The sequence below is a fragment of the Malania oleifera genome, chromosome 3 (genome assembly GCF_029873635.1).
Source record: "Malania oleifera isolate guangnan ecotype guangnan chromosome 3, ASM2987363v1, whole genome shotgun sequence".
In the NCBI taxonomy this organism is placed as follows: Eukaryota; Viridiplantae; Streptophyta; class Magnoliopsida; order Santalales; family Ximeniaceae; genus Malania; species Malania oleifera.
In genome coordinates, this window is record NC_080419.1 from 95098709 (window position 1) to 95242887 (window position 144179).

The window sequence follows — 144179 nt, forward strand, 5'->3', positions numbered from 1 at the left end:
ACATGTAATTAAAGAAAAAATAATTTGATGAGAATGCTATGATGATCAACACACTCAGTGAAGAATCTTTTAAGATTTATTTTTTCTTATACATAATAGATCAAGCTATTATTTCATTTGAAAGTAGATGTTAGCAATTCAACAATGAGATTTTTTGGTTTTTTATATGAGTTACAAATATTAAATCATAGATGAGAATAATTTAAATAAAATATTGTTGACACTTGAGAATATTTTAAAATATGGAACACATTTATGATATTATGTTTTGATTATTTTCAGAATTGAGATTTTAAAAGACAGTTTGAAGAAACGAGTATACCGCATTGGAAACATTGAACTTTATAAAAAAGGTTGACTTGTTTTCCAAATGCCTTATTGCTTATAGATTTATTAACGATATCTGTGACAGTAGCTTTTGCCGAAAGAATTTTTCAAATTTAAATTTAATAAAAATTCTTTGCGATCAAACTATGTCACAAGAAAGATTAAAAATAGTTGACTATGTGTACTCAATAGAAAAAGAAATACTTGATATCGGAATATAAAACTTTAATTGTGATTTTGTATTCAAAAAATTAGAAAATTAATTTTAAATAAAAAAATAAAATATTATAAGTTTTTGATTAAATCATTCGACTAGAACCCCATATTGTAAAAGCCCAAGGCCGCTGGGCTTCGTCTAGAAGATCACTGTGCTAACAATCACTATTGGGATTGTTTGATAGAGTTGTTCTCATGGCATTGTTAGCAGGTGGACCAACTTGAAATTGGAAACAGAGCACCCTAAATCCCTACTTTTGATCACCACAAGATGAGGCTAAAATGACGAGGCGAGATAAAAACTGAACATGGAAGACACTGGACCGTGGAGGGCGGAATAATGATATTCTCTGGGAGAAAACCGTGGGGGGAAAGAGGCAAATGCATCAGAAGATGGGAATATTAATGGGATACAGCTGGTGATGTCGGAGAACAGTGCTGGCATGCATGAGTTAGGGTGGGCCATGCATGCACTTTGTGCCCCTCCTTAAACCTCTTTCTCTGAGACATCTTCACAACGATTCAGTACTCTGTAATTCGCATGCAGATGTAACAAAAAAAGAAGAAGAAGATTAAGAAGAAGATTCCCTAAGCTGGTTAGACTACATCATACAACATATTATACTTATATACATATATATATTAATATATAGATATAAGAATATATTGCTGCCTATAACATGTATGACTGGTGGAACCCATTATCCTTAGCACAACGCCTTTACTCTAGTTCGTCTCAGTCGGCTTTTCCTTAGGCAGCTGAGGTGCTCGGCCCAAAAATTTTTGGGCCCCTCGAATTTTTTTTATTAATAATGTTAACATTTTTTTATGTATGGCTCTCTTCTCATACATTGTCTTCCCAAACTAACAAATAAATGAATTGTATGGGGGGGGGGGGGGGGGGGGGGGGGGTAAAAATATATAAATATAATTTATTATTTTTTTTTTTCAAATCTCATTGACTTCTCAACTAACAACTTTATTATATTTGTAACTATCTATTACTCTCATCTCTCTCTTAACCTCTCTAAAATAATATTTCCATCCCTCATACTGTCTCACTCTCATTTCTCGATCTCACTATGATTTTTGGTCTGATTCTTGTGTTCATCATTTTCAGGTCTTCGATTCTTTGTAATTTTCATCAATCTTAATTTTGATTTCAATGTTTGTGCATTATTTTTCTATTATTTTTACTCTAATTTTTTTTTTCCTATTTTTTCTTATATTTTTGAAATTTTGAGATTAGAGTGTTGTATCCGGCAAGAATCCGATATGTTTAAAGTCTAACTCACCGATCGATTTGCAATAATAATAATAATCAAATTATATTGTTTTAATATTTAATTATTTATAATTTGTCAATTTATAGTTAGTGTTAATTTTAAAAATTAATTATGTCAACGAGAAAATATGGATCTAGATATTAAAAAAAAAGAAACAAAAAAAATATTAAAAAAAATATTAAGAGTCCCGATTAAATCTCGCCTAGGGCCGCATATTGTGAAGAGCCCGCCCTAGTGGGGAGATGGCCAGAATCTGGGTGAGGTTGGATAATGAGGGAGAGTGAGAATAGTGTTCTGCTGGCCGCGGCAGAAGGTGGTGCGTGGTTGGTGTAGGAGACGGTGGTCGCGAGTTCACGGCTCGTTTGCCAGCTTGGCCGTGATGGTGGGGCTTATTCCCGGGTTGCGGTGATGGAGATGATGGCAGGGCTGGCTCTTCATAATATGGGACCCTAGGCGAATCATTTAATCAAAAACCTTTAATATTTTATTTTTATTTGAAATTAATTTTTCTAACTTTTTGAGATGCAAAATCACTAATTAAAGTTTTATATTCAAAATTAGGGTTGATGAAAATTACAAATCGGAGGCCCGAAAATAATGAACATAAGAGCCGGAGCAAAAATCATAGAGAGACCGAGAGATGAGAGTGAGAGAGTGTGAGAGATGGAAAGATTTTTTTAGAGAGGCTAAGAAAGAGAGATGAGAGTAATAGATAGTTAGAAATATAATAAAGTTATTAGTTAGGAAGTCAATGAGACTTGAAAAAAGAAAAAGAATTAAATTGTACTTATTTTATATTTTAAAATACAATTTCATTTATTTGTTAGTTGGGAAGTCAATGTGTGGGAAGAGAGCATAATAAATAATGTTAACATTATTTAATTAAAAAAAATTAGGTTCCCAAAAATATATTATTATATTAAAAAAAAATTTGGGGGCCCCAAAAATCGAGCACCTCAATTGCCTAATGGAAGAGCCGGCCATGGATGATGGCGGGGGGTATTGGAGGATGGTGGTGGCATGGGAAGAGTTGAAGACCTTGGATGGTTGCTGTGGAGGTGAGCTCGAGTGGCCTAGGTGAGGAGTAGTGCTCGGGTATGGAGGTTGAGGGTTCGCGAGAGAGGCAAGAGATTATGGAGAGATTAGAGAAGTGAGAGATGGTGAACAGTTAAAGAAAATCTCCGCCACCCCCCCCCCGGCCGGGGGGCGGCGGCTGTCTGCTCTGCGCCTGGACTCTTATAGGGAGTCTGGCGCGCATAAGTGGAAACAAAAATATTCCTTTCCTGCATTTTTTGTTCCCCTATTCCCACGGGGGAATATTGCAACCATGCATGTGCCAATTCTGTTGAAGGCTTGCGGGTATGAGGATGGATTTTTATTTCTTTCTGATTTTTATTTACTTGGTATTTTTCTCTTTTTATATTTTCCCTATTTCCCTTTTTGCAATTGTTTCATAAGGGCTTGATTTCCGAACACCGGGGAATCTGGACCGAAAAGATGACTCAACAAAAGTATTCATAAAAAATTCATTTTAAAAAAAAAATTAAACGACTTGATTTCGAAAATTTTGAAAATTTTGGAAAAACTCAATTTAAAAATTGAAAATACTCAAATTGAACATTTTTTTTTTTAAAATAAAAAAAGACTTATTTTTGAAAATAAAGAGACTCAGTTTAAACAACGGGACTCGACTAAAAATACTAGGACTCAAATAAAAATAACAAGACTCGATTGAAGACACCATGACTCAATTTAAAATAACGGGCTTTTCACAAAAAGGTCCTCTAATTTTCGGGATTTGGAGTCAAATTTTATTTCACTGGGTCTTTCCAAAAACAGCCGGTAAAAAATTAGGTGTCAGCAATTGCCCCTCTTTATAGGTATTGTTATTCAAAATGATAGTGGAGACTGCTCCTCTGTTATTTTTAGAGTAACATGATTATAAAGATAAAAGACACCAATTTTTATCAAGCCAGGACAACCTGAAGCTCCTCCTGCACTACTCTGCTACCCAACCGAGAACCCGAGGAGCCCTCTGCTACTGCTGTTGCTACTGTACCAAAACCCCCACGGCCAGTTTACACCCTCTCTCTTTTTCTCTTTCTTTCTCTTTTTCTTTCTTCTCTGTTCTTTAGTTTTTTTTTTGGTTTGTTCTTGCTTTTAAACATTTGAATACTTGTTATTTTTTTCTTTAATGGAATTTTAATTAAAGTTTTAATTTTTAATCTTGTTTGGGTATTATTATTAAGGTCTATTTATTATCTTTCTCTTCTTATTTATTATTGACATTAGATTTAATTTTTATGTTTGAGTTAATTTTTATTTGATTAAAAGTTCGGTTTAGTTTCTTGAAAAAAAATAAAATACAAAAAAAAAAAATCTTCTTTAGGACTTAAATTAGATATCTTCCTCAAAGCTAAATTTTATTGGGTTCTATTTAGATTAAGCTCGTTTAATTAAAATCTGAAATTTGTTATCGTATTTAGTTATTGTTTAGTAGTTAAAGTTTTAATTTTGATTCAATTTTTTTATTGCAAAAATTTGGTTTTTCTTTGTTGAATTTGTGTTCGATTGAGTTTTCAATTTCATGCTTAAGTTTGTGCTTAAAGTTATTGTTTTTAATCTTTTTCCAAAGTTCAATGTGTGTTTCAATTCTTGCCTGGCTATTAAACGTAGGATTTTCATTTCTCATTGTTAAAATTAGTTCATGTTAGGATTTAGAATTTAAATTGCACGTTATTTTAATTTGTTAAAGAAATCTCAACAAACTAGAGAACCCGAATCAACTATGATCAGTGACCTTTTTGTTTCTTATTTTCAGTTGAAATTACGTAAAATTTGGAATTAAACTGCATTTCCTGAGAAGACGATCTGACATTTGGGTTAAGTATTACATAACTGAACTTCTATACTTTAGATAACTTCCGAGTTACTCATTTTTCGAGTGAGTCAGCCGTATCGAATGTACCTCAGTCGTGTTCATAAATAAAAATAAATTTATAAAATTTTTGTATGTGTTCAATATATATTAGGGTGTGTTGGGTACGTTTCAATATGTGAATCAATACTGACAGTTCATACTTCCAAAAGTGCCCCTGGAAGATACAACACTACAATAGTAAAAAGCAAATCAAATATTTCGTCACCTGCACTTTTAAGATTAACATCCCAGCAGCCCTTCTAATTGTAACATCAGTGTTAAGTTCAGTACTATCATAAAAGCTTGCCTTTCAAGCTATCATATGTGATAAATGGCAGAAGATAAGGACCGCAGATTTCATCAATTGAGATTATTTCCCAATATAGCAAGTCATCTTCCCAGTATAGCAAGTCATCTGCAGATTTCATCAATTGGGCTACTTTCTAGTGTGACAAGTCGTCGTCCTCATTATTATTATTATTATTATTATTATTATTATTATTATTATTATTATTATTATTAATGAAAAAAAAGGAGAACACAAAAATTGAAACAATGCATGTTACAAAATTGCAGTTAAAAAGATAAGAGAAAATGGAATACTTAGGATTTCTTAATTAATAAAAAAAAATTGAATGCACAGTAAATATCGCTGCTTGGTCCAACGAGATTTAAACAACGAGATTTAAATGGTAACCCAATCGATTAAGTGATGTGTGGTAAGCAAATCTCGTTGGATGGTCCAATGATATTTGCCTGAAAAATAAGCTGGTCCTAATGCGTGATAAACAAATCTCGCTAAATCAACTAGTAAGATTACGTGAGTATATCAAACTTAATTTTTTTTTCCTAAATAAACTATTATTTTATATTTTATTATAAAATAATAATAAATTGAGAAAACACTCATGGCCTCCCTTAATTGTCATCATCCAAGATGACCTCGCAAGCCAATGCTAGTAGAGCTTCTTGGCCCTCCGCCACAATCATAAATGTTTTCCAAAGTCGCCTGGGTTATGCATGAGGGTCATGCAGTGTCGTTCACTCATTTTAGTTTTATTGTACTCTTATCATCTACCCGTCTGAGAACGAGAAGGACTAGCTTGTCTTATTCAAGACGAATGGAATCTTGCCCTACGTAATACACTTCTTTTATTTACATATGGCACCCCATAAGTGTTGGAATTTCGTTTGGGGGTGCAGTTCTTAGTGAGAAAATAGTTGTAGGATAAACAATATCAATTTATTTCAAAACTAAATTACAGAGGAATCAAAACACGCAACTCATTGGCTATTACTCTCTCTACACACCATGCTACATTGCATATACACACACCTATTTATGGCAGGTGCTAAACCAAAATAATCAAAGATTGCAGCTGGTAGGTGAGGTTGGTGACTGAAGAAGCGGCTGGTTGGCAGCCATTGTCAACCATTGCTGCCACTGTCCACTGTCAAGTTTACTATTTCAACATCCCCCCTTAAACTTGATTCTTTGTCATTCTGAGCATTGTCTTCACTCTTGCAAAAATATCATGCCTGAATGGCTTCGTGAAAAATATTAGCAATCTAATCATACGTTCTGCTAGATATCAACTCCACTTCTTTATTCTTCATAGGGTCCCTGATAAAATGATACCAAGTCTCAATATGTTTGCTTCTTTCATGGTAAATTGAATTTCTTGCAAGTGCAATTGATGATCGGTTGTCGATGTAGACTTCCGTTGGGTTATCTTGAAGAAATCCAGATATTTCAGTACATTCCTAATCCACATACCATGACAAATAGCTGAGCTAGCAGCAACATACTCAACTTCACATGATGATAAAGTAATGATGGGTTGCTTCTTTGAAGACCATGTAAACGCTATATCTCTCATGAAAAATGTGAATCCCGTCATTCTTTTTCCTTCATCAAGATCTCTTCCCCAATCACTATCTGAATAGTCGATAAGTTTGCAATCACCTCTTGATGAATAGAACATACCATCGGTGATGGTACCCTTGACATATCGGAGTATCCTTTTCGCTGCATTTAGGTGGGACTGGCCAGGAGTCTCCATGTATCTGCTGACAAGTCCAACTCCACAGAGTAGTCTGGTACACGTCAAATACCTCAAGCTTCCTACCAGACTTTTGAAATATATGGGGTCAACATCTCCTTCCTCATTCTTTCTCAATTCAAATCCCGTTTCAACTGGAGTTGTCACAAGGTTGCATTTGTCCATCCCAAACTTTTTTAGCACTTCTTTTGCATAGTGGCTCTAGGAGATGAAGATTCCTTTCTCGATTTGCACGAATTCTATGCCAAAGAAGTGAGCCATCTGGTAAATATCCACCATTTCGAATTCTTTGACCATGCTCCTCTTAAAAGCTGCAAACATTTCTGGATTGTTGTCGATGAAGATCAGATCATCAACATATAGGCAAGCAATTAGCATGCTTCCATCTGTCTCCATCTTCATGTATAGCGCGTGCTTATAAGGACACTTCTCAAATCCATTCTTCTGTAAGTAGTCATCAATTCTTATGTTCCATGAACAAGGTGTTTGCTTCAAGCCATAGAGTGCTTTCTTCAACTTGTACACTTTATCTTTTTTTCCCTTCTTCACATATCCAGGTGGTTGATTGATATAGATCTCTTCTTCTAGAAAACCGTTCAAAAATGCTGATTTCATGTCTAACTGGAAAAATCTTCCATCCATTTTGTGTTGATAGTGAAATTAGTAATCTAATGGTTTCAAGTCTGGCAACCAGTGTAAAGATTTCACCATAATAAATCCCTTCTTTCTGCTTGTAGCCGTTGGCGACAAGTCTTGCTTTGTATCTCTGAACTTCTCCTTGAGCATTCTTCTTGGTCTTGTAGACCCATTTCACACCAATAGTTTTGCGGCTCTTTGGAAGATTTGTCAACTCCCAAGTCTTGTTCTTCTCGATGGATTGAATATCCTCATCCATTACTTTTCTCCATTTGTCTTCTTCTTTAGGTTCCTGAAAAACAATCGGGTCGCTGGTCAACAACAGACAGTATAGAGTAACATACTCTTCTATTGGTTTTGTAGTTTCATATAGGTCAGCTAGATTTAGAGCTCCTCTAGGTCTTATGTCAGAGATTTCACGCTTTATTGGTGATGGAGCTTCATTCCTTCATGGTGAACCATATGGAGGTGTTTGCAGCTCGAGAACTTGTGACTCGATAGCCACTTATTTTGTCTAAGCAGATTCTTTTCCTTCAAGTGTCAATTCCGCATCTTTGGAACATTCAGCGTGGTCCCATTTCTAGGATTCATTTTCTTCAAAAATGGCATCCCAACTGTGAAAGACTTTCTTGTTGATGGGATTGTAGAGTCGATATTTCATGGTACTATCGTCGTATCCAACAAGGATACACTTTTCCCCTTTATCATCCAGCTTTAACCTTCTTGCTTCTGGGATATTGGCGTAGGCTATGGAGTCGAACACCCTAAGATGACTCACACTAGGCTTGTGAGTACTTGAGGCTTCATATGGTGTCTTTGTATCAAGACTCTTCGTAGGACACCAATTGAACAGATAGACTACACATGACACAGCTTCTGCCCAAAAACTCTTGGGCACATTCTTATCCTTTAACATGCTCCTGGCCATGTTAAGGATTGTGCGGTTCTTTCTTTCGACTACACCGTTCAGCTGGAGAGTGTAGGTAAGTGTGAATTGTGTTTGAATCCCTTGTTGCCTAAGGAATTCCAGGAAAGTTTCGTCTCTGTATTCTCCTACTTGGTCTGACCGGAGTGAATTGATGCGGTAGCAACTCTATTTCTCTACAAGAGCTTTGAACTCTTTGAACTTGTTGAACACCTCTGACTTCCTTTTCAGGAAGTAGACCCAGGTCTTCCTACTGTAGTCATAGATGAAGGTTAGGAAGTATCAATTCTATCCATTTGAAAATGGTCTTAGTGGACCACACACGTCTGTGTGTATTAGCTGAAGCGGTATGGTAGATCTCTAGTCGGCTTGTTTTCCAAACTATTTCTATGTGCTAGCTCAGAATACAATTTTCACATATCATATTTGGATGGTGGATATTGGGTAAGCCTTTTACCATCTTCTTGCTTCCCAATTGTTTCAAACTTTCAAAATTCAGATGTCCATACCTTAGATACCATAGCTAGTCTTTATCTTTGATGATAGTGCTCAAACACCTTGGCGCATCATGTTGGATGGCGAGTGAAAACATTCGATTCTTTGCCATTTTTACTCGAGTAACGAGCTTACCTCGAGCATCAGTTATCACCATCTGCTTATCCTTAAGGCTAATTCGGCAGCCTCTCTCCATGAATTGTCCGAGACTTAAGATGTTTGTCTTCATATCTAGCACGTAATAGATGTTGGAGATGTAAGTATGATCTCTGGACTTCTGTTTGATCAAAAGATCTCCTCTCATTCGGATTGGGATTTTAGAATTATTGCCAAAAGAGATCTCCCCCTGAACTTTCTCATCAAGTTCAAAAAATAGGTTCTTTTTGCCAGTCATATGGTTGCTGGCTCCAGAATCAAGGTACCAAACACTTTCTTCTCGAGGAGTTGAATTATGTGCCATCAGCATTAATGACTCTCTATTTGCATGTTCAGTTTCGGCAAGGTTAGCCTCCTCGTTAACTTTTTCTTGTTGTCATCCCCAACACTCATTGCTATAGTGTCCATACTTATGACAGTTGTAGCACTGAACGTTTCTTTTGTCTACATTTGGGCGGTTATTGTATCCCCCTCTTCTTCCTTGTCCTCTGCCTTATGGGACATAGTTCTATTGATTGTGTCCTTCTCTAGTGGGATCTCTTCTTCTGGAGTCAAAATTTCCATAATTTCTTCCACGGGATCCTCGACCTCATCCTCTTCCTTGCTGTGACGTCCCCCTTTTGTCGTATCTATCTATAGTAAGGGACAACTTTGTTTAGAGGGCTTGCCTACAGTGCTTTATCATCACTCCTTTTGTTGATTTTCTGCTCATGGCCTTTGAGTGAGCCCACAAGTTCTTCTACAGACATGGTTTCCAAATATTTTGTTTCTTCTAGGGTTATAACTATATAATCATATTTTGGATCTAGAGATTGCAAAATTTTCTCACAAATTCTCTTGTCACTGAGAGTCTCTCCATTTTTTCTCAATTGATTTGATACTACCATAACTTGTGTATATTAGTTAGCAATAGATTCAGTAGATTTCATTTTTAGGGATTCAAAATCACCTCGTAATGTTTGAAGATGAATTTTCTTTACTTTGTCTGCACCTTTGTGTGTTCGCTGGAGAGAGTCTCAAACTTCTTTGGATGTCTTGGCGGAGGCGATGATTTCAAACTTGGTCTCATCAAGGCCTTGGTAGATTATGAACTTCGCCTTGCAATCCTTCTTTCGCCTTGGTAGTCCCAAACTTGCGAAGTTGACTGCCTCCCTCTATTTTCGGTTTCTATTTCCCTTCCTCTTTATCATTTAAATTCCATTTTAAATTCGGGTCGTTATAGTTGCGGGTCACGGGTTGCTCAGCCGGGTCACGGGTTGATGGGTCACAGGTTGCTAGTCGGGTCGTATCTCACCAAACGGGCGAGCAAGACGCGTGCGAGGCATGTAGAGCATGTGTCGCCAGCTGCCGGAGTCTACGTCGGTGCGTGTGGCGCATGGGAAAGGCGCTGACAACGCTAGAGGTGCGTGTGAGCACGTGCGGCACTTCCCCATGTCCGTTTGAGATGTGGTTTTGACTGTTGGAATGGTCTCAACGCGAATGTCATAATGGTAGGCTCAATTTGGGATTTTGAGCAATTTCAAATCTGAGAGAAAATTGAATTTTTTTTCTTTTTTCGTCTTTGTTTGGTAGATTTTAGCATTCCTGGACGCTCTAATATCACTGATGGGTGGAGAGGAATGCTCGGTCACTGGTTGTGGCCGAAACTTAGTGAGAAAACAGTTGCAAGATAAACACTATCAATTTATTTCAAAACTGAATTACCGACGAATCAAAACACTCAGCTCACTGGCTATTACTTTCTCTACACACCATGCTACATTGCACATACGCACACCTATTTATAGCAGATGTTAAACCAAAAGAATCAAAGATTGCAGCCGGTAGGTGAGGTTGGTGACTGAAGAAGAGGCTGGTCGGCAGCCGTCGTCAACCATTGCTGCCACCGTCCACCGTCAAGTTTACTATTTCAACAGATTCGTCTAAATTTGGATAAAAAATAGTATAAAATTTTACAAATTTTTTTTTTTCAAATCCACACATTCAAATTCAAAACATGAAACCCATATTCTAAAACAATGTCTCAATATATCATGAAATTATGCATTATTTAGGCGGTGAATTAAATTATCCATATCCTATCCCATTTTTTTGTTTAATACCACACTCATTTCAAAAAAATAGAGTAACTTATTGAGACCCTCAGGGTGTGGTTGAGTTGGTAGTGCAGGTAGCGGGAGTGCCTCTCATGAGGTCAGGTGCTCAAACCCTCCCGGGTTCGTTTCCACTCCTAGACTCCTGAATTGTGGGGCCAACTTAAAGAGGCGCAGGATTAGTCACGTGTATCGTAAAAGAGACACGTGGATACCCGGTGCGTAATCCAAAAAAAAAAATAAAGTAACTTATTGAGATCTTACTATGCATATGATATTAGTTCTTTGCTTACAATTTTCTATTTTCTTAGTATATTATTATATATAAATATAATTATTTTTTTATCTCTTATTCTATCACAAAATCCATTTATTAAAAATAAAGTGCTAACAAGTAATCAATTTACAAAAAAGGCACTGCCTATTTATCTTTTTCAATTATTGAATTTAGATTCACTTTGAATTAATAAAGTCTAAATATTCTAAGTTATTTGACAATTGAAGTGTCTGTAGTTTTTAAAAACGAGGCAATAAAAACAACAGATAAGAATTATATTTAAAAAATGCATCTTACAAACAACATAATTGATGTGAGAATTATAGGTTTGGGTTAATTAATATACAATAAAAAGCTAATTATGGTTAAATCAAAATTGACTTAAAAATATTCTTGTAATTTAAAAAAAAAAATTTTTTTTTGGTAGCTCAATATACTCAACTTAAACTTCAAAATCTTTTAGCTCTTATTCATTGGCCTAAAAATAGGGACATTTTGAAAAGGGGCATTAGATGTCTCATTCGTTCTAAGCTCATAACAAAATCATGGGCTAATACGCCCAGTTAGGCCAACTCAAGTGATAAAGGCGACTTGTGACTTTGGTGAGCTTAATGTCACGGGTTTGATTCCCCTTTAAGACATAATGCCGGTGAATTACCATAGGTACATTAATGGGTGGGTGACTTTCACCCTCGCGGGTTTGGTGTCGCATCATAATATCCAAAGTGGCGTGATGGTGGCTAAAGTCTCTAGGTTATCAAAATATATATATATATGAAGACTTGAACACAAAAACAACATTAAATGCATTCACATATTCAAATGGACCAAACACATGAGTTTTAAGGTAAGAGTGATTTATTCTTATATTTTGGGTGAGTAATGAATATGCTTGTAAGCAATTAGTCAATTATTTAATTAAAAGTGTTTTTTTTTTTTTGCAAAAAATAAATATACAAATAAAGTGAGATAAATAAAATTAAGGCATCGGTAAAAATGCTTACCTCGTCAACATCCCATTCAATATCCAATAGTACCTTCACAAAAGAAAGTATCCCTTGATGGTTGATGGATATCAACCAACCACCTGTCATAAAGCGCAGATGCAGTATATAGAGCAGCTCCCCCGGCATCCTCTAAACCAAATCATCATCTACCCATCTCCAGCTTCCCGGCCTTCAATTACTTCTGCCCCCGGAGAGACACCAATATACTATACATAAATTTTTGGGTATGTGATTAATTGTAGCAATCTTTTTTAGCTATATTGTTGAGTTCAGTATTTGCCATATATTCTAATTTCCAGTTCTATAATTCTAGCAATTTTTTTTTTGTTTCTTTGCTGTATTTTTTTCAGTATATGTTAGTTCAATTAGTCCATGTGAAGTATTCCAGGGGGCATCAAGCTCGCTGCATGCATGGGATATTGATGATTGGAGTTATCATATGTTTCATAATTTTAATCCGTGACTTATTTAAGTAATTGAAATAATCAATTCAACTCTTTTAACTTTTCTTTTTTCCTCGGTGATTTCGCTTGCTCGACTTCCACTATTGTTGTAGACTGCATTTTCTTCCCCTAAAGATTTGACGTCAGTGTTTCAAGTTTGGAATTTTTCTAGATTCAAAGGTTCTAAGAACTTTTAGATTAGCCGTTTTGATGGCCATTTGTTGGGAGAATTTTTTAGGATAAATGCTCTTACAGTTGCATGTTTAATTTGTTCCAATGGAACTGAACTGATAGAAATTTGTGTTCATTGGACTAGGAGGAGTTCTTGATTGTTAAAAACTTTCCGATTTTGAGGGTTGATTACTATAATTTTTCTTATATATAGCTGGTTTCTAGACTAGCTTCTTGTTTTGTTCTCTTCTTTTAAGTTTCAAGGTTTTTGTTTCCTTCTTCTTTTCTAATAAATTTACCTTTTCTCTAAAGATTGTGCGATTTTCTAAAAAAGAAATTTACCTTTTTTCATTTAAAAAAAAAAAAAAACTCTTTTAACTCATAAATTAATCTGAATATTTTATTCTTCTTCTTCCATAAGTCATAAGTTACAAGTTCAATTCAATTTTGTTAAAAGATAATATATCAAATTAAAATTAGTTCCTAGAATAAAAATATATAAATTAATTTAAATTATTAAATAATTAAATATTAAGAAATATTTCACTTAACTCCTCAATAATACACTTTAATATACCCAATGCAATATGGATATCATTTGTATGATACAATGAATGAAAAAAATAGGTAAGTAAATATGTGATGATTGAGTGGTAAGTGTATGATTGCCATTCTTTTTAGTAGGTTGATATCATTTGTATGATTGATGGTTGTTGTGAAGGTCATATATTAGGAGTTAGAATTATAATTTAGTTGGTCCTAAGTAAATATTACATGTATAAACCGGTACTTTAAAGGATGGATGAATTTTTTCCTTTGCAAGCCTTTTCTGTGATGGTCTTATAACCAAACAATTGAAAATAATATACCAAGGAAGTTTTAGTTTATGAAACCTTTTATAATTTTCAAAAACATGATATCCATAACATTTTATTTTACATTCATTTTCAGAATCTAACATGAAGAGAATTTTAACACTTGTTAGAATGAAATATTCTCACAAAGATCAACATCCAATTCTCACCTTACCCTGTGCTTTAAGTCCATGGGAATTCCATTCTCAAATCACTGCCCTAATGAGTCCCGGTCAACAAACCCAATCTCTATCATGTCACATAATGCCAAATAAGACTTTTAGTTATGCCCTAGTTTGAGATTCTGCAAATAGCTACTTGAAGATTTTATTTTTTTTGTTTCTATTTATTTATTTTATCCTTATTATCAGATAAAAAATTGTTTTAGGTCATCTAAATTGTTTCAGATTCAATAGTTCATCTAAAATTCAATAGTTGATTTAACTTTCCTTCCTACGCCCCATCAGTTTCACTAATGGTTCCCATTGCACTTTGTTCAGGTCATACTCATCATATAATTAACATTGACTTTTTATCACCTTGTTTTGCTCCTTTCATGAATCTCTTGGCTTTGCTATACTATCATGTTCTAATTTATATAAGGACTAACTATTCACAATTTTCTTCCTTCATATTGAGAGAGAGAGAGAGAGAGTAGAATATAAGTGCAATTTTTGAATGATTATAACACTATTGAATTTTTTCAACTTTTTTAAAATTTTTTTTTATTATATTCTATTTCAAAAAATTGACATTTAAACAAATCTAATCATAGTGCCCTAAACTTGCCCAACAAGCTAATTTAAACTTGACCCCAATTTTGCTTTAAAGAAAAAAAGTAATTTCAATTCTTTCTCAGTCATCATACCTTAAGGCCCGGTTAGAAACTCAAAAAAATATTAATTAAAGGAATAAAAATTTTTTATATTTGATTATCAAGGAAAGTAGAAATAAAATAAAAATATGTTGAATTTATTAATAAAAGTTTGATTTTACACATCATTAATATTCAGTTTTCCCTATTTTAAGTCATATTAAAATAAAATTTAAATTTTAAAAATATTTAATAAAGAAAAAATATAAGAAAAAAATGAGCTTTCTCGTTATTTTTATTTACCATTTTTAAATAAAATTTTTAATTCAAACGTATTCTAAATGTTATTTATTTATTTATATCTAGCCGTGGATGAGGAAACTTCAAAAATTATATGGAGTTGGTGGCGAAGACCTAAGCAAGGGGTAGCCCAATAGTTCCTGCAGACTCGTCAATGGTGGTAATTTTTTATTTGTTGACGTTGACCTCCATGACCCAGACCCAGTGAACCACCACCAAGACTTTATTACAACGTTAGGTAAATGAATGAATCAAATAATACTCATAATATTAACAAATAAATAAATAAAATTGATGGGTGGAAACGTGACTGTGTGCTAATCAGCAGATGCCCCATATTGTACTGGTGGAATTGTACAATAAATTTACGATGCTCAACTGGGTTGGTCAGTCTTCTAAAATCAAATTTAGGAGGAAGGTTCTCAAACCCCAGTTGCATCCGTGGCAAGTTCAGCTCAATAAATTTCATAACAAGATTTCTTTATATTTTTTTAAAAACGTAAATTAGTATTATTACCATTCAATATCTTCACAAAATTTATATAGTACCCTTCACAAAGAAAAGTATCCCATGATGGATATCAACCAACCACCAGATGCAGTATATAGAGCAGCTCCCCTGGCATCCGCTAAACCAAATCATCATCTATCCATCTCCAGCTTCCCGGCCTTAAATTACTTCTGCCCCTGGAGAGACCAATATATTATACATAAATTTTTGGGTACGTGATTAATTCTAGCAATCTTTTTTAGCTATACTGTTACTGTTGAGTTCAGTATTTGTCATATATTCTAATTTCCAGTTCTATAATTCTAGCAATTTTTTTTTTTTTTTGTTTCTTTGCTGTATATTTTTCAGTATAGGTTAGTTCAATTTTTTGGTCCGGGTTTACTGTTTGCTTGCACATTGCTTTTTGCAATTAATTAGTACATGTGAAGTAGTTAGTATATGCAAGCTCGCTGCGTGCATGGGATATTGATGATTTGAGTTATCATCTGTTTCACAATCTTAATCGGTTGACTTATTTAAGTAGTTGAAACAATCAATTCAACTCTTTTAACTTTTCTTTTTTCCTCTGTGATTCTACTTGCTCGACTTCCACCATTGTTGTAGACTGCATTTTCTTCCCCTAAAGATCTAATGCCAGTGTTTCAATTCTGGAACTTTTCCAAACTCAAAAGGTTCTAAGAACTTTTAGATTAACCGTTCTGATCGCCATTTGTTGGGAGAATTTTTAAGGATAAGTGCTCACATAGTTGCATGTTTAATTTGTTCCAATGCTTCCGAATCGATAGAAATTTGTGTTCATTGGACTAGGAGGAGTTCTTGTTTGTTAAAAACTTTCCGATTTTGAGGGTTGATTACTATAATTTTTCTTATTTCTAGCTGGTTTCTAGACTAACTTCTTGTTTTGTTCTCTTCTTTTAAGTTTCAAGCTTTTTGTTTCCTTCTTCTTTTCTAATAAATTTACCTTTTCTCTAAAGATTGTGCGATTTTCTAAAAAATAAATTTACCTTTTCTCATTAAAAAAAAAAAAAACTCTTTTAACTCATAAATTAATTTGAATATTTTATTCTTCTTCTTCCATAAGTCATAAGTTATAAGTTCAATTCAATTTTGTTAAAAAATAATATATCAAATTAAAATTAGTTCCTAGAATAAAAATATATTAATTAATTTAAATTATTAAATAATTAAATATTAAGAAATATTTCATTTACCTCCTCAATAATACACTTTAATATACCCAATGCAATATGGATATCATTTGTATGATACAATTAATGAAAAAAATAGGTAAGTAAATATGTGATGATTAAGTGGTAAGTGTATGATTGGTGTTCTTTTGAGTTGGTTGATATCATTGTCTGATTGATTGATGGTTGTTGTGAAGGTCATATATTAGGAGAAAGAATTATAATTTAGTTGGTCCTAAGTAAACATTACATGTATAAACCGGTACTTTAAAGGATGAATGAATTTTTTTCTTTGCAAGCCTTTTCTGTGATAGTCTTATAACCAAACAATTGGAAATAATATACTAAAGAAGTTTAAGTTTATGAAATATTTTAATATTTTCAAAAACATGATATCCATAACATCTTATTTTTACGTTCATTTTTTAGAATCTAACATGAAGAGAATTTTAACACTTGTCAGAATGAAAGATTCTAACAAAGATCAACATCCAATTCTCACCTTACCCTATTCTTTAAGTCCATGGGAAATCCATTCTTACATAAATCGTACTTTTGACCAAGTTACTTTGGCCATTTTGGGTGAAGCAGCGTCAACATGGCCTCATACGCTCTCCGCTCTTGCCACTAGGTTTGATGTTCGTGAGCTATAAAAAATGAATTACTCTTCACACTTGAATCATTATGCCCTTGCAAAATAATCATAGTCAAAGTCATTTCTTGACCATGTACACTCAAATCACTACCCTAATGGGTCCCAGGCGACAAACCCAATCTCTATCATGTCATATAATGCCAAATAAGACTTTTGGTTATGCCCTAGCTTGAGACTCTGCAACTAGCTACTTGAAGATTTTATTTTTTTTGTTTCATCTTCAACCGTTCACGGATCTTTTAAAACTGACCCTTTCGTAGTCTCATTCTTACTGACCCTTTCGCGATCCCACTCATATTGACCCATTTGCGGGCCCACTCCTATTGACTCTTTTGCGGCCCCACTCTTATTGACCCTTCACTCTCTCACTCTCATTGACCCTTCAAGGTCCCACTCCTATTGGCCATTTCATAATCCCATTGAAACTTACCCTTTTGTGGTCCCATTCAAAAATATCAATTGGATTATCTCATTCATTAAAGTAATCATCTTCTAGAGGCTTTCGGGAGCCTACACTCGAGTAGCCATCTTTAATTCAACAATGCATCTAGCTCCCGGGATCCTACACCCGATAAGAGTCATACCCCTTTTGGTGCCCTAGTTTAGATTCCTGCATTCGGTGCACGTTACCCATATGTTACTTTGGCTCGGATTCTTAGACCCGGTGCAGTCATCTTCAACCCTTCGCGAGTCATTTTTTTGTTTTGAGGATTTAATAAGGTAAGAAGTAAAAGAATTCCTGTGAGGTTTTCACCTTGATCTACATGAATTCCATGAAAGACTTTTCAAATAGGGAAAGGGATGAAAGAGTTCAAAGTTTTACAAAAATGAAAGGAGGAAAATTCAACACAGGCCAGTTGATAGCCCTATATAGACAATTGACCGCCTTATGATACAAGTTCAATTTAGGGCTATTTTTTATCCTTTTTCTTCAAATTCTTTTTGTTATTTTAAGGGAAGACACACACACACACACACACACACACACACACACACACACACACACACTCATTGGGTAAGTGCTGCATCAATTCTTAAAATGGGTGTTTTGGGGTATTAGGACTTCCAAATCTCAAATTAAAGAGATCTGAAAACCTACCTTTCATGTTCAGAATGGTACTCTTGAGCTGAACTTTAGAAAGGAAAGGTTTTTTCACTTATTTTAATTTTTTTAAAGAATAAAATAAAGTGATGACTTTATATTTAATAAAATGAGTAAATAAGATAGCCAAGAAGAATTATTTTTCTTTGATTTTTTACTAATCATCAATAATTGGCAATCCAAAATGGGAGATGGTAATCTAAGACATCTAATTTTTTATGCTAAAACAAATAATCATCTACCCATCTCCAACTTTCCGACCTTAATTTACTTCTGCTCGCGAAGAGACACCAATACATTGTGAGTATGTGATTAATTCTAGCAATCTTTTTTAGCTATACTGTTGAGTTCTGTACTACTTGTATATTCTAATTTCTAGTTCTATAATTGTAGCAATCTTCTTCTTTTTCTAGGCTCTATATTGTTCTGTATGTGTTAGTTCAATTTTTTGGTCTAAATTTATTGTTTGCTTGCACATTGATTATTTGCAATTTATTACTCCACGTTAATTATTTAGGAGGGCACCAAGCTTGCTGCGTGCATGGGATATTGATGATTCGAGTTATCATATGTTTCACAATCTTAATGGTTGACTTATTTAAGTAGTTGAAATATTCAATTCAACTCTTTTAACTTTATTTTTTCCTCTGCCATGCTGCTTGCTTCACTTCGACCATTGTTGTAGACCCTCCAAGCATTTTCTTCCTCTAAAGATCAGACATTAGTGTTTCAAGCCAGGAACTTTTCCAGACTCAAAAGAGGTCCTAAAAACTTTTAGATTAGCTATTTCGACAACCATCTGTTGAGAGATCTGAAAAAGAGAGGAATGGGAGAATTTTCAAGGATAAGTGCTCTACCTCATCATCAGTGTCATATAGTTGCATGTCTAATTTATTCCAATGGAATCAAATTTATAAAAATTTGTATTCATTGGACTAGGAGGAGTTCTTGATTGTTCTTTAGGATTTGGGGGTTAATTACTGTAATTTTGTTATTTCTAGTCAGTTCCTAGGCTAGCTTCTTACTTCATTAACTTCTTGAAAGTTTCAAAAAAAAAAAAAAAAAAAAAAAAAAAAACTCTTTTAACTCAGAAATTAGTTTGAATATTTTAGTCTAAAGAACATATTTAGGGTAAAGGTTAGGCTCCAAGCCCAAGCCCAAATTTACTCGTTCTTCTTCTTTAGAATGCTTCCTAAATAATAAAAAACATAAGTTGCGGGTAAAGTGAAAAAGATGACAGCCCTCTCCTTTTATAATAATGTCATGTTATTTATTATTATTATTTTAATCATTCATGTTTCATTTATAGAATTAAATATTTTAAGAATGGAATAAATCAAGTACGTTTACATATAATTAGGATGCTTATAACTAGATATCTAAAGGAAAAACAAGAAACTAAACGTATGTCTAAAACTGAAGGTTGTGTCACGACGTCCCGAAGCGGAACGAGGCGAACGAAAAATGTAAGGTTTAATTTTCAGAAAAATGGTGTAATAGAGTCACTACTAATCTTTTGGAGTGTGGTTAGAAAACTTGATTACTACCAAATTAAGGGTAGAATTGGTTTGCGGTGCCAAAGTCGGGATCAGGAGTACGGTTACGCGAGGGGAAGCTATTAGCACCCCCTACGCGTTCGTTCGTACGAACGGTACCTAATTAATCTAAAATTATCTCAAAATAAATTTTTATAAGCTTTAGAAATTTACTCCCTGTCAAAAGTGTAAAGAAAATGTACCAAAAAAAAAAAAAAAAATACTATATAGATATTCTCTCTGAACTGGGGCACACCATACTCCGAAGAACTCAATGCCTCCCATTGCAATCATCGAGATAGAAAATCGAGAAAATAGTTTACAAAAAATACACTCCCAGAGTTTTAAAATCTGTAAGATTTTTGTACGTATGAAAATAATATTCCGAAAGGTTTTCAAACTCCTTCAGGACGACATAAATCTCGGGATCTCAAAAATATTTTTTATAGTTTTCCTTAAACTTTTCTAGACTTTTTTTTGATTGATTTTTTTTTTTCAAGTGCAAAGACATTTTTGGACATTTTTTTTTATTTTTATTTTTGTGACTTTTCAATATTTTTCCCAAAGTAATTAAATGACAAAAATGGAATTAAGGCAAAATTCATGAAAATTGAAAAAAGATGAAAAATAAAATGGAAGGCTAAACCGGTTTCATACCTGTTCAGAGGATCCAATGATTCTCAGAGGAGTAAACGAGTTTTAAATCCACGATTGAATCCAACATTGAGCTTGAATTCCTACATTCACAATTTCATACCTATTCTATCACATTTTAGAATGTAACTCGGGAGGGAGAAACTTATTAGTTTTACCTCCCGTCTTCCTCTACTCCGATCTTCTTTTCCCATTGGTTAGTTTTCAGGGGGTCAGCCTATAGTGTCTTTTCGGGGTTGGTTCATGAACCTTGAATTAAGGCACTATGGAGTACTTTCTTCATATGAGATGATCCGATAGTAGTAGGAAAAAGGATTGGTTGACCACTGGATTTCCCAATAGAATGAAACGTAGCCTTATCGTTCACTGACAAAGAGAAACAAACTTACTAATGCAAGACATCAATATCTCCCAAAATCTCCTCCTTTGTGCTTAGAATGAGAAGACTATTTATAGACTTAACTTAGGGCAAGCATGGGAAACATGACATAGGTGAATAATTATGAGGGGAACAAAACATAGGGTGAAAAATGATAAGGAAAACAAAACATGGGGTAAATAATAATGAGGGGAATATAGCATAGGGTGAATTATAATGAGGGGGACAATGCATGGGGCGAATAATAATGAGGGAAATATAGCATTGGGTGAATGATAATGTGGGGACCAATGCATGCGGTGAATAATAATGAGGAGAATATAGCATGTGGTGAATGATAATAAGAGGGACAATGCATGGGGTGAATAATAATGAAGGGAACAATACATGTGGTGTATGATATTGAGGGGAATATAGCATACGGTGAATGATAATGAAGGGGACAATGCATGTGGTGAGGAACAAAGCACGTTTGCATTTTATAAGTTAGATAAATAATAATAATAATAATAATAATAATAATAATAATAATAATAATAATAATAATAATAATAATAATAATGATAAAATAAATATACAGGGGTCCATGAAGCCGTGAAGAGCCAAATGGAGATGTGTTGGGCCCACAACCCATGTGGAGCCCAATGGAGATATATGGGTCCCACAAGCTACGTAGGGCCTACAAGATGCGTGAGGTTTGTAGAAACCCGAGCTAGTGTCAAAGAGGGTAACGTGCACCAGATGTTGGAATTCGAGCTAGCGTATCAAATGGGGCAACGTGCACCAGATCTAGGAATTCGAACTAGCTCTAGAGTGGGTAACATGTATCAGATGTAGGAATCTGAGCTAGCATATCAAAATGGGGTAACGTGCACAAGATATAGAAATCCGAGCTCGTGTTAGAGGAGGTAACGTGCATCGAAGTTAGGAATCCGAGCTAGTGTACCAAAGGGGGTAACAGAAACTAGATGTAAGAATTCATGCTAGCATACTAGGAGATGTGGGGCCCATAATTCATGCAGGGCCCAATGGAGATATGTGCGGCCCACAAGAGATATGTGGGTTCCATAAGCTACATGGGGTCTACAAGTCGCGTGAGGGTTATAGGAACCTGAGCTAGCGTGCACTGGATGTAGGAATCTGAGTTAGCTTCAATAGGGGTAACATACAACGGATGTAGGAATTCAAACTAGCGTACCAAAGGGGGTAATGTGCACTGGATGTAGGAATCCGAGCTAGCATACCAAAGGGGGGTAATATGCATCGGAGGTAGGAATCCGAGCTAGCGTACCCAAAGATGTGGGGCTTACAAGCCGCGTGAGGGTTATAGGAACCCTAGTTAGCGTGCGCAAGATGTTGAAATCCGAGTCAACGTACCAAAGAGGGTAATGTGCACCAGATGTAGGAATCTGAGCTAGTATACCAAAAGATGTCAGGTGCCTAAGCCATGTGGGGCCCAATGGAGATATGGGGGGCCCATAAGCCATGTTGGGGCCTATAAGCTGTGTGAGGGTTATTGAAACCCGAGCTAGTGTCAAAGGGACTCAATTTCGAAATAAATCAGAACTCAATTTGAACATGCTACTCCCAATTTACTAAGTCACCTCTCTTATCACATGGGGTCTCCTCAGACAGGCTTGGTCAAAATTAGGGTGTCTATAGCTACAAATATATGTCAAGCATGACTCGATCCATGTAAGACCCATGAATATGTGTGAGGCCCACAAGCCGTATAATGCCCATAAGTCACGTGGGTCTACAGGATGTGTGGGTCCACAAGGAGAGTGGGGCCTATTATGATGTGTAAGGTTTACAAGCAGCATGGGGCCCATTAAGATGTGTGGGGTTGACCGGCAGCGTGGAGGAGGGTTTGACATGAGGTCTCCTCAGAAAGGCCAGGTTAAAATTTGGGTGTCTATAGCTGTCCCTCTTTATAGGCCTTATTGCTTTAAGGTAACAGTAGGAACTCTCCTATGTTATCTGTAACAACAAGCCTATAAAGATAAAAAATACCTATTTTAGCCAGGCCCTACAACTGGCCACGTGTCGTCTTTTGAGTAAGGTCATGTGTCAACCAGAAAACGGGGAGATAGAGGGTGACTGAGATCAAAGACGTGGCATGATCTTGTATGTTGTGGAGAAACATTGATCGAACGGCTCACAAGAGACCGCATGGCATATGACAATATGTAAGAGGGCGTGCAATGTCTGAGTAGTTGAGTGGTGGGTCAAATGTGACATGGATGGACACATGGTATTATCGTGTCCACTACCACGAGGGGGTGATCAGATGGCTCTCAGAAAGCCATGCGAGATTGAGCGAATGTGGACGCGGAGATGCCAGGTGTGGATTGGTGACGTGGCTCAATCCAAACCGTACCCAAAGAACACAAATCATTCATTTAAGGTATGGCATGATAAGATTCATTGCATGGCATGATCTTTACTATTTCCAGAAAACATAGATCCAATAGTGGTTAGGGGGGCCATGCAACACTCTTCGTGCGTGGAGGAAAATGAGCCACATGTCAGTGGCCTGATGGGTGAGTGTATGCTAGTGCGGATCCGTGAAGTTGCTCAATCCAAGCCGTCCCCAGGAAACATAGATATGATCATGCGATTGAGGATTGATTCACTCGAATTAATGAGCTGGCGAGATCTTGGCCATGTCACAAAAGCACAACTTGGATGGCTCAAATTTGACCATGTAGTTTCCTTGTCAAATGGAGGAGCTTCTAAAAAATTAAGGCATTGGTAAAAATGCTTACCTCATCAACATACCATTCAATATCCAATAGTACCCTTCACAAAAGAAGGTATCCCTTGATGGTTGATGGATATCAACCAACCACCAGTCATAAAGCGCAGATGCAGTATATAGAGCAGCTCCCCCGGCATCCTCTAAACCAAATCATCATCTACCCGTCTCCAACTTCCCGACCTTGCTTCCCGGCCTTCAATTACTTCTGCCCGCAGAGAGACACCAATATATTATACATAAATTTTTGGGTACGTGATTAATTCTAGCAATCTTTTTTAGCTATATTGTTGAGTTCAGTATTTGCCATATATTCTAATTTCCAGTTCTCTAATTCTAGCAGTTTTTTTTTTTTTTGTTTCTTTGCTGTATTTTTTTCAGTATATGTTAGTTCAATTTTTTGGTCTGGGTTTACTATTTGCCTGCACATTGCTTTTTGCAATTAATTAGTCCATGTGAAGTATTCCGGGGAGCACCAAGCTCACTGCGTGCATGGGATATTGATGATTCGAGTTATCATATGTTTCATAATCTTAATCGGTGACTTATTTAAGTAGTTGAAATAATCAATTCAACTCTTTTAACTTTTCTTTTTTCCTCGGTGATTTCGCTTACTTGACTTCCACCATTGTTGTAGATTGCATTTTCTTCCCCTAGAGATTTGACATCAGTGTTTCAAGTTTGGAACTTTTGTAGACTCAAAGGTTCTAAGAACTTTTAGATTAGCCATTTTGATGGCCATTTGTTGGGAGAATTTTTAAGGATAAGTGCTCTTATAGTTGTATGTTTAATTTGTTCCAATGGTGCTGAACCGATAGAAATTTGTGTTCATTGGACTAGGAGGAGTTCTTGATTGTTAAAATTTTTCGGATTTTAGGGGTTGATTATTGTAATTTTTCTTATTTCTAATTGGTTTCTAGACCAACTTCTTGTTTTGTTCTCTTCTTTTAAGTTTCAAGGTTTTTGTTTCCTTCTTCTTTTCTAATAAATTTACCTTTTCTCTAAAGATTGTGCGATTTTCTAAAAGTAATCATCTTCCAGAGGCTTTTGGGAGCCTACACCCAAGTAGCCATCTTCAATTCAACAATGCATCTAGCTTTTCGGGATCCTACACCCGATAAGAGTCATACCCCTTCTGGTGCGCTAGTTTAGATTCTTGCATCCAGTGCACGTTACCAATATGTAACTTTGGTTTGGTTTCTTAGACCCAGTGCAGTCATCTTCAACCCTTCGTGAATCTTTTTTTTTTTTAGGATTTAATGAGGTATGAAGTAAAATAATTCCCATGAGGTTTTCACCTTGATCTACATGAATTCCATGAAAGAATTTTCAAATAGGGGAAGGGATGAAAGAGTTCAAAGTTTTACTAAAATGAAAAGAAGAAAATTCAACACAAGCCAGTTGATAGCCCTATATAGACAATCGACTGCCTTATGATACAAGTTCAATTTAGGGCTATCTTTTTTATCCTTTTTCTTCAAATTCCTTTTATTATTTTAAGAGAATACACACACACACACACACACACACACACACACACACACACACACACACACACTCACTCACTCATTGGGTAAGTGCTGCATCAATTCTTAAAATGGGTGTTTTGGGGCATTAGGACTTCCAAATCTCAAATTAAAGAGATCTGAAAACCTACCTTTCATATTCACAATGGTACTCTTGAGCTAAACTTTAGAAAGAAAATATTTTTTCACTTATTTTAATTTGTTTAAATAATAAAATAAAGTGATGGCTTGATATTTAATAAAATGAGTAAATAAGATAGCCAAGAAGAATTATTTTTCTTTCCTTTTTTACTAATCATCAATAATTGGCAATCCAAAATGGGAGATGTTAATCTAAGACATCTGATTTTTTACACTAAAACAAATAATAATCTACCCATCTCCAACTTTCCGGCCTTAATTTACTTTTGCTTGCGAGGAGGCACCAATACATTGTGAGTACTTGATTAATTCTAGCAATCTTTTTTAGCTATACTGTTGAGTTCTGTACTTGTTATATATTCTAATTTCCAGTTCTATGATCGTAGCAATCTTCTTCCTTTTCTAGGCTCTATATTGTTCTGTATGTGTTAGTTCAATTTTTTGGTCTAATTTTACTGCTTGCTTGCACATTGATTATTTGCCATTTATAATTAGTCCATGTTAATTATTTAGGAGGGCACCAAACTTATTGCGTGCATGGGATATTGATGATTCGAGTTATCATATGTTTCACAATCTTACTGGGTTGATTTATTTAAGTAGTTGAAATATTCAATTAAACTCTTTTAACTTCTTTTCTTTTTTCCTCTCCGATGCTGCTTGCTTTGCTTCTGCCATTGTTGTAGATCCTCCAAGCATTTTATTCCTCTAAAGATCTGACATTAGTGTTTCAAGCCTGGAACTTTTCCAGACTCAAAAGACTTCCTAAAAACTTTTTGATTAGCTATTTCGACGGCCATCTGTTGAGAGATCTGAAAAAGAGAGGAATGGAAGAATTTTCAAGGATAAGTGCTCTACCTCATCAATAGTGTCACATAGTTGCATGTCTAATTTGTTCCAATGGAATTGAATTTATAAAAAATTGTTTTCATTGGACTAGGAGGAGTTCTTGATTGTTTTTTCGGATTTGGGGGTTGATTACTGTAATTTTTTTATTTCTAGTCAGTTCCTAGGCTAGCTTCTTACTTCATTATCTTCTTGAAAGTTTCAAACTAAAAAAAAAAAAAAAAAGCAAACTCTTTTAACTCATAAATTAGTTTGAATATTTTAGTCTAAAGAAAATTCCTAGAGTAAACGTTAGGCTCCAAGCCCAAGACCAAATTCACTCTTTCTTCTTCTTTAGAATACTTCCTAAATAATAGAAACCATAAGTTGCGGGTAAAGTGAAAAAGATGACAGCCCTCTCCTTTTATATTAATGTTATTTTATTTATTAATTTTTTTTAATCATTCATGTTTCATTTATAAAACTAAATATGGTAAGAATGGAATAAATCAAGTCATAAGTTCAATTTGATTCTGTCTTAATAATATCATTTGATTCTAATGTGTCAAACATATGATTAGGATGCTTATAACTAGATATCTAAAGAAAAAGCAGGAAACTAAACATATGTCTAAAACTGAAGCTTGTGTCACGACATCCCGAAGCGGAACGAGGCGAATGAAAAATGTAAGGTATAATTTTTGAAAAAATGGTGTAATGGAGTCGCTACTAACCTTTTGGAGTGTGGTTAGAAAACTTGATTACTACCCAATTAATGGTAGAATTGGTTTTTGTTGCCAAAATCGGGATCGGGAGTACGGTTACATGAGGGGAAGCTATTGGCACCCCCTACGCGTTCGTTCTTAGGAATGGTACCTAATTAATCGAAAATTATCCCAAAATATATTTAATAAGCTTTATAAAATTACTCCCTATCAAAAGTGTAAAGAAATTGTACAAAAACATATACTATATAGATATTCTCTCATAATCGGGGCATACCATACTCCGAAGAACTCAATGCCTCCCATTGCAATCATCGAGATAGAAAATCAAGAAAATAGTTTACAAAAATACACTCCCGGAGTTTTAAAATCTGTAGGATTTTTGTAAGTATGAAAATAATATTCCGAAAGGTTTTCGAACTCCTTCAAGACGACATAAATCTTGGGACCTCAAAAATATTTTTTATAGTTTTCCTTAGACTTTTCTGGATTTTTTTTGATTGATTTTTTTTTTCAAGTGCAAAGACATTTTTGGACATTTTTTATTTTTGTGATTTTTAAATATTTTTCCCAAAGTAATTAAATAACAAAAATGGAATTAAGGCAAAATCCATGAAAAATGAAAAAAAAAAAAAGGAAAATAAAATGGAAGAGTAAACCGGTTTCATACCTTTTCAGAGGATTCAATGATTCTCAGAGGAGTAAACGAGTTTTAAATCCAAGATTGAATCCAACGTTGAGCTTGAATTCCTACATTCACAAATTCATACCTATTCTATCACATTTTAGAATGTAACTCGGGAAGGAGAAACTTATTAGTTTTACCTCTTGTCTTCCTCTCCTCCGGTCTTCTTTTCCCATTGGTTAGTTTTCAAGGGGTCAACCTATAGTGTCTTTCTGGGGATGGTTAATGAACCTTGAATTGAGGTACTACGGAGTACTTTCTTCAGATGGGATGATCCAGCAGTAGTAGGAAAAAGGATTGGTCGACCACTAGATTTCTCGATAGAATGAAACGTAGCCTTATCGTTCACTCACAAAGAGAAACAAACTTACAAATGCAAGACATCAATATCTCCCAAAATCTCCTCCTTTGTGCTTAGAATGAGAAGACAATTTATAGACTTAACTTAGGGCAAGCATGGGAAACAAGACATAGGGAAATAATTATGAGGGGAGCAAAGCATAGGTTGAAAAATGATGAGGGAAACAAAACATGGGGTAAATAATAATGAGGGGAATATAGCATGGGGTGAATGATAATGAGGGGGACAATGCATGAGGCGAATAATAATGAGGGAAATATAGCATTGGGTGAATGATAATGAGGGGACCAATGCATGTGGTGAATAATAATGAGGAGAATATAGCATAGGGTGAATGATAATGAGGGGACAATGCATGGGGTGAATAATAATGAAGGGAACAATGCATGTGGTGTATAATATTGAGGGGAATATAGCATGTGGTGAATGATAATGAGTGGGACAATGCATGTGGTGAGGAACAAAGTATGCTTGCATCTTATCAGTTAGATAAATAATAATAATATTAATAATAATGATAAAATAAATACACAGGGGTCCATGAAGCCATGCAGAGCCCAATGGAGATGTGTGGGGCCCACAAGTCATGTGGAGCCCAATGGAGATATATGGGTCCCACAAGCTATGTAGGGCCTACAAGCCGTGTGAGGTATGTAGGAACCCAAGTTAGTGTCAAAGAGGGTAGCATGTACCGGATGTAGGAATCCGAGCTAGCGTACCAAAGAGGGTAACGTGCACTAGATGTAGGAATCTGAGCTAGTGTACCAAAAGATGTCGGGCGCCCAAGCCATGTTGGGTCCAATGGAGATATGTGGGGCCTATAAGCCATGTGGGGCTTATAAGCCACGTAAGGGTTATTGGAACTCGAGCTAGTGTTAAAGGGACTCAATTTCGAAATAAATCAGGACTCAATTAGAAGATTCTACTCCCAATTTACAAATTCGTCCCTCTTATCACATGGGGTCTCCTCAAGCAGACCTGGTCAAAATTGGGGTGCCTACGGCTACAAATATATTTCAAGCACGACTCGATCTGTGTAGGACCCACGAATATGTGTGAAAGCCCACAAGCCGTGTGGGGCCCATAAGTCCCATGGGTCTACAAAATGTGTGGGTCCACAAGGAGAGTGGGGCCCATTATGATGTGCGGGGTCCACAAGTAGTGTGGGGCCCATTAAGATATGTGGGGTTGACTGGAATCGTGGGGGAGGGTTTGACATGAGGTCTCCTCGTATAGGCCAGGTTAAAATTAGGGTGTCTACTGCTACCCCTCTTTGTAGGCCTTATTTCTTTGATGTAACAATAGGAACTCTCCTATGTTATCTGTAGCACCAGACTTATAAAGATAAAAAATACCTATTTTAGCCAGGCCCTACAACTGGCCACATGTCGTCTTGTGAGTAAAGTCACGTGTCAACCAGAAAACGGGGAGATAGAGGGTGACTCGGATCAAAGACATGGCATGATCTTGTAAGTTGTGGAGAAACATAGATCGAACGGCTCACAAGAGACCGCATGGCATATGACAATGTGTAGGAGGGCGTGCAATGTCTAAGTAGTTGAGTGGTGGGTAAAATGTGACATGGATGGACACATGGTATTATCGTGTCCACTACCACGAGGGGGTGATCAGATGGCTCTCAAAAAGCCATGCGAGATTGAGCGAATGTGGACGCTGAGATGCCAGGTGTGGATCAGTGACGTGGTTCAATCCAAACCATCCCCAAAGAACACAAATTGTTCATTTGAGGTATGGCGCTCTAAGATTCATTACATGGCATGATCTCTATTATTGCCAAAAAACATAGATCCAACAGTGGTTATGGGGGCCACACAATACTCTTCATGCGTTGAGGAAAATGAACAGCATGAAGTGGCTCAATCCAAGCCATCCCTAGAAAACATAGATCATGCGGTGGAGGATTGATTCACTAGGATTAATGAGCTGGCGAGATCTTGGCTGTGTCACGAAAGCACAACTCGGATGGCTGAGATTTGACCATGTAATTTCCTTATCAAACAGAGGAGATGCTGCCATGTGTCATGATATTTTGGTTTTGTCGTAGGAGATATTTAAACCCATTTTTTTTTCTCATTTTTCGTTCTCTCTCTTTTACTCGTAGCGTCCTCTCTTCCTTTTTTGTACTCTTTATGGTTTGAACCTTAGGGTTCGCGCATAAGAAACCCTAATCCTATCCTTATGATTTCCCCAGTGGAAAGCCTAAGAAGAAATTGAATCCTAAACTTTCAGATTCTCATAGATCTCCCTCTTTGTCAGTTCATCACTTCGATTGAAACCCAAGCCCTTCACCTAAAGTACCTTTGCCCTGAGATTTCTTGAAATGACGCCGGATCTCCAACTTTAGGTTTACTGCGAAGCTGAGTAGAGGGGCTTTAACCGGACCTTTCCATGAGGATGCGGTTTATGGGGAAGGTGGGATTTGATCATCTGAGGGTGCCCAAACGGGGAATGATTGAGTGCAAGGTCTCAGTGGGAAAATTCGATCCACAACCTAGATCGAGAGCCAAGTGTTGTCTAACCTTCCCCTCTTCCTTTTTTTGATTTTTGTTTTTGCGAAGTTTTTAATTCGAATGTCGGATTATGTGTTTAGATCCATATGATTTGGTTTGAAAATGAAGATCCTCGTGCTCACTTGTGTTTTGAGTGCTGGATCGTGTTGTTCAGATCTGTGTGTTTGAATCGATTTTAGGCAAGTTCACACGTGCCAAACTGGGCGAGTTTAGCCTTGGGTTGACCCGACCTGGTTAAATCACTAGGATCTGTTTAACAAATGGGCTTGGTATGTGGTAATGGACCCACCTTGGGTCTTGACGGGTTGGGTTGTCCCGTTTGGATTTTTATTTTATTTTATTTTTTTAAAGGTTGGGTCCCGGAAATAAATGCTCTTGGATTTTCTTCTTAAATAAAAATGTTTCTCAAGTTTAGAAATTGTGATAGTAGAAATTTTCTTAAGATTCCTCCACCTTTCAAAATCTGTCCCTAGATATTTTTCGCAGCCTCGTGAATATAGACCTTCATTAAGCCTTCACTACTCCTATAGCTTACCCTTACTCATAGTCCTTCAGGCTTCTCGATGCACATTAAGTCCCATCATCATCTTCATAGCTCACCCTCACTAACCGTTGCTAGGGGCCTCTACGCACATCTTTTACTCTCTCTCTCTTACACTTTAAATCACACCCAACTAGGCAACCTTATTGTTGTTCTATTTAACACACTTCTTCTCACCTCCTTCCTTCCTTAGATAACACAACCACCTTCACGACGGTCACACAAAAACACTACAGACAACCTCCACGTGCAACCGCCACCCATCTCCGGCCACCCTCTGTTACGGAAACTGTGCCTTAAACATTTCAAATTTTAATAAGTTTTCTTAGAACTCTCAATCATTCCCATGGCAGGGGCTTCATCTTCCAAACAAGTTTTTGACTTGAATGCGGCACTGGAGGTGCCATCGTTCCATAGTGTCCCTGGCTCCTTCCAATTCTCACCTCAGCTCCAAAGTGATATGCTGTGGAATGAAATAGTACTGGCCACGATGTTCGATGCCGGTGTAGCTACCTAGGAACTTTCTCTCGGTGCCCAAGCAATGGCCTCAATGTCTCACTTAGTTTGTTGTTTGTAGGGCCGGAACCACATCGTGACCTTCCTCGAAAATGAAGTTATTCTCTTGTAGCAAAAATATCAAGAAGAACAACAAAAAATGAAGGACTTAAAGCAAGAAAATAAAATGTTGAAATATGTGGTTGAGGAGCTTAAAAGAATGGTGGAGACTTATTCCAGCAATCTTAGGCATTGAATAGATGATTTGGAGAAAAGCCAAGAGGATTTCCTAGTGGGAGCACAAATGGCTTAAAGTTATGGTGCATGGAAAAGGACACACTTCTCGCTTCTTAACTTGAAAGGGATGACAAAAACACTATGAATGATGTTATGTATGAATTTATGAGGTGTGCATGATGTATATGTGAGGATGCGTATGTTTTTTTTTTTTTTGGTGACTTTAGGAGAGTTTTAGTTTGGTTATTGTAATCTCCACCATAAGTGAGGGTTATTAATACAATTTTGGTGGTTTTCTTTTAAATGAGGACAAGACTATTGCAGATACTTTGAGTCGAGCCACAATTTCCTACAAATGGCTTGCTAGGGGTGTAGAAATTGGAGTTGTAGTGGGTTTAGTAACCTGAGCCAAAACTTCCTCAAAATGGCTTGCTGCGGATGTAGAAATTCGAGCCATGGGGTACAATGACCCAAGCCTCTATGACGGTTTGTTGCGGATAGAGGAATTTGAGCCATGGCGGGTTTGATGACTCAAGAAAATTTTTTTGGGTATTTAGGTATGAGATCTTGTGTTTGAAGAATGGCTACTTCACCGGGGAAATCCAATCAGATGTATGGCCTCGAGATGGACTCGAGTACCATAGTAAATGACGACTCGTATCGGTATGAACCCAAGTACCATAGCAAATGATGACTCGTACTGGGACGAACCCAAACACCATAGAAAATGATGACTCGTACCGAGACAAAATCGAGTACCATAGCAAATGATGACTTATACTGAGACAAACCCGAGTACCATAGCAAATCATGACTCGTACCATGATAAACTCGAGTACCATAGCAAATGATGACTTGCACCGGGACGAATCCGAGTACTATAATAAATGATGACTCGTACCAGAATGAACTCGAGTACCATAGTAAATGATGACTCGTACTGGGATAAACCCAAGTACTATAGTAAATGATGATTCATACTAGGGTAAACCTGAGTCCCATAGTAAATTGTGAAAATTCTAGAAAATATCATCTTAATGTTAAAGGCATATTTTGGGGTTCAAAGACTTGTGCCCTTGTCTCAAAGTAGTCATTTTGTGTCTGGGATTAGCTGCCTCAGTTTCAGAGGATGTCATTCTGTGTCTGGGGTTAGCTGCCCCAGTTTCAAAGGAGGTCATTCTATGCCTGGGGTTAGCTGCCCTAGTTTAAATGCATGTAATTCTATGCCTGGGGTTAGCTGCCCGAGTTTCAAAGCATATCATTCTGTACCTAGGTCGACTGCCCCAGTTTCAAAGCATGTCATTCTGTGTTTGGGGGTCAATTGTCCCAATTTCAAATATTCTCAAGACAAGAATTCCTGAATTGAGGATGCCAAAGAATTGTTCAAAAAGCCTATTCAATAGGATAAGTATGAATGAATGGTGCTCTATTGTTATATGTGTGCATGTTGCCAACTGTGATCTAGAATGCAAGGATGTATGCATGTTGCATGAGATGATGTATATGCAGTGTGTACTTTCCTTTCTATGCAATGCACGAAATGCATGTTGATGCATGAAATTTCATCTCCCAATGTGTCAGTAATCAACAACCTCAACTCTATCCTTAGCCATTTTGAAATTACAATTATGAGGGTCCTTGAATGGTTTTGGTAAAGACTTGACCTGTCATTTGCCTTAGTTACATTCTTGGCCAAGCTTTCAATGTTTGCTCTAATACGCAGGCTTTGAGACTAGTTATAGTTAAGCACGACTTGGAATTTTCACAAGTTACATGCGTCTATAACTACCCCTGAACAGATTTTCAAATTCCACTTGAGTAAGCAAATATCCGAATTGGATTCTAGTAAATCAGTGAGCATTTGCGGGATACTTCTTTGACTATCCACTCATCTTTTGGAGCTTTCGAGGGACAAAAGGGGTTTTGTGGATGAGTAATCATGCATTTTGGACATCAACTTGCAAAGTCAAAAGGTCATATGCATAAAATAGATGTTTTACTATGTTCATGCTATTTTGAAAGGAAGATTTTATACCAATATTCAAAAGTCATGTTAGTCTATCAGGCTGGATGATTGATTTTCATCCTTCGTCCATTGCTTTCATCCTTCATCCATTGCTCCACTTTTGTCGAAGGAAACATTTCTCCTTCTGTGTTTTGTTAGGAAACCAATGTCGCTTTCTTGTTCTAGCTGTTTGTCGATAGTTTAGTGAAACTTTACCCCTATTTTGATGTTGAGATGGACTTTGGGACTTGGGATGAAATGTAGGCCTTGGGATACGAGTTCTTAGGAAAATAAGGAAACTAAGGCTCAAAATTCCCTTCCCTCCAAATGATATCTTCTGCCCCAGTTTGTGGCGAAGTATTTGCAAAGTTTTTGACCAGACTTGTCACTTGGACAAGCTGCCTACATAACTTTTCATGATCGGATCATTCGAGACAACAGTGCATCCTAATCTGGTGAGGACTTTCATTTGGACCATAATGTTGGCTTAGGGATAAAGATCAATGAAGAAAGAGGTATGATAAGGCTCAAATTTGTTGAATTTCTCAAAGGTAACCATTGGTCAAAGATCACATCTTAAGAATGTCCTTTTTCATTTTCTTTATTTTTTTTTCTTTTTCTGCATTTTCTTCCTTTTTGTTTTTCCTTTTATGGAGGGTTTTTAAGCATCATGTTCACTGGGAGCTCAATTGGGACTAAACTTTTTAAAAATGCCCTAGTGTGGGGTGTGATCATTTGACGGGTTAATCAAGAATAAAATTCTTTTAGGCTCAGGGGGGCTTGCAAGAGATTTTCATTTCTTGATCCGAGTAGTAGAAAAATGGCTTGCCGTCTTTTTAGATAGCCAATTTTATTCTCATATAATTTGTCAGAGTCCTGAAATCCCAAACCCAGATTAATTTTGGAAAATAACTTTTTAGAAGAAATGAGTTGACATTTAGGCTCAAATGGTGTAACAAATGATAAATCAGTGTTTGGTTCTTCTCGTGGGAAAAATGGTAAGGCAAGGATGGCCATATGTTATTTGATCAAAATGAAAGTGATAAGTAATTATAAACTTATGGAACAAACAACACCATTTCATGCTTCTTTTTTTTTTTTTACGCGTGAATTAATAGGATGAGGAAAATTGTTTCATCTTCTTTATCCTTCCTCTCCTGACTTGAATTTTCAAAAGTTAACATCATTTTCTGGCTCATGAATATTGGTATTGTTGCTTTTCCTATTCCCACATGAAACATGAGCAAACAAAATATTGCGATTGAACTCACGATGCAAATGATATACGAAAAGGCATAACTTCATTTCATTGATAGGAACGAAATTCTATGAGACATAATTGTCACAGGATTACAAAAAGGAGAAGAAAATGAAAATTAAGAAGACAAAAGCACCATATGAAGTGGACGAGAAAGTCAAAATTCTGCCAATTTGTACTTTTGCTCTGGTAGCAAAAAGGTAATTCATTCAGGCCACATCTGATATATTACTCTTTTGTCCCTAGCTCCCAGACCTTCTCACAGCATCTTCACCACTTCCTTCCCCATGATTGGGTATAAGATCACTCTGAATTCTAGACTTTTTATCATCAAAATGCAACCACCATGCATCCTTCAGTGTTTGTACTGTGTGTTTGAACACCCAACAGCGCTCGATGGTGTGCCTAGTAGCATTGGCATGATACGCGCATCAGGCATTTGGGTCGTACCAATACGGAAAAGGTGGCAAGATAGAAGTCCCTGCAATGGTTGAAACCATGTTCCGCTCCTTCAATTGAGAAAATAAGTCTGAATAAGTCATAGGAATAGAGTTTATCTTCCTAATATTCCTCTAGGTGCCTCTTTCCTGTGTTCGGTCCATCGGTTGGGCAGGCATAAGCCCGGGAGGAACCATTTGAGGCCTCATGCTTGCATGTGCCATCTGATTAACAATAGGTCCAAAAACAAATTTTTTCTTGGGCCACTGATTCTTACCTCCCTAATGACAATGCCCATGAATCATCTGTGCTTCCTTGTCTTTCTTCCTACCAGTCCATTTCTCGTTTGATTCGGTCTTGATACTATTGCTTTTAACCTGATTTGCCTTGATGTCAACCTTGATTCTTCCTCTAGCTGCCACGATGTCCATGAAATCATGGGGAGTTGCTCCCATAAGATGCCTATGGTAGGGGTCTTTTAGGGTACTCATGAAAAACGTGATAGCTTCTTAGTCTCCTATCGAGGGGTCTACTTGAACAACTACGTCTTGCCATCTGCAGGCGTACTCCCTAAAGGTCTCTGTGGGCTTCTTCTCCATATCTAGCAGGGCCATTCGATCTGGCGCCATCTCCATAACATGACTATTGAGCTACAAAAGCATTGGCCAGATCTTCCCATGTGTGAATCCGCGCTCTATCTTGATGGATAAACCACCTGGCTACCATACCAGTCAGACTACTCTAGAAACAGTGCATTATTAGTTTTTCATCATCGGAGTAGACTGCCATTGCTTAGTAGTACAACCGGATATGAGTTCGTGGACGCTGGGTCCCATCAAAGTTTTCAAAGTCCAGAATCTTAAATTTTGATGGTAGAACCACTTTCTGTACTAGGTAGAGGTTCGCCGAAGTAACAGAATCGAATGAATTAAAGCCTTCAATGGCTCTAAACCATTCTTCAAGAACATTACAACGGCGCTCGGTTGCGATTCTGCTTGTCTCCACATCTGCCATTGTTATCGTGGGTATCCCAACTGCTGGGATTTCTAGCATCGGTACAGTAGGAATGAATGAAGCACTATTTGGAAGAAGGTTTCCTAGGACGATGAAAATTTGTGTCGATGTTTTCCCGTGGACCGGGGTGAACCTAGAGGATGGGCATGGTATGAATCCTGCTCATAATCTTGTAGCTGCACCGCTTTCCATTTTCCAGTTAGTAGGTCCAAGATCTTACTCATTTTGTTATTCAATTGTTCTTGCCCCTGTTCAAGGCCCATAATTTTGTCTTCCACTTGCTCAGCCATAGTCTTTGCCTTACTTTTGGTATAGTAAGGGTGGGAAGAGGTGGGCTCAATGTTGGAATTTTGGATTTTAATTTGGCCTGATAGGAAGTTGGAACGTGATTATTGGCCCATTGGAGATGAAATCTTGCTGAATTTTTTAGTCCTATCTCTATTTTGATGCTAACAAACCACCAACATCTTATGTGTGTATTTAGTGTGTGAGCATGTTTTCATTTCAGCAGCAACATAAGATATCGAAAAATGGAAGCTAACAGGAATTTAAAGCTCACATCAATTTGGCACATTCCATGGAACTAAAGAGCAAGACAGAAGAAGACGTACACTTTCTATTTTTATTGAATTTGTTTTTATATTTTGGTTTGTAATAATGCATTGCATGCAATATGTGAATAAATAACTCAAAATGACCATAGACAGACCCTAGGGACCAACACTTTACACAAAAACTCATTTCTTAAATAACTAACGGGTTTGGTTAAAGATTAGGGCTGAAAAGAAGTTTACAAGGCCAATTGATGCCAGATTTTTGGGCTTAAATTCAAAAGCTTTGACCGTAGGGACTTGACAAGGACCATAATTGACCTTAGAGGCAAAATTGGAATTTCACTTGCCTCGGTCGACCGAACATCACATGGTCATTCGACCTTGGTCGATCAGACTAAGAAGTTGACCAAAGTCAAAGCTTCGGTAGACCGAAGCCATAGCAGTATTAATGTCTTGGTCAACCGAACCGAAATAAAGTCAACATTTTGACTTTACTCGGTCGATCATTCGAAAATGAACTCTAATGCTTCTGTCGACCAAACTGGCACGTGGGAAATCCTAAAGCTCTGGTTGACCGAACCTCTAGTTGTAATATGGATTGGTCGACCAAACATCCAAATTCGGTCAACTAAACTTATCCCGGTCGACCGAACCTCCGAGATTCAAAAATCACCTCAAGTATGGTCGACTGATACCTTAATTCAAAAACACCCTGGTCGACCATATTGAGCAATCCAGTCGACCGAACCTTAAAAAAGGTCAACCAAACCTCTCGGGTTGCTCGAATTTTACCGAGATTAAACTAGGTTATTTTTAATTAAACTTATTTAATCTTTTTCCAAATTACCCAGCATATCCCCAACAGTCATAAATTTCCCAAAGTCGATATATACCTCCTCATAACTCAAAATTAGCATGATGATTAGTTAGAAAATCCTCTCAAATTTTCATATTATATTTTCATCTTCATAAGCTTGTTTTTCATCCTCTCTTTGTTATTTATTTGAAAAATCATTTCCAAGAGAGTATTCTTTTCTTGGACATTTTATTTTTTACAAATCATATTGCTTATACTCTCATATCGCCCCCCCCCCCCCCCCGGTTTTTTTTTAATTCATTATCTTGAGTGTAAACCCTAAGTTTTCTCCATATGTTTTCATTGATAAATATCTTCAAAGAAAAACTTGTTTATTGCTTATGAATCTTGCACACATATTGCAAGACTTCAAAGGTTCATATATTCTTCATTGCAAAATTATTTTTGAGCAAGAATCCTAGTTCCCCTAAGCTTCATTTGAAAAACTATTTTTTGGGAAAACTCTTGATATATTGAAAAGAGTACCTTGAGCATATTCTTATTTTAATATCTTTGCTTGGAAGGTATCCTACTCTTGTTAGTAAGAAAATAATTTTTCACACTCTGTCTTTATTGAGAAATATTTTTTAACAAAAAATACACATTCTCACATTGAGCTTTAATTCATATCATACGTGAGTGTATTTATAAGCTTATTGTTGTACACATATGCTTGTATTAGAAGCACATTTGTTTGTACACAAAAATTTATTTGATTATTTGTTGTATTCTCGACGGTTGGTTGGAAGAGGGAGACTAGCCCTGTGAATAGTCTCGGATTGACTTTGACCTGGTTAGGAAAGTTAGGTGTACCATCTTGTTAAGGTGTTGTATACGTGTCGCTCCACCCGTTATGAGAGCCTTAGTAGAATCCTCTTACTTGCGAGCTTAAGGAAGAAACGTAGGCAGTATTGGCCGAACCCCAATAACATTTCTTATGTCTGCTCTTAGTTTTTGCAATTTAAATTTGAGCACTTGATTGTTTGCATTCAATTCTTGATTAAGTTTATGATCGTATAGAAAGACCCAGGGCTTGTGTAATATTGCTGCTGGAATTTGAATTGAACTACGAAGAAAATTTTAAATATCCAATTCATCCCTTTCTTAGGAATACACCAATTCAAACAAATCTCGTGCATGGATTATGTATGGATGCATGTAATGCAACCTAAATAATCATTCAGCTAAAGTTCCAAGGAAAACCTTATCCATTAGTGATTCCAAGAATAATTCATTTTCCCCATGACAAGGTTTCGTGGGAGATAAAATTTTACTCCATGAATGAAATGGGCTTTTCTTGAAACATTGGCCAAGTGATATGGATGCCTAAATGGATGCAGAACGTACAACACAACACAAAACATTTGTCAGTCATATGTACACAAAACATTTGTCAGTCATATGTACAATAGACATGGATTACAACATATGGAGAAGGATGTGGTTCCTGTCCCAACCCCGAGGTAAGTATTTACAGGGTTTTTGAGGCTCTGTCTTAGGCAAGAGACTTCGGATGATGATGTGTGGTTAAACTCTAATCCCTAATGATAAAAGGTCCCCAGATTAAAACTCCATCCTCCCTCACAGAGGTACGGACGAAGCTTGCACTGAGCGGAGTGGTTTGTAGGCCCCATCAAGCTCTGCCACGAAGGGAATGACGCTATTCCACTCTTATCTAATCCTAAAAGGGAGAGCCCGGCTATAGAGCTGTGAAAGTGTGTACGTTTATCAATTTTAGCCTACACCCTCTACCCCACATTCATCCATCCACTATTCATAAATAAACACATGCTTTAATCAAACAAATAATGGAAACAAGTAGCCACATTCTTATCATTTCATGCTAAATTAAGGTATTCACCATTAATCATATGATTATTCAGTCAATAAAGTAATCACCAACAAAACCAAGCATTTATTCATTCACTTACTAAGATTATTCGTGAAGTACCATCAAACAAATAAACATATGAACAACATGTACAAAACGGGGAAGGAGTAATCAAGAGGGCTTGTTAGATTTGAATTTTGGGATAATACTCAATTAATCATCGGCTTGACTCTCAAGCTTCCATAGCGGAGTCGCCAAGCTGTCGTGACGTCCCGAAGCGAAACGAGGCGAATGAAAAATGTAAGGTTTAATTTTTAGAAAAATGGTATAATGGAGTTGTCACTACCCTTTTGGAATGTGCTTAGAAAACTTGATTACTACCCAATTAAGGGTAAAATCGGTCTGCGCTGCCAAAGTTGGGATCGAGAGTACGATTATGTGAGGGGAAGGTATCCCAAAATAAATTTAATAAGCCTTAGAAAATTACTCCCTATCAAAAGTGTAAAGAAAATGCACAAAAATAAATACTATATAGATATTCTCTCATAATTGGGGCATACCATATTCCGAAGAGCTCAATGCCTCCCATTGCAATCGTCATGATGGAAAATCGAGAAAATAGTTTACAAAAATACACTCCTAGGGTTTTAAAATCTATAGGATTTTACTAAGTATGAAAATAATATTCTCAGAGGTTTTTGGACTCCTTCATGATGACATAAATCTTAGGACCTCAAAAATATTTTTTATAGTTTTCCTTGGACTTTTTTGGACTTTTTTGTTATCGATATTTTTTTTCAAGTGCAAATAAATTTTTGGACATTTTTTCTTTTTAAGATTTTTCAATATTTTTCCTGACGTAATTAAATAACAAAAAGGGAATTAAGGCAAAATCCGTGAAAATTGAAAAAAGTTGGAAAATAAAATGGAAGGCTAAATCGGTTTCATAGCGATTCAGAGGATCCAATGATTCTCAGAGGAACAAATAGATTTTAAAACTAGGGTTGAACCCAACGTTGAACTTGAATTCTTGCATTCACAATTTCATACCTATTCTATCACATTTTAGAATGTAACTCAAGAGGGAGAAACCTATTAGTTTTACCTTTCATCTTCCTCTCCTCCGGTCTTCTTTTCCTATTGGTTAGTTTTCAGGGGGTCAGCCTATAGTGTCTTTCCAGGGATGGTTCCTGAACCTTGAATTGAGGCACTACGGAGTACTTTCTTCAGATGGGATGACCCAACAGTAGTAGGAAACATGATTGGTCAACCACTGGATTTACCGATAGAATGAAATGTAGCCTTACCGTTCGCTATCAAAGAGAAACGAACTTACCAATGCAAGACTTCAACATCTCCCAAAAATCTCCTCCTCTGTGTTTAGAATGAGAAGGCAATTTATAGACTTAGGTTAGGGCAAGCATGGGAAACAAGACATAGGGGAATAATTATATGGAGAACAAAGCATGAGGTGAAAAATGATGAGGGAAGCAAAACATGGAGTGAATAATAATGTGGGGAATGTAGCATGGGGTGAATGATAATGAGGGGGACAATGCATGGGGTGAATAATAATGAGGGGAATATAGCATGGGGTGAATGATAATGAGGGGGACAATGCACAGGGTGAATAATAATGAGGGGAATATAACATCGGGTGAGTGATAATGAGGGGGACAATGCATGAGGTGAATAATAATAAAAGGAACAATGCATGTAGTGAATAATAATCAGGGGAATATAGCATGGGGTGAATGATAATGAGGGGGATAGTGCATGTGGTGAGGATCAAAGCATGCTTGAATTTTATAAGTTAGATAAATAATAATAATAATAATAATAATAATAATAATAATAATAATAATAATAAATAAATAAATAAATAAATAAATAAATAAATAAATAATATAAATAGATAAATATACGGGGGTCCATGAAGTCGTGCAGAGCGCAATGGAGATGTATGGGGCACACAAATCATGTGGAGCCTAATGGAGATATGTGGGTCCCATAAGATACATGGGGCTATAAGCCACGTGAGGTTTGTAGGAACTCGAGCTAGTGTCAAAGAGGGAAACGTGCGCCAGATGTTGGAATCCGAGCTAACGTACCAAATGGGGCAACGTGCACCAGGTGTAGGAATTCGAGCTAGCATTTGAGTGACTAACGTACATCAGATGTAGGAATCCAAGTGAGCGTACCAAAGGGGATAACATGCACTGGATGTAAGAATTCGAGCTAGTGTCACAGTGGGTAACGTGCATCAGATGTAGGAATCCGAGCTAGCATACTAAAGGGGGTAATGTGCACCAGTTGTAGGAATCCGAGCTAGTGTACCGGGAGGTATGGGGCCTAATGAGAGATATATTGGTCCCACCAGCTACGTGGGGCCTACAAGTCACGCGAGGGTTATAGGAACCCGAGCTAGCATGCATTGGATGTAGGAATCGGAGCTAGCGTCAAAGGGGGTAATGTTCATCGGATGTAGGAATCTGAGCTAGCGTACCAAAGTAGGTAACGTGCACTAGATGTAGGAATCCGAGCTAGCATACCAAGGGGTGGATAATGTGCATCTGAGGTAGGAATTCGATTTGGCGTACCAAGAGATATGGGGTTCCCAAGCCATGTAGGGCCCAATGAAGATATGTAGGGTTCACAAGCCATGTGGGGCCTTCAAGCCGCGTGAGGGTTATAGGAACTTGAGTTAGCGTGCACTAGATGTAGGAATCCGAGTTAGTGTACTAAATAGGGTAACGTGCATCGGATGTACGAATCTAAGCTAGCTTACCAGAAGATGTGCGGCCCCCAAGCCATGTGAGGCCCAATGGAGGTATGTGGGTTCCACAAGTCATGCAGAGTCTACAAACCGTGTGAGGGTTGTAGGAAACCGAACTAGCGTGCACTGGATGTAGGAATCCGAGTTAGCGTGAAAGATATTTAATTTTGAAATAAACCAGGACTCAATTGGAACCTTCTATTCCTAGTTTTCAAAGTTGTCTTTCTTATCATACAGGGTTTCCTTGGATAGGCCTGGTCAAAATTGGGGTGTCTATGGCTATAAATATATGTCAAGCACGACCCAATCCATGTGGTACCCATGAAGATGTGTGAGGCCCACAAGCCATGTGAAGCCCATAAGCCGCGTGGACCTTCAAGATATGTGGGGTCCACATGGAGCGTGGGGCCCATTAAGAAGTGTGTGGTCCACAAGCCGTGTGGGGCCCATTAAGAAGTATGGGGGTCCACAAGCAGCATGGGGCCCATTAAGATGTGTGGGGTCCACAAGCAGCGTGGAGCCCATTAAAATGTATGGGGTCGACAAGCAGCGTGGGGAAGGGTTTGACATGAGGTCTCCTCGGAAAGGTTTGGTTAAAATTAGGGTGTCTATAGCTTGGACAATAATAGCCCAATGAAAACATCTTTAAGAGAAATTCCTCCCAAATTGTAAGAAAATTTGGATCTGTTTCACATAAAAATGTTGCTTAACACCATATGTCATTGTCTCATTGATGCACCCCTCTTCACATATATTGCCAACGTGGCGGCGATCCAACCATCCACATAAAGTGTAGATATGATGCCTCGATCATGCCATGTTTAGCGACGGATTGGTAACACATGGCACACTACAAATAACTAATATTAGTTTGATAATTAAATAATTTGTTGTTTTTTTATTTAATTTTTTGGTTGAAGGTCTCTAAGGTCATATGAGATGTGTGTGAGTGACATCAGCATGACATCATGTGACAACTGTGCGTAACCCTGATTGCGGCACGTGTCACCCTCCAAATGGGTGACACATGGCCCACTATTATTTTTTTATACTTTAAAGCTTTTAATTTATTTTTTATTTTTTTTCCCTATTTTTATTTCATTTCCCTCACTTTTATTTTTGTATTCTTTGCACTTGTGCCTCTAAAACAAGAGTAGAGTGCTCTAGGCTCTCCATAGCTCTTCACCACCATGGCTGTCGTTTACAGACCTCCTCCAACTAGTACCCTCGCAGTTGTAGTCAAATCCTCTCCTCATTCTACTTTAACTGGTTACCAAAACCTTGACTGAGGACCGCTTTCCCTGCTCACTCATGTAGGACTCTTCACCTCTCTTTCTGCCTTCATTTTTATTCTTCTTTTCTTCTCTCTTCTTTTCCTTTCTTTTCTCTCACTTTCTCTTCGTTTTCTTTTCTCATAGGCCAAATAAACAACACATGGGTTTGAGTTAGACCTAACTAGAGTTTGAGTAGTGGTTAGACTACGACTATGGTTAAGGACTAGAGTTAGTTGACCCATTTGTTCAGGTAAATTTAACTGAGTTAAAAGGTTTTTTGACAGAGTTGACAGGTTGATTGATCAGGGTTAGCAGGTTGAGTTGATTTAGGATTTGGGTATGTTGACCTGGGTATTTAGGTAGGCTTACTCGGGTTTATAATTTGGGTTGACTCAAGTTATTGGGTTTGTTGACTGAGGTTTTAAGTTGGGTTTGATTCAACTTGGATTGGGTTAGTTTGACTTGGCCAAGTCAAGTTGACTAGGTTTTTAGGTTTGGTTAGCTAGGTTTTTGTTTTCTATTAACCAGGTTTCTGGGTTTTTTGTTTATGTTTGAGGTTTTGTTAACTCAGCTTATAGATTTGGATGTGATTTACGGCTAAATTGGAATAGTTTTTGGATCAATTTTTTGTATGAGTCATAAATTGTTCTTCACATAAGCACAAGATGCAAACCAAAGCAACACACATCCAAACCTAAGACATCAAAATGACACCTTCAATTATGGTAATCCTCATTGAGCATAGTGATGCAAACTTGATCACTCCAATAACCAATTCTCACCAACACGCACACACAAGGACTTATCAAAATTTTATTAATTTTTATATTATTAATCTTCATTTTTATAATACTAATATTTTCAGATGACAAATTTTTTATGAGCTTACAAATTTTTTGAGTCTAAGATGGATTTGGGTTATAATTGATATATGAATTTGAAATTAGGTTCCATTTGATATGTTGAGGGTAAATTTTGAGTTTAACTTGAACATAAAAAAAAATTTGAATTGGGTTCCAATTTTAGAAAATTGTTGTCATACGTTTATGTGAAAATGAATTTCAATTCTAGAAATTAAGATGGAATCAAGTCCTTTGTGTCCCAGGGTGGAATTGAGTCAATTTTGCAATATAGAATAAAATTAAGTTTCATTTTTGATGTGAATATCAATTTAAAAATGATTTCTTTACATTTTTTATTTTTTCAAACTTTTACTAAAAATTACAAAAAATAATAACTAGTCATACTAATTTTTTTAAAAATATATTCTTTATTTTTTTAAAAATAGGGGTATAAAGTAATTAAACAACTACACCAAATGGCAACAATTTAATTTTGATTATGACTCTACATCGAATCAAGCACGAAGTAGAAATGTGTTATTCTATTTTCAATTCGGATGCATCCAACTATTGCTTAAAAAAAAAAATAGAAACACAAATAATTTGGAAGAAAAGATAATTTTATTTCAAGGTGTGGCAACTTGAACACTTAGGCTATACATTGGGTAGTATTTAGAGCGGTTGAACGATACAGTTGTGGTATTTTTGAATTCCGTAAGTTTGGCTCCTTGAAGATTGGAATTAGATCTTCAACAAGTGTGGAGCAATGGTCATGTTTTGTGATGAAACCAAACTATCGATGGTTTGCTATTGAGATGCAGTACTACCTTAATTCGTCGATGTTACCGTTGATGGAATGGTTAAACCATTGACAGTTTGATGAATCTGTTGATGGTTTCCATTAGGTGTCAAATCTGCATATTGATTAGGAGTGTCCTTTTTTAGATTGATTTTATGGCTGTTGGAGCAATCTTTATGTGGATTCAATTCTTCTTTATTTGGTGAGGGATTTGATGAAGTGTTTTCATGGATGGAATTGATTTAGGGGAGATTGCCCCCTAACGACTTTCGTGCTTTGCTAATACCTTCTTGCAAACCTGGAGGCAAATTTTGGTACGAAAATAATGAAGAACTAACTTAGACATTGGCTTTGTAAATATATCGGCAACTTGTTAAATGGTTGAAACATGTTGAGTGATGAGCAGAGTGTGATTGGGATAGATGAAGCCCATTGGGTGTTGCAGTGATTTCTATGCCAAGGAAGTGATGATTAGGCCCTAAGTCTTTCATCGCGAACTCATTACTTAGGAGTTGAATGAAAGATGTAAAAAGTTTTGGAGTATATCCAGTAAGAAATATATTGTCCACATAAAGAAGTAAAATTAGGGAGCCGAAATTAGAGTGAAGAAAAAATAGGGAATGGTTAGCCAACCTACAAGAAGAAAAGCACTAAATCGATCAACCCAAGCACCAGGTGCTTGTTTTAATCCATAGAGTGCGTGTTGTAGTTTACAAACATATGTTTGATGGTGTGGGTCAACCATCCCTGGTGGCTACTGCATATATAGTTCTTTAGAAATTAGCCTATACAAGAAGGCATTTTTGGCTTCTAGTTTTTTGGGATTGGTGTATTCCTAAGAGGGGGGGGGGGGGTGAACCAGTAGCAGTATATACACAACATAGGGTATTTCTAAGCATATACCAATTTGCGCAGATAAATATAATATGTAGAAATTAAATCATACGTAGCATTCACAAATATCAAATATAACATATATTTGTAGGAATATAAAGTGCAAGAAATTAATAGCAGACACACAATATGTTATCGAGGTTCGACCAATATTGTCTATGTCCCCGCCTCAAGCTAACAAGTAAAAGGATTCACCACTAATGCCCACTTAAGGGTGGAGCAGCACTTATTACAATCACCTCTCTTTACTGAGTGAGGGAATACCCCAGGTCACATTCACAAGGCTCACTAGTCCTCTTAACCGGGTCTAAACTATCTAGAGCTTTCTTAACCGGGTCTAAGAAATCTGGTGCACATTTCAGGCTAGTACAATCCTCTTCTGACCACACGTTGGGAATACAATTGATATAAAATATTTTGTACAAACAATAATGCTTCTACAAAAGCAGATGTGTACACAATACTGCACAAAATGCACTCACGTGTGATATGAAAATAAGCTTAGTGTGAGTACGGTGATATTCTAAGAATAATCTTTGAATAAAGATATTTATGTTATGTGATCAAAGATTTAACATCAAATAATATATTCTCCGAAAATTATTTTCCAAATAAAGTGCGGGGGAAGTAAATGTTTTGCTCAAAAATATTTTTGCAATGAAGGCATATTGAGCTTTTGGAAATCTTTGCAATATATGTGCAAAGATCCACAAGTCAAGAATAAGATTTCTCCAAAGATATTTATCAATAAAATATGTGGAGAAACTTTGGTTGTACTCTCAAAAATATGATTTGAAAAATAAGTAAGATATGAGAGTAAACACTATATGATTTGTAAAATAAATGCCCAAGATAAATAAACCCTCTCTTGAAAATGATTTTTCAAATAAACAACTAAGAGAGAATGAAAATCTAGCTTGAGGGATAAAAATAAGGTATAAAAATTTGAGAAAATTTTTGGACTAATTACCTTGCTAATTATGAGTTATGAGGGGGTATATAAAGACTTTGGCCAAAATATGACTGTTGGGGACACACTAGTCATTTTTAAAATTATTTCATTAATTTTTAAGCGTGTTTAAGCATTTAAAAATGGTCTGACCCAAGAGGTTCGATCGATCATCTTAAAGGGTCGGTTGGCTGAACAGACTCACTGAATTTGAAAATATTTGTGGGTTCAGTTGAACGAAGACAAGGCCGGTTGGCTGAGCCAGGGCCATCTACGAACCTTCGTAGTTTCGGTTGACCGTGAGTAAGGGTCGGTTAGCCGAGTAACACGTTTGGTCGGCTGACCCATTTTAAAACGCGAAGGCCAATAACCTAAGGAAAGGTAGAAAAGTCAAATTTTATAGCTGGGTCGACCGTGGAAGGTGAGTGCAAATTTGGTTGGTTGACCAAGGCTATTAATTAAGCCTTTAGTCAACCGAAGTCTTTGTAAATTTCATTTTGGCCGTAGTTTTTTACCCTAACCAATTAGTTATTAAGAAAAGGTTTTTCTTTGAAAAATGTTGGTCCTAGGGTCTGTCTACGGTCATCACTAAGCTTCCATCCACATCTAGCATGCAATGCATTATTACAAACCAAATGGAAAAAAAAAAATGCAATTACAAATTAAAATATATATGTCTTCTTTTCCTCTTTGCTCTTCTGTCTTCATGGAATGCACCAATAGTATGTGCTCTTTAAGTGCTTCTAGCTTCCATTTCCCATTGTCTTATGTGCGTGCCAAGTTAAAAATTTGTATAAACACTCAACACACAAATATAACACTTGTGCTTTGTCAGCATCAAAACAGGGATTGGACTTAAAAGGTCAACATAGTTGACGAATACTCCATTGTCGAGCGAGGGCTATTGTTATAATCAAATGTATTGTGCCAGTTTTGATGACAGGGGAAAAAGTTTCAATATAGTCAATGCCATTAATTTGATGATACCCTTTGGCAACTAGAAGTGCTTTAAGTCGATCCAAGATGCCATTGGGTTTAAGTTTCGATTTAAACACCCATTTGGAGCCAATGATATGCATGTGAGGTGTGTGAGGAACAAGTGTCCAACAAGTGTCTATGTCTTGTTCTAGATGGAGGGCAGCAAGTTCTTCATTCATGGTTGTTGTCCAACCAGGGTGTGCTAGGGCCGCTTTTATGTTGTGAGGTTCACAGGGAATGGTGGTCAATGTGAGTGTGGTATAGACATACTTTGGATTGGGTTTGGCTATACCAAGTTTAGACCCAGTGACCACGGAGTGTGTTTTTGATGAAAAGATAGGTTGTTGGTGAGATGATGTCACTAATTCAGGCCCGGGTTGTAGGTTTATGGTATGTGATATTGCTGAATTATCAGGTGGCAGTGATTCATGGGGTAGTGATGTGTTTGGTGAAGCCACACTGTGAGGTAATACATAAGAAGCCCATGCTAAGGCATCAATGGTGGTAGATGACACTACGCTGTGAAGAGGTAGGGAGTCAGTTGTTGTGGAATTTTGGGAGATGGATGTTGCTGCATCTTAGGATAGTTATAAGGTGCTTAATCATGGAGATGTGGATGGGTCTAAGGTTGTGTCTCTGAGTGAGTGACTGGTATTGTTAGGTAGCCAGGTGTCAAAGATACTAATTACGTGTGATGTTACTGTTGTCAAGCAGGTTGTGTGTGTAGACATATAAGGAAAAACCATCTCATCAAAGACGATATGCTTGGAGATAAAAATTTTCCTACTTGATGGATGAAAACATTTATAAGCCTTGTATTGTTCGTTGTAACCAACAAAAATGTAGAGAAATGTTTTGGGATCGAACTTTTGACCTCGCATGTCCCAAGTGTAGGGAAAAAACCTAGACCCAGAGGTACAAAGTGAGGAGTAAATTGGATTGGTTCAATATATTGCATAATATAGAGTTTCAAAATTGTGGGCTGATGAGGGCAGCCGATTCATTAGATAAATAGCAGTGGTGAAGGCCTCTACCCATAAATATAAAGGTGCACCGCAATAAAATAGCATGGTTATACCTATTTCTTTTATAGTCCTATGGCGTCTCTCAACCATACGTGCTTGCTAGGGCATGTATGGTAGTGCTAATACTTGATGCACAATGCTTGTGGAAAGAAAGTGAGTAGACAATTTGGAATTTATGAACTCGCCACCTCCATCCGAATGAAAAGTTTTAATTTGTTTGTTGAATTGTCTAGCTACATAATTTTCAAAAGCTATATATGCACTGAAAAAAACCAATTTCTGATGTAATGGAATAATCCATGTATATTTAGAGAAATCATAAACTAAACAAGCACAATATATGAATTTTTCAATAGAAAGAGTAGGAGCGTGTCCCCACAAATCACAGTGAATTTTTTCAAAGGAACTAGAATATGAATGTTCTGAGCAAGAAAAAGGTAAAAAAATAAGTTTTCTTGATTGACAACTGTCACAAAGATGCTATGGTTTTTTTGTCCCTACAACATCAATTAATCCTTTATTTTTTAGTCTTTGTAAAGCTAAAGACCGAGGATTTCCAAGGCGTTGATGCCAAACTTCTGTAGTGAGCTGGATTTGAATTGATCAGAGACATATAACTCTTGTGAAGTTGGTGAACATAAAGATCACTCTTGCGTTTCCCCATCATCACTGCTTATCCTATTTCCCTTTCCTTAATATGAAAATCACATTAAAAAATTCACAATTAACAAGAATTGAGTGGTTAATTGACTTACAGAAAGTAAGTTCTTTGTTAAGTTAAGGACTAATAACACATCATTTAGGGGTAAGTCAGAATTGCTTTTGTTGACTTTGGTGCAATTCCAAGAGGCGGGGGTGAATTGGAGATTGAAAAAATTTTCTTCTAGGTTCAACTAATCCAACATGCAGCAATTAACAAACCTAGGGTCTTTTTATGTATTCACAATCCCAATCAAATATTTAAACAATAAACATAAACATACAAGTGCAGAAAGTAAATTGCAGAAAATAAAATTAACACCAGATATGTTATCGGGGCCTTGGCTCATAAGCATAAGGATTCCACTAAGGGCTCACTTCACGGGTGGAGCGGCACCGAATACAACATCTTACCAGGATGGTGCACCTAGTTCTCCTAACCAAGTCAAATTTAATCCAGGACTTTTACCAAGGCAAGTCTCCCTCTTCAGATCCACGTCTAGAATACAATAATCAATATAATTTTTTTGTACAAACGAAGTGCTTTTAATCAAGTAAGTATGTACCACAATACAGTCCAGATAAATATGCACGCACAGATGATAGTAAATATGCTAAGTGCCAGTAATGTGTGCTAAACACTCAATCTAATGTAAATGTACAATCAAGGCCTAGATGGTATTTCCAAGTAAACTTTGAAACAAAGTATCAATGTAAATCAATCAGCACAAATTTCAAAGAGTTTCAACAAGAATATTCAAAATATCTCAAAGATGATTATCTAAAAAAGAATAGCTCAAGAGGTATTTGAAAAATATGTAAGCTTGTGAAAAATATTTTTCAAACCAAAAACCATAAGCTTGATAAGTCTTGCAAGAAAGATGCAATGACTCACTAGCTACAATGGTTTTCCCATAGACAGATTTATTGATTAAATCGGGAGAAAAACCCTAGCTAACAACTGTCAATAGAATAACAATCAATCTATAACAAGGAGAGTTTTAGAAATTTGAATCACTTAATAACACTCTTAGGAAGTTAAGTTTCTCAAAGGAATAACAAGCAAAAAGTGTTTGGGCTTTGTATGAAAAATATGCTCTTTGAAAATTGAGAGGATTTTTTGCTAACTGTAAATGCTAATCTCTCTTAATTTTTGCAAATGAACTCATATATATAGAGGAGACAAAAATTATAACTGTTTGGGATAAACAGGGAATTATTAAAAAAGTTTTAAATGAGTTTAAGAAATTAACCCTATTTTACCCTAATTAACTATGGTAAAAATTTGGCAAACCCGAGAGTTTTGGTCGACCGAGCCATTAGTTTGGTCGCCCGAACAGACATAACAGAAAAAGAAGTTTTTGAAATTCAGGTGCCTGTGTGAGGATTTGGTTTGCTGACCAAAGTGATTTTCCATTATGTTCGAGATTCGGTCGTCTAAACCAGAGTTCAGCTTGCCGAACATCCAAGTTTGGTCACCTGAGGATAAAATGAACTATAAGTTCAAGCGCCCGGGGACGATGGAAAAGTACAAAGTATAAGTTTGTTCGACAATGGACACTCAAGTCATTTGAGTTCGGTCGCCTAAATCCAGGTCAACTTTTTGACCAGTCAGCAGTTCGGTTGATCGAAGTCCTTATGATTTTTACCTAAGGTCCATTACTTAATTTTAATTTTAACCCTGATGACATATGAATTATAGTGGGGTCTTGTGCACTAAGTGTGGGAACCTATGGTCAAACTAAGGTCATCTGAGCATACAATCATATCATGCATGATACAAATTATTATAGACCATATAGTGTTACAGCCCAATTATGAATTACAATCCAGAATGAAGAATATACAAATACAAGTACAAGTAAAACACAGTATTCTTCAATCTTCTGTGAGGTCATCATGATATAGCATTCTTTTCAATTCATTGTGCAGAGTGAACCTGCATGCAAGCTTAGTACAAACATTAGTACCAAATGTATTTGTCATTATCAAAATGGGATATGACAAATCGGGTCAACAATCTCCCCTTTTTTTATGATGACAAATACTTTATGCAAAAGTGGGTATAGCCAAGAAAGACTCCCCTCGACTAAATGCATAAAGAGATTTAAAAGCTCATATATTTACACATGTACACAATTTTTGCCTCTTCTTAGATACAAGATATAATTTGGGAATATTTTGAAAATTTTGACAGCATGCCGTTTGAAAATAAAGCATTTCCCAAAATAAATCTGTACCTAAGTGACCTGTTTTGAGTTTAACAATCACATACAACATTTTACATACAATTAACTCAAAAAATTGAGTGTTGATCCACTCAAATCATCAAGTCAAAGAGATAATATGATCATGTAGCACAGAATGACTAAAGGATACCAATTGTTGAGATTCATGTATTCACAAGATAGAAATTCTAGTGATGAATGAAGTGACGTACATTTAATATTTCAAAGCCATATATTTCTAAGTGAAGTGGCTCCTCCTCAGATTGTGCATTCTTTTTAGTCTTAAAGTTTGAGCATATGACACAAATGTTGTAAACATACATAGCATGACACAAGATTATCCTTTAAATTAGCTCATGCATACATGACTTGAAAAGAAATCCCCTTTTAAAAATATAATACCAATTATTGTTTTGGGCATACAATTTGCCATAAAATATTGAAATTAAGTCCAGAAAAAAGATTAAAGTGAGCTAGAACATATCATATTGAAAATATTCATTATGCATAAAGGATGATGTTCTAGAAATGCAACAAAAGTTCAAAATGTTCAGATTTTGATAAAAACATAGGATGCGTGTAGTGAATTTCGAAAAATTTTGGCAGTATTTTGTTTAAAAATGTAATTTCCCATGAATGCCTGTCTATTTCAAAACATTTAAGCACATGCACAAGCTTCATATGATTCAAATTAAATTGAATAGAGTGCAAGAAATTTAAAAACCAAAAGCAAAATTTGCATGTACATCCACCAATATTTTAGTAAGAGTTTTGAAAATATTGGGAAAATCTCAAACAAAAATCCAGCAACATTCTATCAATAAACAAGACATTTCCCATATAAACCTGCATAAAAAGTGTTCAAACAGATAGTATATCATTCAGTTTTGAGCATACGAGAACCTAACATATCTACCACAAGGCAATACACATCAACTACATCAGCCTTGCAGGAGGCATCAATCAGGGAAGCATAATAATCAAGGATATAAAAGAAAATGCATGCAAGCCATCATGTATGAAAAACTGAAATAAATCCCACAATAGTAAATATATGTATCTGTGTGTGAATGTGGTGTGAATGTAAAGCAAAAAGAAAAAAAAAAATCTTTATAGATATTATTGACCTAGATGTATGTATGTGCGAGAAAATATAAATGAGATGGAAAAGAACGAATCCTCGAAACCTCCACTAAGCCTCTCCATCATCAAGCCCTTCCTCGCCGCCACTGACATCCATCTACTCCTCCCCATCATCCTCATCGCTCATGTCCCTCAAGCGCTCACTGAGGATGTGGAAGTTCGCCTTTACCATGGACTAGAACTCTGAGAACTTGGCGTAGAGCTCGGAATACCTCGCCTGTGATGAGGAAGCCTGCTCCCTGATCTCACTTTGGGTGGAAGCTCTAAACTCATCGAAGGATTTCATGAGACCAGTAATGGCTGCCATAATATAAACATTAGAAGGCATGTGGGGCTACATCCGAGGACCCTTCTGAGGCGCTGGTCCTCTCTTAGGTATGGTAGGCAACCACATGTTGCCAACCAGCTCGTAGCCCTTCAATTTTAGAGTCATGGAGGAGAAGGTGTCGCTGTCCTTTACCTTTTTCAACACAGCATACGGAGTCTTGGTGACTTTCTCTCTCTGACAAAAATTTTAGTTAGGATCCCTCTGTATGGTAGAATGATCCTCTTTCCTACCGTCTTCACAAACATCCATTTTAGGATCAATCTAGGCAAATCCAATGTCTTTCTTGTAAATAGGCACCACGTTATGAAGTAGTCTAGGTAAGAGACGTGATCCCTAGACCCAAACTTCGGCAAAATATTGTACAAGATCAGATGATGCACAATTTTTGCCTTTAGAGTCAGTGATATATAGCTGGGTGTGTGATTGACATCAACCACAGGATTAGACATAACTAAATTCACAAATGTACTCATAGTGAAATCCTACTTGTTGATCCAAGTTAAGAAGGAGTCGGGGAAATCAAAGTCTCCTTTTTGGATGTTGAGAGCCTCAGCCAGATATGCATTGTCGAAATGAATATTAGCCTCAAAGACCAGGGAGTAGCATCCCTAGTCGTCTTGTCCAAGGTTGGCATAGAACAACCTCACAAGAATGGGGTATATCCTCTTGGGCTGATAGCTGATGAACTCATACCACCCATGATAACGAAACATATCTAGCACATTATTGAAGTGTGTTTGCATGAATTTGACATCCAGAGCTTTACCAAGAATCAGCTCCTTGAATCGGAAGACCCTCTCATACTTGATTTTTCTCTCAGGTGAAATGAACCATTGCTCAAGAGAAATTCCGGACTTAGGGCGCCTTAGATCTCTTGACATGGCAAGGAGTAGGTTTTCTAAGGCAAGATAGGCTTGGAATGGAAGTAGGGGTGGTAGGAAGAGAGAGAAATGCGAGGAGCTCTCAAAAGGAATGAAAAAAATGAGTTTGTTTTCATAGGCACAAATATATATAGACCGTGGTTCAGTCGCGTGGTCCAAACTTTGGTTGCCTGAAGCATAATGATTACCATAGACTTTGAGTCTGTTTGGTTGACTGAACTCTGGATCAGTTGGCTGAATCTCAAGAGTCCTCTCATGTTCCAATGCTCGATAGCCTGAACCAAAATAGTTTGTTTCAGTTCAGTTGGCTGAACCAAGGATTCGGTTGCCTGAATATAAGTTCAATCACCCAAACCATGTTCAGTTGCTCGAACAGGTTTTGAACAGAAATGCTCAGCTGCCTTAATGTGGTAAACACGCTAGTCAAACTTTATATTCAATTGCTCGAATGGTCTTAGCTTAAAATGGTTCAGCCGACCGAACCTAGTCAACTTTCCTTCCGTTGACCTTTTCTAATATAACATAATCCCCTATAACTTAAATTTATGAAATAAGGATTATAGAGTCCCCCAATTCTAACCTGTTGACACTTTGAACATTTTCGTGTAAAGGTGAGATGGATTCGGTTTTTCTTTTTACTCTCCACACTTGCTTCATTTTGACCCCTTTCCGTTTGAATAGACAATCAATCTTTGTGTGCCCCTTCTTCTTGCATAATGCACAGTACGTATGGGTATAAGGACTTGAGGAGGTACTAGCATAATGATCGGACTCTCTCACGAAGTACCCTATATACATATTTTTCTTCTTTCTATTTCTAACTCCATTATATAATGTACGTTCCTTATATAAGGTCATCTTATGTGAACCTAACAAATTATTAAAGTTGTCCTTGCCTCTAGTGAATGTGTAGATGATTTTAGTTTGGTTTTCTACTTTTTTTTCTAGATCTTGCATTTTTAAGTTCTTAAGACTTTTACAAACATTCTGTAATTTAACAAATTCTTTGGTCATGTTGTTTGCTTTACATTCAAGTTCTGCAATAAGAATATTTTATTATTATCACTTGAAGTTTGAGATCTTACTGCATTAAATTCTTATTCTAAATTTTCATTCATGTTTACTAATTGTTTGATTTTTAAATCAGTTTCCCTTTCAACATGAACTTTTGACTCACATTCTTTCAAAGATGCCTCATACTTATTTTTCAAAGCAGTATATCTTTTGTTAGCTTTAACAAGTGACTTATGGACTCTAACATATTCAATTTTCTATTCTTCATAAGTAGGCATGCTTTCACTATCAAAACTATCACATGATTCAGTATTAGATGCATCATTATACATATCACATGAATCATTACCTAGAATATCTACTAAAGCAGAAGGAGACGAATTTACCTCATCGTTGGTTAAAGCTATAAAGCACCGTTTTTATTCTTTAAGATCCGTAAAGCTTGAATCGCAAGGAGTGGTCGCCTTTTCTTGCATAGATGCTTCATATCTCTTTACAAATTTGCCCCATATCTCCTTAGTACTATTACATACCATAACCTCACAGAGAATGTAAGAATCTAAAGCATGCAACAAGGTGTTCATGGCATCAAAATTTACTTGCATTACGTTCCTATCACTATCATTCAACTCAATTTCAGACTTAGGAACATCAATACAATCAATGGCTTTCATAAGTATTGTAACGACCTGAAATTTCATGCCATTTTTTTTCCTAATAATATATAATATGTTGATATTCATTTTCTCTGATACCCCTGTAATGTCTACTAAAAACACCTATGCAGCAAAAAGCATAAAGTCATACATCCATAATTACAATACCAGAATCCAGTATTAACCCCAAATATACATACCAAATTATACATCATCCTAGCATCTTCTACCCAACACTCCTGAATACTATTGAAAAATACAATCCCCCGATAACACTTACCCTACATACAGGGTAGTGTAGACGACCTCTCTACCTGCGAGCCTACTCTGCTCGTTTAACTGGATCACCTGAAAAATGCTAATTTTCTAGGATGAGACAACGTTCAGTAAGAAGAAATATGCTATTACTAGTGTGTAGCAATTGAGTCTACATAAATAATTTACTAATAAATAACTTAACTAAGATATCATGTAAATATTGTGTAACTCACACCTACATGGATTAAAATACAACTGTATTATTTGAGTTTATTATTTATTCATACTGCTAGGAATATATTATATCTACTGTTATTCTGTAAATTAGTAATAGTATATATATATATATATATATATATATATATATATATAACTGAGAAATATCCCTGGAAATTTGTATGTCATGATTTAACCCCTCATGACATGGTTGTGCGGCCCGTAGGTTAGACTTAACTCTGGTTGGCCTACCAGGATAAGTCACCTGAATACTCTATTAATCCTCATTTCGACTCTTATTGCAATCTCTCCAAAGGCACAATACTAGTATCTACCTCGTCAAACCAACCTCCTCAACCTAGATGTCTGTAGAGTTTGCAATCCCTCCATAAGCATGGTTAATAGAATTCACTCACTATTTGAGATATATGGTTGCACGTTGATCTGAAATAGCAACGGTACCATGCTCTGCTAACTGAATATGTCTGAAATAGTTAATCTGACTTAAAATAATTAATCAAGGATCTGATACTATATAATACTAATATATATAATTATCTTGCTATTTCATCATGATTCCAAAATAACCATAGCACTATAAATATGATTTGAAATACTGTAATATCTGACTGAAATAACTGTAATATCTGACTGAATAATCTGTAATATCTGAGTGTTATGGTTTTGGAAATCATGAAATTTTGTAAATATTGTAAAATATCTGTCTGTAAAATATATATGTCTGAATAATATCTGTCTATAAAATATATGTCTGTAAAATATCTGATAATGCATATTTCTGTGCAAAAATACTGCAAATCATGATATTCTGAAAACTACATAAACATTATACTAAGCAAATACCTACTCATGCAACACAAGTAATAAAACTGCTATCCTGAAATCTATAAAACTGTATAGTTTATACCCTATATCTTAATAAACAAATACTATACTTTACTGATAAAATTTTCTGAATTTACTATTGGCTAATTGAACTCATCTACTGATTCTAACTCACGCACATGGCATTCATAATTTCATATTCTTGAAATTACACAAACACACACACACATATATATCCCCATCAATCAACTCTATTTTTCAGAATAATTTCATACTCACATTTCCTGAATTATAAAGTACTTATTGTCTTGCATGGGTTCCTGGGAACTCCCTCTAGGTTCCTCAACTTGCCTGTAGTAAAAGTCCCAAAACCCCGAATTCAAAACACCCACATAAATAATATCAAAGACCAATATAACAATATCTATTACTAAATCAGGGTTCAAAAAATGCTTCAAACCAAATAACCCTTAAATAATCTATTTACCCTGATTTTGGAATGGTTCCCAAACTTCTTAAATCAAAATTCTACTCCGACTAGGTTGTAGAGAATCTCTCCAGAATCATCGTCATAACTTCTGATCATCGAATCGGGGAGAAACGGAGTCAAATTTCTAGAGAGAAGGCAGAAAGACTGAAGTTTAGAGAGAGAGAGAGAAATAGAGAGAAGAGAAATTGAATTTTTCCATTAAAATCTGATTTTTGTACTCATATAGATGGCTACACACATGGCCTCATTGACGAGACACGTCGACAAACAGAAGAAGAGAGTTCGTTGATGAAGTGATGAGCTCGTTGATGAATCAATGGGTTTGAAATGCACCCTCTTGGTATCTCCTTGTAGATGAGACTATGTAACTCATTGATGAACCACATATGGGTGTTTGTCGACGAAACTAGGGAATTCATCGACGAGCCCTGCTTTTATCCCATTTTAAATTTTCCTTTTATTTTATTTTTAGGTATTTACAGGCATACTATCTCCTTGATCAAAAACCTTTTAGAACCTCCAATTTAAAGCTTTAACAAATATGGTCATGCTAAATTTCGCAAAACACTAGAGGGTTCGTACATAACCTTCCCTCACATGAAAGGGATGCACAACCATGAGTCATGAGGATCCTTTTACAAACTAATGATTAAGTGTCTAGGTAACAAAGCTCTAATACCAATTGTTGACTTTGGTGAAATCCTAAGAGGGGCGTGAATTGGAGGTTTAAAAAATTTCTTCCTAGGTTTAACTATTCCAGTAGGCAATATTTCACAAACCTAAGGTCTTTCTATGTATTCACAATCTCAATCAAATATTTAAACAATAAAAATAAGCATACAGGTGTAAGTAAATTGTGAAAAATAAAATCAATACCAGATATCTTATTGGGGTTGGCCAATATTGCCTACGTCCTTGGCTCACAAGCACAAGGATTCCACTAAGGGCTCACTTCATGGGTGGAGCGGAATCGAATGCAACACCTCATCAGGATGGTGCACGTAACTTTCCTAACTGAGTCAAAGCAAATTATGGACTTTTACGAGGGCAAGTCTCCCTCTTTAGGTCCACGCTTGAAATAAAATAATCAATATAATTTTTTTTGTACAAACAAAGTGCTTCTAATCAAGCAATTATGTACCACAATACAATCCAGATAAATATGCACGGACAGATGATAGTAAATATGCTAAGTGCTAGTAAAGTGTGCTAAACACTAAATTTGATGTAAATGTACAATCAAGGCCGAGAGTGTATTTCTAAGTAAACTTTGAAACAAAGTATCAATGTAAATCAATCAGCACAAGTTTGAAAAAGTTTCAACAAGAATATTCAAAATATCTCAAAGATGATTATCTCAAAAATAATAGCTTAGGAGATATTTGAAAAATATGTAAGCTTGTTAAAAATATTTTGCAAATCAAAAACAACAAGCTTGATGAGTCTTGCAACAAAGATGCAAAGACTCACTACCTACAAGGGTTTTCCCACACAAAGTTTTATTGATTAAGTCAGGGGAAAAACCCTAGCTAACAATTCTCAATAAAAACAACGATCAATCTATAACAAGGAGAGTTTTAGAAATTTGAATCACTCAATAACACTCTTAGGAAGTAGGGTTTCTCAAAGGAATAACAAGCAAAGAGTGTTTGGGCTTTGTATGAAAAATATGCTCTTGGAAAATACAGATGATTTTTTGCTAACTGTAAATGCTAATCTCTTTTAATTTTTGCAAATGAACCCATATATATAGAGGAGGCTAAAATTATAACCATTTGGGACATAAAGGGAATTATTAAAAAAAAATTAAATGAGTTTAAGAAATTTTACCTGTTTTACCCTAATTAACTATGGTAAAAATTTGGCCAACCCGAGAGTTTCGGTCGATCGAGCCACGGGTTTGGTTGCTCGAATAGACACAATAGAAAAAGTAGTTTTTGAAGTTCTGGTGCTTGTAGGAGGGTTCAGTTTGCTGACCAAAGCGATTTTCAATTTTGTCTGAGATTCGATCGTCTAAACCAGGGTTCAGCTTACCAAACTTCCAAGTTCAGTCACCCGAGGATAAAATAAACTATAAGTTTGGGCGCTCAGGGACAATGGAAAAGTACAGAGTACAAGTTTGGTCTACCGTGGACACTTAAGTCATTTGAGTTCGGTCACCCGAATCTAGGTCAACTTTTTGACTGGTCAAAGGTTAAGTCGACCGAGGCAATTTGACTTTCCAAGTTCGGTCGCCCAAAGTTTGTATGATTTTTACCTAGGGTCCATTACTTAATTTTAATTTTAACCTTGATGACATATGGATTATAGTGGGATTGTGTGCACTAAGTGTTAGAACCTATGGTCAAACTGAGGCCATCTGAGCATACAGTCCTATCATGTATAGTGCAGATTATTACAAAACTATATAGTATTATAATCTAATTATGAATTACAGCCTATAATGAAGAATATACAAATTCAAGTACAAGTAAAGAAAAATATTCTTCAATCGTTAGTGAGGTCATCATACATGATTATGATATAGCATTCTTTTTAATTCAATGCATAAAGTGAACCTGTATGCAAGCTTAGTACAAACATCATTACCAAGTGTATTTGTCATTATCAAAACGGGATATGACCAATCAGGTCAACATTTTTGTTTTTAATAAGAGTCTCCAATGGAAAGAATTGGCAATGAAGACCCATATCCAATTAGTATTATGTTAAAACAAGAGTATTTCTGGAGATTAGTTAATATATCTGATCTACCAGTCACGTGATTGGAAGCAGTATTGTCGGTAGTCCATTCTGTGTCTGCAATGGTGTTATCCGGCATTAATGCTGCAAGTTCTTGTGGAATGTCATCATTAGAAATTGATTTCCTGGCTACCCATCAACATATCATTCTAATGTGTCCCATCATGCCACAATATTGAACACATAGAATTTGGAAGAAAATATAATTTTATTTCAAAGTGTAGCAACGTGAACACTTTGGTTATACAATGGACAGTATTTATAGGGGATCAATGATACAGTTGTGGTATTTTTAAATTTCGTAAGTTTGGCTCCTTGAAGATTGGAATCAGATCTTCAATAAGTGTGGAGCAGCAATCATGTCTTGTGATGAAATCGTCGACAGTTTGGTGAAACCGTTGACGGTTTACTACTGAGATTCGGTACTATCTTAATTTGTCATTGTTACCATTGATGGAATGGTGAAATTGTTGATGGTTTGATGAATCCATCAACGGTTTCCATCGAGTGTCAGATTTGCGTATTAATTAGGAGTACTATTTTTTGGATTGATTTTATGGCTGTTGGAGCAATCTTCATGTGGATTGAATTCTTATTTACTTGGTGAGGGATTTGATGAAGTGTCTTCATGGATGGAATTTTTAAAGGGGAGATCACCCCTTAATGGCTCTTTTACGTTACTAATATTGCTCCTGTTCTAATTCATATCATAAATCAAACACCCTCTAAGTTAAAATATCAAATTCAGTTATATATGATTTAGTGATTACTTAGTTGTTGACTTTTTGAGTCTGATCCCTATTTTGATTATGATAAAGCACTTGGAACTAATGTGTCTACCTAGTACTTGAATAGGTTAATAATTCAAAACAAGCATGAAAAAGGAATATGGAAGCCATAAAGTTCTTAAAGCTCGTACATTCCCAGCAAATTCCATAAAGAACAAGAATAGCAAAAGAAGAAGAAGATGTTTATTTTTATTGTAATTGCAGATAGTATGTGATATGTGATAATACATGATCATGCATGATATGAATGCCATGCTCAAATAGAGACCATATACTAACCGTAGGGACCTAACTCTCAATCAAAAAACTTTTGATAAGTGTTAAAATCATATAAGAGGTTTTAGGGTAAAAAATTAGGGCCAAACTAACACTTTAACTAGACCCAGCCAACTGACCCCTTGTGTACTAATAGACTCGGTTGACCGACTTTGCCATGCGAGGCATGTGCTGTGAAGCTTGGGTCAAGCGAACCATTTACTACTAAAAGAGCTTAGCCAACCGACAGTCCTCGAGCCATCGGTATTAATGACTAAGGAAGCCTCGGCCGATCGACCGAATCTACGAAGGTTTGAAAACTCTCCTTTGGCTCAGCCGCTCGATGTCTCCCACAGCCGATTGAACCCTGTTTCAAAGTTCAAATTCTTATATGAGGTCAGCCGACTGACACGTTGCTCAGTCAAACAACCCTCACGGGTTGACTTTCATTTGGCTTGTGCCGATCGACTGACTTTGGTAATTTCTAGTACTAAAACGTCATTTACTTTCTAATTAAACAAATTTAAAATGATGAGTGTGTCCCCAAAACGGTCAAATTTTGAAAATTCTATAAATACCCCTTATAACCAAATTTTTAACTAATGCTTAGATTAGAAAATCATCCCCAATAATTTTTTTGTGCTTTTAAATTCCATACTCTCTTATACACATTCCATTCAAAATTTCATAAGAGAGCATTCTTTTTGGGCATTGATTTCTTTCATATCAAAATCATTCGCTTTCTCATTCATTTCATTTCATTTCAAAAATCTTTTGAGAGTTATTCTTGAGTTTTCTCACCATTATTTTTCTTAATGAATTTTATTGGAGAAAGCTTATATTAGCTAGTGAATCTTGCACATCTATTGCAAGATTCCAAAGGCTCACTTGTTGTTATTGCATAAATATTTTTTAGCATAAATCCTAATTCTCTAGCTCTTTATTTTTCAAGAATATACTTTTCGAGATATCATTTTAGGGTTTTTGAGATCTTTGAAAGACACATATTTCATATTTCATTTTAATCAAACATCATATATATATATATATATATTGGGAGAACTCATTTGAAAACAAAACCCCTAGGTTCTCCTACACTTTATTTGAAAAATATCTTTGGGAGAAAACTTTCTTTGGGTTTGAATCTATAAAGTGCTTTATCATATACATCAGTTTCAAAGATTATAAAATTATTTTGAGAAAATATACGAACTCACTTGAGTTTTACTTCATCTTATACGTGAGTGCGTCTATGCTTCAACTTGTACATCCTTACTTTTGAGAAGCATTTATTTGTATGCAAAAATATTATTGCATATCGATTTTAGTCCCGATGTGTGGTTGGAAGAGGATTGCACTGGCCTGTAATGTACATCGAATTGGCTCAGACCCGGTTAGGAGAGCATCGGATAGACTTAGACCTAGTTAAGAAAGCCCTGGACTAGTTCAGATTTGGTTAGGAGAATTAGGAGCACCGTTCTCTAAGGTATATTGGTTGGGGTCAACCCTGTAATGTGACTTGGGGTATTCCTCGCCCAATAAGGATAGGAGGTTATAACTGGTGTCACTCCACCCCTTAAGTGAGCATTAGTGGAATTCTTTTGCTTGTGAGCTTGAGGTGGGGACGTAGACAGTATTGGCTGAATCCTAATATCATATCTTGTGTATTTCTACTTCTTGTGCATTTTATTTTGCACACTTTAAATTTAGCTCATGTATGTTTATTTATTTATGTATTAATTGCTTTACATACATGTTTTTAAATAATTGTGGGAATTGTGAGTGATTAGAAAGACCCTAGGTTGTGCAATACTGTAGTTATTTGTTTTATCCTAGGAAAAGATTTTAAATTCTCCAATTCACCCCCCTCTTGGGAAAATACCATTCCTATCATTAGTGAGTCTCCATTTCAAGGAGAGTTAGAGTCTACAAAGTTCTAAATCAAAAGAGAGGAAGGGACAACTTTATCATTGCAAAGTGCAAACTTGTTCTTGCCAAATATTCCACTCCGCATAGGGGATGACAGGGGACCCTTTATGGGCTGTAAAGGAAAAAAAAAGAATATAATAACACTTGTAAGGTAGGCTCTCTCTCTCTCTCACACACACACACTCTCTCTCTCTCTCTCTTGGATGGCACCCTTAGCGTCACCCTGAATTTGTGTTATGTAGCACTTCTATAGGTTTGTCATCACATCAGTGTCCAAATTTCCAGCATTTCATATATCAACAATGTATTCTACTTGTTATCGTTGTTGATTTTACGTTGATTTTCTTTTTATTTTCATTTCTCTCAATGTATGATCACTCTTAATGAACTACTAGTGAATCGAAATAGTTCAAAAACATTTTGAATGTTTTTTTGTGAAAGTGTATGTGTATATGTGGGCTTTGTACTCCAAAACATTTTAAACATTTTTTTAAAAGTGGGTATTGCTAACGTTGTGTACAATTAGCACTCTGATACCAATTGTTGTTCGCGAATGCACGTAGCAGAAGCCCTCACACAAACTCACTAAACAATCAATGGAACAAGTCAAGCAAGCAATTGATGATGAATTATACTAAACAAGCAATCACTCAACAATGAGAATAAACTAAACCACTAATCAAAAGACACAAGAATTTTGTAGTTTGACAATTTGCCTACGTCCACGGTAGCAGTAACTCTGATTCTCACTATGAACAATGTCAAGTTTATATTAGGGTTTCAAAAAATTGATTAAATACGAACCCTAAGTGTATAGGGACCTTAGATCTCTATCTAAACCATCCTAATAGCAATTCCCAAAGGAAAATCCTCAAATCTACCCAATCTATTGATCTCCTAATTTGAATTTCATGATGTACGCTGACTACAACCATCCACGGTTTCAGGCCAAGAAGTATGCCTCTATGCATTGCCTAAAACCATTAACGGTTACACCCCAAACCACCAATGATTTTCCCTCAAGCCTACAGAGTTCTCTCTTGCTCTTGTTCCTCACTTCACAAAACTTTGCCGGTATATGCATTCCACTCAAATATGAGCCACATCCCCAACAATCACCACCTTGACGAATATTCACCACTTAGGAAATCTGAAAGCATAATCGGTGCTTTACCTGGGACAGTAGATTGGGACCATCTCCCGTCTAGTAGTTGGAGATGTTGATCAAGTCCAAGCAATGCTTGAACTTGTCCATTGTGACCGACTTTGTCTGCATATCAGTCGCATTGTCAGACGTATAAACCTTCTCAAGTAGAAGTTCTGTTGAAGTAATCCATTCCATGACCCCATGATACTGCACATCAATGTGTTTCATCCTCACATGGTACACCTAATTCTTTGCTAAGTAGATGACACTCTGACTATCACACTATAGTCGAACTCCACCTTACTAGACACCAAACTCTTTGACCAATCCTGTAAACCACAATGCTTCCTTGGCAGCCTCAGTCACTGCCATGTACTCTAACTCAGTAGCAGATTAAGTTACAGGTGACTACACCATAGACCTCCAATAAATCGGTCCTCCCATAAGGGTAAATACGTACCCTGTGGTAGACCTTCTATCATCCAAATCTCTTGCGTAGTCAACATCCATGTACCCTACCACTATCATATCACTCTATTGTCCACTAAACATGATGCCATATCCGATTGTATCCCTTAAGTATCTTAGAATCCACTTGACAACATCCCAATGTTTTCTATCGGATTTGGGAAAAACTTGCGCACCACGCAGGCAACATGTGCCAGGTCTAGCCTCGTACACAACATGACATACATCAGACACCCTACTTCACTAACATAGGGAACCTTCGACATATGGAAAATCTCATCATCCATCCTTGGGCATTGGGCACTAGATAAACTGAAATGACTCGCTAAAGGTGTGCTTACCAGCATAGCATTAACCATGCTAAACTTCTCCAGCACCTTTTCCACATAGTCGCCCTATGACAACGATAGTCTCCCTGTAGCTTTGTCCCTACAAATCTCCATGCCAAGTATCCTATTGGCTACACCCAAGTTTTTCATGTCAAACTCTTTTCCCAATAGAGTCTTCAACCAATTCACCTTGGTCATATCTTTAGCAATAAGCATCATATGATCAACATACAACAATAGAAATATGAGAGACCTATCATCAAAACTCCTCACATAGACACAACAATCGTACTCACACCACTTGTAGCCAATACAGGTCATATAGGCATCAAACCTCTTGTACCATTGCCTCGAAGACTACTTTAGCGCATACAATGACTACTTTAGTTTGTAGACTAATTACTTCTATCCAGGTTGGCTAAACCCTTCTGGCTGCATTATGTAAATCAACTCCTCTAGATCACCACGGAGGAAAACCATCTTTACATCCATCTCCTCTAGATGCATATCATGTTGCGCCACCAGTCCCAATACTATCCTAATAGAAGTGTGCCTGACCATAAGGGATAATATTTCATCATAATCTACTCCCTTCCTATGCTAGTTCCACTTTGCTACTAAGCGAGACTTGTACTTCTCTCTTTCCCTTTTTGAAACTACTTCCTTCTTCTTATATACCCACTTGCATCCACAAACTCCCATGTCTGATTTTTATACAATGATTCTATCTTCTCCACCATAATGCCTATCCAACTACCTTTCTATTAGCTTTACTGTGATTTCAAGAGGGGGTGGTGAATTGGTATTTTCAAAATTGATTTCCTAGGTCAATCCCCCTAACAATAGTATTACATAACCTTAAGGTCAATCTTGTGTAGATAAATTAACTCAATTTAAATATACAGTGAAAATTGAATAGCACAATTAAATTAGCCAATCATGCACGAGAAAGCTATAAATAAAGATGACATCTAGAAATGTTATCGAGGTTCGGCAAACTGCCTACGTCCCCGCCTTGGCTAACAAGTACAAGGATTATGACTATAAGGCTCACTTAACGGGTGGAGCGAAACCTAAACAATCAGGTCAATTAGCACAAGACTGACCTCAACCTTTACAGAAAATCCTTACCGAACTAGATTACCGCCCCCTCAAGCGACGCCTGGAATACTACAGTATTTCTCAATTAAATTTACGAACAACAAATATGCTTCTCAATTAAGCAGATTAAGTACCAATGTAATCAATCACAAGCACATCAACAGTATAGAATATGTAAGCTTAGTGATGTGAATATTTGTACAAACAACACTCAATAAGATATTATCACCAAAATGTTCAAGAGTGTTCTAAACAAGCTATGTCTTTGAAACAAATTATATTAAATATCAATGTTCAATTAGAGTTTCAAAGATGCTTAGTAAAATATTCAAACTAACTCAAAATATTTTCCTTCAATGTAATGAGCTCAAGAGTAGTTTGAAAAATATTATAACTTGAAGAAAATGTTTTTGCACAACAAAATCAAAGCTAAGGCATTATTGCAATAAAAATGCAAAGATCATTAAGCTTGTTAGTTTATCCTAACAAAAAATTTATAATATTAAAATCTGTGGGATAAACTTAACTAAACTCTCCAAAAATGAATCACACAATCAAACAAGAATAGTGGGTGTATTAGTAGTATCTAGTAATCACAAGCACACTTAATAAGCTCTCACAATATCAGAATGTATCAAGAGAATAAATATTTGAGAGTATTTGGGCAATATGAGTTTTTGAGAAGGAGAGGATTTTACACTAATGATTTTTGCTAATTCTTGCTAATCCACACAAATGAACTCATATTTATAGGTTAGGGTGAAATTATAACCGTTTAGAACCCATCGCGAATTCTTAGAAAAGTTTAAAAGCACTTAGGAAATGCTAACCCTATTTAATCAATTTAACCTCGGTAAAAATTTAATTAACCCGAGAAGGTTCAGATAGCTGAACCAAGGTTCGGTCGCCTGAATAGACTAAGCTTCGAAAAGCGTTTTAAATGGTTCAGTAGCCCGATTCTGGGTTCGGTAGCCTAAACAAAAGTCAGAAACATTTGCTCCAAGGTTCGGGTGCCTGGGTACCGACCCGAACAAAAAATTTTGGTCACCCGGGGCACGATTTGAACTAAAATGCCCGGCAGCTCGAGTTAGTGAACTGTCTTTTTCAAAGGGTTCGGGTACCCAAGGGAGATATGATCAAAATAGGTTCGGTTGCCCGAATCCTGGTCAAATTTTTGACTTCCTAACAGTTCAGGCTCCCAAATTGATTTGTTCGCCTAGGGTTTGGTCGCTCGAGCTCTTTCACACTTTCCCTATTATATTCAATTCCATTCCTTTTTACACACCTGATTATGAATGATATTTGTGCATGAGTGTTGGGTTCTAAGGTCTTACTGAGCTTACGGCATATCCTATATGTATGACATGCAGGTAATTATTACAGACCTTATATCCTACTTACTATTTGAGACCCATATTATGTAAAATGAATTTACAATATTGAAAAAATCTTCAGTATCTTCATGCTTTTATGTGCCATTACTTGATCTGCTAAGATGAACCTGCACATACACTTGAAAGCCATCAAATACCTGAGTATTTGTCATTATCAAAACCGGGTGTGACCTATAAGGTCAACATTCTCCCCCTTTTTGACAATGACAAGTACATCATGCAAAAACGGGTATAGCCTTAGAAAGCTCCCCTAACAATATGCATAATGTAAAACTTTAAATAATTTTCCAATTTAAGTTCAATTCAACCCAATTTTCAAGTCAACCTAATTTTTGCCACTTATCCATCTCTTCCTTTGGGCAACAATAAAAAGGGCTATGAAAATAATAGTCTTAGGCAATGGGTATAAATCATTAGTATATAGGATAAGTTTGGGAATTTTAAAAAGTTTCAGAAACATGCCGTTTGAAAATAGGACATTTACCCAAAAAAAAAAATCCTGTATAAAAATGACCTGTTTTGAGTTTTTAAGATCTAATAGTTTATTCACAACTACTCAACTCAAATAATTCTAGTATGATCAATACATAAAACATAAATACAATCACCATCACGCAGTAGATAAAACATAACTCATTTCATAAAGTCCAAGTCAATGAGAGATGCTAATTGTTATATTATTTGTTAGACCTTGAAATTATTAGAAAGCTCCCCCTAAGTTTATACAAACTATGAAATCTCTAGGAAGCATATCTACTATGCGTGAGACCTAATTCACATCTTATTTGTATGAACCTATCTTCTGGAAGTGGTTTAGTGAAAATGTCACCCCATTGTTCATTTGTACATACAAACTCAATTGCCACATCCCCTTTCTGCACATGATCACAAAGGAAATGATGTCTACTCTCAATGTGTTTAGTTCGTGAATGTGAGATGGGATTCTTTGCAATGTTGATTGCACTAGTATTATCACATTTAATTGGTACTGTATCGTAGTGTAACCCAAAATCTATAAGTTGTTGTTTCATATAAAGAGTTTGAGCACAAAAACTTCCAGCCGTGATGTATTCTACTTCAACTGTAGATAAGGCAACTGAGTTTTATTTCTTGGAGAACCAAGAAACGAGAGTTTGTCCTAAATAGTGACAAGTGCAGCTAGTACTTTTCCTATCAACCATACTACCGGCAAGTCAGCATCAGTATAACTCACAATCTCAAAGGTAGTATGCCTAGGGTACCATAAGCATAACTCTATGGTTCCAACTAGATACCTAAGAATTCGTTTAACTGCTAATAGATGAGATTCTTTATGAGTGGCCTGAAACCTAGCACACATGCACACACTAAACATAATGTCAGGCCGACTTGCAGTGAGATATAGAAGACTTCCAATCATGTCACGATACAATTTCACATCAACAGGGATTCTTTACTCATCTTTGTCAAGTTTGATGGAAGAAGTCATAGGAGTACCAAAAGTTTACTATCTTCCATAATAAATTTCTTTAGCAAGACCCTGACCTAGTTAGATTGGCATATGAAAGTTTCATATTTAGCTTATTTAATTTGAAGCCCTAAAAAGAAACTAAGTTCACCTATCATGCTTATTTCAAATTCATTTTGCATGCATTTGGCAAACTCATTACACAACTCATCATTAGTGGCTCCAAAAATGATATCATCAACATAAATTTGAACGATAAGAATATCATCATTTTTGGATTTGATGAAAAGTGTAGTGTCAATCTTGCCACGAGTAAACACATTTTCTAGTAGAAACCCACTAAGCCTCTCATACCAAGCTCTAGGAGCTTACTTCAATCCATACAAGGCTTTGGACAGCCGGTATATATGATCTGGATATTTATGATTTTTAAACCCGAGTGGTTGTTCTACATAAACTTCTTCATTAATATAGCCATTAAGAAAAGCACTTTTAACATCCATTTGAAACAATTTAAAATTTTTAAAAGCGGCATAAACAAGTAGCATACAAATGGCTTCCATCCTAGCAACGAGAGCATAGGTTTCATCAAAATCAATTCCCTATTCCTGATTATAATCCTGGGTAACTAGTCTAACCTTATTCCTAGTTACTACCCCATTCTCATCTTTCTTATTTCTATATACCCATTTGGTTCCTATAATTGTATGATCATTAGGCCTAGGAACTAAGGTCCACACTTTGCTTCTTTCAAATTGATCGGGTTCTTCTTACATGGACATCACCCAAGATTCATCTTTTATTGTTTCTTTAATATTTTTAGGTTTTTCTTGGGACAAGAAGGTAGAATGACTCACTAGGTTCTTCAAGGAAGATCTTGTGGCTACACCACGGGAAGATTCTCCTATGATTTGATCTATAGGATGGTTTCTAATAAATTTCCAATCTCTAGGCAACTCCTGAACTTCATTTTCATTTTCATTATCTTCAGATAATTCATCATTTATTTTTGAATTTTCACTTGCATTGTTTTCAATAGATAACTTGTCCAAGCATTTTCTAATGTCAATATCGTCTTCATCATCTTTCTTAGAAAATGGATTAGATTCATCAAATATGACATGGATAGGTTCAATGATAGTTAATGTTCTTTTATTGAAAACTCTATATGCTTTACTATTAAGAGTATAGCATAGGAAAATGCTTTCATCAGATTTAGAATCAAATTTCCCTAGATGTTCATTATCCTCAAGCACAAAGCATTTACAACCAGAAACATGAAAATAGGAAATATTAGGTCTATAGTTGTTCCACAATTCATAAGGGGTTTTATTAAGTGACGGTCTAATCAACACCCTATTCATGACATAACATGCAGTATTTAAGGTCTTAGCCAAAAAATATTTAGGTAACTTATGTTCATTCAGCATAGTTTTACCCATTTCTTGTAATTACCTATTCTTTCTTTCTATCACTCCATTTTATTGAGGGTTCCTAGGTGCAAAAAAGTTATGAGATATGCCCTATAGGTCACAATAATTTTCTATTCCATCGTTTTTAAATTTAGTGCCTCTATCACTTCTTGTGTGAGTTATCTTATAGGCTTTTTCATTTTGAATTCTTCTACAAAGCTTAGTAAACTATTCACATGATTCATTTTTATTGTGAGAGAAATAGCACCCATGTGAACCTAGAATAATCATCAACAATCACAAAGACATATAATTTTCCACCAAGGCTTTGCACTGAGTTAGGACCAAATAAGTCTAAGTGAAGCATTTCAAGTGGTCTAGTGGTAGATATGAATTTCTTTTTCTTAAAACTTGATTTTGTTTGCTTACCCATTTGACATCCATCACAAATTTTATCTTTCACAAATGATGTTTTAGGCAAGCCTTTTACTAAATCTTTTCTTACTAGTTTTGACAATAAGTCCATACTAGCGTGTCCTAATCGCCTATGTTATAACCAACTAGCTTCATTTATTGCAGAAAATCAAATCCCTTTTTGTGAAGCTAAGTTATCAAAAGTAGTAGTACATAAATTTTCGTGGCGTTCTGCAGTAAAAGGAACTTTATGATTTGATTTACATTCAACAATACATTTATCATTTTTAAATGATACCTTGTATCATTTGTCACACAATTGACTAATGCTCAACAGATTATGCTTCAAGCCATCAACAAACAGAACATCATCAATGAATAGAGAGGGATCCTTACCAACCTTACCTACGCCAATGATGCATCCCTTTGCCTTTTTTGCCAAACATCACGTACCCTCCATCCTTGGGAGTGATTGATGCAAATTTTACCTTGTCGCCGATTATGTGTCGTGAGTACCTACTATCCAAGTACCACCTGTCCTTGGAGGAGGAGGATCTCAAACACATCTACAAGATAGACTAAGTAACTAATGCTGGTCTCCAAATTATGTTAGGTCCACAGAGGTTAGTGACTGGATCACCCTTAACTACCCATACTTTTCTAATTTTTACACATCTATTTCTAAGTGGGAAATTAAGTTGAATGTGACCGATTTGTTTGCATTTAAAACATTTCATTCTATACTTAAGATCATTAGGTGGGATTTGAGATTTTTATTCACGAGGAAAATGTCCCAAATGAAGATTAGGTCGTCTAATATTTTCAAAATCATTAAAAGTAAGACCATCTTTACTAAGAGAATTTTTTTGGGCTCCAAGTAGTTTTTCAAAATTACGTTGGCCGTTAGTGAATTTAAAAACAATTTTGGAGCTATCTTCCAATTTTCTCTTAAGCTCAGCAATAGTCAAATTTTTTTCTTTCAAAATCGAAGCATGAGAGGATTTTGCAATTCCAAACAATTTTGACCAATTTTTGAATTTCTTTTTCAAATCATCATTTTCTTTGGTCATTTTATTCAACAGTTTAGAGGCACGAATATATTCAAATTACAATTCTCTAAAAGTAGGCATGCTATAATATTCACAATCATCAGAAGAGTAATATGAAGATAAAGAACAAGAAGACGATACCTCACCATCACGTGCCATCAAGCACAGATTAGCAACCTCTGAGTCACTGTGGTCCGAGTCTGAGTCACTGCTACTTAACTTATCCATGAAGTACTTTCTTTGATGGCTTTCTTCTCTTTTCTTACATCCTTTTTTAGCAATGGGCAGTCCGACTTGATGTGCCCAACTTTGTTACAATTGTAACACGTGGGAGCATTTGATTTTTATTTTCTTTTACTAGACTCTCCCTTCTCATATGCACACTCCCTATATCTTTTGAATGACTTTCTATTCTTTCTAAAGAATCTACTGAATTTTTTAATTAACATGGTCATATCATCCTCGGAGTCAGGTTCGCTCTATTCACTAGATGTATTAGAGGAAGTTTTCAACGTAGTCACCTTTTTCGAACTATTATGTTCATTGAGTCTCTCATTTATAGCTAATTCATAGGTAATCAGGGAACCTATCAATTCATCTAGAGTCATGGCCTTAAGGTCCCTACCCTCAGAAATGGCAGTAGCCTTAGCTTCCCAAATAGGAGGCAAGTCTTGAAGGATCTTCCTAATTATCTCATACGTAGGATAGGTCTTACCTAATGCATGTAGTAAGTTTATAATGTGTGTGAATCTAGTGTACATGCTCTGAATGGACTCACCTACATTCATCCTAAAGGCCCCATACTCACTAGTCATCATGTCTATGCTATTATCTTTTACATCCCTAGTGCCTTCATATGTGACTTCTAATTTATCCCAGATTTCTTTTGTAGTAGCACATGCAATTATCTATTAAACTCATTCAAATCAAGACCACAATACAAATTATTCATAGCAGTGACATTCAAACTAACAACTTTCATATCATCATCATTATATTCTTCTTCAGTTTTAGGAACTCTAGTCTCACCCTCTGTTTTCATAGGAACATAATTTCCCTTAGAGACAATTCTTCACATCTTCCAATATATATTTTGAAGGTAAATGTGCATCCTCTATTTCTAGAAGGTGTAATTAACACCACTAAAAACCGTAGGTCGTGTGGAAGAGGTTCCTTTAGGGAAAGGGGTCATGGTACTATGAGCCATCCTATATCTTTTGCAAATTAACTAATAAGTCTATGCTACGTGGCTCCGATACCAACTGTTAGCTTTACCGTGATCCCAAGAGGGGAGTGAATTAGTAATTGCAAAATTGATGCCCTTGTCAATTCCCTCACAACAGTATTATACAATCTTAAGGTCAATCTAATGTAGAAAAATTAATTCAATTTATATATACAGTGGAAATTGAATAGCATAATTAAATTAACCAATCATGCACGAGAAAGTTGTAAATAAAGATGACACCCAGAAATGTTATCGAGGTTCAGAAAACTGCCTACGTCCCCACCTTGGCTAATAAGCACAAGGATTACCACTACAAGACTCACTTAACGGGTGGAGTGGCACCTAAGCAATCAGGTCAATTAGCACAGGGCTGACCTCAACCTTTACAGATAATCCTTATTGGGATGGATTACCGTCCCCTCAGGCTATGCCTACAATACAACAGTATTTCTCAATCAAATTTGCATACAGCAGATATGCTTCTCAACTAAGCAGATTATGTACCAATGTAATCAATCACAAGCACATCAACAGTATAGAATATGTAAGCTCAGTGATGTGAATATTTGTGCAAACAACACTCAACAAGATATTATCACCAGAATGTTCAAATGTGTTTTAAACAAGTTATGTCTTTGAAACAAGTTATATTAAATCTCAATGTTCAATTAGAGTTTCAAAATGCTTAATCAAATATTCAAACTAACTTAAAATATTTTCCTTCAATGTAATGAGCTCAAGAGTAGTTTGAAAAATATTATAACTTGTAGAAAATGTTTTTGCACAACAAAATCAAAGTTAAGGGAATCTTGCAATAACAATGCCAAGATCCCTAGGCTTGTTAGTTTATCCTAACACAAGATTTATAATATTGAAATATGTGGGATAAACTTAACTAAATTCCCCAAAAATGAATCATACAATCAAACAAGAATAGTGGGAGTATTAGTAGTATCTAGTAATCACAATGACACTCAATAAGCTCTCACAATATTAGGATGTATCAAGGGAATAAATATTTGAGAGTATTTGAGCATAATGGTTTTTTGAAAAAGCGAGGATTTTACACTAATGACTTTTGCTAATTCTTGCTAATCTACACAAATGAACTCATATTTATAGGTCAGGGTGAAATTATAATCGTTTAGGACCCATATGGAATTCTAAAAAAGTTTAAAAGCACTTAGGAAATATTAACCCTATTTAATCAATTTAACCTCGGTAAAAACTTAATTAACCCGAGAAGGTTCGGGTTGCTGAACCAAGGTTCAGTTGCTCAAATAGACTGAGATTCGAAAAGCATTTTAAATGGTTCGATAGCCCGATGCTGGGTTCGGTAGCCTGTACAAAAGTCAGAAAAATTTTGTTCCGAGGTTTGGGTGCCCGGGTCTGGGGTCGGTAGCCCAAACGCAAGATTTTGGTCGTGAGAGGCATGATTTGAACTAAAATGCTCAGTAGCCCGAGTAAGTGAAGTGTCTTTTTCAATGGGTTCGGGTGCCTGAGGGGGGATATAATCAAAATAGGTTTGGTCATCCGAATCCTAGTCAAAATGTTGACTTCTCAACTATTCGGGCGCCCGAAGTGATTTGTTCACTTGGGGTTCGGTCACCCGAGCTCTCTCATACTTTCCCTATTATGTTCAATTCCATTCCTTTTTACACACTTGATATGAATGATATTTGTGCATGAGTGTTGGCTCCTAAGGTCTTACTAAGGTCATCCTATATGTATGACATGAAGGTAATTATTACAAACCTTATATCCTGCTTACTATTACAGACCCATATTACATAAAATGAATTTACAATATGAAACAAATTTTCAGTATCTTCATGCTTTCATGTGCCATTACTTGATCTGCTAAGATGAACTTGCACATACCCTTAAAAGCCATCAAATACTTGAGTATTTGTTATTATCAAAACTAGGTGTGACTCATAAGGTCAATACCTTCTCTTAGCTATGCACGACCTCATAAAATGTAGTAGGATCCCTGCTGCTAGTGATAAGCGCATAAGACACCAGATCGTCAGAAACGTACTTAGGAGGTGGTGTGATGATGCATTTGAGGCTGTCTATAGCTATGCTACGATGCGGATGCTAGTCATCCAAGCTAGAACTCCTTATGTTTTGAACATCGTCATCTCCACCATGAGATTCTTACTCCACTTGCATCGTTGACTGATCTCTTAGGCTAGGACTCCTTGCATGTCTGCCCTGAGTCTTTAACTTTACCTAAATCGCATGCTCATTGCTGCTATGATTTTTTGACCCCTATTTCTTTATATCTTATTGAATATGCTACAATATGGCTTTCTCATCGAAAACCACGTCCATACTGATGACCACCTTGTTTGCCACTGGATCCCATAGCTTGAACCCTTTTACGCCTTTTTGATATCCTAGAAAGATGCACTGTCTAGACTTCGCCTCAAGTTTAGATCTCTTTTCACTAGGGATGTGTGCATAGGCTGGACACTCAAATACTCTCAATCCAGAGTAGTCTACCTCGTTTCCTATCCACACCTCCTCAGTAACTTTTCCATTCTATAATTCCACTCGGTGATTAGTTTACCAAGAAACAAGTCATACTAACCGCCTCGGCTTAGAAATTCATAAAAAGCCCAACATGCAACCTGAGGCACGAAGCCATTTTAGCTAAGGTTCGGTTCATCCTTTTTACCACACCATTTTGCTATGGTGTCCAACATACTGGTAAAATTCCTCTTTATACAATTATGCTCGCAGAAACATCTGAAACTTAAGTTTGTGTACTCAGTTACATATTCTGTCGTGAGGAACTTGATCTTTCTCCTAGTCTGGTTTTCCACTTCAGATTTCCACAATTTAAACTTGGCAAATGCCTTCGACTTGTGCCATATGAAGTAAACCCAGACCTTTTATTAGTAATCGTTAATGAAGCTCACGAAATACACATGTCCTTCTTGTGATGCCACTCTCACTAGTCCCCACATGTTCGAATAAATGTAGTCAAGCACTCCCTCTGTATTGTGCATGCCTGTCATGAACTAAACACTATTATGCTTCCTAAGCATACATTACTTACAGAACTCGAGTTTATATGATATGTCCCCCTTCAAAAAATTTTCCACTTGAAGTTCCTTCATTCCACACTTACATATATGCCCTAAACATATATGCCATAGAAAAGTATTGTTAGACTTGGACTCTATGGCTATAGCTCCACCTACAACTATGTACCCAATAGTGTATATATATTCCCTGACACTCTCTTCCCATTCATCATGGTTAGAACTCTCTTGCTACATTCATTACCCCACCTTCAGATTTGTAACTGAACCCATTACAATCCAAGGTGCCTAACAAAACCATATTCTTCCTCAACTTTGGTATATCCCTCACATCACACAACGCCTTCACCGCACCATCGTACATCTTGATTTTGAAATTTCCTATCTTGATCACTCTGCACGCAGCATCGTTCTCCATTAGAATGGAACCAGAACTCACCAATCTATACGTAGTGAACCGGTCCTTGTTGGGGCGTCATATGATAATAACACGCTGAGTCCAAAATCCAAGAATCTTCGAACTCATCTGACCCCGATCAAACCAAGAGCATATCACCGTCATTGCTTCAAAGTCTCCTTCTTCTACTACATTCACCATGTTTGACGAACCTTCTTTGGTTTTAGCAACCCCCTTCTTCCTTTCCGGACGCTTGGGCTTTATATGGCCACTTTTTCCACACTTAAAAGACCGCATGTTCTTCCTCTTCCTAGATTTGTACCAAGCCCTATGGCTGCTTGATCCACCCCAGAAGTTGCTCCTCCCACAATCCTAATTCCCTATCACCATGAGTCCTTCACCATGTGAACCCTCATCGCTGGCGTTCTTCCTTTGGTGGAACCCTAGCAATGCACTCGTGATGTCCTCCTACTCCAAGGTTTCTTTCCCTCAAGTCAGCGTCGTAACCAGGTTCTCGTATGTAGGAGACATTGGTAGGGAATTTAGCAGCAACAATGTTTTATCCTCTTCCTAGAACTTCACATCAACTCGCTTAAGATCACTAATGATTTGATTGAATGTGTTGATGTGCTGAGTAAGGTCCAAACCCTCTGCCGTCTTAAGCCAACAAAGCTTTTGCTTAAGATACAACTTGTTCGATCATATGTGACTTGGACATGTACCGGCTTTTAAGTTTCAGCCAAACCATTGCCAGTGATTCCTCATCCATGATGTGATACAACACGCCATCGGCCAGACAATGCCGGATAATGGACACAACCTTTTGCTTCTAGTTCGTTCCAAATTGCGTCGTTCATATCATCCCACTTCTTCCCATATAGAGTCTTCACCATACCTTGCTGCATTAGCAAGTCCTTCACCCTCCTCTGACAAAGTCTGAAATTTCTAGTTCCATCAAACATGTTAGCATCAAATTTCATTGAAGAGTCCCTGACCATTGTGAACCAATAGCTCTGATGCCAATTATTGTGCACAATTGGTGCTCTGATACCATTTGTTATTCGCGAATGCGCGCAGCGGAAGCCCTCACATGAACTCACTAAACAATCAATGGAACAAGCAAGACAAGCACTCGATGATGAATTATACTAAACAAGCAATCACTCAACAATGAGAATAAACAAAAGTAACAATCAAAAGACACAAGATTTATGTTGTTTAGAAATTTACCTACGTTCACGGGAGCAACAATTTGCTTACGTTCACTATAGTAGCAACTTCGATTCTCACTATGAACAATGTCAAGCTTACATTAGGGTTACAAAACATTCATTAAATACGAACTCTAAGCATACAAAGACCTTAGATCCTATCTAAACCATCCCTATAGCAATTCCCGAAGGAAAATCCTTCAATCTACCCAATCTACTAATCTCCCGATTTGAATTTCGTCGCGTGTTCTGACTAAAATCATTGATGGTTTGCCCTCAAGTTTGCAGGCTTCTCTCTTGCTCTTAGTCCTCGCCTCACGACGCTGTCTCGATACATGCATTCTACTCAAATATGAGCCACATCCCCAACAACTAAAATCCCATTAAGAACAAATAAAACAATTGGAATATGTTTTGGAGCTAATTTATTTGTTTGTACCTCAGAAAAACTTCCAACACAAAATTAGCATAAATAGAAACTAGAGGCCCCATAATGAAAGCGTATAGAGAACCTTATCCCAAGTAAAGCCAAAGAAATTTATTTAGTTTTTTTTTTTTTTTTAAATCCAAAAGAAATCCAGTATATATAAAAAGAAAAGCATGTACAGTTGAAGCGAGAACAACTTCAGGCTAGCTCTTGAGACAAAGAACTACAGCACTGATGAAATGATCTCAATATTCAAATCCCTATCTTTACCATTCTTAAACTCATTACTGAACAAAGACTGACATTTATAACGTAGTAATGGATGCTAGGATGGACCTAGGAACAATCGCCTGGGGGCCAATGAGGTCTAATATACTAATTTTTCTTTAAAGGGTGGCAAGGATTGATTATTATAGAATCTTTTTAATGAAAAAAATTATGTACATACCAAAAGAAAAATTATATTTCTACATGTAAGTATTGCAAATTTCCCATTCCTGTATATATTTATTCACAATAGTGTGTTGTGTTCTACTTCAATTAAGAGGTTGATTTCTGCATGTGCATGGAGTAACTTATCTGTTCATCATTTTGTCTATAGAAATTTTGGTACAAATTGAACTACTTAAAGATAATAAAAAACCTTGGCAGATCAAGTTGAGAAATTAGAACAAGAACAGGTATTTCCATTGAGATGGAGAACTCAGCAAGGCAAGATGTTAAAATAGAACACCTAACTTTATCAAACAGTTCCATGCTTCCACGCGATCAGGTGGTAATTTCCATTCAAGGATTGTTAAGAGAGTTACATCCCCTATCAAATGAGTACTGTATCTACAGAGTTCCTGAGGCGATTCGTAAGGTCAATGGAGAAGCATATACACCAAAAGTAGCATCAATCGGTCCACTTCATCGCTGCAATGCTCGCCTGCAAACCATGGAAGAGCACAAATTAAGGTACCTGGAGATTTTTATTTTACGGACTAGTGTGGGTGTGGAGGGTTGTGTTCAAGTTGCAAGAAACTGTGAGGGAAGAGCCCGCCGTTGTTATGCAGAAGCCATTAAACTGAGCAGTGATGAGTTTGTTGAAATGATTTTAGTAGATGGTTGTTTCATCATTGAGTTTCTTTTGAGGTATTACTTCCTCCTTTCAGCATTCAGTATGCGTGATCAGAGTGATTACATATTTGGACAAAGTTGGTTCTTCTGTTATGTGGCTGATGACTTGTTATTACTTGAGAATCAGCTTCCCCTCTTTGTTCTCGAGGACTTATTTAGTTTAGTGTCCATAAATAATATCACCAACGACATTGAATCAGAGGGCAAAACGCTTTCCATTGTCGACCTAGCTCTCCATTTTGTAAAGAAGAAATCTTGCTGGATTCTGAATTATCATCAGACTCCTGATAGTAATAAAATTTACCTTGGCAAAGCAAAGCATTTGGTTGATTTGTTATGGTTACACTGCAAGCCCTCACTTCCAAGAAATAACCGCAATTGTGAAGTGGGACTGGGAGCAGCAACTAAGCACTCAACAAGTGCAACAAGGCTCCTGGAGGCTGGAATTAAGTTCAAGAAGGGGGAAAGCTGTAGCATATTCGACATAAAATATCTTTCAGGTGGAGTTGTTGAAATTCCGCTATTAAGAATCCAGGACGGAACAGAATTCATGTTCCGAAATCTCATTGCCTATGAGCAATGTCAAGGCAAATATGATTACATCACTGAGTACATGACCCTACTTGTTGATATCATTAACACCACAAAGGATGTGGAACTGCTTGTTCGCCAGGGGATCATCGCCAATGCAGTGGGCAACAGCCAAGACATCTCCACCCTTTTTAGCAGTATCGGCACCGGGATCATCATTGGCCACAGGATCTATTATTCTCAACTTTGTGAAAACTTGAACGCGTACTGCCGGACCCCTTGGCACTCGTGGAAGGCTACTCTGCAGAGGGACTACTTCAACACGCCATGGACAGTTTTTTCTACCATCGCAGCACTTGCACTTGTAATCCTTGCTTTCATACAAACTCTCTGTTCTATTATATCCCTCCCAAAATAGCGTGAGAATCTTCATTTTTACTTTCATTAATTTTTGACATTCTACCATTAAATGGATATGTATGTATACAATTCAAAGGTTCTATTTATGATTGAAAAAATCAATCAGCAAACAATTTTTGTGAACTGTTATGCTTTCCATTATGAAGTGTGATTGGATAATTATATATAGATATCTCCATCTATATCTATACTATAATAAATTAAGAAAAATATGAATAAGGTAATTCATTTTGTGCCAAATCTATCCTATATTTTAAAAGCAATACTAAAATAAAATATATGCAACAAAAATTAGATAAAATTATATTTATAAAATCTATTATAGATATGTTATAGTTTCAACCTAAAAGGAAAATCTATTTAGCCAAAAAGAAACGGACAATTTATATACATATCATATATAAAAGTACAAATTGTGTAAATAATATTGTAGATAAAAATATTATTATGGTTTAGAAGTAGGACAAGTTACAAGTAATTGTAGAAAAAAGAAAAAATTCAATTCAATAGCACTAAATAAATCTACATTTAAAATTTTTATTTTCAATAAGCCATGTTTTGGACCTTAAAAATTCATTTCATACAAATAATAAAACAAATGTTGGCATTTTAAATGTTAAATAAAATTTGCATTCTCAAATAAAATAGGTGCATTCTTCTAATATCTTCTAAAATTATTACAAAATGTCTAACATTATTTAGATAAATAATAATTTAATTTTTAAAAGATAAAATTCTAAAAGAAAAATGTAGAAGACCGTCAAAATAATAAACTTCAAATTTATTTAAAATTTTAAAACTCATGTATTAATTGACCGTTAAGAAGAAAAATAACAATGATTAAGATTTTAGGTAATAAATCTCAATTTAAAAAAATAATAGCATTATTAATATTTTTAGGGGAAGAAGTCATATATTGAGATTTCTATAAAATAAAAAAATATATACCTATTAATTTTTTTGGACAAAACGCACTAACCTCCTTTGAGAATTTACAAAAAGAAAAGGATTTCCCCTGAGATTTCAAAAATCCCGCTAACCTGCTTGAGGTTTCAAAATGCCACAAACTTTTTTTTAAGATTAGTCAAAAAGACACAAATTTTCTCTCAAAATATTATTATTATTATTATTTGCAAAATATAGGGAGAGACTTGTGTCTTTTTGACAAATCTCAAGAAAGATCCCTAAAATTCTTGAAATGCTATGAGTGGTCTCTGAGATTTTTGAAACCTAAATGGAAATCTCTATCTTTTCATCACATCTCAAGGGAGGTCGGTGCCTTTGCCCATTTTTTTATCTATAAGTTTATATAAAAATTAAATTCAATATTAGTAATAATTTTAATTAGAGCAATCATATCATATTACATCTTATAATTTTAAAGATTGTTTAGGTCTCTATATTTATATAGTGTTATAATACTATATATTTTAAAATGTGTAAACTAAATTACAACAATATATTATTAACACTACCAAAAAAGGTATTGACCAGCAGTTTTTTAGCAATGTTTGTAAAATCGCATATAGCTACAGATAGGAAATACCCGCTGGTACAAGGGTCATTTTTTGGTGCCCAAGCACACACTTTGTGGTAGAACCAACTTCCCAAAAGTCGGTTCTTGCCCTGCCAAAAAAAGAAGAAAAAAAAAAAGTCATAACCAACTCTTGGAAACTCAATTCTGTCTGACAGGACTACTCCCCCTTGCTCCTTTCCACTCCTTCCCGAGGCCACTCCGCCGAAAAAAAAATAAAAATAAAAGAGTCAAAAATAAATTTTGGAAAGTTGATTTTGACATACAGATTACGTGGGAAACCCCCCATGCACTCCTTTCCCTAGCCCCTTTCCCTTTGCCTCCACCTAAACAACTAATAATATTGCTTCCCCTCCTCCTTCTCGAGGGCACTCTGTAGGGAAAAAAAAATACAAGAGTCAAAATCAACCCTTGGAAAGTCAGTTTTGACTAGCAGATTACGTAGGGAAACACTCATGCACTCCCTTCGCTGGCCCCCCTCCCCCGTACATCCCCGCATGCCCCCTCTACCCCCACCCTAGTGTTTTATTTATTCTCCTTCCCCCTCCCACTTGTCATTCATCCTTTCTCCTTGCTTTTTTTTTTCCCTCTTCTTCCTTTATCCTCCGGCTTCCCTCACCATCTTCAATTACGAAGTAAATGTATTCAATGATTTACTCTTACAACTGCTCTCTTTCAAGGATCAGTGACGACACTGTCACTAACATTTTCACTAATTTCTAGTTTTCACTTTGATTTTGTACATTCATTTCATTTGATATTGAGGTATGTTTATGATTATGGTATATTTTGAATAATACATTTTTGTAAGATAATGATTTAAGTATATGAAATAATATTTATTCGATATTATTTTGATTTAATCAATAATACTTATTTTTGTTCTGGAAATTTTTTTATGTTGCACTCAAACTCTATTTTTGTAAGAAAATAATAACTACATATAGTGAACAAAGTTACAGTCTTATTATACGTTGATATTGGGATTATACATGGGTCGACTAACATTGAGTACAACACAGGGCCAACAAAAGTGATTCGAGTTAAAAAGAGGATGAAGTTGTAAAGTTCAAATGAAGAATATATGAAGAGTTAGATATTGATATGAATGATTACATATTAGAATTGAGTTCGAAATATCCGCAACGAGGGGGTGGTGGAAATGTAGTATATATCGAAGCCCCAATGATGGATGATGCATATGTACTAATTGCATTGGACCGGTAGAGTTCTTGCCCTAAAGTGTATATAGTTGAAATTTTTATCAAATGCATCCCTCAAAGCAGGAGTATAAGTGGAGCTTCAACTATGCAAAGGGAAGAATTTTTTCATATTCAATCGTATAATAAATATGATACTACTGAGATGAATAGGCTATTTCATCATCTTTCATAGGTGACGACATCGTTAGATTTTAAGGATATCTTGGGTACATTGTTTCAGCAAGAATTTTTATCAACAGTGTTTGGATATGAGAAGGCTAATTTGCAGGGATTCAATGTGGGATGCAATTCTCATGACAGACCATAGCAATCAACTAATTATAGGCATGAACAAAGTTCAGCTTGTGTTAAACCAACACTTTTAAATGGTTCCATCAATTTTTATAAATAAGAGGGGGCATACACAGTCGAGCCAATGCAGCCTGATATGGGATGTGAAAATGAATTAGAGGAAGAATATGATTGAGGGGAGGGTTTTAAAGAGGTAGAAGGTGGGGTAAATGAGGTCGGTGGATTGGATGATAATAGGGTTCAACATAAATAAGCTGTCGTGCCTCTTGAGAACACAGTTATGCGTTAGAGACATATACATGATGTGCTGTCATTAGTGTACATGTCACCACCGGTGATATCATAACTCAATTTGAAAGTTTCCTTGAGGACACTCGATGGGATGGTGTCTCAAAATTTTGTACGGGTATGATTTTTGACAGAAAGTATGATCTAATACACTATGTTCGTGTGCACCATATGCAAACACACCACAACTTCAACGTGGTGCAATCTAGCCCGACAACATGGGTTGTTAGGTGCAATTCACACGAGAGCGGCGCTTGGAGATTACGTGTCTGTCAATGTATAAGGCTTACATCACTACAAAAAATAAGGTTATTAGTGACGGTTTAAAACCATCACTAGTAATAAAAAAACCTTCACTAATAGTATTAGTCACGGTTCTATTAATATTAGCAACGGTTTTAAATTTTTCACTATATTTGCGGTCACGCTATTACTTATTAGTGGCAAATTTTAAAATTGTCACTAATAATTGAGTATTAGTGACGGTTTTATTCCGTCACTAATAATAAAAATATTATTATGGTTTAGAAGTAGGACAAGTTACAAGTAATTGTAGAAAAAAGAAAAAATTCAATTCAATAGCACTAAATAAATCTACATTTAAAATTTTTATTTTGAATAAGCCAAGTTTTGGACCTTAAAAATTCATTTCATACAAATAATAAAACAAATGTTGGCATTTTAAATGTTAAATAAAATTTGCATTCTCAAATAAAATAGGTGCATTCTTCTAATATCTTCTAAAATTATTACAAAATGTCTAACATTATTTAGATAAATAATAATTTAATTTTTAAAAGATAAAATTCTAAAAGAAAAATGTAGAAGACCCTCCAAATAATAAACTTTAAATTTATTTAAAATTTTAAAACTCATGTATTAATTGACCGTTAAGAAGAAAAATAACAATGATTAAGATTTTAGTTAATAAATCACAATTTTAAAAAAATAATAGCGTTATTAATATTTTTAGGGGAAGAAGTCATATATTGAGATTTCTATAAAATAAAAAAATATATACCTATTAATTTTTTAGGACAAAACGCACTAACCTCCTTTGAGAATTTACAAAAAGAAAAGGATTTCCCTTGAGGTTTCAAAAATCTCACTAACCTACCTTGAGGTTTCAAAATGCCAAAAACTTTTTTTACAGATTAGTCAAAAAGACACAAATTTTCTCTTAAAATATTATTATTATTATTATTATTATTATTATTATTATTATTATTATTATTATTATTTGCAAAATATAGGGAGAGACTTGTGTGTTTTTGACAAATCTCAAGAAAGATCCCTAAATTTCTTGAAATGCTATGAGAGGTCTCTGAGATTTTTGAAACCTCAATGGAAATCTCTATCGTTTCATCACATCTCAAGGGAGGTTGGTGCCTTTGCCCATTTTTTTATCTATAAGTTTATATAAATTATTAAATTCAATATTAGTAATAATTTTGATTAGAGCAATCATATCACATTACATCTTATAATTTAAAAGATTGTTTAGGTCTCTATATTTATATAGTGTTATAATAGTATATATTTTAAAATGTGTAAACTAAATTACAACAATATATTATTAACACTACCAAAAAAGGTATTAACTAGCAGTTTTTTAGCAATGTCTGTAAAATCGCATATAGCTACAAATAGGAAATACCTACTGGTCAAGGGACATTTTTTGGTGCCCAAGCATGCACTTTGTGGTAGAACCAACTTCCCAAAAGTCGGTTCTTGCCCTGCCAAAAAAAAAAAAAAAAGTAAAAACCGACTCTTGGAAACTCAATTCTATCTAACAGGACTGCTCCCCCTTGCTCCTTCCCACTCCTTCCTGAGGCCACTCCGCAGAAAATAAATAAATAAATAAAAGAGTCAAAAATAAATTTTGGAAAGTCGATTTTGACATGCAGATTACGTGGGAAACCCCCCATGCACTCCTTTCCCTAGCCCCCTTCCCTCTGCCTCCACCTAACCAACTGATAAGATTGCTTCCCCTCCTCTTTCTCGAGGGCACTCTGTGGGGAAAAAAAAATACAAGAGTCAAAATCAACTCTTAGAAAGTCAGTTTTGACAAGCATATTACGTAGGAAAACACTCGTGCACTCCCTTCGTTGGCCCCCCTCCCCCGTACATCCCCACATGCCCCCTCTCCCCCCACCCTAGTGTTCTATTTATTCTCCTTCACCCTCCTACTTGTCATTCATCCTTTATCCTCTGGCTTCCCTCACCATCTTCAATTACCAAGTGAATGTATTCAGTGATTTACTCTTACAACTGCTCTCATTCAAGGATCAGTAACAACATTGTCACTAACATTTTCACTAATTTCCAGTTTTTGCTTTGATTTTGTACATTCATTTCATTTGATATTGAGGTATGTTTATGATTATGGTATATTTAGAATAATAAATTTTTGTAAGATAATGATTTAAGTATATGAAATAATATTTATTCTATATTATTGTGATTTAATCAATAATACTTATTTTTGTGCTGGAAATTTTTTTAAGTTGCACTTAAACTCTATTTTTGTAAGAAAATAATAACTACATGTAATTAACAAAGTTATAGTCTTATTATACGTTGATATTGAGATTATACATGGGTCGACTAACGTTGAGTAGAACATAGGTCCAACAAAAGTGAATCGAGTTCAAAGGAGGATGAAGTTGTAAAGTTTCAAACGAAGAATATATGAAGAGTTAGATATTGATATGAATGATTACATATTAGAATTGAGTTCGAAATATCAGCAACGAGGGGGTGGTGGAAATGTAGTATATATCGAAGCCCCAATAAAGGATGATGCTTATGTACTAATTGCATTGGACCCACAGAGTTCTTGTCCTAATGTGTATATAGTTGAAATTTTTATCAAATGCATCCCTCAAAGCAGGAGTATAAGTGGAGTTTCAACTATGCAAAGGGAAGAATTTTTTCATCTTCAATCGTATAATGAATATGATACTGCTGAGATGACTATGCTATTTTATTATCTTTCATAGGTGACGACATCGTTAGATTTTAATGATATCTCAGCTACATTGTTTCAGCAAGAATTTTTATCAACAAAGTTTGGATATGAGAAGGCTAATTTGCAGGGATTCAATGTGGGATGCAATTCTCATGACAAACCATAGCAATCAACTAATTATAGGCATGACCAAAGTTCAGCTTGTGTCAAACCAACACTTTTAAATGGTTCCATCAATTGTTATAAATAAGAGGGGGCATACACAGTCGAGCCAATGCAACCTCATATGGGATGTGAAAATGAATTAGAGGAAGAATATGATTTAGGGGAGGATTTTAAAGAGGTAGAAGGTGGGGTAAATGAGGTCGGTGGATTGGATGATAATAGGGTTCAACATAAATAAGTTGTTGTGCCTCTTGAGAACATAGTTATGCGTCAGAGACAGATATATGATGTGCTGTCATTAGTGTACATGTCAAAGCCGGTGATATCATAACTCAATTTGAAAGTTTCCTTGAGGACACTAGATGGGATGGAGTCTCATAATTTTGTACGGGTATGATTTTTGATAGAAAGTATGATCTGATACACTATGTTCGTGTGCACCATATGCGAACACACCACAACTTCAAGGTGGTGCAATCTAGCCCAACAACATGGGTTGTTGGGTGCAATTCAGACGAGAGTGGCGCTCGGAGATTACATGCTTGTCAATGTATAAAGCTTACATCACTACAAAAAATAAGGTTATTAGTGACGGTTTAAAACCATCACTAGTAATAAAAAAACCTTCACTAATAGTATTAGTCACGGTTATATTAATATTAGCGACGGTTTTATATTTGTCACTATATCTGTGGTCACGCTATTACTTATTAGTGACGAATTTTAAAACTGTCACTAATAATGGAGTATTAGTGACGGTTTTATTCTATTATTGAAATCCTAAGACCGTTACTAAAAATTCTACATTTTCTCAGCTCAAAATCATCACTAATGCTCACTCGAGTAGCTATTAGTGATGGTTTTTGAATCGTCACTAATAATAGACTATTAGTGACGGTTTTAAAACCGCTGCTAATACTTTAAAATATTGACTATTAGTGATGGCTTCATAATCGTCACTAATAATTGACTATTAGTGACGGTTTTAAAACTGTTACTAATAATTTACAATTAATAATATTATTAGTGACGGTTTTAAAACCGTTACTAATAATTTAAAATTAATAATAATTTTTATTTCATTCACTAATTATTGTAAAAATCTGTAATTACATTTTAGCATACATAATATTAAACTAGAATTATTAAAATATTCATAAATTATTCAAAATTCAAACTCAAATAAAATACAAATACATTATAAAAATTCAAATTAAAATACAAAGAATCATTCTATTCAGATAACAAAAAATACATAAAAAAGTTAAAAGCTGCATCTGACTATAGTGTCTGACATCGTCCTGATGTTTTGACAGTTGCAAACCCTACAAATTAATAATTATATAAAAAAAATTAGTAAATGATTTTTGAACATATATGTATACGTACTATAAGTATAAATGATTTGATAGTAAAATGATTGAACATTCGGACATAGTTAAAAAACATGATACAATTTTAAATAGTTAAGTTTTATCAATCAGAATTCACCACACTTAGTTTCGACGTCGTATGCCCGACTTGGACACCTGAGTGCTGTAATCGACTAAATAAGTTTGCTAAGTTTGTTTGTATTCTTACTTTACTTCTAAGCATGCAAAAAGATCTCGGGGACGAGTTTTCGAGCACCATCAGCTCCAGCACATCTAGGTCAATGTCATAGACGTGTTGAGAGTAACCCCACTTGATTTGGACCTCGTATGCCCGACTTAGATAGCTGAGTGCTTAAAATGAACAAAGTTTATTATGTTTCTATTCTAACTGTAATGCCCAAAAAATTATGTTATATTTTTTTCTCACATAATAATTATTGGCCTTACAACGCTTAATATCCTATTCTGATGCTAACAAACAAGTATGACTTAACATGCTTCGGTTGAGTGTTGTATTTTTCAGGAATCAATGATGAAAGTATTCATGTAGCATGGATCAAAGTTTGAAGATCATTAGAGCATGAGGATTGAATAGATCAACACAAAAGCTGAAAGAAAATAAAGCTTAGACCTCAAAATGTCATATCTTGAAAGACTCACAAGGATCAAGGAACGTGGAAAGTTTACATCAGCAAAATGATCCAGTTCAAGAAAACTCAAAGATCATAGGAGCTCAAAGTCTGAATCAATGATAAAATATCAAGAGAGTTTAAAGATGAAAGCTCAGAGAAGTTTGAAAGATCAGAGACTAGCAACAAAGAGAATTCAGAGCAAAGAAGAATCAAAGGGGTCTTTAGGACAAGTCTTTATAAGTACTTCAAGTTTATTCAAATATGAAGTTTTCATTTTCAAGCTCATTAGGCAAAGAGACTTAGAGACCTTAATATCAAAGGGGTCTTTATATGTTTTTGGTCCGGTAAGCTTAAAGCATTCATTGCCATGCCGAAATCATTGAAAATATTATATACACTTGGCTGAGGATTTGAAAATTTTGAAAAAGACATAAGTTGAATATATACAAAACTCACAGGGAGCATCATTTTCATAATTATTTTAAAAAGGCATAATTAGGGATTCGTTTGGACATATGGGTTGCAATGTCACCGTAGAAAAGAACAAAAAAAGTGAAAAAAAAAAATTGTCCGTGCACGAGATCACCGATGAAAGCGCCTAGGGCATATTTTATTTTCCATGATTTTCTCAGCCACCAAACAAATGACCAATTTCATGTCCATTTGACTGACATATTTTACTTAGTTCTAATATTTTCTCATTAAGACTTGAAACGATACACATTTGCTCATGCCAGTTCATGACCTTTTTCTCCATGAATCTTCCCATTTCCCTCCTTTGCAAACCCTACAACCACTGTTTAAAATTTTATTTCAAGTAGAGTAATAATGCTTGTCTACGAAACAATAAAGCATGCTAATTGGACACATGTCCCCAGCTGGATTTATTCGCTGCATCCCCTTCCCCACGCAATGCTAATACCTCATTGAGTCATTGTGCAAATCCCCCATAAACTAATCTCATGTTGCGTTCCAGAGCATGCATTTTACAACTTAAGTTTATATTTAAATAGACTTTAATAAATTTCAATATAATTTTATGCTCCTCGTGTTTCGAGACACTTTTGACTTGAATTTATATTGAATTTAAATAAAATTTTATATTAAATTATATTAAAATTTGTCCAAATCCATTCAAAATGTTCGAAATCTATGCTCTCGAATGCAACGTTACATTTTTCTTTATTGATATTACTACCGTACAAATTATGTAATATGCATGATTATGAAATCTTTGCCAGTTTGTTATATCATATAATTATTTTTCCTGATTATACTTAGTGTCAGTTCTCCTCGATTTGGTATACTACATTTTTTTAATGACTTTAAATTTGTAGGATTCGCGACTGTCATAACATCAGCATGATGTCATGCATGCATGCACTACAGTCGTCAGATGCAACTTTTGACTATTTCTTTATAATTTTTATTGTTATTTAAACAAATGGAGTTTTTGTATTTTAATTTGAATTTGTATTAGTATTTGTATTTGAATTTTGAATATTTTTAAATAATTTTTGTTATCTGAACATATGTTATTTCTTCATTTTAATTGAATTTGTATTTAAATTCAAAATTTTGAATGATTTACGAATTTTGTAGTAATTATGGTTTCAGTTTATATATTCAAAAATGTAATTATAGATTTTTATATAAGAATTCATGATTAAATAAGATTAGTATAAAAGGTTGTTTAATTTTTCTAATTATTAGTGGAGGATTCAAATTCATCACAAATACCCTACTACTAGTGACGAATTTCTAATTCGTCACTAATACTGCTCTTATTAGTGACTAACTTTTGATTTGCCAATAATACCACACTAGTGGTGACGAATTTCTAACTCGTCACTAATATCCTACTAGTAGTCATGAATTTCTAATTCGTTAATAATACTATACTAGTAGTGACAAATGTCTAAGTCGTCACTAATACCCTACTAGTAGTGACGAAAGAGAAATTCATCACTAATACCCTTACTATTAGTCACGAATTTCTCTTTCGTCACTAATACCCCTACTATTAGTGATATTTGAGTTGAACTGTTATATACTATATAGTGACGATGTTAGGGTTTTAGTGACATATTTATTCCGTCACTAATACTCCATTATTAGTGATGAAAGTTAAATTCGTCTCTAAAAGCCAGTAGTAACGGAACATATAGCAACTATTTTAAAACTGTTGACCTTATAAGTCGCACCCTGGTTTTGATAATGACAAATACAATTGTATTTAATAAATATCTAGTTCATGTGCAGGTTTATACTAGCATATATTCAAGGACACGTGAAAGCTTAAAGACAATTTCATATTCCAAATTGTAATATCTCTAAGTGAATTTTGTCTGTAATAGTAACTAGGATGTCTGTAATAGTAATTAGGGTTTTGGTTTGTAATAAGCACACACATCACATGCATGATTTATTTTGTAAGCTCGAACCAAACCCTGAATGAAAGAGTACTGTAGAGAGACCTTAGGGTACACCTTCGGTCGACCGACATCGAACTTTTTCGGTATTTCCAAAACTGGACCCCAAGTGACCTTAGGACACACACATATACACATATGTTTATTAGACACTTGGAATAAACCTTTTTAGGTCAATTCGGGACCGAAATGCACACTTGGTGCACTTTCGGTCGACCGGCCAATTCAGTTCAAATTGGCCCGGTCGACCGAAACAGGTTCGGGTCAACTATTTGACCCGGTCCCGGTCGACCGACCCCTTACAGGTCATTTGACCTCGGTCGACCGAACACCCTGGGAGTCAACATTTTGACCCCCCGGTCGACAGACCAAAATTGTACTGCAACTACCTGGTCGACCGAAGGGTTTTGGAGGATTCCCAACTGTACGGTCGACCGAGCCACGCAGTTCAAAAAGGCCTCGGTCGATCGAACCGCGGTATTTTTGAAAATCGCCCTTGTCCGGTCGACCGACCACTCAGTTTAAAATGCTCCCGGTCAACCGAGCTACTTGAGTCCTGGTCGACCGAACCACTTTTGGTCGACCAGACCTCTCGGGTTGCTCCTATTTTTTTACCGAGGTTAAATTTTTTAAACAGGGTTAAAGTTTCTTAAGTGTCATTAATCTTTTCTGAAAATCCCTAATAAGTCCCCAACGGTCAAAATTTTTAGTATGTCTATATATACTCCTTCATTTGGTGATTTAAGCACTGATTAGCAAAAAGGATTAGGAAAATCTCTCTCAAGCAAAAATACCTCCTTGTGATTCCTACTTGCTCAAATCTTTCCCAAAAGCACTTTAGCTCATTTCGTCAAATCATTTGTAAGTGCTTTCAGTGTATATTCAAACAGGTTTTGCTCTCATTGTTTAAGAGTGTTTAAATCGATTTTTCTCTCGAGAGCATAACCTAAGTTTTCTTAGGAGGCTTTGCTAATAAGCCTATTCTAAGAAAACTTGTGGTAAACTTATGAGTGTTGCATTATCATTGCAACATCTTTGGAAGTGTGTATTTGTTTTGATTTGCAAAAACATATTTCAAGCTTACTCAAATATCTTGTGGAACTTATTGAACAATTTGTGAAAAGGTATTTGTGCTTGTTACACTAATCTTTGTGGTACTATTTATACAAGTAATATAGCACTTACCGAAAAGAAAGATTATCTATTTTTCCATTCAAGCATATACATATTCGTATGATTGACTCATTCTATTGATTGATTATGTTGAGGCTTGTTTGATACTCTGTGTGAATACGCTTGATTGAATATATTAAAGTACACAGATTATTATTGACACTCTCACGTACGTACTACACTGATAGAAAACATAGTTGAGAGTTGACATATTCAGACCACACAGAGCTTACATTTTAAATCACTTGTGGTGTTTGTGTTTGTGCGCATTTGTGGTACAAATCTGCTTTACGTGAAAGCACTCCTGCATTGTATCTTGTGATTGTATATCTGAGAGATTCCAGGCGTGGCCTAAGGGGGCGGTAATCCAGCCCGGTAAGGATTGGTGTAAAGGTTGAGGTAAGCCCTGTGGTAATTTGACCTGGTTTGTATAGGTGCCGCTCCACCCGTTTAAGTGAGCAAGGTATTGTGATAGTCCTTGTGCTGGTTAGCCAAGGCGGGGACGTAGGCAGTTGGCCGAACCTCGATAACATATCTGCGTGTCATCTTTCCTTTACTGCTTTCTGACGCTTATATGATTGTTTAAACTGCTTTATTTAATTTCTGGTATATTTACATTATTTGCACTAGAATGACCCTAGGCTTGTGAACATACTGCTGCTAGGAGAAATACCTAGAAGATAAAATTTAAAAATACCAATTCACCCCCCCTCTTGGGATCACGGTAAAGCTAACAATTGGTATCAGAGCCACGTAGCATAGACTGACTGTTATTTTGCACAAAGATCACATATGGCTCATAGCTCCGTGACCCCTTTCCCTGAGGGACCATCTTCCACACGACCTCCTGTTTTCAGCGGTGTTAATTACACCTTCTGGAAATAGAGGATGCGCATCTACCTTCAGAATACTGATTGGAAGGTGTGGAGGATTGTCTCTAAGGGAAACTATGTCCCTATGAGAATTGAGGGTGCAGCTAGGGTTCCTAAGACTGAGGATGAATATGATGATGATGATATGAAAGCTGTTAGTCTCAATGCCACTGCTATGAATATTTTATATTGTAGTCTGGATGTAAATGAATTTAACAGGATTATGGCATGTTCAACTGCAAAATAAATATGGGATAAATTAGAGGTCACATATGAGGGTACTAGAGATGTGAAAGACAGTAGGATAGATATGTTGACCAGTGAGTATGAGGCCTTTAGGATGAATGTAGGTGAGTCCATTCAGAGCATGTACACTAGATTCACACACATCATAAACTCACTGCATGCATTAGGAAAGACCTATCCCACATATGAGATGATCAGGAAGATCCTTAGAGGCTTACCTCATGTTTGGGAAGCTAAGGCTACGGCCATTGCTGAGGCTAGAGACCTTAAGGCCATGAGGTTAGACGAATTGATAGGTTCCTTGATCACTTATGAACTGTCCATAAATGAAAGACTTAATGAGCATAACAAGGCTAAGAAGGTGACTGCACTGAAAGCATCTAATGACACTTTTAGTGAGTATAGTGGGTCTGACACTGATGAGGAAATGGCCATGCTAACCAAAAAGTTTAGTAGATTCTTCAGGAAGAACAGGAAGTCATTTAAAAAATATAGAGACTCCACTAATGAGAAGGGAGAGTCCAGCAAAAGAAAGGAAAAATCAAATGCTCCTACATGCTATAACTGCAACAAAGTGGGGCACATCAAACCCGACTGCCCACTTCTGAAAAGGGAGACTAAGAAAAATAAAAGAGCCATGAAGGCTGGAACTTCATGGGATCAATTCAGCAGCAGCAACTCGGACTCGGATCATAGTGACACGGAGGTCGCTAACTTGTGCTTAATGGCACACGGGGATGAGGTATCGTTCTCTAGTTCTTCATCTGCTTATTGTTCATCTGATGATTGTGATTCTGACAGCATGCCTACATTTAGAGAATTGCAATTTGAATATATTCGTGTTTCTAAATTATTGGGCAAAATGACCAAAGAGAATGAAAATTGGAAAAAGAAATGTGACAATTGGTCTAAATTGTTTAATATGGCAAAAACCTCTCATGCATCTATTTTAAAAGAAAAAGATACTACTATTGTTGAGCTTGAGAGGAAAGTGGATGATAGCTCCAAATCATTTTTAAATTCACAAAGGGCAAAGAAAATTTTGAAAAACTACTTGGTGCCCAAAGAAATTCCTTAAGTAAAGAGGGTCTTGGTTTTAATGGCATAGAAAATATTAGACAACCTAATCTTTACTTATGACACTTTACATGAGAATCAAAATCTCATATCCCTCCTAAAGAACCTAAGTGTAGACTGAAATGTTTTAAATGCAAACAGATTGGTCACATTCAATTTGATTGTCCACTTAGGAATAAGCATGCTAAAATCAGAAAGGTATGGGTAGTTAAAGGAGACCCTGCTACTAACCCCCATTGACCCAATAAAATTTGGGGACCAGCATCAGTCACTTAGCTTATTTTGCAGGTATGCCTAAGATCATCCTCATCCAAGGACCGGCGGTACTTAGACAGTGGGTGCTCACGACACATGACCGGTGACAAGGGAAAATTCACTTCAATTGTTCCCAAGGATGGAGGCTACGTGACATTTGGAGACAATGCCAAAGGACGCATCATCGGGGTAGGTAAGGTTGGTAAGGATTCCTCTCCTACTATTGATAATGTTCTGTTGGTTGAAGGATTGAAACATAATCTACTTAGCATAAGTCAATTGTGTGATATAGGATATAAAGTATCATTTGAAAATGACAAATGCATAGTAGAAAATAAAACAGACCACAAAGTACTCTTTACTGCTGAGAGACATGAAAATGTTTATACTACATCTCTTGATAATTTAGCTTCGCAACAAGTAACATGTTTCTCTGCTATAAATGAAGCTAATTGGTTGTGGCATAGGCGTTTGGGGCATGCTAGCATGGACTTGTTGTCTAAACTCGTTAGAAAAGAATTGGTTAAAGGTTTGCCCAAAATGTCTTTTGTAAAGGACAAAATTTGTGATGCATGTCAAATGGGTAAGCAAACAAAGTCTAGTTTTAAGAAAAAGAAATTCATATCTACTACTAGACCATTGGAGTTGCTTCACCTAGATTTATTTGGGCCTAATTCTGTGCAAAGTCTTGGTGGAAAATCTTATGCTTTTGCAATTGTGGATGATTTTTCTAGATTCACATGGGTGTTAATTCTTGCACATAAAAATGAATCATGTGAACATTTCACCAAACTTTGCAGGAGAATTCAGAATGAAAAAGGATATAAAATCACTCACATAAGAAGTGATAGAGGCACGGAATTCAAAAATGAAAGCATAGAAAAATATTGTGACTTAGAAGGTATATCTCATAATTTTTCTGCACCTAGGACACCTCAACAAAATGGTGTAGTTGAAAGAAAGAATAGGTCACTACAAGAAATGGGAAGAACTATGTTGAATGAGCATAACTTACCTAAATATTTTTGGGCCGAGGCCATTAATACCGCATGCTATGTTATGAATAGGGTGTTGATTAGACCATCAATTAATAAAACTCCATATGAATTGTGGAACAACCATAAGCCTAATATTTCCTATTTTCATGTATTTGGTTGTAAATGCTTTGTGCTTAGAGATAATGAGCATCTAGGAAAATTTGACTCTAAATCTGATGAAGGCATCTTCCTAGGCTATGCACTTAATAGTAAAGCATATAGAGTTTTCAATAAAAGAATTTTAGCCGTAATTGAATCCATTCATGTTGTGTTTGATGAGTCTAATCCATTTTCTAACAAAGATGATGAAGATGATATTGATATTAGAAAATGTTTAGAGAAAATGTCCATTGAAAATAATGCAAGTGAAAATCAAGAAGCAAACGAAAAATCACTTGAGGATAATGAGAATGGAAATCAAGAGTTGCCTAAAGATTGGAAATACATTAGAAGTCATCCTATAGATCAAATCATAGGCGACCCATCCCGTGGAGTAGCCACCAGATCATCATTGAGAAATATAGTAAACCACTCCGCTTTCTTATCCCAAGAAGAACCTAAAAATATTAAAGAAGCCATAGAAGATGAATCTTGGGTAATGTCCATGCAAGAAGAACTTAATCAATTTGAAAGAAGCAAAGTGTGGACCTTAGTTCCTAGGCCTAATGAGCACACCATCATTGGAACTAAATGGGTATATAGAAATAAGAAAGATGAAAATGGGGTAGTAACTAGGAATAAAGTCAGACTAGTTGCCCAAGGGTACAACCAACAGGAAGGGATTGATTTTGATGAAACATATGCTCCTGTTGCTAGATTAGAAGCCATTCGTATGTTACTTGCCTTTGCCGCTTTTAAAAATTTTAAATTGTTTCAAATGGATGTTAAAAGCGCATTTCTAAATGGCTACATCAATGAAGAGGTATATGTAGAACAACCACCCGGTTTTGAGAATCATAAATATCCCGATCATGTTTACCGGTTGTCTAAAGCCCTATATGGATTGAAACAAGCTCCTAGAGCTTGGTATGAGAGGCTTAGTGGTTTCCTATTAGAAAATGAGTTTACCCGTGACAAAATTGACACTACACTCTTCATCAAGTCCAAAAATGATGATATGCTCCTTGTTCAAATCTATGTGGACGATATCATTTTTGGAGCAACCAATGATGAGTTGTGTAATGAGTTTGCCAAATGCATGCAAAGTGAGTTTGAAATGAGCATGATGGGTGAACTTAGTTTCTTCTTAGGTCTACAAATTAAGCAAGTTAATCATGGAACTTTCATATGCCAATCTAAATACATTAGGGACTTGCTAAAGAAATTTAATATGGAAGATTGTAAAATTCTTGGCACACCTATGAACTCTTCCATGAAGCTTGATAAAGATGAGCAAGGGATCCCTGTTGATGTAAAATTATATCGTGGCATGATTGGAAGTCTCCTATATCTCACTGCTAGTAGGCCTGATATTATGTTTAGTGTGTGCATGTGTGCTAGATTTCAGGCTGACCCTAAGGAATCCCATTTGAAAGCTGTTAAACGAACCCTTAGGTATCTAGTTGGAACTATAGAGTTAGGACTCTGGTACCCTAAGCATACTACTTTTGAGATTGTTAGCTACACTGATGCTGACGTTGCCGGTAGTAAGGTTGATAGAAAAAGCACTAGCGGCACTTGTCATTACTTAGGACAATCTCTTTTTTCTTGGTTCTCCAAGAAACAAAACTCAGTTGCGTTATCCACCGCCGAAGCTGAATATATTGCAGCTGAAAGTTGTTGTGCCCAAACTCTTTATATGAAACAACAACTTGTTGATTTTGGATTGCACTATGAAACAATACCGATTAAATGTGATAATACTAGTGCAATCAACATTTCTAAAAATCCTATCTCACATTCACGAACCAAACACATTGAGATTAGACATCATTTTCTTCGTGATCATGTGCAAAAAGGAGATGTGGCTCTTGAGTTTGTATGCACAAATGAACAGTGGGCCGATATATTCACTAAGCCACTACCTGAGGATAGATTCATACAAATTAGACGTGAGTTAGACTTAATGCATAGTAGAGAAGCTACATAAACTAAAATGTTTAATAACTTGCATAAATTTAGGGGGAGCTCCTTTATAAAAATTTTCCAAATCTAAGCAACTACTTCCATTGTTGACTTATCTTTTTGCTTGAGATATTATGAAAGTTGGTTGTTGATTGAGTGCTTATGTCATACATTCACTTATTGCATGTTCATATTAACTATTGCCTATGATTGCATCATTTGTCCAATTCATGGCCATTTTGAAAGTTTATTTGTTGTGTTGGCCCATACTGAACAGTTTGAGTAGTTGTGGATAAACTGTTAGGAAATATAAACTCAAACAGGTTACACTTCCACAGGTTTACTTTTGGAAAGTCCTATTTACAAACGGCACTCTGCCGAAATTTTTCAAAATCCCTTTCCAACATTATTCTTGTGTAAATGTACCTAATCCAAGCCTAAACCTTTAATTTTGATGACCCTTTTTGCTGTTGCCAAAAGGGGGAGATGGAAAGAATTGGATGCATTTTGTGAGGGGGAGCCTTCTCAAGGCTTAACCCTATAGTTTTGCCAATCGAGTTTGTCATCATCAAAAAGGGGGAGAATGTTGACCTTATAGGTCGCACCCTGGTTTTGATAATAACAAATACAATTGTATTTAATAAATATCTAGTTCATGTGCAGGTTTATACTAGCATATATTCAAGGACACGTGAAAGCTTGAAGACAATTTCATATTCCAAATTGTAATATCTCTAAGTGAATTTTGTCTGTAATAGTAACTAGGATTTCTGTAATAGTAATTAGGGTTTTGGTTTGTAATAAGCACACACATCACATGCATGATTTATTTTGTAAGCTCGAACCAAACCTTGAATGAAAGAGTACTGTAGAGAGACCTTAGGGTACACCTTCGGTCGACCGACACCGAACTTTTTCGGTATTTCCAAAACTGGACCCCAAGTGACCTTAGGACACACACATATACACATATGTTTAATAGGCATTTGGAATAAACCTTTTTAGGTCAATTCGGGACCGAAATGCACACTTGGTGCACTTTCGGTCGACCGGCCAATTCAGTTCAAATTGGCCCGGTCGACCGAAACCGATCCGGGTCAACTATTTGACCCGGTCCCGATCGACCGAGGTCGGTCGACCGAACACCCTGGGAGTCAACATTTTGACCCCCCGGTCGACCGACCAAAATTGTACTGCAACTACCTGGTCGACCGAAGGGTTTTGGAGGATTCCCAACTGTACGGTCGACCGAGCCACGCAGTTCAAAAAGGCCTTGGTCGACCGAACCGCGGTATTTTTGAAAATCGCCCTTGTCCGGTCGACCGACCACTCAGTTCAAAATGCTCCCGATCGACCGAGCTACTTGAGTCCTGGTCGACCGAACCACTTTTGGTCGACCGGACCTCTCGGGTTGCTCCTATTTTTTTACCGAGGTTAAATTTTTTAAACAGGGTTAAAGTTTCTTAAGTGTCATTAATCTTTTTTGAAAATCCCTAATAAGTCCCCAACAGTCAAAATTTTTAGTATGTCTATATATACTCCTTCATTTGGTGATTTAAGCACTGATTAGCAAAAAGGATTAGCAAAATCTCTCTCAAGCAAAAATACCTCCTTGTGATTCCTACTTGCTCAAATCTTTCCCAAAAGCACTTTAGCTCATTTCTTCAAATCATTTGTAAGTGCTTTCAGTGTATATTCAAACAGGTTTTGCTCTCATTGTTTAAGAGTGTTTAAATCGATTTTTCTCTCGAGAGCATAACCTAAGTTTTCTTAGGAGGCTTTGCTAATAAGCCTATTCTAAGAAAACTTGTGGTAAACTTCTGAGTGTTGCATTATCATTGCAACATCTTTGGAAGTGTGTATTTGTTTTGATTTGCAAAAACATATTTCAAGCTTACTCAAATATCTTGTGGAACTTATTGAACAATTTGTGAAAAGGTATTTGTGCTTGTTACACTAATCTTTGTGGTATTATTTATACAAGTAATATAGCATTTACCGAAAACAAAGATTATCTATTTTGCCATTCAAGCATATACATATTCGTATGATTAACTCATTCTATTGATTGATTATGTTGAGGCTTGTTTGATACTCTGTGTGAATACGCTTGATTGAATATTTTAAAGTACACAGATTATTATTGACACTCTCACGTACGTACTACACTGATAGAAAACATAGTTGAGAGTTGACATATTCAGACCACACAGAGCTTACATTTTAAATCACTTGTGGTGTTTGTGTTTGTGCGCATTTGTGGTACAAATCTGCTTTATGTGAAAGCACTCCTGCATTGTACCTTGTGATTGTATATCTGAGAGATTCCAGGCGTGGCCTGAGGGGGCGGTAATCCAGCCCGGTAAGGATTGGTGTAAAGGTTGAGGTCAGCCCTGTGGTAATTTGACCTGGTTTGTATAGGTGCTGCTCCACCCGTTTAAGTGAGCAAGGTATTATGATAATCCTTGTGCTGGTTAGCCAAGGCGGGGACGTAGGCAGTTGGTCGAACCTCGATAACATATCTGCGTGTCATCTTTCCTTTACTGCTTTCTGACGCTTATATGATTGTTTAAACTGCTTTATTTAATTTCTGGTATATTTACATTATTTGCACTAGATTGACCCTAGGCTTGTGAACATACTGCTGCTAGGAGAAATACCTAGAAGATAAAATTTAAAAATACCAATTCACCCCACCTCTTGGGATCACGGTAAAGTTAACAAAAACCATCACAAATACCCTAATTTTTTGTAGTGGAAGCTGCAATAAAAGAAATAGATACTAAAACTCTTGCTGAAAAAGAAAACGACTTGAAAATAAGGAAATTAGAAAGTAAGAATGGACAAATGATAGAAGATATTCGATCCCTATCCTCTATAGTATATGAGAAATATATGTATATTTCCGAATTAGAGAATAGAATCATAAAATTATCTCTAGAGTTAGAGAAATCATTAAAAAAAGTTGACAACAAGAAAGAGATGGAGATAAACGATCTCAAGAGTCAAATCAAAGATAAAGATAAAAGCATTTATAACTTCACTAACGAAAAAGAAAATCTTGATAAAATGATTGGCTCACAAAGAATGTCATTGAACAAAGAAGGCATTGGTTTCAATGGAGTTGAAAACAAAAAGAAAAAGAAGCTTTATATGGGATATTTTTCAAAAGAATCCAAACACTATGCTACCACATCTAGCAATGTATACACTAATGCAATATGCCATCAATATAAGAAAAAGGGGCACATCAACTTTGAATGTCCATTCAAGAGAAATGATGTAAAAACGAAACAAATATGGAGAATAAAAGAAAAATCAAGTCTTATGAAACCAATAGGATCCAGAAAGGTATGGGTACCTAAGATTAAAAGGCCTGGAAAAACTCAAAGTGTTTATTGAAATGCATAAATAATTAAATAACCTTGTTGGCCAAAAATCTTAAAAGGATTCATACAAACTAATGATAAAGAGGTTTTTTTTTTTAAAGTCATATGATAGCATGTTACATATAAGAGAAGTTAACTAAAAGAGAAGAAGAACAGTTGGTCAGGGCAGACGACTGCCAGAGAGCTGGCAGGTGATTGGAAGGCTACTGTCTGTGTAAAAACAGTGGACAGACGACTGTCAACTTAGTGACAGATGACTATCTCGCGGCGGGTAGTGTTCATTTCACTTAAAAACACAATTTTTAAACCTCACAGACGTCTGTCCATTCGTCTTCCCTTCTCTAAAACATCTTCTCTTCCTTTTCTTCAAAGTTCTTTCTCTCCCAAGCTATTCCCAATGATCATCAATCAAAACCCTAGTCCATACACATCTAGGGTTTCTGAACTTCAATTGGTTCATCAAGATGGTTCGTACCAAAACAGCAGGAAAGAAGGACAAAGCCTCCTCGTCTTCTTCAAAGCCTACAAGCAACGATGACAAAGAAAAATGGCTGGTCTCTTCGCATGCAAAAGTATTGTATTAGAATCACATTTCTACAATTGAACCAATGTTCTGTAAGGTTTTAGACGTCACTTTCTTTGAAGAAAATTTTCCTGAAATTATTGCAATGTTCAAAACTATAGGATGGGACAAGTTCACTCTTCATCAAGTGAAAGAGTAGTACCCAGATCAGATTAAGATTTTTTATTCAAACTTATTAAAGAAGGAAGTTGGAATTGCTACTGAAATTTATGGTCAAAAGATTACACTTACCCCACACTCATTAAGGAAAATTCTTCATATCAAGCACGGAAATTTTGAGTGTACTCCAGTTGAGAAGCAATGGACTATGGAACAAGGATTTTCACCACAAGAATTTCTGCCTCTTGTGATGAATGATGCACTTGTTTATTTTGGACATCCTCCAACATATAAACATCTCAATCTTCAAGCACAAATCTTGCATAAGATCATTACATACAATATAATTCCGAGGTCTGTATCCTTTGATCATGTATCATTCTTTGACTGTTTTATTATGTGGTGCTTACTAAAAGGGAAGAAATTAGACTTATCCAGCATTATACTGAAATGGATGATGATGAAGCTTGAATCTCCTAGAATTGGGCTTCCATATGGCGGCATTCTTTCCTTAATTTTTGCCCATTTTTAGTCCTTTCTCCAGCTTCAAAAATAGTGAAACGAACCCATTATCATGTTTTATCATCTACTACACTGAAACGACTGGGTTACAAAAAGTATACCAAGGGTTGGATTTTTCGGGCAATAGACTGGCAAGACCTACACAAGAAAAAAGGAATCCAGCTCCTGAAGAAGCTGATATGCCACCTTGGTTTGTTCCATTTTATCAGAATTATACTAGCTTTAGTTCTGAAATGAGAGAAAACTTTGCCTCTCTTCAGGATAAAATCTCAACCATTGATGACGAGTATACCTTGTCAGATAATCGCATTGCTAAGATAGAGCATCATGTCATTAAACATGACACTGATTCAGATAATAAGGGTCATGGGAATATTGATGAGGAAGATGCCGAAAATGAAGAAAGTGAAGGAGAAGAAGAAGAAGAAGAAGAAAAAGAAGAAGGCTCACAGCAATCCAAAGGAAAAGGAATTGCTAAAGATAGTATGCTCAAATTTTGAATGTATTTTGCCTTTTTGTTGATGTAAAAAGGGGGAGTATGTGTAAGAAAAGACTATGAGTCTTTATATGTATTTGTTTCTAGCTTTGAAACCTTGAAACTTTGAAATGCTTTGTTATCAGTTTGATGTATTATAAGTTCTAATGTTAATGTTAAATCTAAAACTTTGATCCTTTTGAACTTATGACTTAAAAGAAATTATTGAATATGCTGATTGACAGGGGGAGTGTTATGATTTATCACTTGCATATGATCATTTCCCTATCAATAAATTGATATCATGCATTATATTATAAATTGGTATCACATATTTTGTTAAGCTAGTATCATAAAATCAACAATTGATATCTTGGATAATAACAAAGGAAGAAAAAGCTGTTAGAAAAGATATGCCTACTAAAACACACTACCCATGCTATATTGAAAAATAAATTGAGGTATGTACACATGCTTGATGATATACTCAAAATGATATTCGAACTTGTTCATCACATTTTCTTTTTGATCGATGTCAAAAGGATGAGAAGTGTTTAGAAAAAATTGAGTTACAAAAATTGAGCTTGAACATAATATATATTCAAAAGGAGGAGAAGTGATTGATACACTTCAACTTGAATGACGCGTGATTTTAAAATAATGAAATGAGCATGATTGATGAAATTAATATTGATCCTATTAAGATGGAGCTTATTGAAAGGGGGAGTCTTTTTAAGGCTCTATCAAATTTTTGCTTCTTGTTTGTCATCATCAAAAAGAGGGAGATTGTTGGCCTTACAAGGCTTAATATCCTATTTTGATGCGAACAAACAAGTAGGACTTAACATGCTTCGGTTGAGTGTTGTATTTTTCAGGAATCAATGATGAAAGTATTCATGTAGCATGGATCAAAGTCTGAAGATCATAAGAGCATGAGGATTAAAGAGATCAACACGAAAGCTGAAAGAAAATAAAGCTTAGACCTCAAAATGTCATATCTTGAAAGAATCGTAAGGATCAAGGAACATGGAAAGTTTACATCAGCAAAATGATCCAGCTCAAGAAAACTCAAAGATCATAGGAGCTCAAAGTCTGAATCAATGATGAAATATCAAGAGAGTTTAAAGAGATGAAAGCTTAGAGAAGTCTAAAAGATCAGAGACCAGCAACAAAGAGAATTCAGAGCAAAGAAGAATCAAAGGGGTCTTTAGGGCAAGTCTTTGTAAGTGCTTCAAGTTTATTCAAATATGAAGTTTTCATTTTGAAGCTCATTAGGAAAAGAGACTTAGAGACCTTAATATAAAACTTGGAACATGTTTTTTAAAGTTAAACAAATCTATATTCCAAGAATATCTAATAAAAAATGAGAGAGAAATCAAAAAAATGACTAGAAAAGAAAAATAGTCAGTGGACAGATGACTATCTATTAATAGACAGATGGCTAGCCAATTTAACAAAGTTTAAAGCTTAAAAATAGAAGCTTGAAAGATGACTATCAAGGCTCTTACAGACAACTGCTAGTGCAACTTGAAAAGTCTGTGAATGTTTTACCAGACGATTGTCCACCTTGTATGTTATTGAAAAACTTAAATTTATTCATGGACAGATGACTGCAAGGACTTCACAGTCGTCTGCCTTGCGGCATTTTTCAAACTTCCAATGGATATAATTTTTTAAATTCAAATTTTTGGAAACTTAAATAATTTTAATATTTGGAAACAACTTTAAGTACTCTTGAGGAACAATGAAGGAGGTTTTCTACTTCTATAAATACCTCAAGATACATTGATTTTAAAACACTACGAACATTAAGAAATCATATTTGTTGTCTTACTCTCTTATTCTGAAATTCTGAAAGTGCTTCAATTGCTCACATCCTTGAACAAAGTTAAGAGAAGTTTTGCTGATCATCTCACCGAGATTTTGCTTAAATTACAAATTCTTTCATCTATTGAAAGAACTCTACGGTGATACAATTCTAGAGCTTCAATTCTGAATTTCATATTTTGAATTTACTTTGAAGTATATTAGTTGTGCTGTAATTGTTGTACTAACCAGCTCTTTGAGGAGCAAGTTTCTTGTACATATCTATTTGATTTTTATCTTATAGATTGACAAATCCAAGGACTGTTTGGATCGTTGGCTAAGCAAGAGGATATTGCTTAGAGAGGCGGGCTCTAGCCTAGTTAAGGAGTGACCAAGTGAGGGGGTATCGTTTGGAGAGACGGGCTCTAGCCTATTTTGAAGGAGTGATTGAACGAGGGAATATCGTTTGGAGAGGCGGGCTCTAGCCTACTGAAGGAGTGTGTAAAGGTATTGTTTCGCCCGGTAAAAGAACAGGTTTAGTAAATCCTTTGGTGGTTTGCCAATGGTGAGGACGTAGGATGGGTATGAGCCGAACCTCGTAAAAATCTTCGTCTCATTCTTTCTTTCCCTTACTCCTTATTTTTAGTGCATATTTCAATTGTGTGGATGGTTTAAATTTGAAATCATATATACTACGTAAATTTGGAAATCAAACAAACTTAAAGTTCAATTTTGATTTGGGTTGCGAAAACCGAAAAGGGAGTACATTGGTTAAACCATTATTTGTGGAAACCATACAGGAGTACGTTACTTGGTTAAACACTTAAAGATAAATTAACTGAAAGTTTATTTGAATTCTAAATACTCGAAAAGAGTGATTGAATTTTATATTGAACATCATATTGAAGAAGAAAATTCACTATAGGGCTGCAAACTGATATAAACAAGTACAAAATTATCATATTCAAAGTGTTGTATATCTCATTCTTGGTTTGGTTGATTTTACTTTTAAATTGTGGTTGAAGATTGAATGTTTAATTAGTTGATTGTTCAAAAGAATCTCAGTTATTGTGTAATTGATAAATTAAACAAACAAGTTATAGAATTGGTTAAAGATTAAAAAGGGTTAAGAATTCCCAAAAGGAATTAAAAGAAAGTTTTAAAATCCAATTCACCCTCCTTTTGGGAAGCTATTCCTAATTTCAGTAATAATAATAATAACTCTTATACTATAAAAAATAAACTAAATCAACTCGGACCCCAAAGGAGACCGAGGATATACCTATCCATACCTACACGACAACTATACAGTGAAAACCATGATTTATTCAACCTTATATACACTACTAGAGTTTTACTGTAACCAAAATACACATATACATCCCAAAAAGGACAAAAAATACCCTAGGGTCATACCCCTAAAAATCCATCCTAATTTCAACCCAACTACTTACCCATCAGTTAGGGTAGCACTATCAGCCTCCTCTATCTCAGCGCTTGGTCCGCTCGTCTATCTGGGTTTCTAGTAATATTTGTAATTCTAGGGTGAGACCCTTCTTAGTAAGGGAGATAGACTAATATCAGTATGTGGCAACATGAGTATTATTGTGTTATATACATATACTGGACATGATAAATTGTATTTGATAAGTAAAGAAAATTTATACATAGTTTAACTGCATTTGACAAGTCAGGTAAAACTGTTCTATATAAATCTGAATATATCGTAAATCAGCATAACATATTGTATCATACCAAATTTTTGTATACATACAAATCATATGCTATATCTATATATTACTGAAATATACCCTAGATGGATAACTGTATATCATGAATTAACCCCACATGATTCGTGTTGTGTAACCCATGGACTGGACTTAACTCTGGTTGGCCTACCAAGTTAAGTCAAACATGACATAACAACGCACGATTGCGCACCCAACTTGGTTCACCCATCCTACTCTCTACAACACTTCTCAGGTCAGCACACAGTGGGTATCCTACTCTTCACAACACTTCGGGACTAATCGGCCTCCAAACCAACAATTTCTAAATAGTGTGGTTACACTGTCACCTAACGCCAACCTGGTCCGCCCATCCTACTCTCCGCAGCACTACTCAGGTCGGCACACAGGGGTTACACTATCTGATCTGGCTCACTAGCTATGGTACCGTGCTTATAACAAACCTAGTCCATTAGGGATTCTGATATTATATAGTACATTTCATATAATATATAACTGAAACATATCTCATTTCACATTTTAGCATAAAATATGTCATATTATAATTTCTAAATAAACTATTTTATATATATAAATCTATTCACGACATATAAGCCGGCTGAATAATCATGGCATCTGGGCCGGCTGAATAATCACAACATCTGAGTTGGCTGAATAATCATGGCATCTGGACCGACTGAATAATCATGACATCTGCGCCGGATGAATATCATAATATACTGAAAATATAGTCTTTGTACTATTTATAGTTTTTCTAAAGTCAAATCATTTTTGTTCTGTGAATTCATAAAAGATTTTGACATATCATTATTTATACTAAATTTTATACTCATGCCACACATAAGTGAGTACTACTCTGTAATATATTATCTAGTCTGGGAAAACATATTTTGTTGAAAAAAATAATATTAAATATGTTTTCAAGGTTTCCTCAATTCAACATCAGTATTCCAAAAAACTATACTAATTCATATATATATATATATATATATATATATATATATATATATATATATATATATATATATATATACCTTTCTAAATTAAATACAGTATATTCAATGATTAATTGACTGAAAATATCTGACTTAATCTATCCCTTTACCTTTTGCTTGAGAAGCCTGCTAAAGCCCCTAAACCACACCCACGACGTTCAGAACTCCAAACCTTGAACTGGCATTATCCCCAGTTCAATCAACTAAACCCTAGTATATTTGTCATCTAACACATTTCTTAGGTGTACATATTCCAAAAAATCATTTAAACCCTAAAATAACTCACTTACCCTAACTTTGGGGTGGTGCCCAAGGACTCCAAATAAACAATATGCTCTGATCAACTTGCAGAGAATCACCCCTAAATCATCGTGGCGATTCCTGTTCATTGAAAAGGGCTAAAACAAAGTTGAAATCAAAGAGAGAAGGGGTTAGGGCCAAACCTTAGAGAGTGAGAGAGAGAGAGAGAGAGAGAGAGAAGAGAAAATAAATTTTCTCGTTGAAATATGATTTTAGCATATATACATATATAGACTATAGGCCACGTGTCCTCATCGACGAGACACGTGTACTCATCGACGAGTCACAGAAGGGCGTTCGTTGACGAAAATAATGGGTTCGTCCACAAAGATAATGGGCTCGTAAACGAATCCTAAATAGTCTGAAATTCCTACTCTCGATATCTTCTTGTCGAAGAGTGCAGGGCTTTAGTCGACGAGTCCCTACTGATGCCCCCTTTTAACATTTCTTTCTTTTATTTTTCTTTTTCCTTTCCCTTTATCATTTTCATTGTATAAATTTTGTCCTTGAAATTTGCTATTTATTTCATGTATCAATCTCTGAGGAAAACTCACTGTCATTTTATAAATTACTCTCACTTGTAGCGGAGGAATACTGTGGTTACATTTACAGTCCTAGGAGATTACAATAAATAAAAAAAACTCTCCCAAAACCATTAAAATAGAAAACTATTACATGCAACTGATTAACCTACATAAAAATCTACATACATACATGATTTTTTATCTGAACCCTTACCTTTCTTTGGCTAAAGCTGGATCCCACTAAGTAAATGTGGGTACTTTTGGCGCACCTCCTCCTCTAACTCCTATGAGGCTTCCTCCACTGCATGGTTCGTCTAGAGTACTTTCACCAGTGGAATTTTCTTGGTACATAATTCCTGCTCTTTATAATCTAAGACTTGAACTGGTATTTTTTCATAAGATAAGGCCTCACTAATCTCTAGTGCTTCATAACTTATTATGTGAGATACATCTGGGATGTATTTCTTCAACATGGACACATGAAATACATCGTGGATTCTGGATAGCACTAAGGGTAACGCTAACCTGTAGGCAACTGTGCCAACTCTTTCTAATATCTCAAACGGCCCAATAAACCTAGGGCTTAGCTTACCCTTCTTCCCGAATCTCATTACTCCTTTCATCGGCGCAATTTTTAAAAACAAATTATCACCCACATCAAATTACAGTGCTCTTCGACGGGTATCTGCATAGCTTTTCTATCGGCTCCGAGTTGTTTTAATCATTTACTGAATAAGCTTGATTTTCTTAGAAGCCCGTTGTACCATCTCTGGCCCCAATATCTGTTTCTCTCCAATTTCATCCCAATATAATGGAGATCGACACTTCCGTCCATACAATGCCTCGTATCGAGCCATCTCGATACTGACCTAGTAGCTGCTGTTGTGAGCAATTTCCACTAATGGCAAGTACTAGATCCAACTACCTCCAAAATCTAGCGCACAAACATGCAACATATCTTCTAATATCTGAATAGTCCTCTCAGTCTATCCATTGGTCTGAGGATGAAAGGCCATGCTAAAAGCCAACTGGGATCCCAAAGCTCTCTATAAGATTTTCCAGAATTGAGACGTGAAACATGGATCCCGATCAGAAATGATGGACACAGTCACTCCATGCAGTCTTACTATTTCTTATAGATATAGCTCTGCCAATCTACCCATGGAGTAATTAACTCGGGTGGGAAGAAAATGGGAGGTCTTTGTCAGTCTATCAACCACCACCCAGATGACATCCTATCCATGTTGTGTTAGCAGTAACCCCGATATGAAATCCATAGAAATATGCTCCCACTTCCATTATGGAATGTGAAATGGTTCCAATGGCCCCACTGGTCTTTGATGCTCAGCCTTCACTTTCTGGCATGTTAAACACTGCTCTACATATCTAGCAATCTCTCACTTCATATTGCTCCACTAGAAAGATAACCTCAAATCCTTATACATTTTCGTACTTTTTGGTTGTACTGTATAAAGGGAACGGTACGCCTATTCCATAATGGTTCTTTTAATCTCAGCATCTGCAAGCACACAAAGTCTGGTACGGAACCTTAAAACTCTGTCATCTGAAATTTGGAACTTCACATCCTAACCACTCTGCACTTTATCTATAATCTTCATTAACTCCACATCTTTCACCTAAGCAACTTTAATTCTTTCCTATAATGTGGTTTGTACAACCAAATTAGCAATAAATGTCTAATGATTACCCTTTACGAGTTCCACCTCGAATCTTTCCTGAAATAAGGAATAACTTCCCAAGAGGGGGGTAAATTGGATTCTTTTTATATTTTAGTGATTTTTAGACTTTCTGATTTTAATAACCTAGAAATCAAGATATATATGAACAATAACTACACTTAAGAAAGCTAAAATTTAAAATTACAATTCAATCAATGAGATCAATCAATCAAAAATAGTTAAGCTTTTGTTGATTTCCCTGTAGTCTCTTAGTATACACTTTTACTTGATTAAGATTTCCATAGATTAATCAACGTACTCCCTTTTTGGGTTTCCGCAAACAATTAATCAAAACGTACTTTCTATTTATCAAGTACCTTTGTTTCTTTCTCAATTTAGAACCTGCAACCTGCACTTATAAATATTATAATAATAGCAAATAAAGAATGTAAAATAAAGCACAGAGAAAGAGACAAGAATTTTTACGAGGTTCGGCTTCAACATAGCCTACGTTCTCGCCTTTGGCAAAACACCAAAGGATTCCACTATATCAGTTCCATTACCTGGTGGAACAATACCAATTTATAACACACTCCTTCTGTTAGGCTAGACCTGCCTCTCCAAACAATAACCCCTTTTCTGGTCCAATGATTCAACAGTTCAGAATCGTTTAAGAATGATGATGAAGAAATTTGTGTACAGAAGAAAACTCTCACAATAGAGTAAATTTGTACAATGATCAGCTCACTTATTCTCCAAGATAATTCAAATATAAGAAATTTGAAGCTCAATATTTAGTATGAATTACCTTATAAGTTTTCAAAGAAAAATGAAAGTTTCTGATTTTTGAAAGCTTTGCTTCAAAATATAAATCAATATCAGATCAGAAATTCAAGCTCGAAATAGTTTTAGATCCTTTGAGAATTTTGAATACTTGAAGATCGGTTGATCTATGAACCTTTGAAAATTTGCTTTGATCTAAAACCTTTGAATGTTGCTAGATCTAAAAAACTTTTGAAGAGTGCTAGATCAGAAAACTTTTAGAAGATTGCTCAATTTCAAAACCCATTGAATATTTCACCAATGTTCTCTTTTTTTTTTTTTTTTCTTAAAAAACCTTTTGAGATTAGGAATATTTATAGAGGCTTTAGAAGCCATCCATTACTCCCAAAGATTCCTAAAAATCATTTCCCGGTATTTTGAATTAAATATGTCCAAAAACGTGGTTTAAAAAATCTTCCCGTTGAGAGATTTATTGCCAACGTTCGAGTGGCAGTCGCCTACCACGACTTCGCAGTCACCTGTCACAGCGGAACTCTCAACATATAATGCTTACAGTCTCCTGCTAGAACCAAGGCAGTCGCCTGGCTTGTTCACGCAAGCGCCTGGCTGGTTAGGCAGTCGCTTGTCTAGCTACTGACTTTTTGAAAAATCATTTTCTAAATGGTGGCAATCGCCTGCCTCGTCATGGAAGTCGCATGGTCCTTCAAATTTTTAAGCCCTTTTTATTTATTGAAAAATACTCTTTAGAGTATATGTGTTTAAAAACATATTTTTGATCTTCTATGAGCTTCAAATCACTTTTATATTTGAGTTTAACCTTGAAGTACTTACATTTAGAATATCCTTAATTATAACTCTTTTAGTCTTCAAACTTGTTCTTCCATCAGTTTTGTGGTTGCAATTTTTCATTTGAGCTTTTCACAGTATAACTTTGTTCTTCATGCTCTTTATAACCCATAAGCTTTTCTTTGTATTCTCCAAGGATTCTTTGTAAGTCATAAACTTCCTTCTGCACTTTAGCTTTATCGTTTTCCTGAAAACTTTTGCTTGGAACATATTAAACATATCATTTGATTTTTTATCATCAAAATAAGAATTGTAAGCCTTATTAGGCCAACAATCTCCCCCTTTTTGATGATGACAAATCAGAGCAAAAATAATAAGCTTTTAATATTTATGGCTCCCCCTATCAATATGCGTGATATATTTAAAGGTATAATTTATGCATATAAGTAAGTCCATAAGCTAATCCTAGAATTAGCCATACATATAAGTACAAAGAAACATCCATCCATTGAAAAAAGAAAAAAAAAACAACTTCCTCTTAAACATTTCTATTAAAAGTCACAAACCCATAATAATGGTTTACAAACCATAAGTGTATCATATTTTTGCACTCACAACTTCCTCTCCTCCTTTGGACATCAATCAAAAAGGAGAAAGAGAGACAAAAACAGAGAACTGCTGCAAGTCAAAGTACTAGTTTTAGAACACCAAAGATAGCCTACCCGATAAAACTTGAATACATAAAAACACATAAAAGTGATAGGTAAGAGCACATCAGTCAGAGGCTTCCATATTTTTACTTTCCTCAACTTCTTCTTCTTGTTCTCTAGATTCATTATTTCCTTGTTCTTGTTCACTATCATCTTCTCCTTCTTCTTGTTCTCCGGATTCATCCTCACTGGATGTAACAGAGTTGATACTCATAGGAGATTTTCCTTTAGAGGAACTAGCTAACTATTGCTCAATCTTTTCAACTCGTTTATCAATTTGTGAACACTGAGTTTCTATGGATGTACCCTTTTCTTGCAAAGTACCAAGGCCAGATCTCATACCATCACTAAACGTCATATAATGGTTAAAAAATGGAACAAACCATGAAGGAGTATCTGGATCAAGCTGAACTGAAAGTGTTTGGATGGAAGATGAAGAAAGTGGTGGCGCAGATGAGACATTCCTATGTCCTTTATGGAACCACCCTTGAGGAGAAGGTGGTACAGATGAGACATTCCTATGTCCTTTATGGAACCACCCTTGAGGAGATTTTTTATAGCCTATCTTTTTTAGAACGGTATCAAAAAAAATATCATAGTACGTCTTGCTAGTGAAGTTGAATGATGGTATTAAAATATTAAAATGAGCGAAAACCATATTCAACATTCTGGCATAAGGTAGGACAACACGGGGAGCATCAACTTTCATGAAAATCCACTGAACGATCAAACTTGGAAGATCCATTTTCTTCCCTTTAAGAATGCACCACATTACAAAACAATCCAAAAATGAAATATGATCGTGAGAACTAGATCGTGGTAAAATGTTGTTTTTAATGAGCTTATGCAGAATTAGGGCTTTCAAATTTAGCTGCTTATAAAGTGGAGGATGGCCAAAGTTAACTGGAGTATCATCATAACCAGAGCAAAAAACTCTTGTGGTGTAAAACCTTGAGCCATAATCCATTGCTTCTCGATAATATGAACCTCAAAATCCCCTGGCTTAATTCGTAGAATCTTTCCCAAAGATATTGGAGTTAATTGGATTTCTTTTCCAAGCAAATTTGTTTTGATTCCATTTTCACCTCGCTCCATCTTTGCATAAAAAATACATACAACATTGGGATAATAGCCTTTAGCTTGATAGGTGATAAACTTATCATATCCAATGTTCTTGAACAGTTCCGTGATTTTGGGAAAATCGGAATTAAAGAATGTTACATCGAGAACCTTGCCCAAAATTGGTTCATCTGAAGCAATTTGAGTTCAGTAAAGGTGCTTGGCGTGTGGAGTGACCAACTATTTCTCCACCTCATCGTTATTGATTCTTGTGGAAGATGAGGATCCTTTAACTCCAACGGATTTTGATCTAGGCATGTTTGTATAAGGAACAAAATCAAGGAAACTCTAAGTTAAGCTTGGGTTTTTGTGTGGAGGAAGGATTTGATATGAGGTTGCTAGATGCTTTGAGCAGGATTTGTGTATGAAGAGTGATGAAGACGAAGGGTTTCAGAGAGAAAAATGAGTGGTCAGGCGCCTGCTGGGTTTTAAAATGAATAAAAAATAGGGTTTTAAACCGACCTACAGTGAGAAACTCACCTGCTTCAATGTGGCAGGTGCCTGTCTTTGTGAAATTTTGAAAGACAGTAGTCAGGCAGTCGCTTGCCAACCAAAACAATTCCTAAATTACTTCACGACTGTGAAGCATGCCCAATTCTCTTCTTATAAATATGAATATTTCTTCCGACAAAAGTTTTGTGAAAATATTTGCTAATTGATCATGTGTATTTACAAATTCCAGTACTATATCTTCATTTTGTACATGATCTCTCAAGAAATGATGTCTTATATCGATGTGTTTTGTTCTTGAGTGAGATACTGGATTTTTTGAAATATTAATAGCACTTGTGTTATCACATTTGATAGGGATAGTTTGATATTGTATTTGAAAATCTTTTAACTGTTGTTTCATATACAATGTTTGAGCACAACAACTTCCTACAGCAATGTATTCTGCTTCTGTGGTAGATAATGCTACAAAATTTTGTTTCATTGAAGACCATGAAACTAAAGAATGTCCTAGAAAATGACACGTTCCACTTGTGCTTTTTCTAGCTATTTTGCATCCATCAAAGTCTGCATCTGAATAAGTAATCATTTCAAATTCAGATTCCTTTGGATACCATAATCCTAGTTCAAGTGTACCTAGGAGATACCTAAGAATTCTTTTGATTGCTGTTTGGTGTGATTCCTTTGGGGCTGATTGAAATCTTGCACACATACATACACTAAACATGATATCTGGCCTACTTGCTGTTAAAGAGAGTAGACTTCCTATCATTCCTCGATAACGCTTAGTATCAAGACTAGTTGAAGTACTCATAGGAGTTCTTATGGGTTTACTTTCTTCCATATCAAATTTTTTTTAACATGTCTTTAATGTATTTAGTTTGATTTATGAAGATTCCATTTGCATGCATGGAGCAAATTCTCTACATAGATCTTTATTTGTAGCTCCAGATATAATATCATCCACATATATTTGAACTAATAACAAATCTTTCTTTATAATTTTAATAAATAAGGTACTATCAACTTTTCCTCTTGTAAATTCATTTTGGATTCTTTTAATATTTTAGTGATTTTTAGACTTTCTGATTTTAATAACCCAGAAATCAAGATATATATGAACAATAACTACACTTAAGAAAGCTGAAATTTAAAATTACAATTCAATCAATGAGATCAATCAATCAAAAATATTTATGCTTTTGTTGATTTCCCTGTAGTCTCTTAGTATACACTTTTACTTGATTAAGATTTCCACAGATTAATCAACGTACTCCCTTTTTGGGTTTCCGCAAACAATTAATCAAAACGTACTTTCTATTTATCAAGTACCTTTGTTTCTTTCTCAATTTAGAACCTGTAACCTGCACTTGCAAATCTTATAATAATAGCAAGTAAAGAATGTAAAATAAAGCACAGAGAAAGAGACAAGAATTTTTACGAGGTTCGGCTTCAACACAGCCTACGTCCTCGCCTTTGACAAAACACCAAAGGATTCCACTATATCAGTTTCGTTACCTAGTGGAACAATACCAATTTACAACACACTCCTTCTGTTAGGCTAGACCTGCCTATCCAAACAATAACCCCTTTTCTGGTCCAATGATTCAACAGTTCAGAATCGTTTAAGAATGATGATGAAGAAATTTGTGTACAGAAGAAAACTCTCACAATAGAGTAAATTTGTACAATGATCAGCTCACTTATTCTCCAAAATAATTCAAATATAAGAAATTTGAAGCTCAATACTTAGTATGAATTACCTTATAAGTTTTCAAAGAAAAATGAAAGTTTCTGATTTTTGAAAGCTTTGCTTCAAAATATAAATCAATATCAGATCAAAAATTCAAGCTCGAAATAGTTTTAGATCCTTTGATAATTTTGAATACTTGAAGATCGGTTGATCTAAGAACCTTTGAAAATTTTCTTTGATCTAAAACCTTTGAATGTTGCTGGATCTAAAAAACTTTTGAAGAGTGCTAGATCTGAAAACTTTTAGAAGATTGCTCAATTTCAAAACCCTTTGAATATTTCACCAATGTTCTCTCTTATTTTCTTTTTCCTAAAAAACCTTTTGAGATTAGGACTATTTATAGAGGCTTTAGAAGTCATCCATTACTCCCAAAGATTCCTAAAAATAATTTTCCAAGTATTTTGAATTAAATATGTCCAAAAACGTGGTTTAAAAAATCTTCCCGTTGAGCGATTTATTACCAAAGTTTGAGTGGCAGTCGCCTGCCATGACTTAGTAGACACCTGTCACAGAGCAACTCTCAACACAAAATGCAGGCAGTTGCCTACCAGAACGAAGGCAATCGCCTAGCTTGTTCACACAGGCGCCTGGCTAGTTAGGCAGTTGCCTGTCTAGCTACTGACTTTTTGAAAAATCATTTTCTAAATGGTGGCAGTCGTCTGCCTCGTCATGGCAGTCGCTTGGCCCTTCAAATTCTTAAGCCCTTTTTATTTATTGAAAAATACTCTTTAGAGTATATGTGTTTAAAAACATATTTTTGATTTTCTATGAGCTTCAAATCACTTTTATATTTGAGTTTAACCTTGAAGTACTTACATTTAGAATATCCTTAATTATAACTATTTTAGTCTTCAAACTTGTTCTTCCATCAGTTTTATGGTTGCAATCTTTCCTTTGAGCTTTTCACAGTATAACTTTGTTCTTCATGCTCTTTATAACCCATAAGCTTTTCTTTGTATTCTTCAACAATTCTTTGTAATTCATAAACTTCCTTCTGCACTTTAGCTTTACTGTTTTCCTGAAAACTTTTGCTTGGAACATATTAAACATATCATTTGATTTGTTATCATCAAAATAAGAATTATCATCCTTATTAGGCCAACATTTCCAAATCCATTCTAATCTGATCTGTAGTTACTATTACTGATACATATACGCTCCTTTATTTACAACTCAATGCATCAGCTGCAACATTTGCCTTTCTTTGGTGATAACTAATGGTGCAGTCATAGTCTTTAATTAACTCCAACCATCTCCTCTGCCTTATATTCAACTTTTTCTGTGCTAAGAAATATTTCAAACTCTTATGATTTGTAAATATTTCACACCTTCAACCATAGAGATAATGCCTCCAGATCTTTAAGGCCTACACAACTGCAGCCAATTCTAAATCATGCGTCGGATAATTCTTTTCATATTCCTTGAGTTGTCGAGAAGTTTATACCACCACTTTTCCTCGGTGCATCAATGTAAACCCGAGTCCTTTTAGGGACGTGTCACTGTAGATCATGAAATCCCCATCCCTTAATGGAATGGTCAAAACTCGTGCGATGACTAGTCACTATTTCAACTCCTAGAAGCTCTGGTCACAATCATCATTCAATTCAAACTTAGCATTCTTCCTGGTTAGTCGTGTTAGAGGCCCTAAAAGCCTAGAAAATCCCTTTACGAATCGATGATAATATCCCACCAGTCCCAAGAAACTCCTGATTTTTTGAATATTCCTTGTCTCACCCAGTTCACTACCGCCTCTATCTTGTCGGGATCTATAGAAATTCCATCCCTAGATATCACATGTCCAAGAAATGCAACTTTCTCTAACCAGAATTAACACTTCCAGAATTTGGAATAAAGTTTCCTTTCTCTAAGTATCTAAAGTACCAGCCTTATGTGCATCCGATGCTTCCTAAAACTCCTCGAACATATCAGTATATCATCTTTGAAAACCACTACGAATTGGTCCAAGTACTGATGGAAGACTCTGTTCATCAGATCCATAAATACAATAGGAGCATTCGTCTCATAGTGGCCGTACCGGGTTCGGAATGCTATCTTGGAGACATGCTCTGCCTTGACCCTCACTTGATGGTACCCGGATCGTAAATCAATTTTTGAATAAACCTATGTACCCTGGAGAAGATTGAACAAGTCATCTATATGGGGAAGAGGATACTAATTCTTAACTATTACTTTATTTATTTCTCAGTAGTCTATACACATCCTCATCATCTAGTCTTTCTCCTTTACAAATAGAATTGGCACTCCCCAGGGTGATACACTGGGTTTGATAAAACCTTTATCTAATAATTCCTGGAACTTATCTTTTAACTCTTTCAACTCTGTGGAGCCATTATGTAGGGAGCTTTAGATATCGGTGTCATCCCTAGAAGTAAATCAATAGCAAAGTCAATCTCATGGTCAAGAGGCAATCCAGGTAGCTCCTCTAGAAAAACATTCGAAAATTCCTTCACTACTGGAATACCAGTAAGTTTCAATTCTTTCTCTGGCATTTCTTTTACACCCTGACAACCGTCCAAGTGTAGCCTCTTTGCTTGAATTCTAAAACTAACTATGGTGGTATATGCACGCGCAACCCCACAAATTTGAACTTCTACTCTCGAGGAGGTCTGAGTATCACCTATTTTTTATGATAATCGATGCTGGCATAATTAGCAGCTAACCAATCCATTCCCAAAATCATATCAAATCCATACATGTCTAACACTACTAGGTTAGCTGATAATACTCTCCCCTGAATATCTACTGGATAGCCTTTGAGCACCCTTCGACACCCCACAACTTACCTTGTTGGTGTGCCTACTAACAAATCAGTGTCTAACAGTTAAGTTTCTTGCCCACATAATTTAACGCAGCCCATAGACACGAACGAGTGTGTGACCCCTGAATCAAATAAAATAATAAATTTAATTAAAAGTGTATTAAATGTACCTGTCACCACATCGCCAGCTGCCTTAACATCACCCAGTGTCAGTGTGTGGACCCAGATCTACATGGTATTTCTCTGCTGTCCGCCTCGAGGCTCCTGGATATTTCCTCAGAATGGTCTGGGAGTGGGAGCATTGCTCCTCTGTGTATGACAATCTTGTGCCAAATGTCCCTGTCTACCATACTGATAGCAAACATTTCTCCCCACTCGACACTCTCCCGTGTCTCTCTTACCACAACTAGGACAACCGGGATAAGTCTGCTTGCCCTGTATCTCACGGTTCCCCATCTCTTACCTCTGTCCCCCACAGTATCCACCTCTCCTCCATGGACCTTGGCTAGAACCCGCCTGAAATCTAGGAGGTGTGGGTCTTTTCCTCTGGCCTTGCACCTCAGTACTCCTTTGCCTGCTCACCTCTATCACAACAACTCTATCCACCAGCTTAGAGAAATCATGCACCTTCAAAACTACCACCAATTCATAGATTTGTTGCCTTAGATTTCTCTTAAATTTCCTTGCCTTCTTTGCTTCATCAGGAACAATGTACGTGGTAAAGCGGGATAGTTCAATAAATTTTGCTGTGTACTGCTGGACTATTCGATGCCCTTGAGTCAGGTTCAAGAATTCCTCCACTTTTCCTTCTCTAGTGGTGGAAGGAAAATATCAATCGAAGAACATTTCTTTAAACTGGCTTCGGATCAGAGGTACAAGTACCAATCTCTGCTCCACCAAGAGTCTCACAGCCGACCACCAACGCTAAGCCTCCCCTATTAGTTTGAAGGTGGCATATAATACTCTCTGACATTAGTGTAACGTAGTACAATCTGTATCTTTTTCATTTCCTACACCCAGTTCTCTACCACAATTGGGTCTATACTCCTTGAAAAAGCCAGAGGCTTCATTTTGGTGAACTGCTCCATAGTGCAGCCTGATCTACTAATGGGCATCCCTGCTCCCTAGAGTTTCGTGTAATCTCAACCATAACCTATCGAGCTACACTGTGCAGAACTGTGTCTGAATCACCACCGCCCATACTAGAGGGCCCTGCATCATCATCACCACTAGTATAAGCACTGCTACCCCTATGGTCCATCCTGAAAAGAAAATAAACATAGACTGAGGACCTTATCTTCATAACATAATTTACATAATTATCTAACTAAAATCTCATATCAAAATTTAACCTAACGTCCTTTATTCTCAATTTAAGATTCAGTCCTGCAATTTAACACAAATAGACAATAGTTTTTTGTGGCTTTCCTAAATCGTCATCCTAGGAAAAAGACAGAAACTACTATGGCAATCCTGCTTCCTGCCTGCAGAACAAAACCCTAAATTACCATCTTAACTTCTCAACATTAACTCACTAAAATTCGGATCTACCCCATTTACTATCCTCTCCAAGATCTATTCTTACACTCTGGTATTGTTTCTGTTGTGCACTAAAGTCTACAGAACCTAGCAACCTAGGCTTTGATACCACAATTGTAACACCCCAAAAGTTCTGCTATATTTTTTTCCCAACATAATAATAATAATAATAATAATAATAATAATAATAACAACAACAACAACAATAACAATAAGAATAATAATAATAATAATAATAATAATAATAATAATAATAATAACAACAACAACAACAACAACAACAATAATAATAACTCTCATACCATAAAACATAAACTAAATCAAACCGGACCCCAAAGGAAACCAGGGATATACTTGTCCATACCTATATGAAAACTGTGCTGCGAAAACCATGATTTATTCAACCTTATGTACAATACTAGAGTTTTACTATAACCAAAATACACATTGAAATTAGGATAGCTTCCCAAGAGGGGGGTGAATTGGGAATTTAAAAACTTTCTTTTCAATTCCTTTTAAGAATACTTAACTTCTTTTATTGTTTAACCAATTCTTTTACTTGTTTGTTTAATTTGTCAAACACACAATAACTTGGTTTCTTTTATACAATCAACAACACAAGCACTTAAACAACTAAATCACTAATCAACTTTTCAATCAACCACACTATCCAATCTAATCAAACACAGTTTGAAAGCAAACAACCAAACCAAAATTAGTAGTAAGAAATTAGGATGGTTGTTTGTTTATGTATGCCTTATAAATATGAATCAAGCCCTGTAGTTGAATGAAATGCTTGTTAAAATAAATTTGCTTCTTTTATATGATTTACAACCACACATCCACACTCTTCTCAAAATTCAGAATTCAAGTAAACTCTTAGTTAATTTTCTTTGGGTGTTTTAACCAAGTAACGTACTCCCGTATGGTTTTCGTAAAGTATGGTTTAGCCAACATACTCCCTTTTGGTTTCCGCAACCCAAATCAAAATTAAACTTTAAGTTTGTTTGATTTCCAAATATACGTAGTGTATATGATTTCAAATTTGAACCATCCACGCAATATAAATATGCTGAAAATAAAGAGTAAGGGAAAGAGAGAGTGAGACACAGGATTTTACGAGGTTCGGCTTCAACACAGCCTACGTCCTCGCCTTTGGCAAAACCACCAAAGGATTTACTAAACATGTTCCTTTATCAGGTGGAACAATACCTTTACACACTCCTTCAGAAGGTTAGAGCAGCACCTCTCTAAGCGATAATCCGTCGCCTAGCCAACGATCCAGCAAACTTGGAATCGTTACAATCTACAAGAATATGATATAAATTCTGCGTACAAAAAAAATACTCTCAAAATTTAGAGCAAGTTGTACAAATTGAGATGTAAATTGTACTTCAAAAAACCAAAGCAAAATAGAATATATGAAACTCTAAAGTTTTTAGAAGTCACCAATGGTTCGTTTAAAAGAGAAATGGAATTGCAACCCAGAACCAAACTTTGATATATTCAATCTACCAAAATTGTAGAATTCCTCTCTAGCAAAATATGTGAGCAAAGTAGAACTTCAGAAGAATTTCAGTACAAGATGAATTTCAAATTTTGTCTGATTTCTCTCTTTCCTAGTGTTTTCTCTATCATGTTTTTTCATTACCCAAAGAGGTATTTATAGGTAATTTAAAAGATCAACTTCCACATTAAATTAGGTAAACTTTGAAAAAAACATTAATTTGTTGACTAAATTTTGAATTTCAAAATTTTGAAAGATCAATATTCACATCAAATTAGGTAAACTTTGAAAAAACATTAAATTGTTGATTTAAATTTTGAAATTCAAAACTTTGAAAGATGTTGTCCATATCAAATTAGGTAAACTTTGAAAAAACATTAAATTGTTGATTTAGATTTTGAAATTCAAAATTTTGAAAGATCAACATCCACATCAAATTAGGTAAACTTTGAAAAAACATTAAATTTTTGATTTAATTTTGAAATTCAAAATTTTAAAAGAAGCTTCCCGTTGAGATCTAAAATTTGCTCCACGTGACAGTCGTCTTCCATGACATGGCAGTCATCTATCATAGTTAAAATTTAAACCCAGAATACTTTTATTAAACCTTTTAACTTGCCAGTCATCTGTCCATAGACAGACAGTCATCTGTCAGGTGCACTGCTTATCAAAAACGCTCTTTTTATTTTGAACACTTTCCTTCCTTTAAGACCTTTGTTACTTTAATTTCAAAAACATGTTTTAAGCTCTTTAAAACAAAGTGTTTCTTAGTTTCTTTTGTTTTTATAAGAGCTTTACATATCTAAATGACATTTGGTTTTGAAGTACTTACAACAGTTCTTCTAACTATGGTCTTCTTAAATCCTTCAGCCTCCTTCAACCTTTTGAGGTTCACTTTTGACTTTGGGTTTGCTTGCCCTTAAGCTTCTTCATTTGTCATTCATTTCCTTCAATATTCTGAGGAGCTTTCACTAGATTAACATTGAGCTTCAACTTATCAACCTTGAGAGTTCTTTTACCTAAAACACATCACTTAACATCATATGTTAAAGCATCCTTCATTTTGTTATCATCAAAACAGGATTGAAAAGTCCAGTTAAGTCAACACACATATACATCCCAAAAAGGACCATAAATACCCTAGGGCTATACCCCTAAAAATCCATCCTGGTTTCAACCCAAATACTTACCCTTCAGTCAGGGTAGCACTATCAGCCTCCTCTATCACGAAGCTCAGTTAGCTCATCTATCTAGGTTTCCTATAATATTTGTAATTTTGTGGGTGAGACACTTCTCAGTAAAGGAGACAAACTAATATCAGTGTGTGGCAACATGAGTGTTATCATGTTATACAAATATAATGTACATGATAAACTGTATCTGATAAGTAAATAAAATATGTGCATAGTTTAACTGCATTTGAAAAGTCAGGTAAAACTATTCTATATAAATCTGAATATATCATAAATCAACATAACATATTGTATCATACTAAATTTTTGTATACGTGTAAATCATATGCTATATGTGTATATTACTGAAATATATCCTGGATGGATAACTGTATATTATTAATTAACCCCACATGATTCAAGTTATGAGGCCCATGGGTTGGACTTAACTCTAGTTGGCCTACCAGGCTAAGTCAAACATGACATAACTACGCACGATTGGCCACCCAACCTGTTTTGCACATCCTACTCTCTATAAGACTTCTAGGGTCGGCACACAGTGGGTATCCTACTCTTCGCAACACTTTGGGACTAATTGGCCTCTGACCCAACAATTTCTAAATAGTGTGGTTGCACTGTCGACTAACACCAACCTGGTCCACCCATCCTACTCTCTACAACACTTCTCAGGTCAGCACAGAGGGGTTACACTATCTGATCTGGCTCACTAGCTATGGTACCGTGCTCATAACAAACCTAGTCCATCAGGGATTCTAATATCATATAGTACATTTCATACAATATATAACTGAAACATATCTCGTTTCATATTTCAGCATAAAATCTGTCATATTATAATTTCTAAATAAATTATTTTATATATATAAATATGTTCACGACATCTGAGAGGTTGAATAATCATGGCATCTAGGCCGATTGAATAATCACAACATTTGAGTCGGCTGAATAATCATGGCATTTGGCCGACTGAATAATTACGACACCTGCGCCAACTGAATATCATAATATACTGAAAATATAATTTTTGCACTGTTTATAGTTTTTCTAAAAATTGTCGTCAAATCATGCTTGTTTTGTGAATTTATAAAATATTTTAACATATCATTATTTATAGTAAAATTTACACTCATGCCACACACAAGTGAGTATTACTCTGTAATATATTATCTAGCCTGGGAAAACATATTTTGCTAACAAAATAATATTAAATATGTTTTCAAGGTTTCCTCAGTTCAAAATCAGTATTCCCAAAACTATACTAATTCATATATATATATATATATATATACCTTTCTAAATCAAATACTATATATTCAATGATTAATTTACTGAAAATACCTGACTTAAGCTATCCTCTTACATGTTTCTTGAGAAGCTTGTTAAAAAACCCTAAACCACGTCCCCGGCATTCAAAACTCCAAACCCTGAAATCGTATTATCCCCATTTCAATCAACTCAACCCAAGTATATTTATCATCTAACACATTTCCTAGTTCTACACATTGCAAATCACCATTTAAACCCTAAAATAACTCACTTATCCTGATTTTGGGGTGGTACCCAAGGACTCCAAATCAATAATCCGCTCGGATCAACTTATAGAGAATCACCTTTAGATCATCGTGGCAGTTCTTGATCATTGAAACGGGCTAAAACGAAGCCGAAATCAAAGAGAGAAGGCGTTAGGGCCGAACCCTAGAGAGAGAGAGAGAGTGAAGAGAAAACAAATTTGCTATCTAAAATTTGATTTTAGCATATATATACTGCTGGCCATGTCTCCTCGTCGACGAGACACGTGTACTCGTCGACGAGTCATAAAAAGGTGTTTGTTGATGAAGATAATGGGTTTGTCAATGAATCCTCAATAGTATGAAATTCTTACTCTCGATATCTTCTCGTCAACGAGCGAACGAGTCCCTGTTGATGCCCCCTTTTAAAATTTCTTTCATTTCTTTTTCCTTTCCCTTTATCATTTTCATTGTTATTATTTTTCCAGGTCTCTACACTAACTTTGCTTCTAAGTGGGGAAAAAGCTCCTAGGGATGTGTTTTTGGGCACCGTCAGACTCGACATGCCTACTTTGATGTGACGGATGTGTCAAGATTGACGCGGTTCAGTTTGGACCTAATATGCCCAAATTGGAAACCTAGGTGCTTAAAATAAACTGTTGGCCATGTATCCTCATTGTGGTGAATCCAGAAAATGTAGTTCACACAGCTAAAAGTAGGAGGATGTGTGGACGAGTGTCCCCTAGAAAATGGGGTTACACTAACATGAGCCATTATGATCTTTTTGCAGAAAAAATATTAAGTCTAAGCAACTAGGCTCTAATACCAATTGTTGACTTTAGTGTAATCCCAAGAAGGGTGGTGAATTGGATATTTAAAAATTTTCTTCATAGGTCAACTAACCAGTAGCAGTATTTCACAAACCTAGAGTCAATCTAGAGCATGTATGAAATAAACAGATAGATGCAACTGCAATTAATTTGCTCTAGATAAATTTAAACGAGCAAGTACAATGTAGTGGAGTAGATAAAGTAAAGATGACACTAGATGTGTTATCGACGTTTGGAAAATGTGTCTACGTTCCCGCCTCTAGCCTGCAAGCTCGAGGATTTCACTAAAGCTCACTTGCGGGTTTAGCGATACCGAATACAACACCATTTCCTTACTGGGCAGAGGAAATCAAGGTTAGATTAATAGGGCTAACTCTAACCTTTACAACCAATCTTTGTCAGCTAGATCAATACCCCCTCAGGCCACGCCTAAAATACAAGTGATAATGAAAAATATATTTTCGTGTACAATATACGTGCTTCTCCAATAAGCATATATGTACCAATACAATCAACACAATTAATTACACTTCAGTATGATAGGAGTTTTAAGCTCAATGAAGTTTGTGTGGCAACTCTCAAGTGTATACAACAATAGCAATTAATATGTGAGAGTGTTGTGAAGGAATCTTTGAGTCAATATATATATATCAATCACAAGAATAATCTCAAAGATCTTAAGAACATAAGCAAATATCTCTAAAATATTTTTTTTAGTATCAAGTATAAGAGATATTTGGATTTCTAGTTTGTCAAAAATATTTTGCTAAAAGAACAAGACAAGCTCTTGAATCTTGCAACAAGAATGCAAGACTCACAAGCTCAAGAAAGTCTTCCCAAAAGAAATTTATGAATTAAATCACAAGGAAAAACTTTTAGCATACTCTCAAAAAAATCAATACCAAAAAAGAATATGTAATGAGAGTGTAAGCTTCAAAACTCAATATATATAAATCCTCAAGAAAAATAAGGTCTATCGATCTACAAATGAAATGTATTTGCAAATAAGAAAGATAAACTTAAAGCACTCTTACTAAAATGATTGTGCAACAAGAATGAGTAAGAGTATATCAATATAAGCTTGTATGGATAAGTGTATGAAGAAATGATTCAAAGAATTTCAGAGGATTTTTCTAATCAAGATTTTCTAATTGAATACTAATTACTCCAATTGAATAGGTATATATAGTTTTTCAACAAATTATAAGTGTAGGGGATATAGGAGTATTTTTAGAAAACGTTTAATGAAGGTTAATTACTAAAATTAACCTCGGTTTATCTCGGTAAAAAATATATCAACCCGAGAGTTTTCAATTAACCAAGGACAAGGTTCAGTCAACCACTTTTATAAGTTCAGTTAACTAGGGCAAATTTGAACTATAGATTTGGTCGACCATATCAGGGCGATTCTGAACCCTTCAAGGGTCAGTCGACTAGGCCTCTTTGAAAATGATTATTTTTCCCTAAAACATGTTGAACCTTGTGTGAATAAGTTATGGCAATATAAGTTGAAGGGTTGTGGAACCTAGCAGTCAATCTATGGTCTTTTTGAGCTTATTCATCCCATCATGCATGCAATGCATATATTACAAATCATAATTATTACAGATCAAAAATTGAATTACAATTACATAAAAGACAATTTGTCTTCATCCCTTTTTTCTCTTCAGGTGCCAATCATGTGATATAATCCTTGTGTTCCTTATGGCATCCTTGCATCCTTACCAACTGTACATGCTAAGAATTGGCCTTGTTCATAAGCTCAGTGCACAGGTAAGAAATAACATGATTTGTCATTATCAAAATGGGATCGGACTCATAGAGTCAACATTCTCCCCTTTTTTAACGATGACAAATACAATGAGCAAAAATGGGTAAGTTTGAAAAGACTCCCCCCTGAGAATATTTATTGAAATAAAATTTAACGTTTATAGCTCAAGCATATTCATAATAGAAGACATCTTAGATAAAATTGCATTCAAGATTTTTACATTTTAGCTCAAATACAAATACCCAATTTTGCATACTTCTCCCCCTTTTGGTATCAGCAAAAGGATTAAAGCCTTTAAAAAAATAGTTTTGGGAAGAATTTAATGAAATTTCGGCAACATGCTGTTTGAAAGTAAAGCATTTCCCATAAAAGAATGTGCATCAAAGAACCTAATTTATTTGAGTAGGCAATATTCAATATGACATATCGATCAAATCAAGTATGCATACTATCCAGTATAGTCCAAGGCAATCCATGCAATAAAGATAGTATATCTAATATCCATAAAAAAATAAAAACATGCAATTCATTATGGAAAACAAATACCTTTCTCACAAAAAGAATGTGAAAACTCTATGTTTTTAGAGCCGTAGTATTTTAAGTTAAGCTGTTCCTCCTCAGTTTATGCACTCAATTATCTCTAGACATCTTCTCTACTATGCATTAGACCTAATTCACGTCTAATTTGTATAAATCTATCCTCTTGAAGAGGTTTTGTGAAAATGTCAGCCCATTGTTCATTAGTGCACATGAATTCAAGTGCCATATCCCCCTTTTGCACATGGTTACGAATGAAATGATGTCTAATTTCTATGTGTTTGGTTTGTGAATGTGAGATGGGATTCTTTGAGATATTAAATGCACTAGTATTATCACATTTTGTTGGAACCATGTCATAGTACAATCCAAAATCCATAAGTTGTTGCTTCATATAAAGCGTTTGAGCACAACAACTTCCAGTTGCAATATATTCAACTTCGGTTATGGATAATGCAACTAAGTTCTATTTCTTGGAGAACCAAGAAACCAGAGATTGTCCTAAAAAGTGACAAGTGCCACTAGTACTCTTTCTATCTACTTTACTACCAGCAAAGTCAGCATCTGTGTAACTGACAATCTCAAATGAGGTATGCTTAGGATACCATAATCCTAGTTCAACTATTCCAACAAGGTACCTAAGAATTCTCTTAACAGCTAATAAATGTGATTCTTTGAATGCAACCTGAAATAGAATATCAGGCACACATGCACACACTAAACATAATATCAGGCCTACTAGAATTTAAGTACAACAAGCTACCAATCATGCCATGGTAGAGCTTGACATCTATTGGTATATTGTGCTCTTCTTTGTCTAGTTTTGTGGAAGAGCTAATAGGTGTTCCTAGAATTTTACCATCTTCCATACTAAATTTCTTAAGCAAGTCTCTAACATATTTTTATTGGCAAACAAATGTCCCATGTTTAGCTTGTTTGATCTGGTGATTACGCACCATAGTTGCGTAATTGTGCATTTAAATTCATGCATTCAAGATCATAATTTTAATTAAAATGCTTGATTTTGTCTAATATTTTAATTATCGAGCTCACCCAATAATTTTAAGATAAATTAGCCTACTTTTTTTGAAAATATGCAAACACTCATATTTTATTATTGCAGGATAATTTTTGGAAGTCGAACCATGCAAGCAAAGAGAGACCATTTTCGACACTATTTAGTAATCAGTCCGTAACTCTCTCATTTGACCTCCAATTCAAATGATTCAAGATGATGTAGAAGGCTAAGAGAACCAAATGATTCAAGATAGATGTTATTAATTATCGTTTTGGATGTAAGCAGTTTGGGAAATTGAAGTTCATCATTCTCTTCTCTCCTCAATCTAGGTTTCAATAATTTTTAGTTCTTGTGTGAAAGCACTCAACTCATGACATATAATGCGTTTGATTCAGTGGCTAAGACTTAAGGGATCTGAACTAATCATGCTTTTATTATCCTTTCTCGTGTTTGAATTGGATTGTCCATTGAGTAGAGGCTAATTATTAACAAGACGAAAGAACCTTCTAACAATAGACATTAATAAACATTCACATCTTGAACTCGCCCCACTCTCCTCCTCAGTTGAGATCTGTCTCTCTTTAGAAACCCTTAAGTTTAGCTTTGTTGTTCGGTATTTGGAGCAATGCGAAGTCTTTGACTGGCTTTCAAATCAAATCTAAATGCACAATGAACCAGAGAGGCTTAGCCTCGGTCAACCTCAACCTTGGTCTTGGGTCCTAAACTTAGGAGCCTTAATTGGTGGAGAAGATTCTAGTTCTAAGAATGTGGGTTATTACTCGATGGGAATTAGGGTGTGTCAGAACGCAGGAGAGCTTTGGGCAAATATGCCCTAGGTAGCTAACACTGGCCACCTACAGGAGGGGAGGGAGGAGACTGGCTAGCCCTACCCCCTGTGTATAATTGGATAGGCTAACTTTGTTTTTCTTATCCAATCCTGCACTATAGTGAGTGCAAAGAAAAGGAATAGCTGAATTCTTCTCTCTGAATTTCTCATTGTGTATATATATACAAGAGAAAGGAATATAAAGTAGAATAAACTTATTATATGTTTTCTGTGTACAGCAGAAAAAGAAACAACAGAATACAAAAGCGAATTACAGTTTACAAAGTTTGTGAAAAGGTCTCTTTGTGTGCTGATGGGTTAGCTTACTTACTCGTCTTCTGCGTCAAACATGAAGTAAAAATTCATGTCTAGCTTAGCCACCAAAACCAAACACACCCTAAACGTCTTAAACTATTTTTAAAGACCATATCTTTGTAGGTCTTGAGGAAAATCACCAAAATATTAGTGTGTAACAACTTTCGTGCTTTATGTTTTAAGAAATACTAGCTGCATCAAGGTCAAAATCAGACGTGAAGTTACCATACATTTTTTTCATGCACTATTTCAGCATTAATTCGTAATTTGGGCGTAACTTTCTCAGCTGAACTCCGATCAAGATAATTCAAATTGCTGTGGAAAGCCAAAGAAATTATATACAGTTTTATTGTTTTGATATTTGAGAGTTATGGGCTGTAGAAGGATTGAAATCGGACTTGAAAGTGGATGGTAGACAGTGTGCTTTTGAAAATAAAAATTAAAAAAAATATATATATATATATATATATATATATATATATATATATATATATATACATATATATATATAAAAGATGAGGTGACCCGGCCATGCAGCCAGGTCCTTTTAGCAGCACATTGGGTGAGGAAAGAAAGAAAGGCAAAGAAAGGAAAGAAAGAAAGAAAAGAAAGGAAAGTGGGGGGAGCAAAGTCAAACATGGTAGGCTTTTTAAGGAGGCCACAGTAGGTTTTCTAATAGGGGGCATGCACTGGGGGCGTGGAGGCACAAAGGAAAGGGGAGGAAAATAGGATTTTGGAGGAATTTTTTGGGAGGAGACTGTGAAAAGAAGGAGGTTGTCGTGCTGACGAAAAAGAAAAAAAAAGAATTCTTTTGAAAGGGGGAACACACGGATTGGAAGAGAAAAAAAAAGGCCATCTTTTTGGGATTTTTCTTGGAGTATCTGAGAGTCGGTGCTGGAAGACACACACACACACGGCTAGTGAAGGAGAGTTGGTAGCACGCAGAAATTTAAAATCTTTTCAGAATCGAAAGGCGGCGAACAATAGTGGTGTTGGGAGTGTTCGTGGCGCGCGACGACGGTGTTGTGGGTGTTGATTTTTCTTCTACTCTCCAAATAAAATAAAGCATGGTGAAATCTTATATGTTGGATTTAATTTTCCGAATGAACTAATTTTTTGTATTTTAGGAAAACGATGTAGCCTAGTTTTAAACAATGCTTGCTCTTTGATGCTAATCTAAAATAGTTTTCCATAATATTTGTTTGAGTTATTCTATACTTAATGCTTTTAATTAACTGATCATTAATTAGATGATGTTAGTCTTTTAATTTGCTACCAAAATGGGGGATTATAGGATAGATCTTGGATAATTCAACGTAGGTAAATATAGACATCGAAAGACTTGTATGAACATACGTAGCATTAAAAATCAAGGGTCTTACTACGTTCTTGTGTTATTAATTTGCTTATGTTAAATAATACACAAGAATAGGTTCTGATTGACTATCGAAAGAGGTTTTTGGAAAAAAAATTGGAGATTTGCTAACAAATAGAGAAAACGAAAATCTAATTAGCTAGATGAGTAAAACATAGTGAGAAACTAGGTGAAATTGGTTTCCTAAAAGTTTTCACCCTCATTAATTTGATATGTGGCAGCCAGTTTTATTTTCTCTTGAATAGTTTATTTAAAGTAGCCTTATCTTAATTTCGCAGTCTAAAATTATTAATCTTTCTAAATAAAATCAGGGTTACTATAATTTCGGCACTTGGTAAAATTAAGACATCAATCCCTAAGGACGATACCATACACATCATTATATTATAAAACTACAATACTGTGCACTTGCAGTTTTGCACCGATAAAGTTTTTGGTGCCGTTGTCGGGGATTGAGTTTTTCTTATTTTTGCCAATATCGATACAAAGTAAGCTTGGTTTTAATTTAGAATTTTATATATATATATATATATTTATTTATTGCTTTTTTATTTATTTTTTATTTTTTATTTACCTTCCTTATTTCAGTTGTGTTTTTTATGTTGGATGCGCGCATGCTAGAACATGTGCCATTATTCTTTTTTATTTGGAGATTGAAAGAACACTCAAAGCACTAAGGAAAAAAAGGGTATTAGTCATGGAGAATGGACAAGATAACGTGCAGCCACGCACCTTGAAGGATTATGTACGGCCAGTTGTGAATGACAACTATTCGAGTATCAAACACCAGCCCATTAATGCCAACAATTTCGAGCTCAAACCTGCATTAATCAGCATGGTGTAGCAAACCCAATTTAATGGATCACAACTTGATGATCCCAATATCCATATGACGATGTTTCTAAAAATTTGTGACACTATGAAGATCAATGGTGTTACTGAAGACACCATTAGACTGAGATTGTTCCCTTTTTTTTTTTAGAGACAAAGCAAGAGGTTGGCTATAGTCTCTACAACGTAGGAGTATCACTACTTGGTAGGAAATGGCAGAAAAATTTCTGGCTAAATTCTTTCCACCTGCAAAAATAGCTCAACTCAGGAGTGAGATTGGTTAATTCAATCAACCTAATTTTGAATCACTTTATGATGCATGGGAAAGGTATAAGGATTTGATTCGACGCTGCCCACAACAAGGATTGTCGGATTGGTTGCAAATTCAGATGTTCTATATTGGGTTGAATAGGCAAATGTGGACTTTAGTTGATGCTGCATCTAGGGGAACTTTGATGTCAAAGACACCTGAGGGTGCTACTACTCTTTTGGAAGAAATGGCTACAAATAACTATTAATGGCCAACTGAAAGAACTATGACTAAGAAAGTTCCTGGAGTTCATGAATTGGAGTTGTTTGTTGAACTTTCAGCTCAAGTCGCTTCTCTATCCCATCAAATTTTAGCTTTGACAACCCAGAGGATACCACAAGGTGTAGAATATGTGGCAGCTACAAGTAGGATAGATCCGAGCAATGAAGCGAGTCATGAACAGGTTCAATACATCAACAATCAAAACTACAACTATAAGGGTATTCCAGTGCCACAATATTACCATTCAGGGTTACGAAATCATGAGATTTTGTCTTATGGAAATACAAGGAATGTGCTGCAACCTCCTCTAAGACTTGATAGTCAACAAAGTGAGAAGAATATGTCACTTGAGAATGCCTTTAAAAATACTAATTCACGGTTGGACAACATCAAAACTCATTGCAACAATATGGGAGTCACTACAAAGAATCTTGAAATGCAAATTCGGCAACTGGCCATGACCATCAATACCCAACAGAGAGGAAGTTTTCCTAGCAACACAGAAGTGAACCCTAAGGAACAATGCAAGGCCATCACTCTTAGGAGTGGAAGAGAAATTAAGAAATCACCATAAAAGGAAACCATGTCCACCCCTACAGCTAAAAATAATGGCAAAGGCAAGAATAAAGTGCAAGAAGACTGTGGATGACATGCCAAGAGAGACAGACATGCCTTAAGCAATTTCATTTCATGACAATCCTCCTATTCTCTCTATTCCACTTCCTTATCCTCAACGTTTTCAAAAGCAAAAATTAGATAAGAAATTTTCTAAATTTTTGGATATTTTTAAGAAAAATCACATAAATATTTCTCTTGCAGATGCCTTCGAACAAATGCCAAACTATGTCAAATTCCTGAACGACATCGTTTCAAAGAAAAGAAGGTTGGAGGAGTTCGAAATAGTGAAGCTTACCGAGGAGTGCAGTGCTATTCTTTAAAAGAAATTGCCTCAAAAATTAAAAGATCCAAGGAGTTTTATTTTGCCTTGCACTATTGGAAATTCATTTTTTGATAAAGTTTTATGTGATTTTGGTGCTAGCATTAATCTTATGCCACTTTCTGTTTGCAGGAAATTAGGACTTGGAGAGATGAAACAAACAACCATTTCTTTGCAACTAGCAGACTAATCCATCAAGTATCCATATGGAATCATAGAAGACATATTGGTAAAAGTGGACAGATTCATTTTTTTCTGTTGATTATGTGGTATTAGATATGGAGGAAGACCAAGAAGTTCCACTAATTCTTGGTCGACGATTCTTGGCCACTCGAAGGGCTTTAATTGATGTTCAAAAGGGTAAGTTACATTGAGAGTGGACAAATGAGAGGTTATGTTCAACATCTACCAACACATGAGATTCACAGAAGATCCAAGCACTTGCTTTTGGATAGATGTCATTCAGCAAGGTTTAAAAAACGCCTTTCAAAAATATGTACCAACTGATCACCTAGAACGTTCCTTGCAACAGATTACAACACAGCAGCATATGGGGAGGCTAGAATCTATGAAAGCAAAGACTGATTTTGTACTCTCTAAAGAAAAGATGCAGCAACCCATATCTCCAGAGTTAAAGCAATTCCCTAGCATCTTCGCTATGCGTTCTTAGGTAATGCGTATGAAAATGCAAAAATCTATAGAGAGCAAACGAAAAAGTGGTAGGACAAACAGATTCTTAGGCATGAGTTTGTTCCAGAACAACAGGTTCTACTCTTCAACTCAAGATTAAAACTCTTCTCGGGTAAGTTGAGGTCAAGATGGACAGGTTCTTATACTATTGACAAAGTTTTCCCTTTTGGAGCAATAGACTTGAAGGAAAAGACAGGGAATTGATTCAGAGTTAATGGTCAGAGACTAAAGCACTACTATGGAGAAAAAATGGAGAGGAACTGTGCATTTATTCCTCTTGGAGATCCTGGTTGATGAAGATTGAAACGTCTAGTTAGAGACGTTAAAACAAGTGCTTATGGGAGGCAACCCAAAGAGTTTGTCTTTTGTTTATTTCTTTTATCTTTATTACTTTGTTTATTTATCTATTCACTTTTGAATAATTTATATTTTTTATGTAGGTTTATTTGGTACAAGTACAGAGCTGAAAATTTAATTCCTCGATGGATTCACCAAGAAGCCAGGAAAGTTTCTTTCTTTTCTTTGATCTTTCTCATCTTTGAATAACATTAAAAAAAAAAAAAAGTGAATATGGAGGATTAGGTCATGAGTGACACTACTTATGCCCTTCACATACTTGCATATAACCTAGGAGTACGCACTTTGGTCATTTATGCGTAGTTTCTCTCTATATGGCTAAACTAGGAATTGTAACTCATTGACGGTTGATTGGTAGTTCAATTGTGTTAATATGGCTATATAAATTGTTGTATCTACAAGGTATCTCTTGAGGCTAAAAAAAAATACAATACACGTTCACGTGAATTGTAGCACTGAGGGTTCCTTGTGAACAATGAGAGAGCGCCCGTGGTGACTTTAACACCTTGTGAGGTATTGTTGAGCCATTTATCATTCTTTTGAGTTTTTGACGTCAACTTAGAATTCATGAAACTCAACTTTCCCTATTTTTTTGCTGGATATTCTTTGTGCACTAGTCTTCGTTTTTGAATTGCTAGCCTAAGGGTGATATCTAGTGGGGAGATAGAAACTTAGGTCTCGTAGCTTACTCAAGATGTGAAGGCTAAGTCAACCCTAGAAATAAACTTATTTTATGGACTCATGTTTGAGCTTAATGCACATGGGTGGTATGAAAACAATAAAAGAAGTGTTATAATTGTCCTAACTGGCCATGAAAAGAAAAAAATTGAAAAATGAGCAGAAGAAAGGAAAAGAGAAATAGAAATACCCCAGAAGAGGTGAAAGATTAATACCTGCTCTACACAACTACAATAAAAGTCAGGGACATGACACATGTTCTCCACATATGAAGACTCTTCACTCGCCTAATGCCTCAGATGTATTCACGCCTAGTTTGTAAATAAGTTGATCTAGGGTGGCCTTGGTTGGATATGGCAAGTAGGTGAGAAGATGCTTGGGTGAAGGACCCAACACCTCCTAAATAGGCTGGATCCTTTTCAGACTAGTCCACTCCGTGCATTTAGCGTTTGTTCCTTGCAATATGTGGGATGTTTGATCATGACATTCATCATTACATACGATGAGTGAAACCATCCTTTTTGAGTGTTTTTAGGGTATACCAGTTAGGCCAAGTCAAAGTGATAGTTCTTTAGGTGTCCATGGATATCTTGGATGTAATGAGTCATACACATTACACATGCCTCGAGAGCTAGCCTATTTATACTCAAATTTATATGACTACATTAACTCTCAATTGTGATTGCTGGTTAATTTTATATAAGTATATTGTTCTTAATGGCTATATAATGATGAAACTACATAAGTGACTTGCTTCAAAGTTGCATGAAATGCGTATAAATGAGCTTGTGTGTAATTTGGTGATATTCCTGTATGTGAAATTGTATGCTTGTGTTACATGTGCGTTCATTTATTGAAATTGATATGGCAACACCCAGGATTTCATTCACATTATTTTTTAGAGACTCGAAAAACGCTAGTAAGGGAGTGTGATTATGCGTAATTGTACATTTAAATTCATGCATTAAATATCATAATTTTAATTAAAATGCCCGATTTTGTCTAATATTTTAATCATCAAGCTCACCCGATGATTTTAAGATAAATTAGCCTACTTTTGTTGAAAATCTGCAGACACTCATATTTTATTATTGTAGGATAATTTTTGGAAGCTGAGTTATGCACGCAAAGAGAGACCGTTTTCGACACTATTTCGTAATTTTTGCGTAACTCTCTCATCTGACCTCCAATTCAAATTCCAGATCATGTAGAAAGCTAAGAGAAACTTCTACAACTTTTATGCTTTGTGTTTTGAGAAATACTAGTTGCATCAAGGTCAAATCAGACGTGAAGTTACCATACATTGTTTTCATGCACTATTTCGGCATTACTTCGTAATTTGGGCGTAACTTTCTTATTCGAACTCCGATCAAGATAACTCAAAATGCTATGGAAAGCCAAGGAAATTATATACAATTTTAATTTTTTGATATTTGAGATCTATGGGCCATAGAAGGGTTAAAATCGGTCTTGAAAGTAGATGGCAGACAGTGTGCTTTTGAAAAAAAAATTAAAAAATATATATATAAAAGATGATGTGACCCGGCCATGTAGTCGGGTCCTCTTAGTAGCACACTGGTTAAGGAAAGAAATAAAGGCAAAGAAAGGAAAGAAATAAAGAAAAGAAAGAAAAGAAAAGAAAGGAAAGAGGGGGAAGAAAAGTCAAACATGGTAGGCTTTTTAAGGAGGCCACAGTAGGTTTTCTAATGGGGGGCATGCACTGGGGGCATGGAGTCACAAAGGAAAGGGGAGGAAAATAGGGTTTTGGAGGAATCATTTGGGAGGAAGCCGTGAAAAGAAGGAGGCAGCCGTGCTGAAGAAAAAAAAAAAGAAATGTTTCAAAAGGGGGAACACACAGACTGGAAGAGAAAAAAAAAAAACCCATCTTTTTGGGATTTTTCTTGGAGTCTTAGAGAGTTAGTGCTGGAAGAGACACACACACTGTAGCGACCCTCAATAAAATATAAAGATAGTCAACCCGAACCCGTGGGTAGCGGGGACACCTGTCAAGCACAGCGGAAAACCTAGCAGCAGTAAACATAAAATCTCAAACATCCAATCATAAAACATAATACCATTGCTTTCTATAACATCAAAATACTGTTACTATATAAAACCTCCAAAAGTCAAAATAACACTAGGATCAAATAACAAAAACTCCCGATCATAGTTCAATGCTTACCCTTCTAGTAGGGAAGCTCCAATCATTCAATGGCGGCTCTGGCCCGCCGGTCTCACTGGATTTCTGAAAAATCATTTAATGTTCAGGGGTGAGACACTTCTTAGTAAGGGAAAATAAACTAAATATAGCTTTGTGACAACATGAATATTTAATGCGATTTTACATATACAGTACATTTCGTAAATCGGGAAAACATTCATCATATCATACTGAATAATCATACATTTCCATATTTGCTAATAACTCATAACGTACATAAAACATTCGTTATAACTGTAATACTGAAAATATACCCAAGATGAATAGCTAGTTGGTGTCATGTATTACCCCCCATGACGGGTTGTGCAGCCCAAAAGCGGGACCCGACAATGGCTGGCCGACTATTGCCGAATCAAATATGTCTGTAAGTACGATGAGCCCGCCACACCCTGATCTGGACTGCCAGGTGGACGTCCACACTCTACTAAAAGCCACATCGACTATCCATCTCTCATCCCCTCGTGGGATGGTTAGCACTAATCTGAAGTAGATATATGATCTACAATATAGCTACGGTACCGAGCTCTTGAACTGAGCTAAACTAACATCTTGGTTGTGATAACATATAATACATGATCATATATATAACATCATTACGGCCTCGTTCCGAAATCATACATAAATACGGCCTCGCGCCGATATCATAAATACGGCCTCGCGCCGATATCATAAATACGACCTCGTGCCGATAACATAAATACGACCTCGTGCCGATAACATATATACAACCTCGTGCCGATAACATAAATACGGCCTCGTGTCGATAACATAAATACATGGCCTCGCATCAAAATCGTTTACGATATATATATTCTGAAAATAAATCATTTATCATATAATCGTCAAAATCATCACAACATAACTCATCTTTTCATAATACCTGAAACCATGCTTTGTTCATAAAATATTTCACATCCTAATACATTTCACATAAAATAATATTCATGTCGCACATATGCTGTTAAAAATCATACTTCATATTCTAAAATCGTAATTTTTCGGCATCTCATACATATATATATATTTTAATCATCATAGCAGTATTTTCCCAATCGCACATTTCATTCATAATAAACAATATAGCATATGCTTTTCTAAAAGTAAATTTACTCATAATTAATAATAATTTGCATGGAAAATAACTGTTTTATTTTATTCCCTTACCTGGCTACTGAGAAATTCGTTAGGACCCAAATCCTACGCCCTTGGCGCCCAAAATTCAACTCCTGAAATTTACATTTTCCCCATATTAATTCATCTATTTCTCTAAAATAATACTCATCTAGCCTTCCCTAAGCTCTATATACCTCAAATTAATATTTAAGCTATTATTTAACATCCCCACCTAATTTTCCAAATTTTTCCTACGGGTCCCAAAATTACACCCGTGGCGCTCACCCGGGCCCTAAATTCCAGAAATCCTACTTCAGTCTCAGATGCTTAATATTTTAGAATTTCTAAATTAATGCTAATTAATTAAAAATAAGCCCCTTAATAACCGCTATACCCCAAATTTGGGATTATGGCCCGACACCCCCACGAGAATTCCATCTCGCTAGACTTATAGAGAATCATCCCTAAATTCTCGTGGTGGTGTCCATTCGTCAATTGAGTTTATATTTTGTAAGAAATTAAAGAAAAATGGGAAAATGGCTTACCCAAGGGAATATGCCTACGCCGCTCCTACCACCGATCCGCTCTGGTAGAAATAACGACAACGGCGAATGGAGTCCAGTGGTATCTTCGGATTTTCGATCTGGCGAAAATCCGTCATGAAATCGAGGAGAGATGAAGAGAGAACGTGAGGAGAGAGAGAGAGGACCTATGCTGTAGGAGAAATGAAAAAAGAGAAGAAGAACGAAAGAAGAAGAAGAAGAAGGAAATAGTAATAATAATAATAATAATAATAATAATAATAATAATAATTAATATTAATAATAATATATTTTATTAATAAAACAAAAATTAATTTTAATTATTAATTTTTTCCTTTTTTTTTAAATCCGTTTAATTAATTAATTATTATTATTTTTTTTGGAAATCATTCCACTAATCTTTTATATCTCTTTTTGGGGTTTTACACGCACGACTAGCAAAAGAGAATTGGCAGCACACAGAAAATTAAAATCTTTTCAGAATCGGAAGGTGGCGAACAAAAGCGGTGCTGGGGGTGTTCGCGGTGCACGACGGCGGTGTTGTGAGTGTTGATTTTTCTTCCACTCTCCAAATAAAAGAAAGCATGGTGAAATCTTATATGTTGGATTTAATTTTCAGAATGAACTAATTTTTTGTATTCTAAGAAAATGATGTAGCACAGTTTTAAACTATGTTTGCTCTTTGATGCTAATCTGAAGTAGTTTTCCTTAATGTTTGTTTGAGTTATTATGCAATTAATGCTTTTAATTAACTGGGTATTAATAAGATGATGTAAATCTTGTGATTTTCTATAGAAAGGGAGGATTATATAATAGATCTTGGATAATTCAACGTAGGTAAATATAGAGATTGAAAGACTTATATGAACCTACGTAGCATTAAAAATCAAGGGTCTTACTGTGTTCTTGTGTTATTAATTTGCATATTCTTATGTTAAATAATAAATAAGAATAGGTTAGCCTATATTTCATATTCAAGTTTTAAACTCCCACTCTTACTCATTCATATTGCAAATACCTCTTTATAATAGTATTCTTGTGTTTATTTCACCAAGCTTAAAGTCTCTCTTGGTTGTTCTATTTGAGATTTATATTTCATAGAGAGTAAGCTGCAAGTTCTCCTAGAGGGCTTCGTAATTAAGCCTTCTATAGGAAAACTTATTAGAGCTTCTAAGTTTTGCATTTTCCATTGCAATACTCAAGAGCTCATATTGTGTTTTGGTTGCAAATATATTTTTCAAATCTTTTTTCAAATATCTCTTGTGCTTATCCTTGAGAAATACTTTGAGATATTTGCTTGCATGCTGAAGATTTTTGTTGCTATATCTTTTCATTGAGATTATCATTTTATCACAAAGATCAAATAAATATTTTTACAAACCATTATCTGAATATCTCTTATGGTTTATATTGAGAAATATTATTTGTTGAGATATTTGAAGTGTTGTTGTGATCTTTGTTGGTGCATTGTGATTGAAATATTATTTTGACACAAAGATCCTATCATTTACACTCTCATGCTTTGATTGTTATATTTGCATAAATATTTGAGAGTAAACACTTAGACTACACCGAGCTTATCAAATCCTATCTGTTGGTAGTGTATTGATTATACTGTGCGTAACTGGGTACATATCTGCTTTATACGAAAGCACAATCATTGTACCATTTGATTTTATTTCAAATCTATTGTATTTTCAAGCACGAGCCTGAATAGGGAGACTAGTCCTTTGAAATAGTCTCGGATTGGTTTAGACCCGGTTAGCAAAACTAGGTGCGCCATCCTGTTAAGACGTGCAGGTTGAGGTCAGCCCCGCTAATTGACCTGGTTGTAAAGGTTGAGGTCAACCCTGTGGTAATTGACCTGGTCGTAATCGGTGCCGCTCCACCCTTTATGTGAGCATTAGTGGAATCCTTGTACTTGTTAGCCAAGGTGGGGATGTAGGCAGTTTGCCGAACCTCGATAACATTTCTAGGTGTCGTCTCCTTTACTGTTTTCTTGTGCATGCTTGGTTAATCATTTATTGCAGTTTAAATTCCATTGTATATTTACATTGATTCATTTAACATGCACTTGATTGACCTTAGGCTTGTGTAATACTGTTGTTAGAGGATTGACCTAAGGCAATAAATTTTTAAATACCAATTCACCCCCACTCTTGGATTGCACCAAAGCTAACAGTATGGACATAACCCATGATTCATCCTCTATGGCTTCATTTATAGTCTTAGGTTCTTCTTGAGATAAGAATGCAAAATGACTCACCAAATTTTGTAAAGAAGAATGTTTAGCAACTCCACGCGAGGGTTCACCTATGATTTGTTCTAAAGGATGGTTTTGAACAAATTTCCAGTTTCTAGGCAGTCCCTGAACCTCACTTTCAACTTTACTATCCTTAATTGATTTGTCTTTAATCTATGAATTCTTATCTACATTATTCTTAATGGAAAGCTTCTCTAATTCTGTTCTAATTTCAATATCATCTTTATCAGCTTTTTTAGAAAAAGGATTAGACTCATAAAAGACTACATGGATAGACTCAATAATAGTCAATGTTCTTTTATTGAATGCCCTGTAAGCCTTATTGTCAAGTGAATAACCTAAAAAAATTCCTTCATCAGATTTTGAGTCAAACTTTCCTAGGTGCTCATTATCCCTAAGCACAAAGCATTTACAACCAAAGACATGAAAATAGGAGATATTTGGTCTATGGGTATTCCATAATTCATAGGGAGTTTTTTTTAAAAGAGGGTCAGATTAAAACTCGGTTCATAACATAGCAAGCAATGCTCACTGCTTCGGCCTAGAAATATTTTGGTAATTTATGTTCGTTTAGCATTGTTCTATCTATTTCTTGCAAGGACCTCTTCTTTCTTTCAACAACACCGTTCTGCTGTGGAGTCCTAGGTGCAAAGAAATTATGAGATAGACCCTCTATGTCACAATAGTTTTCTATACCCTCATTTTTTAATTTTGTTCCTCTATCACTTCTATTGTGTGTTATTTTGTACCCCTTTTTCATTTTGGATTTTCTTGCAACGTCTAATAAATTGTTCACAAGTTTCATCATTATGTGTAAGAAATGGTACCCATGTGAACCTAAAATAGTCATCCACAATTAAAAATTCATATAATTTCCCACCTAGACTCATAACTTGATTAGGACCGAATAAGTCTAAATGCAGCATTTGAAGTGGCTAGTAGTAGATCTGATTTTTCTTTTTATTGAAACTAGATCTCATTTTCGATCTGATTTTTCTTTTTATTGAAACTAAATCTCATTTTCTTACCCATTTGACATGCATCACAAATTTTATCCATCACAAAAGGTGTTTTTGGTAAGCCTTCAACTAAGTCCCTTTTCACAAGTTTTGACAGAAAATCCATGCTAGCATGCCCTAGTCGCCTATGCCACAGCCAACTTGCCTCATTTATAGGAGAAAAACATGTCACACATTGAGAGGCTATATTATCAAAGTTGGTGGTATGAACATTATCATGACAATCAGCGGTAAATAGAATTTTGTTAGTACATTTATTCTCGACAATGCATTTGTCATGTTCAAACGACACCCTATAACCTTTGGCCCACAATTGACTTATACTTAGCAGGTTATGTTTTAGACCATCAACTAATAACACATTATCAATAACTAGGGAGGGTTCCTTACAAACCTTACCTACGTTGATGATCTTGCCCTTGGCATTGGCTCCGAAGGTTACAAATCCTCATTCTTTAGCTGCGATGGAGGCGAACTTAGCGTTGTCATCCGTCATGTGCCGTGAGCACCCGATGTCTATGTACCACTTGTCCTTGGAGGGAGATTATTTCAGGCACACCTACAATAAATATTTAGGTAACTAATTCTGGTACCCAAATTTTCTTGAGTCCATAGGGGTTAGTACTTGATTCACCTTTGACTTTCCACACTTTCTTAATTTTCACATCTCTATTTTTAAATGGATAGTCAAACTGAATATAGCCTTTTATTTTACATTTGAAACATGTAACATGCCACAATGAGTTTTTAGAAGGGATGTGCAATTTTGATTTACAAACAAAATGTCCCAAATAAAGATTCTTTTGCCTCTTGTTTTAAATTCCATTAAAACCTGAGGCCTTCTTTATCAAGAGAATTTCTTTGGGCCCCTCAAAGTTTTTCAAAATTTTTTTGACCCTCTGTAAATTTATAGATAATTTTGGAGCTATCCTCCAATTTTCTTTCAAGCTCTGCAATTTTCAAATCCTTTTCTTTAAGCAACGTAGTATGGAAATTTTTCCCAATTTCAAAAAGTTTTGACCAATTTTCACATTTTTTTTTCAAAACACTATTTTTCTTGGTCATTTTATTTAGAAATTTACAAGTATGAATACACTCATGCTGCAATTTAATAAATGTAGGCATGTTGTCAGAATTAGAATCATCATTAGAATAATAAGATAATAATGAACCGGATGATTGTACCTCATGATCTCTATGTGCCATCAAACACAGGTTAGCGACATCGGTGTCTGAATCGCTGCTATTGTGTTTATCTCACGATGTTCTAGCTTTCATTACTTTCTTCTTTTTCTTAGCATCCTTTTTCAGTAGTGAGCAATTTGGTCTAATGTGCCCGACTTTATTACAATTGTAACAGATGAGAGGATCTGATTTTCCTTTTCTTTTGCTTGACTGTTTTTATTAAAGAACTTACTAAACTTCTGAGTTAGCATGGCCATATCTTCTCCTAACTCTGGCTCATTGTATTCACTAGAACTATTAGTGGATGTTTTCAAA

The 144179-nt window shown here is 35.7% G+C and overlaps 1 protein-coding gene and 1 non-coding gene across 4 annotated transcripts; one reads left to right on the forward strand and one right to left on the reverse strand.

The window, feature by feature from the left end:
- The first annotated feature begins 12534 nt into the window (after positions 1–12534).
- Positions 12535–81067, forward strand: LOC131151480 (UPF0481 protein At3g47200-like). Of its 3 annotated transcripts, none has more exons than XM_058102720.1 (2): positions 12535–12625; positions 79526–81067. In XM_058102720.1, exon 2 carries the CDS (start codon positions 79569–79571, stop codon positions 80940–80942), a length of 1374 nt encoding a protein of 457 aa, XP_057958703.1. In that variant the 5' UTR covers positions 12535–12625; positions 79526–79568; the 3' UTR covers positions 80943–81067. The 3 variants fall into 3 exon arrangements, with proteins under 3 accessions (XP_057958703.1, XP_057958705.1, XP_057958704.1); XM_058102722.1 differs by lacking the exon at positions 12535–12625 and adding an exon at positions 15620–15705; XM_058102721.1 differs by lacking the exon at positions 12535–12625 and adding an exon at positions 23951–24015.
- A 51520-nt stretch (positions 81068–132587) lies between these two features.
- On the reverse strand, positions 132588–132694 carry LOC131152447 (small nucleolar RNA R71). Its single transcript, XR_009135948.1, has one exon. It is a non-coding gene; the product is annotated as a small nucleolar RNA R71 (small nucleolar RNA).
- Positions 132695–144179: the final 11485 nt, after the last annotated feature.

Bases quoted from the DNA above. Each gene is read 5' to 3' on its own strand.
- LOC131151480 (XM_058102720.1), top strand. From the start codon at position 79,569: ATGGAGAACTCAGCAAGGCAAGATGTTAAAATAGAACACCTAACTTTA.